This window comes from Carassius gibelio, chromosome A12, assembly GCF_023724105.1.
Source record: "Carassius gibelio isolate Cgi1373 ecotype wild population from Czech Republic chromosome A12, carGib1.2-hapl.c, whole genome shotgun sequence".
Classification (NCBI taxonomy): Eukaryota; Metazoa; Chordata; class Actinopteri; order Cypriniformes; family Cyprinidae; genus Carassius; species Carassius gibelio.
The window spans coordinates 16,711,097-16,855,275 of record NC_068382.1 but is presented as its reverse complement, the minus strand read 5'-3'; the positions used below and the strand labels follow the sequence as shown (position 1 = coordinate 16,855,275).

General features: G+C 37.0%; 3 protein-coding genes across 3 annotated transcripts; 1 reads left to right on the top strand and 2 right to left on the bottom strand.

Moving 5' to 3' along the window:
- Positions 1 to 78,645: 78,645 nt before the first annotated feature.
- Positions 78,646 to 110,916, bottom strand: spata20 (spermatogenesis associated 20). The gene is made up of 16 exons (XM_052611543.1): positions 110,623 to 110,916; positions 109,959 to 110,096; positions 109,534 to 109,598; positions 109,273 to 109,427; positions 109,039 to 109,182; positions 107,773 to 107,974; positions 107,557 to 107,687; positions 107,340 to 107,444; positions 106,513 to 106,587; positions 105,708 to 105,920; positions 104,950 to 105,142; positions 103,912 to 104,080; positions 98,295 to 98,503; positions 95,567 to 95,766; positions 93,771 to 93,851; positions 78,646 to 79,297 (listed from the first exon to the last, which is right to left on the bottom strand). The coding sequence occupies exons 1-16, from the start codon at positions 110,829 to 110,831 to the stop codon at positions 79,127 to 79,129; spliced, it is 2,460 nt and encodes an 819-aa protein (XP_052467503.1). The 5' UTR covers positions 110,832 to 110,916; the 3' UTR covers positions 78,646 to 79,126.
- Positions 110,917 to 111,468: 552 nt separating this feature from the next.
- Positions 111,469 to 115,503, top strand: LOC128025326 (ATP-dependent RNA helicase DHX8). The gene is made up of 9 exons (XM_052611566.1): positions 111,469 to 111,634; positions 112,064 to 112,387; positions 112,525 to 112,646; positions 113,123 to 113,295; positions 113,786 to 114,000; positions 114,087 to 114,214; positions 114,347 to 114,543; positions 114,973 to 115,152; positions 115,253 to 115,503. Exons 6-9 carry the CDS (start codon positions 114,110 to 114,112, stop codon positions 115,359 to 115,361), a joined length of 591 nt encoding a protein of 196 aa, XP_052467526.1. The 5' UTR covers positions 111,469 to 111,634; positions 112,064 to 112,387; positions 112,525 to 112,646; positions 113,123 to 113,295; positions 113,786 to 114,000; positions 114,087 to 114,109; the 3' UTR covers positions 115,362 to 115,503.
- A 3,270-nt stretch (positions 115,504 to 118,773) lies between these two features.
- Positions 118,774 to 143,496, bottom strand: LOC128025311 (ETS translocation variant 4). Its single transcript, XM_052611546.1, has 12 exons — positions 143,141 to 143,496; positions 142,509 to 142,599; positions 142,231 to 142,278; positions 137,412 to 137,465; positions 126,244 to 126,373; positions 125,538 to 125,789; positions 124,896 to 125,182; positions 122,047 to 122,115; positions 121,430 to 121,477; positions 120,858 to 121,030; positions 119,875 to 119,976; positions 118,774 to 119,284 (listed from the first exon to the last, which is right to left on the bottom strand). Exons 1-12 carry the CDS (start codon positions 143,195 to 143,197, stop codon positions 119,057 to 119,059), a joined length of 1,539 nt encoding a protein of 512 aa, XP_052467506.1. The 5' UTR covers positions 143,198 to 143,496; the 3' UTR covers positions 118,774 to 119,056.
- Positions 143,497 to 144,179: the final 683 nt, after the last annotated feature.

Here is a 144,179-nt window from a genome sequence, read left to right as displayed (position 1 = left end):
CCTGCTATAGCGTTCTAATGCCTGTCATCAAAACAGTAATTGAGACAGTATTCTGCTGAACTATGAGTCTTCATGATGAAAGCCAATGTTGCCTAGCAACAGACATTTCAGAGCACAAAAGAGCAGAGGTGTTTCCTGGCTCGAGTCTGCTTTAAGCATGTGAGTTTTCCACTGGCACAATGGGAAATGTAATATACATACAGCTAATCGCATGTAAGTATGGACCCCAAGACGGTTCTAAAACTGGGAATTAAGTAATGGAATTTAATTGATCTTAACTGCACTTGGCAACACACATTCCCAGTTACACACTCCAATCTAGCTCTATAATTCACAGACTAAACTCTCACCCATAATGATGAAGCATGTAGTTCACTTATTTGAAACAAAATGTGTTTGGTCTGGCCTCATACTGCTGCGTCTGTGTCTCTAATGGTGCTGGAAGAGTGAAAAGGCCAATGGTTGTGTCAGAGCGTGGTGGCATCTGCCTCTCGCCAACAGGGCCCCTGAGGCACGGAGACAATCAGGTCTGCTCACCCCTCGTCTTCCCTCTCTCCTTCCCTCCAAAATATCCTCAAAGCCTCTGGCTGCCTGTCCAGAGGGCACAGGTGCTAACTGATAAGCCATTTGTGCAAACCAGGCCACGAAAACGCAGTTTTAGTGGATTTTTATTTTAAATGGGAGTTGGTAACTTTCTGTCATACGAGATTAGCACACGGAAACCAGCATTGATTACTTAAGCTGTGCAACTTATATATCTACTGTATTAAATGGAAGGAGTACTAATGTCTACTATTTTATTAGCCTGAGAAAATATCACGTGTCTTCTCTCAGATGTGTGAAGACCGATTAGATTAACGCAGGTATGGAGTGGATTGACTTTTGATTGATTTTCAGAAGGCCATGTCTCCTAAATATATGAGCTAGATTCACAATAGCAACGAAAATCTTTTATGGAGAGAGATTATCATCCCTCAAGAAAATTGAGCTGAATGGGTGAAATGAACATTTCCCAAACATGCTATCGGAGAAGATCATTCTCCATCAGTTTGCAAAGATTATGGTGATTGTCAGCGGTCATATTTTCATAAACAGAAAATATTTTATCCCCTTCATTACAGTACATGTAAAAAGTCTTGTAATAGGAAAGTTGTGTATAAATGCATGAACTCCCACTAACACGTGATTCATCTTTCAAACAAACCATTACAAAAATAAAACCGTAAAACAGCCAGAGTACATCTTCCTATTTCAAAGCTTTATTTAACAACTACATCTGTATTAAGCAATCGTGACCCCAAGCAATATCTGCAAGTAAATGACAGATGCTGAAAAATATGATCTGTGGATGTTTATCCGCTTGTGCGTGATCAGGAATAGAAAGAAAATATCCCCTCTATGCTAAGGGATAATGAATAAAACATTTTAAAGCCAAAATACGGATGGCATCTCATTAGGATCAGAGTGTCGACACAAAGGGGCACAGAGCTATTTTTACATCACAGAGCAAACAACAAAATGCAAGATCCTGAGAGCAAACTGGTCCCAGTTCAGTGGGCTGCTTCCTCTTAAGATGCCCTCCAGTATGCACAATGCGCACCCTTGAAATACAACACAAAGACAGGTCACAGAAAAACCCATGCTAGATCACTCAACACTGTCATACACGTGACATATTACAGCCAGTCTTGGTTGGGGTTAATGCTCGCAAATCCCCTGGAGAGTTACAATGCACTTTTACATGTCACAATAAATGTGAAGGCATGCTTTGTGTTGAAGTAAACATGGAATCAAAACTGATGCCATCTAGCTCTAATATAAGGCAATTTCAGGATTATTACTGTTAAATAAAAAGCTACATTTGTTACTTAAAATAAACTTTATCTAAAAAAAAAAAAAAAAAGATTTTAACTTGGACTAAAATAACTAAAACTGAAATAAAAATAAATACAAATCTATACAGGCATTAAAAATGACAAAAACAGAAATTCAATAATACTCTAAAATTAAAGTGATAATATAAAAATTGAACAGAAAATATAAAAACAAAATCGAATTATTAATTAAAATCACATATTTTATTGTATTTCACTTAATTATACTTTTTTTTTTTACTAATTAGTTGGCCAATAAGCAGGTTAAGAGATAAGCACAACTCTAATTTAAATGAATACAAAAGATATCTTTATCAGCCATAACTTTCAGAGAAATAGCATCATTGGACAAAGATGAAACTCTAGTTGTGCATGTACCAAATAAATCAAATAAAGTATATTTTGAAAGACTTTGTATTTGGTTATAAACTAAGCGGTTGTGTGTATATTTTGGGCTGAAGAGTCTCTTTCTGCCCTCCTTGTGGCATCAAACTGAACTGCAATCTGTTTGTTTGAGTGACTCAACTCTTGTATTTGTCCAAACAGTGACAGCTGTTTTAGTTCATTCATTCATTCATTCATTCATTCTTGTTGCTATTCTTTTTGGAGCCACAATGACACAAATAGCTCTGATATGTGTTTTCATGTTTGTTTTCATTTCCTTAAAGAGTTTAAGGGTTTGACACCTTTATGTAATTCTGTTTGTTTAAATGCTCATGTTTTGCTGGTTATGAGAGGCGTGTATATTTTAGCAGAAATCGTAATTCTTCATCTGTTCTCACCCTCTACTATGTTAAAGGACAGTGATACAGTACTAATCTTAAAACTATGCAGATCATACCTCTTTTCAGATCTCGAAAAGGACATTTCTCTGAAGTCACCCTAGTTTCTACTCGCTTTTTTTTTTCGGGATACATCTGCTTGTCAAGAAAAATCTCTTGGCCCACTACTATTTAATAAGAGACAATACTGATCTCAGTAGGAGTTTTGAGAGGGACGATGATAACAATAGACGCATGATTTGTTGATGGGAACGTGTCATTTAAAGGAAAAGTTTGAATGACTGAAATCCACCCACCCAAAATCTGAATGACAGTCACAAAACTCCCTCCACCTACTGCAAAGAGATTCCACTAAAACCTTAAAAAGGTCTTTGGAATCTCCGAATTTCCCATTGTTTACCTCATTAACTTATCATCAAGAGAGAAAAAAAAGGACTTTCTGCTCTTGCTTTTCTGGCTGACTGTTTCTTCTGGCTTATATAGGGCTTGCAAGAGTGAGACTAGATCATGTCTTCCCTCTGGCTGAAACAGTGAGGAGAATTGTAGTCCAGTGAAGATTAAAGCAGACTTATTCAGAGTCATCAATGACAGCCTGCTCTCTTTCTCTCTCTCTCTTTCTCTCCCACACAATACACATAAAGACAGCCATAAGCAGTTAAACACAGTCTCCTAGTATGTATTGGCATAGCGACAGGACCCTGACTAAGTTTCTCTGTAAGGAAACCAGAGGTGAGGTGAATTGTTTTCTCTTGAAATCCAGATATTGTCTGTATCTTCATATCACTCTTTCGTTCTTGCTATCTGTTGAAATGATGGCTGAAATAAACCCTGCAGTGCTTCTTAAGAGCGATTTACCACTATAGCTTACGACCACCACAACAGGCCTCTCATTGATAGTTTTCACATGATGTCACACCCTTACAGGAACACCCACACGGAGGACAAGACCAGGCTTTCCTCAACTGAATGCCAGTTATTCTTAGGAGGATTACATCAAGTAATGTATTAAGAAAAATTCTGTATACACTTCATTGATGATGCATACTTTGTACAGGCAAGCGGATGAACCCAGAATATAAACGCAATGTGCAAAGTTTAATATTAAATGTTTTACCATTGAACACCATTATAAAGAAGATGCTTAACCATTTAGCGCTTTGCGCTTATACTCTGGGCTCATTTGCTTGCCTGCATAAAGCAAGAATCATCAGTAAGATGTGTGCTAATTTCATCTTTTAATATCACTGTTCTAAAGACACTTCAAGTGTTTACACATGAAACTTTTTTAGAATGTACTGCTGTTTTTAGTTATTGAAATATTGTGGCAGGTGCTTTACATGGATTGCTAATGGGCAAAACTTATTTTATATTATAAAATGTATTATATTATTGCAAAATTAAAGACAAAGTGAAAGACATACTTTGTCTTAATGTGACCTTGTTATTAAGAACATTATGGTATTAAGTGAAGTGACATTCAGCCAAGTATGGTGACCCATACTCAGAATTCGTGCTCTGCATTTAACCCATCCAAAGTGCACACACACAGCATTGAACACAAACACACACACACACACACACACACACACTGTGAACACACACCCGGAGCAGTGGGCAGCCATTTATGCTGCGGCGCCCGGGGAGCAGTTGGGGGTTCGATGCCTTGCTCAAGGGCACCTAAGTCGAGGTATTGCCAGCCCAAGGTTCAAACCCACAACCCTAGGGTTAGGAGTCAAACTCTCTAACCACTAGGCCACGACTTCCCCTAGTCCCCCTTATGGTAAGTCCTTTAAAGCTACCACTAACATGCTCAAGAGGAAAATCATCATAAATGGTGTTTAAAATAAAGCAGAACAAGAAAGCTACCGTATAAGATTAACTTACTAAGAGTTTAAACTGTATAAAGGATGAAACTATACATTGTCAGGTGAATTTAAAGGCACAGTAACCACACTGAAACTTCCACAAGACTGAATAGGCAAAAATGCTAATTAAAATTAAACTTGAATTCCAATAAGGCAGGCATAAAGCACCTTAAAGTCTTTTGTTTGTTTAAACAAAGAATCTGCCCGTCATTTTTTGTTCATTTTGTTAGTAAATTGAAAAAAGACCTATGAATGCAACGGTTTAAAGATTTGAAAAACAATAGAAAAGTGTGTAAACTGTACCTATTATTAATGGTCACAGATTTAAAGATTTGTAAAATCTTTCAAATAATAAACAGATTGAAAGTCAATTACTGTTGTGCACTTTAACAGTAAAAAAAAATATGCATTGAAGACAGATGCAGACTATTAAAAAAATCAATATGGAGAGATATAATAAAAGACGGAGGAAAAGGACAGGCCGCATAAAATAAACTGCTCTTGCAGTGGTACACAGGCACACATATGCTACAATGCAAGTAAAGACAGCCATTTTGAGATTTTTATAAACTCCTGTCAAACCTGATCCCCTCACAGCTCACCCTGAACCAAAAAAATGCAGTTAAACATCAGAGGGGAAAGAGAAAAGTACAGCATGTTCCAGTACTGCAAGAAACAAAAATCTCCTCTTTAACGCCCGAGAGAACACAATTCCACTTCAGACAGACAGAAGGCAGAGCTTTGACATTAGTGGATGGATCAAATAATCAAATATTATGTATTCAGTGTACAGAGCTGTCAGACTTCATGAATTAGAATCAAATTCTCTTTTAATGAGGGAAAAACATCAGTTCTTTAGTTAGAGTTAAAAATGCTGTCTGTGTGTGCATGTTTTTTTTTCTTTAAATAAAAATGCACAAACTAGGTTAAATAAAGTGTTTCTGTTTGTTTTGTTTTTTTTTTTACTTAAAAAGTTAACTTAACTAGATATCAATTTTTAAAAATGAGAAATATTCCACCTGCTACGAAGATGGCACCAAATTTTAAAACCAAATGGATAAAAGTAGTGAAAGACGTCACACTGGAGTTCACACTTGAGTCAGTGTAATAAAACAGAACAAATTAGAGCATCTCCACTCCTGAAGTCGTCTTGTGTTAAGCATGTATCCTTTTCCTTTCACCTCTACACTAGCAGTATTTTTCAACAGGAAAGAAACAGACTAAATAAACCTGAAATATATCCTTTAATCCAAGCAAAGGAATGGTGTATATGTGAAGTGTGGGCTATTCATTGCCTTTGTTAAACATTAAACAGCAAAGTTCACATGTTAACAACACTATTAACTCTGGCTCTCAGTCTGCAATGACGAAAGAGTAATTCCAGCAAACAGATGGAATCGGAACCATCTGGTTGACATGGAGCTTAATTTCAGAGTCTTTCCTCTCACCACAAACAGTGATGAGGAGGTGGATGGTTGGAGTGGGTGGTCCGTCGGAGTGGAGAGGGCCCTGTCTGCTCGGGAGTCCCTTAAAAACATCATTATATTAGCATCTGGCTGGGATCCGCACAGAAAACTTGCTCATCTCCTTTGCGGATCCAAAACCCTCCCCAAACTTCTTTTTGAGGAACAATCAAAATAGCCCAGCCAATCTCCTGGCATGTCAGAATCCATCATACTAAATAAATAAAGCAGAATGCTTACTTGCTCACAGGGCATCTTAAATAACCTACTCAAGAACGAGTTTCCTGAATACATGTTAGCCACATTTCCGTAAATATAACTTGACAAGCAGTTGGCCCTTTCATTTTTTATTTTTTATTTTTTGCACCATCTTCTGGCCCCAATTTACCGCTGTGTGCATGTGTAGGAGTACAAATAAACCACTGTGTTTCGTAACAAATTACAGAACTTCACTTGTGTTGTGAGGCAATCACCCAGTGTCAAACAATATTCCTCAGCTTAATCTGATTAATAAATACATTTCCACTATTTAACCTTTTCAGAAAATGCAATTCAAGGGACAGCAGACCTGTGTTCCAAAGCGTTTTAAGTACCATCTGGGAGTTTTTGCAAGGTGTTGTTTGATTAACTTTATATGACCGAGACACCAGCAGGTTTATTAGGCTGTTGTCACTTTAAGACTGAATGCACAGATCTAATATACTAACAAGCATGAGTACTTTTCCAACTATTCATGTTTAACTTATACAAATCTGACTGTGTTTATGTGAAAACTCACATAGATGGAGATTTTGACATTTTTGTGTGTATTTGTCAGTTACACATACCTGAAGCCCAAAGTAGACTATAATTGTTAGTATTTCATCTTAGACTGCATGCACAAAAGCCAACTAGCCTCTTGCACAGCTCAATACATTAATATATACATACATATACAGTATTAGTATTATATATATATATATACACTGTAAATTATGGTCACATCACATGATTTTACACGTATTATGTTTCCAGAATCACTGGAGGGCAAAATCAAAAATGAAAAATCAAGAACTTAAATTCTATTAATCTCACAGCCCTAGTCATTAAATCTTCTTTAAAAGACAAGGGAGCCCAGCAGGAGGACCAGCACAGGGACACCATTTATTTTTCCCCCAATGTAAATAATGTTCACATGAACTGACCGATCTGGAAAAACTGAATCAAAAGATGACCAAAACCATATTTGACTAGACGTTAATGCTATAAATGTGTATGAAATAATGTTTAAATACATGTACATTTTCATTAGGAGAGGCGTAGCATAAGATAAAAAGCTTTTGAGAGTAAAAAGCTTATACGTGTGTTCCATTGTGAATCTATTATCCTAAATGCTGCCACACGAATGTTATCAAACCTTAAGATGTAATTATTAAGAGTATCATAAACATCAGGGGAACAGAAAGAATATGCATCCAAACCACCAAATCAAGAAGTACTTTATTGCTCTCCTAAAGTTTACTGAAGACTTACAAGACCTTCCCGAAAATCAACAGGGAGCTGAATTCTGTGCAAGATGTACTGAACTTTCCAGCAATTTAATATTCCCTGACTATTTTGCCTTGGCAATATCTATTTGAAAACATGACTGCATCTAAAAATCACTTTTCTTCCTTTTCAGCTCACACACATGCACAGTCACATACAAAAACCAGATTTTAATGAATAGGAAATGCATGTAAACACACAGAGACTCGCCATGGCAACACAGTTCAGTTTGACAGTATGTTTACACTCTGCAGAACTTGTTCTCGTTTCATTTTCTGGGTTGTTAGGAGATCCAGTTTCTATGGTAATTATAGCTTTCATATCTAGGCTCCTCCTTTTATTGAGGTGGGCGCGTCGTAGTTATGCAGAAAAATGAAAATCAATAACTCATACCTCTATACAAAAGACCAGTAAAATATAGAAAACATCAGCTATTCAAATATGACTCTTTCTTTTTGGTTTAAAATGACATAACCTTCTTCTTGTATTTTTTGTATTTAGCACAAATGTATATGTTCGAGTTTAAAGCTTTCAGGCTTGAGGCTTCAAAAAAAAATTAAAAAAAAATAATTAAAAATTAACTACAGCTACAGTATACAGTATTGTTCAAAATAATAGCAGTACAATGTGACTAACCAGAATAATCAAGGTTTTTAGTATATTTTTTATTGCTACGTGGCAAACAAGTTACCAGTAGGTTCAGTAGATTGTCAGAAAACAAACAAGACCCAGCATTCATGATATGCACGCTCTTAAGGCTGTGCAATTGGGCAATTAGTTGAAAGGGGTGTGTTCAAAAAAATAGCAGTGTCTACCTTTGACTGTACAAACTCAAAACTATTTTGTACAAAAATTTTTTTTTTCTGGGATTTAGCAATCCTGTGAATCACTAAACTTATATTTAGTGGTATGACCACAGTTTTTTTTAAAACTGCTTGACATCTGTGTGGCATGGAGTCAACCAACTTGTGGCACCTCTCAGCTGTTATTCCACTCCATGATTCTTTAACAACATTCCACAATTCATTCACATTTCTTGGTTTTGCTTCAGAAACAGCATTTTTGATATCACCCCACAAGTTCTCAATTGGATTAAGGTCTGGAGATTGGGCTGGCCACTCCATAACATTAATTTTGTTGGTTTGGAACCAAGACTTTGCCCGTTTACTAGTGTGTTTTGGGTCATTGTCTTGTTGAAACAACCATTTCAAGGGCATGTCCTCTTCAGCATAGGGCAACATGACCTCTTCAAGTATTTTAACATATGCAAACTGATCCATGATCCCTGTTATGCGATAAATAGGCCCAACACCATAGTAGGAGAAACATGCCCATATCATGATGCTTGCACCTCCATGCTTCACTGTCTTCACTGTGTACTGTGGCTTGAATTCAGAGTTTGGGGGTCGTCTCACAAACTGCCTATGGCCCTTGGACCCAAAAAGAACAATTTTACTCTCATCAGTCCACAAAATGTTCCTCCATTTCTCTTTAGGCCAGTTGATGTGTTCTTTGGCAAATTGTAACCTCTTCTGCACATGCCTTTTTTTTAACAGAGGGACTTTGCGGGGGATTCTTGAAAATAGATTAGCTTCACACAGACGTCTTCTAACTGTCACAGTACTTACAGGTAACTCCAGACTGTCTTTGATCATCCTGGAGGTGATCATTGGCTGAGCCTTTGCCATTCTGGTTATTCTTCTATCCATTTTGATGGTTGTCTTCCGTTTTCTTCCACGTCTCTCTGGTTTTGCTCTCCATTTTAAGGCATTGGAGATCATTTTAGCTGAACAGCCTATCATTTTTTGCACCTCTTTATAGGTTTTCCCCTCTCTAATCAACTTTTTAAACAAAGTACGCTGTTCTTCTGAACAATGTCTTGAACGACCCATTTTCCTCAGCTTTCAAATGCATGTTCAACAAGTGTTGGCTTCATCCTTAAATAGGGGCCACCTGATTCACACCTGTTTCTTCACAAAATTGATGACCTCAGTGATTGAATGCCACACTGCTATTTTTTTGAACACACCCCTTTCAACTAATTCAACTAATTGCCCAATTGCACAGCCTTAAGAGCGTGCATATCATGAATGATGGGTCTCATTTGTTTTCTGAGAATCTACTGAACCTACTGGTAACTTGTTTGCCACGTAGCAATAAAAAAATATACGAAAAACCTTGATTATTCTGGTTAGTCACATTGTACTGCTATTATTTTGAACAATACTGTATCTAACTTGTTCAAAAGAGTATTCAAATTACAAGTAGCTTGTAACCATTTTTTAATATGGTAGTATTTAGCGTAGATTTATCTGCTGAAGTTTAATGATGTCAAGTTTAAGGCTTTTAAAATAACGATTGTAAAAAAGTCAAATGTGTTGCTTTAGTTAGCTAGCTACAGTACAGCAATATCTTCAATACAGCTATTTGTAAGTAGCTAGAAGCATAAATAACTACTTTTTCAAAAGAGTATTTAAATTATAAGTAGTTTGTAGCCTGGCAAGCTAAAATTAGCATAAAAAAGTATTGTAGATCCCCCAATAATGTGATGTAGGGCACAGAAGTAGGAAGATTAATGCAGAAGTGTTACATCCTGTAGAAAGAGGAATTTATCAAGTGGTGGTCTATCCAGACAGCACGTGTACTGTTAAATTAAGTTAATTAGCTAGCAAATCTAAAGTAAAGGCTTAATCACCATGATGAGCTGCTTAACTGTGTCTACAGATGCCTGCTCAGGTCTGTAGTTCTTTTCCATCACTCCTAACTGTGTTTCTGATCAATTTAAAGCAGGAAGTTTAACTACACTTCAACCAAACCAACACTATGGACATTTGTGTATAACAACCAATTAATTATGAGGTAGGGAATGTAAATATGCATTTGAATAAACCACTTCTTGTGGATTGGTTTTCATATCAATAATTCCGGTTTATGAAAGAATAATGAGAAGAATCAATTAAAATGAACTTAAGAGACTTATTTTTTATGTTGCATTTTGAAATAAGTGTTTTATGCTCACCATGGATGAATTTATTTAAACAATACAAATGAATACAGCGAAAAACTGTAAAATTGTTAAATATTATAACAATTTAAAAAAAGTGCTTTCTATTTTAATATATTTTAAAATGTAATGTCTTCTCATGATGGAATAAAAAATGGTATTTTCAGCAGCCACTATTCCATACTTCAGTGTCACATGGTCCTCCAGAAATCATTCTATTACGTTAATTTGGTGCTCAAGAAACATTTCTTATTATTATCAATCTTAAAAACATTGGTGGTGCTTAATATTTTGGTTGAGCCTGTGATTCATAGGATAGACATACATTTGAAATATATGTCCCAGCCATAGTTCATGATACTTCAGTGACACTTCCCAGTGATTCAATTGCAATAAAAAGCACTCATAAAGAAAGTTGGTGTCTGCTATATTCAAGAAAATGTTGGCAATAAACAAAATGGATGTGGACGTTTGCCACACGATGCATATATTCTGTGAGGATGCTGAAAGCCCATGGGCTTTGCAACACATTTTTATTTATATGTTAGTCAGTGTGTGATCAATGCCAACCTTATTCAAGCATCTTGTATAAATGTCACACAAAACCCCCATGGAAGGGCTGCACTGTTTCTATCAACATAATCATGAAACCGCTGAAGATAAACACGCATGTAGACATGCACATAAACACATATGTTGCGCACAATCATGGATACATGTGCAGTTGTGCATACATAAACCAATGCCTTCAAATACACATCAGATGTACATCTATAAACATAGATCCCAGCATGCAATTAACATAAATCAGATGTTCTCATATTGGGAGTTATAGAGAGGCTGCAAAGGGGCGTGTCCACATACATGTTAATATTTCTGAGAACATGAAACTATGTATGATAATTATGTACCATATTTCGCCATCTTGGATAACTGAGCCTAAATACAGCGTATCAGCAAATGCGTTGGGAATCAATAATCGAATCAATATTTTTCTAAGGCTCTTGACGTCTATGTTTCCTATCATAGTAACATTGTTTGGTCAGTCATGGATTTCATCAGAGAAACAGACATGAGTGTGGAAAGCTCTCTTAACTGTATGGTATGCATCTTAATATAAACCAGGGATTTTTTTACATTTCTGATGCCAGGGCCACCAAAATATGTTGAGAACCTTGAGGGGACCCCTTTCCAAAACATGTTATGCATTTCCATTTAGAATAAACAATTTATATAGTTATTCATATTTTATACTTTTTGAGATTGCAAACAAAAAAAAATGGCAGAAATTATATTTTTTATGTACAAAAACGAAGTTTTCTTACTGTTAAAAACTAGTGCTTTCAATAGAATAAAATAAATTATTTCTGACTAGTTTTAGAAAGCAGAATTAAATTCCAACTGTATGTATAGAACACATACTGTACCCTTCAATTTACTACTTAAACATCTTAACTAAAGCTGTCACTTTTGTGAAAAATAATTTTCGATTTTTAACACCTAAGTGTTTATTGAATTGATTGTAAAATCGATTTTCCATGTCTAAAAAAAGACGTTTCCTTTTTCAACGTCAAATAACGGACGAACGTAAAGAGAGCGCTGGAAACGCACAAGTCAGCACAAGTCGCTTGCGATGTTCCTTTTCATAACTCAGAATCTAATGTAACTAGATGCGCGAATGAGGCGAATTCGCGCCTACTGCGCCGCGAGACCTCAAGACCTCGCGTTTGGTGTGAACGCAGCATAAGAGGACGTCGACGTCACTGGGTCTTATAGGCGCGTAAAATTGCTGGTATTTTCTGTCCAGCTTTCGCAACCCATACTGCACTTTCTGAATTCTTTATTTTCTTTTTCTGCTTGGTTGTGAGTTTTGTTACATCTATATTTTTTAATTGTTTAATTATTTTAAAATTAATAGTGTACATATTTGGTTAAAATCGATTCCCTATTTTCATTTTCGAAACTTTTTTTGGTTGGTCCGATCGATTTTGCAATCGATTTTCTAAAAGTGACAGCCCTAATCTTAACATGAATTAACAATTTACAACGGACATCAACTGTAGACATTTTTGTGGACTCCCTAACATCCCCTTGTGGCTCTATAAGATCCCCGGACCCCAGTCTGAAAACCCCTGACATAAACAACAAATAGTCAGACACACAGTTGCGCAAATAAAGCAGAGCATGTGCTGACAGTCCAACATCAGCAATCAATTCCTATTTACATTTGGCCCAGTCTTCTTATTAGGCCCTAGTATTCGACCTGTCTCAAGAGGGATGTTCTTTACCTCTTGTTAGGAGTCCAACAGCTTAATCCCTCTTCCACTGGCTCTCGGACCATTTCAGACAGAGGCCAGCAAACACAAGACACAGACCAGTGGAAAACCGTATCCTTAAAAGACAGAAATATTGATCGCAGCTATCCAGTACCATTCAGTTTCGCAGCATCATACATTCAAATGCAAGAAAAGAGTGTGTTATTCACATCCACAACAGACACAAACAATAAAACACAGGTTTATGTACTTAAATATGTCAGTGTACAGTATGTTTGGCCAGCTTAAAAAAAAAAGGCAAAGACTAAGTGTGTGCTTCAAACCAGACACAGTCAGAAACACTTATTTTTGCAGTTTTCCGTGTCTGCCTCAACATCACTCTTTTAAAGACATAAAAGCATCCACCCCCGGGAGTACAGAACACAATATTACTGCAAACTGCCCCCATAGCTCACACGTAATATGGCAAACCTTTCTGTTGTCAATATTTACAAAAGCCTTGAATTCCATTCAACATCTTGCAGAACATCTGCTAACAACTGACAAGTAATATAAGAAAGCATGTGATGGCAATAGATTTTTTTGGTAAACCCAATGTTATTTTCCTGTGAGAACACTATTATTAATACATATATATTCTGTGATCTTATTATATGCCATACTGTAAGGATTGTGGTCATGCTTGATACACCCCAAATCCATATTATTACATTTCATAATGTAACACAATTCTTAGTACAGACATGAATTACATAAAACAGTAAAAAAAAAAAAAAAAAAAAAAAAAAATCCTATTTAGCCACTAGTACATTCAGGAATACATAAACACCGTGCTAAAAACAATGAGAACTCAACAGCCACCTGCTAAATCACATCAAAAAGACAAAAATTTTCCCTCCAATTGAATTGAACTTGGACAATTTTAAAGTAGTCAAATCATTTGAAATGGTTTAAAAAGAAAGCATTTTCTGTTAAAGGTTTAAGGTAACAATATCTACTAGGTCTTAGACTAACTGGCACATTGTTCATTTAACAATGTTTTTCCTTTTTTCCAAAAACCATTGTTATTTGACAGTCACAGTATCTTTATTAGTATCAACATCTCTAGCCAATATCAAAAGGTGTCATAACACATTTTTAAAAGCATGAAGCATTCAGAGCTGACCACTCATTAAGTTGGCTCGAAATTAACTCAAATTAGCATGCTTTCTTAAAGATGAAAATAATGTAACAATATATACTGGAACATATCAAGGCATTAAAGAGAGAATAATCTCTTATCAAAGTGAACGAGAAAACAACTACAATACCTCCCTCACTACTGAGACTATGTGCCCTCAACCTTCTCTGCACATGGCTAAAGCACTAATATCCATCTCCGACATGCTCCACCATTGGTGACGACACCGAAACCCATTCCACAGTAGCTATTTCAGGCTCCAGACCATAAAAACAAGGTGCTACACCTCAAAAACCAAGCTTGGGTTCATATTAAGCGTTTGAGAACCTTGCATCTCTCACTTGTTTTTTCCTGTGGATTTATACTCTTAAACATAAAGGTTGTATATTGGCATCAATGGTTAATTGAAGAACCTCTAACATCCATGGAAATAATGCTAGCGTTTATGGCAACCAAACTGCCAGAAACCCCAGTTCAATGGATTTCTAGTAGATTTATCAATGCGAACACGTGCAGTTCCTCAAAACACCTGTGTTTGCTCTATTTCTGAATAATACATCATTATCATCATAAGAGGTTGCAATGACATGATTAAATAGAGCCTCTAACAGTATCGTAGAACAAATCATAAGATAATTAATCCTCACCATCCAGCGAAACAGAGCCCAGAGCAACAGTACATAAGTTTTGAAGCACTGACTGTAGACTGAGAGCCCTGGGCAATGAATAACACACAGACTGCATAAACAACTTCAGATAATATGTTAGATGTAAAGTATTTCAAAAAAGGTAGGGCCAATATTTCTCAACAGTGACAAAATAGCAGTAGTAAATCCAACATCTCAGAGCTTCAGGGTAAACTTTGGCAAGGTAAACTAATTAATGTATAAACAGTTAAGTGAGGTACATGGAATGAGTCGTGGGGGGAGAATACAGTAGATTAATGCATGTAAAGATGCTACTATTACATAATGACTCGAAATACACAAAGGCAAACAACCAACTTTGGGACATATACACACACACACACACACACACACAAATAATATAATAAACATGTTTTTTCTTAAATATATACATGCATGTGTGAATTTTAATATTAAAATATAAATATTAAATATAAATATTAAATAATATACATAGTAAACAAACAAGTTTATTATGAAAACACAAACTTTTATTTTGTATGTAATTAATCACAATTAACTTATTTGACAGCACTATTTAAAATATAATTATATAATAAATAATTTAAATATAATTCAATATGTAATTGTAAAAAATAAATCATTATAACAAATACAAAAATAATTTTCTTATAAAATAAGAAATCGTTCTAAACAAAAATTAATATAAGAATAAAATTATAATAAATAATTATAGATAAAATGGTTTTCTAATATTAAAATATTGTTACAGTAGAGTTTGGCACAGCATTGTTAACAAATAGATACTTCATAATAAAAAAGTAGTGTTTTTACACATATCACATCAAGTTCTCTAGCTGAAGGTTTTCTCATCCTCATACTCTAGTGATGCCTCTATTTATTGTAATTCTCTTCTTCCCAATTGTAGCTATATTATAATATAATATTCAATGAGTTTGCACAAAAATAAAATTATACAGTGCCAAAAGCACATTCAGCAGCCCAATGTTGCTATTGTGCATTTCCTCTTCACAGTGTTCCTGTAAAACCAGGTAACAAGGCATCGGTTGAAGAGTTCTGATTACAGAGCAGAACACTTCTTACACAATTCCTTGCACAAAGACATGAAAAGCAGTATGGTAACAAAGAATATGTCTTAACATACAGTAAATGTCAAATATGATCCTCTCGACTAAATAGAGAACTATAATTAGCCAGCACGAGATGCTCATCTGAGAGCTGCTCATTAAGGGGCTTATCGCCACATCTTTGGCTTGCTTTGAGAGAGGCTGAATGTCTGATTAAAGCTCGGGATGCTTAAGACATCGCCTTGATTAATTTTTCAAGCACAGTGCAGTTTTAAAGGAATGCAGACTCTAGAAAGATCCAGTTTTGCTCAACTCGAATCTCATCCGTTCCGACGCCCGTGTGTCATTACCGCAGCACACGCTAGCTTCATCTGGTTTGCATTACTTTAAAATCAACAGGGAAGTACAGGGGTGCTCTCTGCTTATTGGATGACAGAAAACAGCACCACCCTCTGAATGGGCTCCCAATAATAGACCCCCCTCAGGCACAGAGAGTACATTCTGGAACACTGGAGCAACAGCCAAACTTTCGAAAGTTCAGCTAATTGGGGGGACGTTTTCGCCTTGTTCCTTTCACAAACAAACTTAATTTCCCCCAATGTGAGATTCTCTGCAATTAACAGAGCTATTAATACCCCGGGTCCAGGAATAAAGGCGTCCCGGTTGAGAAGTCTTGGTTTTCCGCAGCCCGAGGAAGGTAGAGCACACTTAAATATTCGAGGGGTTACCATGAGTCACAGTCCCACACACAGTCCGCTCAAGCTGCCCCACTACTGCAGCTGGAGCCCATGTGCAGACGGACTCCTGCTGTTCTGAGGTCAGGTGGAACCCGCCATAGTCGCTCAACTGAAAGGCCCACTGGAATGGGGAAGTCCCATGTGTTTGCTCCCATTATACGCACTCAAGAAGTGGTTTCTCAAGCAAAACTTGAGGCCGATCTGATCATCACCAGCATTTTCATTTGGCAAGTGAACAGCATCGACTTTATGAATACTCAATTCATGAATTACCTCATCTCAGGCCGCTGTATTACGCAACACTATATATATAGTAGTTGAAAAAAAAATCATTTCATTTACTCATTCTTAGACAGTGACCAAAGCCAAATAAATATTTCAAGCATGCCATCTAGAATCTAGACCAATACTCAACTATTTCACCACTTTCAGATGAATTGATAGTGTAATGCTAGTGAGAAGTTTGGCCAAGGGTTCAGGAGCTAAATGGGCCTGAGGCAGAAACAGAGACAGCCTGGCTGGGAAGAAACCACTTGTTCAGTGACATACACATCTGCATTCAACAACAATACGAGTCTATCAAATTACATTGTCTGTGATCTCCGGCATATGAAAACGTCGTCATTATCTTGAGAATTTAAAATGATACTGTTCAAGATTAATGGATAATTGAGATCTACTTGTATCATTTAGCACATCCACTTTAGACAATTTTGCAAAGTTAACGTGTGGTTGGGTCAAAATTAATTGTAAGTAATGTTTTATATATTTATATTTAGGTTTATATTCATTTCAGTTTCCTTTTAGTCATTTCAACTTGAACTTCTTTTACTTCAGTTCTTTGCCAGGGCTACATTCCCGATTTTCCCTCAAACTGTTAAGTTTACATCTAATCTTTAGATTTTATTTTATTACAGCTTTATTTAATTTAATGCAAATTATTTTAATAGTTTGTGTGCTCTTGTTTTTGTGACACAACTCTGTATAATGACATGGGTATGACACAGGTATTACAAGGAGAAGGTGACTTATGGGGATATAACCCATGTCCCCATTTTTTAAAACGCTTATAAATCATACAGAATGAGTTTTTTTAGAAAGTAAAAAATGCACAAAGTTTCCTGTTAGGGTTAGGGTTAGGTGTAGGGTTGGTGAAGGGCGATAGAATATACAGTTTGTACAATATAAAAACCATTACACCTATGGGATGTAGGGCCGTCACTTTTATGTAAAAATCATTTTCGATTTTTAAGACATAAGTGTTCATTGAATCGATTGTAAAATCGATTTTTCCATGTCTAAAAAATGTCTGATGTTTCCTTTTTCAACGTCAAATAACTGACGAACGTAAAGGGAGTGCTGGAAACACACAAGTCAGCAATATTTCTTATTTATCGGCATGAAGTTTCGTGCAGAATAGCAAACAGCAACAGGAGTGCAACATTCTCGAAAAAATATATATGCAGAGGGGACGGCTGCCATAACAAAAGAAAAACAGCACTGCAGGCTTCAACCCGGCTGCATTTATGATTTAGGCAATTCAAAAACCTCCAAGATTATTTTAAATACTGATTCAATACATTTCAAACAACTGTTCAAAAAATGAAACTTTAAATGGACTTGAGAACAGGTCATGTGTGTTTTTTATTGAACATAACCGACACTTAGGCTAGGCGGTACTAGGCAGGTATAATCAAATGCGCAAAAAGGCTAGGGACATTACAAATTTATTGGACAGGAAAACAAGTCGATCAACATTTTTGGGGTTCAGAGCAGAGCGTTTTTTATTCACTATATGTCCAGCTGTTAAGAAGATGCGCTCCAACCGCACTGATGCCCCGACACTCAGGTACAGCAGCACAAGGTGGGGGTATTACTAGCCAGGTCGCTGTCAGCTTGCAATGGTCCTTTTCATAACTCAGAATCTCCTGTAATTAGATGTGCGAATAAGGTGAACGCATCTTTACATTGATTTAACATTGAAATCTTTCTCGCCAGATGCTCTATTCGCGTTTGGTGTGAATGCAGCATAAGAAAGAGGTCGCTTTCAGCATCACTGGGTCTTATAGGCGCGTAAAATTGCTGGTATTTTCTGTCTAGCTTTGCAATGCATACTGCACTTTCGGAATTCTTTATTTTCTTTTTCTGCTCGTTTGTGAGTTTTCAATTTTTTTATTGTTTAATTCTTTTAAAATTAATAGTGTAAATATTTGGTTAAAATCGATTCCCTATTTTCATTTTCGAAACTTTTTTTGGTTGGTCCGATCAATTGTGCAATCGATTTTCGAACTAAAAGTGACAGCCCTAATGGGATGTCCCCACTTTTCACAAAAACAAACGTTTGTGTGTGTGTGTAAATATTGTGAGTTATTTCTTTGAAATGCACGGGATTGCCTAACATGTTCTAATGAGGCTGAAGAAAACACAAGCTGATGCAAACTAGGCTGAAAGCAGTGCTTTGGTGTCATTTGACTCATCATAAAGTTCAATACACCTTGGGCCCTTATAATGAGGCTACAAAAGACTTTGAAAACCCACAGTAAATATAAACACCTAATGCTGGAAACATTATCCAAACATCCCCAGCACAAAAACTCACAAAATGATCTAAATATTAATTAAATAAAACAAAGATGCCAAAACAAGCCAAGCTTACAATTCTAATATCAAGTAGATATTATATTGAAGAAAAGTCTCAAACTACCAGTACATCCCATCAATTTATCATTAAAATCAGCTCAAAAATCAATTTTCACTTCTGTATTTTGGTTTGGACTATAATATGTTCTTAATTTCAAACCTAGAATTAAAGAAACACTAGATGGATGGATGGATGGACTCTGAGCAGTGTTTCTTGCTATGATGGCTGACCATTACTGGAAAACATGATTGGGTCTAATGTTGTGCTGAACAGCACGGATACAAGAATAGCCCTTTCATATCAACACACATGCACTGGAAACTAATGCACACACACACAAAGAATGTTAAGGATAGTTAAGTGACAGAAATAAGCAGCATAATGATGCGTGATGAGCAGAGTGGAGTGGGTATTTTCATTAACTCCTGAGACTGACAGAGGTCACTGCATTAATCATCTGACAGAAGATTGTATACCCCTCCTCACTCAAGTCTGTACTCTATCAGGACTACAATGAGCACAGTCATTTACCAATCAGCATCTATTTTTACTGTTAAACCCATGGCCACACAATTATTTAATCATTAATTAATAAATTAATTATTTATATCAGTGTTACATACATTTTTTACTTCAGCATGGTTATTTGCAACATCTTGCCAAATGGACCCCATGGTGGTCAATTATTATGGGTTTTTCATATGTATTGCAATAATAAAATATTGGCTCCTATAATAAGAAATAATTTTCAGTGTCTACTGAAATAAAACTAAATAAAATAAATATTTTATGGAAAACGTAAACTTAAACATTTGAAAAGTTGTAAAATACTACGTTTAAGTGCAAAATTAAAATAAAGTGAAAAAGTATATAAATAAACACACACACACACGCTAATAAAAATGACAAAACATATCAAATTGCCAAAACTAAAATTTAAATATAAATATTATGCACAAATATAAATAATAATAATACACATTCTAAAAATATTTAAATATACAATTTTGTATATTTGTTCTATACTTTTTTTGTACTCTTCTGTGTAGATAAAAAAACTAATGAATGGTTTTAAATGCTACAAGTGAATTTAAGTAATATTATATGGATATTCATTCTGAGACTGGATAAAAATGACACTTGTGAGTATTATTAAATTGTTAGCATTTTTAAACATGAACTTAAAGTACTAGAGACTGACATAGATGAAGGCAAATTTTAAGTTTAAATATAAAAATAGGGGAAAAGAGAATACATGATTATTTAATTATGAATCTTATATTAACTGATTTGCATCTAATATTAAATATTAATATTAAAACATCTCTAATATACCCAATATGCTATGAATCCCTAAATTTGCATTGTGCCCCCAATGTTTGTATTTAGGAGTTGCTGAAACAATCAATTTCTTTTCAGAGCGACCACACTTTTACATCCAGATCTACACAAGAAGAGGGAGAGAAGAAGAATTGCAGCCAGTGAAATCAAAATTGTAAATGAGCATTTCCTTATTCTGTTGGGTGAAAGTGTGTGGAGACTGTAGAAATAACAGCATAAGCAGCTTGAGTAGCTCTTCTGGGAACACAAACACATTCATAAACACACACAGATTCATTTCAGCTTCAAATCCTTTTTTCCTCATAAACCAAAAAGCGCTCTGATTTGTCCCCTGGTAGGTTTCCCTTGGTTAACAGAGTAATTGAGGGTTTGCAGCTCTGCTTGTGAAATTACCAGATTTTTGACACTGAAGAATTTATTAAAAGACATCATGCTGCATATACAGTACAAGCAAAAGCAGCGAGGCAGTATTGTTTTTTAACCCAGACTTCTTTATGCAAATGCTGCCAGACGTACAGACATTTACACAGCACATAACATAACCATATACACTCTATTCTGTCATCCGAGATGTGAGAGACATCAGTCGCCAGGAAAAAGGAAAAGTATAAATACTATTCAGGGGAAGTATACACAAGACAAGCAGCCCAGACTACTTCAGAGAAGAATCAGCCAAATTTACATTGCATTAATGCCTTCGCATAAGAAAAACACAGAGCTCTGGACATTCTCTGGCATTATAACTACTGAAAAAAAATGGTGCTGTCTTTGTTTCCACAATGACAAAGTCTGTGATGCATTTAATTAGGGCTCAACAACAGATACATCTGAAATCAAAGGCATAGTCATCCCAGAAATAAACATTCTGGAATCTTTTTCCATCACTTTCATGTCGTTCCGAAACTGTTAACCCCATTTTCTTCTGCAGAACACAAATTGCTTTTGTCCATACAATGAAAGTCAATGTGGTCCAAGTCAACAGTGGACCCCACTGACTTTCATTGCATGGACAAAAAAAAAAAAAAAACATTTTGGGGTGGATTTTCTTCAAGCAACTCCAAATACTCCAACCAATTGATGTCTAAATTCACAAAATCTCATCAAAAAACATCACATCACATCATGTTCCTCACAATACTTAAACTGCAACTATATATAACATGAGGGTGAATAAACATTGACAGGATTTTCATTTTTGGGTAGATTCTCTCTTAGCTTCTACAAATGCAACTCCAAACTCCATCTGACAGATGTCTATAAAGCCAGTTTCCTTTTTGCAAAAAGCCATTAAAAATATAAAAAGTTTCCACAGTGCATTTTTCAGTCATGCAAGATGTATTTACTATTATTGTATCAAACACTGACTTTCACACTATAAAAAAAAAAAAAAATTTCATTCTTCAAAACATCTTTTAGTTTCCTAAAAGGGATACAACGTCAGGGTGAGTAAATGATGAAAGGATTTTCATCTTTGCATGGATTGTCCCATTCAGCTTCAACTATTGCAACTCTAAAGACTCAGATTTCCAAAGCCAGTTTCATTTGCCAAACGCCATCCATAAAAGAAAAGAGTCATGTGAGAGGTGCTGCTTTGACTGAGGAGGCCGCAGTGCTCATTTATGCCTCACTGGGGCTGTCTACAGTAATAGCAGCAGCAGATGTGTGGAGTGTTAAAATCCTTGCACTCCTCTAATAAGCACCTCTTCTCCCTCAATCATCATTTTGGGCTGCTCTTCTCTGCCCTACTTTCCGCCTCCGTTCTATTCTTCTTCCCCACCGCCTCGTCTCGTTTTTATTCTTCCAAGTTTTCGACTTACGTACAATATTTATGAGGCGAGGTCCAGGGACAAGAGGAAGCAGTTTCAAACCACAACATGCTTTTCTCTGAATGAAATACGCTATTTGCAGTGGCTGTGAATACATCGTAAGGCTGTTTTCTGACCTTTAAGAGCTGACCACTTAAGAAGAGTATGAGCCGAAAAGATCAAGCGAAGAGTGAGAGATTTGCTTTAATAGTTCATAACATTGAAAGATCTGAAGATGATACAAATGGCCCCATAACAGCAGAGTTCTCCTCTATAAAACTAGTTTTAAATCCACAAAGGCAGTGCAATAAAGCTTAACACCAACAGTTAAACATCAATCTGCTTTAAGTTATTACCCATCCGGTGGGCACAGGCAGCAAGAGGGCACACGTGCTTAAAAGCAGGCGATGATTCCTCAAAGGTACCAAAATAACAGGTTATTGGAATACACTAATGAGACCAGACAGGAGCCTACAGTACAAAAAGCAAATGCTAACAACCTTCCTGAGATTGCAAATATAATTAATTGACCATGTGCATTGCAAATGAAATCAAAAGGCAAGTTCTAGTATTTTCAGTCAGCATATTAAAAATCAGAATACTCTGATTCTACATTCTACACTCATAATGTGATTCATCCACTGTGAGTTTGGGGACAGATTGTTCTTTTGGAATGATATTGAAGAATTTATCATCAGTCATCCAGTAAACCACCTACCACTTCAATTATTTAACTATTTCTCCTCCCTCTTGCTCAGTGGAGTTACTAGAACGACATCTGGGGTGGGTAGCCTAAGTAAATATAAGCGGAAAATCTTGAATATTAGAAGACTGCTTTTTGCTATTTTAAATGTAGAAACAATATAGTGCAAAAATAAAACTGATAAGAGTGTCCAAAATAAAGAAAATTCTTAAAAAAAATTGTATTCTGGTTGGTTTCATATGGTTTTGAAAAACCATTATATAATTTTTTACCAATTCACTGATGTAAAATATTATATGGTCGTATTAAAATGTCATATTAAATTAAATATACAATACAGTACTTAAAAATATATGTTTATCTAATATTAAAGACTTTTAGCCTTTTAGATACTTTTAGAAAAAGTATCAGTTTCCACAATCTGTGGATAGTAATAAGTGTGACAAAATAAGAAATGCTTATTGAGCACCATAGCAGGTTATTAAAATGATTTCTGAAGGATCATGTGACTCTGAAGACTTGAGTAATAGCTACTGAATATTCAAATGTCAAGATTCAAGTGATAGTAAAACAATGTTATTTTTTAAACTGCAGTAATAATTCACAATTTTAATAAAATATTAAAAGAATATTAAAAATATTAAAATAAAAGAATTTAATAAAAAAATAAGTGCAGCCATGGGAGAGCATATGAGACCTCCTTCAAAAACATTCATAAATCTTAGAAACCCCAACTTTTGAACGGTAGTGTATACTCACAAATCTGCCAAGCAAAAGATGGAGATAAAGGGCGGTATCCCTGATGCGTGGGCACTGGCAGCTCCCATCCACCCATCGCCACACCCCAGCTATCTCTCAGTACTCAGGGACACATTCAGCCAGCATTTCTGCCAAAGATGTTTGATCTAAGAATGCAGAACAGCCTCATAAAAACGAGAGAAAGTGATGGAATAGTCGCCCAGAGCATCCACTTAGATTCTGATGCAAGAAAGGAATGGCAAGCGATATGTGATAAACAACTCACAGCTCTGTTTCTTGTCTGCCCAAACCACTTAGCCTCTAAATCACACCAAAACAAATAGTGACACGTTGCTGGTCTAAACACTACGAGAAACACTCCAATGTTGGCAAAGGTTTAGCTAAATCTGTGCAACTTAGTTGGTTAGAGGCAAGCGATCTATGCCAGACTCATTACATCCCTCATATTAAGAACACCACCGGGGGCTTCTTTTATGCCAGACATCTTAATATTAGTTCAATCGTGTTCTGCTGAATGTCTCAATAAAAGAAACACTCATCTCGCCATCACAGGACAAGGCACCTGGTGGTTTGACTGGCGAAGGTGTGTTTGTTTCTGCAGCGACGTCTGTCAGTGGTTTCCACATGTTTTGTTTAAGCATGACTCGTCAGAGGACGTTTAGGGTGAATCCTGAGAGAGCATGAGGTAACATCTCGAAGAATTCCTTTCTAGACTTTGTGGCTCCATAAGTGAAATGATCCTGACAAACAACGAGTGCTTTGGTGCAAGATATAACATTCAGTGGCTTTGCTGTTCTGGCGAACAACCTCTGTGACTTTTCAGTTATGTTACTTCACTCTGCACGCCTGGATTAACCTTTTTATTCAGCAGGCAGCAAAAAAAGCAAAGAAAATTCCTAGTTTCCGATTCCATTCTGAGATATGTAAAGTCGCTTCCTCCAACATCCTCTGATGCAGTGAAAGGTACTAATCAAGTCTTCCAAGTGTGATTTTAAACACTTCCTCACCCACACATCCTCTTCACTTCAGCTTCCTACATCTACCTACCTAGGAGAAAGAGACTCTTCTGTCAAAGTCGTGAGATACCTCCTTAAAATACCCCTAACCATCTAGCACTGTGGCACCCTATTCATAAAATATACCATAGGCATAAACGATTTTTCATTTGACCCTGAAACCAAAGAACCGGGCATGTAATAATTTCTAGAGATAACTAGAGATAAGTGTATGACTTCATTTTTCTGCACGCATGTCATATTAAACAGACGAGAAAGATTGTTGTAATCGACAGCTGAAAATAATTGTGCTAGTCCTGAACTAGTTGGCTGAATCTGTTATTTTGGTGTGTGTTTTTTTTTCCTGCAAGGATGGAGGTGGTATAATCGTACTGAGAAAATCCAATATCAGTTTTTTTAGTGGAACCTCGTTTCCTTCCAGCAAATTAGTACACATCTCACTTCGGGGAGCTTGTAATACACAGCACACAGAAAGGGCTCTGGTTTAACCTTGGTTATATTCCATAAAAAAAAGAAAATGCATGAGAGCATGAGTGTATAAACCCTGGATCTGTTCTCTGATGCAGCATGAGCAATTAAAAAGAAGAACCACATCATAAAGTGTTTAAATGAAGGTTTAAATTAAAAAAATATTATAATAAAAAAAAAAAAATTAAGAAATAAATATCTGCAAGACTGAGAGGTCCATATGGCATGGTGTGGGGAAACAAATGACTTAAAACAGCACAGCTGCTCTTTGAACAACTCAACGAATAGCCACTGATTGTTTTTTAAAGATGTAAGAACAAATGCAAAAAAAATGATGGAAAGAGATGTCTTAAAACAGCGAAAGATTGTGGAAAGGAAAAATATTACAGGAATGGATAATGTCACAAAGATATTAGAGAGGGAAAGCAACCCGTTTTTTTAAGATTCTCACGAAAAGAAAAATGCTATTGTACTCCTCCTCGTCATTCTCATGTCATTCCACAAAAGGAGATATTTGTTTTATGAGTATATGTTGAGTATATGTTTTATGAAGTCATACAATAGGTTTGTGCATAAGTTGCTATCCGCTAATGTTCACATTCACATATTTTAAAATTTAGCATATCAAGATGTACAAATTGCACAACTATGAGTTTTGAGGTGCTAGTCACTATTCATTTCCATTGTATGGAAAACAACAGCGTGAAGATTCTACAAAGCATCTCCTATTGTATTCTACAGTAGACAAAGTCATACAGGTTTAGAATTACATGAGGGTGTAAATAATTGTTTGCAGATTTTGAAGGCAAAAGCTATTATTTCATGAAAAAATCAGAAAAATTGTTAATCATTATACAGTTAGCATGGGTTTATTAGGATCGGACAATATTTGGCCAAGATACAACTATTTGAAAATCTGGAATCTGAGGGTGCCAAAAAAATCTAAATACTGAGAAAATTGCCTTTAAAGTTCTCAGCAATGCATTATTACTAATCAAAAATTACCTTTTGATATATTTACGTTAGGAAATTTACAAAATATCTTCATGGAACATGATCGTTACTTAATAGCCTAATGATTTTTGGCATAAAAGAAAAATCTATATTTTTTGGCTATTGCTAAAAATATACCCCAGCAACTGGTTTTGTGGTCCAGGGTCGCAAATTAAAAAGAAAAAAGATTATTATTTTTAAATTGACTAACCCTGGATGGTGATATTATTGCCTTAACTTTCAATGAGATAAAGTTTATTGACAGAAATTCATTACCGTGTTGAAAGGGGAACAAAAAAAATAATAATTCATTGTACCTCAGGTAACCTCAGCTGAAGCACAAGATAATTGTAATATGTCTATATAATAGGATCACCAGTGCTTTTTTGAAAACAACTGCGAGCATGCACATGCTACAGGGCTTATAATGAGCTACCTGCACCTGGGTTCCTCTGAAGAAGAGAGGAAACCACGGCAACTATTCTACTAAATAAAAAATAGAACATGTAAAGGAGGGTTGGGAGTGCTACAGCTCCAGCAGCTCTCAAACCAGAGACCACTGAAAGACAAAGCACATATGATCACTCTTTAATGAGACACCAGCAAAGCTACAGCGAGCTGCTCATTAGCTATTCAAAACGCAGCCAAATTAGCCAACACTGATTTACATATTTTTATTTTTTTGTAAGCCTTTCACAAAAGAATAACGGCCAGTACAAACTGATGGCCTACTGATAGTTAAATTCAATATCAGATCTGTCTTTAAGAAATTCATTCTGCAAAAAGCCAAGTTGCTGGGTATAGAAGCTTTGGTTTGCGTGGAGAAACCGTGGCAATTACGCGGGTCCATGACTCATACAAACAAACACACGTTAGCAAACAGACAGCCTTCCTGCCCCCTTTAGAATAATCATGAACGTTCCAAAGAGAAGAACAAGCTGAATTTTAAATGTCACTGTTGTTTTACAGGCATTCTCATTAATCGGTCTAAACCAAATACATTAATTGGTCAACACAAAATTTTCACAATAATGAACGGAGCCTGGAACCAGCATACAAGTGGCAGACAGTTAATAAGTCACAATAACCTGGCCAGCATCCCTTACAAAAATCTGTGTGAGGTGCAATGGAACAATGATGGTATCACATTGTAATAATACCATTGTACTTTGAAATGCACCATGATAGCGAATGGTACAGTAGTATGGAAGCATATGGGTAGCAATATTCAATTTGGAATGTATTATGCAAAATGACATTGCAATATGTAAAATGGCAATGCATTTCTATATTAACATTTACATCTACCAATACATTTGTGCAACGTTTGGTACAAAATGAAAATGAAATTTAAATTACATAATTTTCATTTGCCATTTCACACATTAGTTTTAATAATGTATTACTCAAATTACTAGATATGTATAACATGTTCAAGCAAAAAATGTGGCAAAATTATCATTCAAATGCTATTTTTCTTAATTGCATTAACACTCACAGTCAAGACACTTACGATTGCATTTTCATTCAATGTCCCGCAATGAATGTAGCAAAATTCAATGTGCACATTGAAAATGCATTCCGAGCCGATCGTCGTCTCCGTCCCCTCGCGCCACGTCAATCACTGAACAAGGCGGGGTTTGCAGAAGGTCAAGTGACTCAATACTCAAGAAGAGGATTCAAGTGAGAGAACATGGTCGAGACAGTTGGTCCGTGTACGTTTTGATCATTTCGGTTTATGTTAAATATTTAATTCGCACTTGTGGGCGGAGCTGAAACGCTGCTTTCATCTGATTGGTCAAATCGCTCCACCTTCAGCTCGGTCTTTTCATTCTTTCAGACAGAATAAGAGTCAGTACGAGTGAAGCACTGTAATGTCTGAAACTACACTCACTGTTAATTAGCATAATATTTGAATCAGATGTAGCTGGGCACATAATTCGTGCTGCTGCGACTTATTTACTTGAAAAATATATGCTATGAATCGTACTCAAAGTAAAATCATTATTAATAATAGTGAATCATTTTCACCTTTATATGGCACTAATCCATTTAGCTATCAAGAAAAGTGTGTTCAAAATTGAATTTTGTAACCATCTAAACGTTTTCACATAATTACTACCAAAACTGCTATTTAAATTATTAAAAACTAGAACATTTGATGAGCTAAATTCTCTTCATGCATTTTAAATGTTTTAATTCAAATCATATTTTTTTTTAAAATGTAGCACACAGAATGTTGTCCGGGATTGTCAAATTTTAACCAAAAACCCATGAACAAGAGAAAATGTTGATAAAAGTGCAGATGATATAAAATTAGACATTCATTTTTTTCTTTTATTTTGTATTCTAAAGTTATTTTAATGAATTCCATAGTACATGTTCAAAAACTATGGTAATATCAAAGCACAAGCTCTCCTCTTGTAGGCTTTCTTCACAGAGCAATTCAGTCAGCCAATACACTGATGGATTTTCTTTGATTTAAAAGCAAATCTGTCCGACAGACAGACAACAGGGAAAAGATCAAACTCGTCTAACTAGGAATACAACCCTGCAGCTTCATACAAGAATCAAAACATGTATAACCAGTTAGGCATTCATCACTCCAGCGATAAAACATCCACTGAACATAATCAGCTGAGACTGGACTCCGAAGCACTGAGACAATAAGAGACCATGGCTGGTGCCAAAACAGGGATGCCTCAGGAAGCAGCAATGTGCTCTTACTAAGCTTTATTGCTGCACTTCAAACAGGTCAAACTACACAAACTATAAACGAAACTGCCGTATAGAGCTCCTATCAATTTCATCTCCTGGACAACCTTGAATATCTGGACATTAAAATAAATAAATAAAAGGGTCTGAATAAAAAGCAAAGCACTTGTAACAAACATAGATCCTGGGGTTTATAGAACAAGTAAAAGCTGAGATGACAAACTCTACATACCAACAGATTCACAACTGTTTTACATGCTTAAATGTCCCTCCTTCAAGTGTACACTCTGATGCATACTAATGAGTCCACATCGGTATGGACTTGGCAGAAGGGCACATTCATGAATCCACCATAATCATAAAACGAGAAATGGGACAGCCTATGGTCTCAGAGATGTGCAAACAAACACCATGGGACTCTGTTCACATCAAGTACACTATTTTGGAAAATGCCTTTATGTACCACTTAAAAGAGAGCTCTGCAGTGAATTAATCCTTATCGCAGGATGTCAGTGACTGGTCCAGTATCTGAGGAGGAGAAGCTTGTGTTCCCAGCAGCCCTTTTCACATCCTCCAACATTTGAGGAGAAAAGAAGCACTGTGACTCAGGGGAAGCAAACAGAGAAATGAGGAGAGGAGAAGAACAAGGCAAAATGAAAGCTAGGGTGCAGAGGGGAAGAGTGCCAGAGCATGCTAGCTTCTTTGATCTGCAACTGGGAGATCTCATAGCTCCAGCTCTAAACACAGGGAGGGAGTCAGGCTTTAATTTCTCTATGATTATTTCAGTGGTTGGACATTCATCTTGGCTCTGACAAGATTGTGGAAGACAATATGATGTAAGTGCAAGAAAGATATTAAAAAAAAAACACCCACTGATGATATAAATGTTACATTAGCATTTGCTATGACGTAAACTATGTCGAGTTGAAATGTTCTAAAAATGCTTTCTAAACAAGGATGGTTTGAGCAAATGAAGTAGAGTAGACTTGTGATTTCATTCTTATTTTGTCATACTTGTAGTTTTGAACAAAATCAAATACAAATAGCATTAAAACAGCTTGTGGGGATTTTGTTTGTGGACACTGTCTATTGTCCGCACCGCTCACACAGAAGTCGCTTTCAAACCAAGCAGTTTTCTGCTGGTCAAATTGGTGATTTCGTATAACCAAATTTCTGCAAAGTCTACGTGGGGAAATCTCTTACCCTCATGTGAAATTTGTGACCGCATGGATTCCTATTGAAGTTACTGCTGGTACATTTTCTGAATAAAGGTAAAAGTGACCACACTTTTGGAGTTTTAAATCTAAAACATACACATATTATCAATTTCAGTGAACTGTCGCGACACCAATTGTCACAAAGTCTTTCATACAAACACAACACTAAAACTATGCCTTCTGGCAAAAACTAATGGCAATAACAGTTATAAAAAAATAAGAAGGCTTTAGACTACAGAGTGTCCATAAATTTTTAAGAATTACATCATATTGGGCACAAAATTGCTAATTCTGATTGTCCTGTGCTGAAGAGTATTAGCATATCTGTTATTCAAAGTCAGGAGAAGCAGACCACAGGATTAGAAAAGCAATGTTCTTAGGCAGACAGTTTGCTCAAGACATCTCTGTGGAGAAATCATGTTATTACAAACGACTCATTCTGATTAGATCAAAAAGAGTATTAATTACACAGCTTGGAAAGTCTTTACACACTCGTTGAGTGTTAGTGGCAATGAGGCAATACCTGGTGGTGATTGGGAAATAGTCAGGAATCATTTACAGCAGTTTCCAAACTGATCAGTTCAGTATTTGGTACAGATCTGAGCACAGCTACACACAGCAGTTAACAAGAGTCTAATTTAGACAGTGAAGGCGAACACTATCATAATCACTGTAATATGACATCAAGCTATAAGGTATACATGTCACCTTAAACTGTAGATGCTGCATATTTGATGAATGCATATTATGTTTAACCTTGGTAGAAACTTAAGTGCTCTGTGTGTGTGCTTCTAACCACAGCTAGTGAAGGGTAAATCAGCACAGCTCTCTCACATATATACAAACAGATGTCTAGCTTGGAGATTGCACTTCATCATACTGTCCACCTCACGCAGGAGTCCTCTTCAATATCCAGTACAGAGCCGCAGTGTGTTTACATTATTGCAGAGTCATTTAAAATTACTCTGCCTCTGTCATATGCTGAAGCAGTGTCCACACTGGATAAAACAGGAAGAACAGAGCTCAGTAGCTGTTATTTCCAGACTGCTTGAATGCTCAAAAAGAATGTTTGACTCATGAAAAGGTCCTTTTTCCCCTCATGCTATTAAAATTATACTGCAACGCTGATTCCATTTATATACCAAGTCGAAGCATTTTTATATATTGAATATGTGCAGTTACATATATGATGTATCTCCCCTCATACACACACACACACACACTATATTTTTTCATAATTTTGCAAAAGGAAGCTATACAAAGTAATGAAATAAGTCAATGGACTAAAAAATAAAAATAAAAATAAAATAAAAAAGCCAATAAGTTTTTTTTTTTTCATATTTACCAATAAACAGGAGCTCTGTTAAGTTACAATTTTGTGTGTTGAACAGCTGCAGCTCTTACAAAAAAAAAATGAAATGAAATGAAAACAATGTGCAGACGTGTTAGAAATAACTTTTTACCTTAGACAGCCCAATAAAATACTTTGGAAAAAGGGGGACTTTCAATGGCATCCCTTATTGGAAGGTGCTCTGTGTACAGGAGATTTAGTGCTGTCTGCCGGCACAAACATCAGGAGACCACCTGGAATTGAGACTACTAGCATTCCACCTCATTAATTCATAATGATGAGGTCACCTTAAACAGTCAATGCAGACACAGTAAATTCCCTTTTTCTTGTCAACATAGTGCACTGGGTTCAGCAAATTTAAGGTAAAATCTTATGAGGTACAGTAACTGGATATGGACCATGCTAGGATTTACAGTGTAATAACTTAAGATACATCACAGATAAGTTACAATAAATCGTATGGGTTTTAAATAATATATTATCTTTAGTTCTTGGGGTGGGTGTGGCGGGACTAAAAAACAGCATCTTGTGCCAAGGCTTAGGATGCTAAGGCTGGTGTTTAACTGGTTCGGTTGGTCAGCCAGTTGATTTCCAAGCCCGACCAAGTATCCAAATCCACTCCAAAACCATTGAAATAGACATCACCAGACTGAGAAACTAGCTATCTACCTTAGGCTAGCTTCAGTGGGGCCATTAGCTGAAAATACAGTATATATATTTTCCTTCTTCAAGTCGTTCTCTTCCTTCTCTCTCCACTGTAGGTCTGTTAGAGACATTAAACTCCTCAGCTTCTATACTTCCAAACTTCAGAAGGACTCCTAAACAAGAGCATATGTAGTGTGTTTGTGGTATGCCGTCAGACTGCTTCAAGCAATTAAAGTCATCCCCTGTGGCATCCAATACCCAATCATCTCTCTTTTCTTTGATGCTGTCATATGATCTGAAAAATCCCAAGGCAGTATTCTATGCTGTAATCACATTCCAGTGACCACAATATCACAGAGAAAGAATTCCTTGAAATTACCATATCATAACCATCTATACCGACCTCAGCCCTCCCTTCCCCTTCCTGTTGAGTTCAGTGTAATTCAAATTTTCTGGGCTGTTTATTTCTTCTTCACCAATATAATTTTTAGACTGTAGTGGTGAGCTTCAACTAAGTTATTCAAAGCCTACAGCTACTGTGGGCTGCCGTTTTCCCCTCCTCAGTAAACTCCTTTCTTTGTATCTTGTTTACAACTCATGCCTGGCGGTTCAAAACCATGCATCAATTCGTCATTGCAGGCCAGATCCATCCTAATTCAAGCAAAACAGGATAATCACTTGATGAAAACAGCAACAGCTGCAACAACAAGATGGAAACAGACATAATATGTTTTGTAAGATAAAAAAAAATAGTTCTTGCATCCTCACCCATACCCCACATTGTTCGCCAGGTCACTGGTGGGCTGAAGGATGTCTCTGAAGTGCAGTGACATTCAGAATTTACAGTAACAGATTTTGACCCACTGCTTAATCGAGCATCATATTTCTCACAACAAGGGACCTCAACCCAAGACCCCTCGAGTACCAAGGTTACTGTGCGAGACCCCAAGCCTATAAACATATGAAGAACTAGACACCACTGAACCACTTAGCGCAGGCGGCCTGTTGTCTGCCAAACTGGCTGAAGAAAGCAGAAAGGGTTTTGACATTGAACCTGCTTAGCTCAACCTCCTTACTCTTATACCACTCTCATTACATATCATCAGTGACCACAGAGCTTGGAAGATGCTGAACATGATTAAAACATCATGCTGATATCTTTCCAAATGCAGAGTAAATATGAAAATCTTCTACAAATTCTCCATAGTAAAGCTTTCCAAGTTGCAGATGAGTTTGTTTCTACATCAGGACAGATAAGGAGATATTAAGCATTACATCACTTGCTGACCAACGAATTCTCTGCAGTGATAGGGTTCCATCCGAATGGGAGTTCAACTTGTGGAACATGTCCACAGTTAATGAGTTTAACAACCTGTGGCAAATGTGAAAGGACACCTGTGAAAACTTCAAGAATGCATACACACTAAACATAAACTTGTTAATTAAAAGTAAATGCAAAAATGACCAAGAAAAGTGACAGTCATTCTGATCAATTTGGATTGATACTGTATTATCTAATGAAATATCCCTATTTACAGGTCTGTAAATTATTGTCTAAATCAGAAACAAGTGTTTTGGGGGGAAAAAAATGACTGTAGGGTTGCTATCAGGCAATTTCACATCTATATTTAGGTATTTGGTTTAAGGGATGCTTGTTTCAAAGAACTGAGAACTAAAATTAACTATCAACACACATACACTACAAATACAAGCATGAATTCTCTAAATGATCATTCCTGAGTCACTCCTCAAACTGTTGTGGTTCACATAGCCACAACCCTGCCAATGTTTTGCCATCTTGCAGCTGTAAACACAAACCGAGGATTGGAAAACTTTAACCTGTCTGGCGTTAGCCGTCTTTGACCAAAGCAATATTAGTGAATTAATTATGCACATGGCATATTTTTGTAAACCACCATCAGTTTCAAGTGAAGTTGTAAAAGGCAGTTGTCTTACCCAGAAATAACCAAACAGTTCCTGAGTTTTATCACAGAGGAGCAATGGAGATGTTCTATTGCAGGTGTCACCCTGAGAAACAATTGCTGTAAAGAATCAAATGGTCCTAAAGATAACCCCATATGACAAAAGCAAACGATGAGTACAGGAAGACAAAAAAGCAAGAGGGCAGACGAGGCGGAGCGGGGCAGACCATCTCTGCTGTCTGGGTGGTTGCTGGGGGGCTGACTTGTATGGAAAAGTCTTGGATATGCGGGGAATCCTCTAGAGAGCAGTTAAATGGTGACCTCTGAACTAACAAAGATGTTACAGTACCAGACGAAAGCATTTTAAGCAACGCTGACGTCAGCTTGAGCGAGCTGAGCGCTGTGGGCATAAGTACTGCGACTCCAATGCTTGTAAAAGGAGAGTTCAGGAGATGTTCTTTCAAAGATATGGAGATCTAAATGGATAATTCACTCAGAAAGTTCATTCATTCATTCACCCACCCTCACGTTGTTCTAAACCTTTATGCCATTCTTGGAACATGGAATATTGAAAGATGATATTAGGTAGAATGACAGTCTTTCACTGGAAAAAATATGCAATGAAAGTGAATGGTGACCGAGACTGTCCACCCCAAACATTCTCAACATCTCCTTTTCTGTTCTGCTGAAGAAAGTAAGTCATGAAGTTTTGGAGCAACATGAGTGTAAACAAATGATGACGAAATAATCATTTAAGGGTGAACAAAATCTTAAGTGGAGATCTTAGTTACGTTTGATGTACTGCACATATAAACTTTGTCTAAGAAGTTACCCATTAGGACGAACACAAATAGACACAAATTAGTTAATTATTGCCATACAGCAAAGGCAGTCAAACACTGGGCAAGAAGTGCAGCACTGAGTCCCGCCACATCTTTAAAATTCAAACACATTATTTTCTATGAGTGTACACACACCGGCGCTGCTGGTCGGCGTCTGGATGTTTATTTTAAGATATGCTGAAGATTATATTTCACAATTACATTTCACAAAAGGTATTAAAATAATCTAAATGTAAAAAAGAGCATGATATCCAATATCAAAGGTTGAGAATAAATAAATAAGATAAACCTCTTATATCGACCAACAACCAATATGGTGCTGATATATCATACATCTCTAGAGCCTCCAGTGACCGCTAATGCCAACTCATGAGCTATCATTATCCACACCATAATCCCAACCCTCCTACACTGTTTAGATTTGCTTTTCAAAAGGAAGACAGAAACGCATAAAATGGATAAAAGAAAAATGGTCACAGTCCCACATTGGTGGAGAGATAGCAGTCAAGGCCGCATACCGGACAAGCACCCTAGGGTCAAACAGACAGAATCGTTATATGGTCGATCTCCAGAGAGCGCTGCCTGGGACCGTTGTCATGGCTACCACCATACAACATCATGGACGTCAATAACAAACACGGAAATAAGACTCTCCACTCTTCCAGTGTGTACAAACAGCGGCTTTTAAACACTCATTACTCTCTATTGGCTTCCTGTAAACAGTACTAGAGCAAAAAGGCCTATTCGGTTTTCTGCTATCAGTGATGAAGCTAAAAGAGGACTGTATCAGGCAAAAAAGCATCCATCATTTTCAATGCTAAGGCTGCACGACCGAGGGAGGTATTACTAGCTATACTGACATACAAAAACAAACAATAATTTGCAGGCTTCCCCGCCTGGTTCCCATGCCTCTGCTGTAGAACCGGGAACGGAAAATCCTGGGAGAGAGAGTGAGACAGCAAGTCATACCATAAATTGTAATAAAACAAAAACTAGGGGGGGGGGAAGAAAAGAAAAGAAAAATCTAGGAAAGACAGGGCTTACAGTAAAGCAATAGGCAGCACATTGGTCTTTTCCAAAGTGTGAAAGTGGGACACACATCAATAGGACAGAGCAAAGCGGCAGTATGAGTGCCACAGTGCTGCTCGCTTGCGGTCCCTCATGACTGACTGCTAAAGCAATCGATTGGTGGGAGGAAAGTTGGGTGAAATTCCAGCTTCACACAAGGCACACTGGTGGTTTACCACACCGTCTCCCTGAGGAAGCTGCCTATTGAGCCTTACTTTGACTAAAAACACTGAATCTATACAGAACGACTGGCATTTAGAAACTGTGAGCAGACCGTATTAACTGAAATACAGTAGACAACAACCCCCTAAATCTTCTAGAGTTTTTGTAAGAGAAGTAGTGAAGAATAATGAATGTATTTTTCTTTTTAGCAAGTTCTTTTCACTGAATCAGATGAACTAGTCCACAAAGTCAGTCAGTGGTATGTTTCTAGTACAACATCATAACTCACTGCTTAACTATAATTATACAATGAATTTTGGAAGATATCAACTAGCCAGTCACTGTTCCCTGAAACTGTAGTTAACTTTTTTGCACATCCGTCATTCAAACCACGTTGGTTCAACACTATGTAACTGCTCCTAATGATGTTACCCAAGTGATGGGGCAATAACTTTAATTCATTTATTGGTTTGAGATCAAATTAAGTGTTAGATATTTTTTAGATAAATAACAAAAATGGCATCTGTGGATGACTTGAGGAATCTTTGAGGAAACACTGGGTCGTTGAACTCTGTTGATAGAGACAAAGCATATGGCCTTGGTTGACTAATGATGCCTTTGGAAAATGTACCCCTTAATAAATGAATGAATGAAGATTTTCAGTGAATAACCTCATAAATTTGAGACTGTTTTCACGCATAGCTCTCAGTAGACTTCATAAGACTTAGAATAAAGGGCTTGAGACATATATAGAACATTTATGGTATTTTCGCATCCTTTTTGATGCCTGAAAGCCTATGCCTCTGTCAGTTTAGTCGCTCTTTTCCATGTAGTTACAACCTTCATAATTTCTCTTTAAATGTTCCACTGAGGAAATAAAGGGTAATTAACATTTAGAATGACATAGAGATGAGTAATTAATGACCACATTTATTTTCATAAACTGTTAATTTAATTATGCATATTTAAATACTACTTCCTTTGAGAAAAAGATCAACTTTTTCAGCCAAGGCGTAAGACAAACAAGTCAGCCCTCTACAAGGCAATAAGGGTTTTGAGCTAACTATTCATGAGTGACGAGAGGATGTCCAGTCAACAGTCAAAAGAGGATGTTGATGTTTACAGGAAAAGTTCAACCTCTAGCCTTGAAGTGAAAAGGGATCTCCTCTTTGCACACCATCTTGGTCAACAGCTAGATAGAACAGTTAAGAGGTAGATTTTATTGACCATTAGTGGGACGAATTGATTCATATATTACACAAGTTTGATGCTCAACACAAATTTCTGCAGTGCACATAAATGCTAACTGATGGGTTTATTAGCAACTTCATCATATCAGCGCATAGATGAATATAATTTCCTAACGGCATGGAAGCCGCGCAATTTCAAGCCCTGTGTGAATTTTATCACACAGATTATGTACCTGGCAATAAAAACACAACAGTAGAGACATAATCTATAATTTTTCACATATTCAAAGCAACTCATGCTTCACATGAGCTTTGATTAAATGCTAAACAGTTATATAGCCAGTGTTCTCAAGAAGGTTTTTTGTGCTTTTTGCACATGTTGTAGTTTTGCAAGAGCAGTCATCACAGACAACAATGCCATTTTTCTTCAAGCATAGAGAGGTAGGTCATCGAAACGGGACTAAAACGGAGTGATTAGATCCTATTACTATGCTTTTGACCTCAGGCCAAGGAAACACCAAAATGAGCTGTTGTTCTTGCACCAAGGCCAAAAGCCAGTTCAGTGATACTTATTTAAATTTCAGCTCAGCATCCAATCAGATCGCCTCTCTTTTTTCTTTTTCAGATCAGTGCTTTTATCAGGGGAATGTTCTGGTCCCCATACTAGCAGAAGGTATTTCCTCATATCAAAACTTGATCTCAGAACATTTTGGCAGCTATGGTAGGGAGCTGAGAGGAAAAACAAGGGTCCTAAAATACCCCTAAACAAGATCTGTGGCTAATCGCATTAATCACATGGGTCTTTCATCCAAAACAAATGAAAAAAGCCTGTATTGTCCAAATATCATCCTCTTTGTGGCCACAGTGGTGAACAATGTGTATTTGTAACAACTAACAGATCTGCAAAAGTGTTCATTTTGACCCACTTGTGATACTGCCCCATAATCTATAAAGCAAAACACTGATCTGAGCGCTTCCCGGGAGATTCCAAATTCTAGACAAGAGGATCAGTAAAAAAGAAAAAAATCTCTAGGCATTAGAGAACCATAATAGAAGCATTTCTAGTCTGTGTGTTCAACATGTGGATTCGAAAGATAATCGTAACACTGCATAAATTCAGCTCTTTTGTTTGTTATTTAAAATGTAGGAGCTTCAGTCGTGTAGATTTGTGTGCAAAAGATAGAGGAAACAACTGAATCCTGCTGGGAAGGAATAAATGGAAGAGAAAGTGTAGTGAGAGAGGAGAAAGAAAACGTCTCCGGAGAGGTGCAGGCGAAAGATCAGACTCGCCAGACTTCCCCTGGAGTCTAAAATTTCACTTATTCTTTTGTTTATTGTTTGGAGGCAGTAGTGAAGCTACCAGTCACCGCTCTTTCATGCCAGTGATATGCAGGAAAGTACTTATTAGACATACAGCCAAGTAAAGGCTGATTTTAACATTAACCCTTTGAAGTTGATTCACGTGTATACGCGTAAAGAGCCATTTTCTCAATTTCGTAATTAAAATGAGCTGTAACTCAGGGAACACTCAACGAAAAGACATGAGAGATATATCTATAGAAACCTTGATATGGTCTACTTTTAAACGTTTAAATGCTACCGAAAACAAATATTGTGAAAAAGTAATCCATATGAAAACAATGCGATGTCTGTTTTTCACGTCTCTCTTCATTATCTCTAATGTGACCACACCCCCACGCTGAATATGCTTTTGAGATTGTAATGTTCCACTGAAGCGAGCAGCTTGAATACGCCCATGTAGAAAACAAAGCAGCAAGACTGTTCTTCAAGTTTTTTTTTTATTTTACTGTTTGCATCGCGATGAGAGGAATAAGACATATTTCACCCCAAGAAGATGTGATGGGGATTACCTCCGGATTTGTGTTTTGGATTTCCACAGAAGAAAAAGAATGAAGCGGTTTTTTCAGCAGAGATCATAAACATGAGTAAGTCTTTTTTTTATGTATATACTTGTACTAGTTTTCACATAACGTGTAAACATTTTACTAGTTAAGACTTTTTCCAAACTATAATAAGTGTACAATCAAGTGAAACATTATGAAGTTTCAATAACAATATAGCCTACACTATACCATTCAAAAGCTTGATGTAAATAATAACAATGTAACAAATAAATGTAAATGTAACAAATGTAACAAACAATGCTGTTCTTTTAATTTGTCCCAAAAAACAAACCACGGCAGGCTACAAGCTCCAGTTCTCAAAAGTCCTGGGAACAAATGTTCTGTATGTGTTTATTGGCCTTATTCAAGTGATTAACAATTTTTAGTTTTTTACTAACCACGCATAAAAATTGTTTTCTCAAAAACAAAATAATGTACATACATGCTGCTCACATATTATTATAGCCAAGTTTGTGCTGATTACAGTGAGATTAGACTTTAGCTTAAAGTGATGATTTGAAGTTAAAATGCAGTAATGATGGATGTGTTCACTTCATAAGACATTAATAGATAGATTGTACTCGAGTGAATTACTTGTTGATTACGGTGTTGTTGTTTTTTCAGCTGTTTGGACTCTCATTCTGACGGCACCCATTTACTGTAAAAGATCCATTAGTAAACAAGTGATGTACTGTAAATGACTAAATTTATCCAAATCTGTTCAGACAACGAAACAAACTCTACACCTTTGATGGCCTAAAGATGAGTGAATTTACAGTAATAACTTGCTCTTCAGAAAAGGGAAAAAAAGGAAGTTTTAGATGATGACATCACCTATGCCGAGCAGGCTACTACACAATAAAATAATAATAATAATAATAATAATAATAATAATAATAATAATAATTCCATAGCTATCCATCCAAAGCAATGTAATGCCCACCTTTCACAATCCAATCAAATACCAATTGATAAAAAAAAAAAAATCCCCCACTGAACTGCCTATTTCACTAGGATATGTCAAATAACAGTCAAGTACAGTGTGTTGCAATCAGCAACTCTCTCTGACGACACTCTGATCTTGGGAGAATGTCCACCTCTAGACGTCCACCCTCCTAAAAGCAACATTAGCGGCAGTGAATAGAGTAAACAAACCTGACACTTAAAAGATACACACTTTCTCTGCCTTCAGCAAACTTACACAGGGGTTTGACTCGTCCTACACGAGCAATCAAGCAGTGAAAGTAGAAAGATGAACCAAGTAAGTAGTATAAAGAGAGGAGGAGACGCTGTCCCACTTTCATAAGCCTGTGATGAATAGCTTTGTCGCTTCGCTTTTGCTGAATCCAGAAATTCCCAACATCTGCGGGTGGCTGAGAATCGTAGGTTAGCTGGGCTCATCTGCTTGTGCATACATCTTTCCTGATGGTGGTGTTTGTCGGGGCGCGTGAAAGCAAAGTGTGAAGATCCCCCAATCCCAGCGGCCTACTTAGTGAACCAAAGTGCTTTTACATACATACTCCGTTATATCAGACAGAAATGGCTCACCTATGACAGCCAACATATTTCTTCATTATTTAAAAAATTATTACAGGTGACCAAAGGACCCTAAACAATAATGCACCAGGGAAAAGTACAATAATAAATGACTTTAACATAGATGCACAGCTTCCTTGAGTATACAGTAATTCTTTATTTATACAGATGAATTATACAAGAAGGCGCATTGCTGGTGTAAAAAAGCTCTCATGTGGCAAGATTGATACTGTGCATTCAGCATGATGGGAGGGTTTAAAAAACTTTAAATTAAACTGGCAGATGGTGTACACTTATTCCAAGCTTTCAAGGGACACAATATGGAGAAGTGGTATAAACTCTAAACATAAAAGTCAAACACACTGTCAGTGCTCCCTTTTGTGTAGCCGTTACTTGCACACACTAACATACACAGACGTCCTTCTGCTAGATAACAGAGCTGGAGTTTTAAAAAGAATAAATAAAAAGGTAACTGTGACTTGCAACTTTATATCTCACAACTGTGGCTTAAAGTCTCGACTGTGGGATATAAAGCCAAACTAAATGAGATTTTGACAAAAAAAAAAAAAAAAAAACAATGCGATTGTGTATCTCAGCATTGTGACTTCATATAGATTCAGATTTCAGATAGTATCTGTGTAAAGAGAATAACATGCCTTCATCATGTTATAAAGAGGTAATGACTTTTGAGCAGTTGAAATAACCACAAAATCTAAACACATGCATTTCATAAAATTCACAAATAATTTTCCTCAACTCAAGTATGTGTTTATTAAATATTTTGGTGAATCTGATTATCTTTTCAGCTACCAATAAGATTTTAGTGCCCTTAGTTTAATTGAACACATTTTTACCATGTTCATTTAACAGATTTTTCCATTTTATCATTAGCATAATTCAACAAATTAGCATTTAAAAAAAAATCCATCTGCACTTATTTTCACAGGATCGCATTCTGCTTTTGAAGAGATAAATTCTGTGCTGAAAAAGAAGCAGGAAAAGAGCACATCTGCGTGATCCTACATACATTACCAATCGTCAATGAGAAGTGTTTGTGGTTTTTAAACTGTTCAAACTATTTAGAGTCTATTATCCATGCAAATTACTATAGAAAACTGCTGTGCACTTATTCATCCTTCTCTCTTAAACATTTATCTCCTCCTGAGAGCTTTAATCTGTTCTTCCTCAGAGTGAAATTTATGCTGAGGCATCTGCTGCCACAACCTTTATTGTCACTGCTACCATTCAATAAATGGGAGTGGGAAAAGTACAAACACACACAGCTTTTCAGCTTCCATTGCACTGGGATTCTGGCACATTTAAACTGTGTGTACACACATCGATGAGAACTGAAACCTCTCCACCATGGAATCGCAAAAACATATAATGATTTAGGCTCTCTCCATCAAAAACGCTCACATAAGCTCTTTAAAGGAGGAGGAAATCTTAACTTTACATGGACACATGCAACTGACTTCCTGTCAGACTGGATAATAGTGCTCTGAGGCGTGTCTGTGTGCTTTTGTCTCCACCTGTCATCATCTCACAGTCTCATAGGTCACATTAGCACCTATCCGTGCTCTCAGCCTTAACTCATCACACAAACAAAGGAGGTTGAAGACAAGTGAACCATTCATTGGGAAAAACCATTCTGCATAGATCTCAAAGAAAAGATATAACGCATCAATTTCAGAACCTTGTCAAGGTTTAAAAATCAATAAGAGGGAAGTAAAGGGTAGAGCTCCTGAAAAGATGTCAGCAGTATCTGTTTTTTTTATTTATTATTTATTAGAGATACTGGGATTGTGAATATGGCTAAAGTTTCTTTCGCATGAGTCACGTCAAAGCTGCACTGAATTCTGATCGAAGTGTCACATATTGGTGCTCAAAGTTCGAGAAGTTTCATCTTTAACCCCGCTGATCATTCAGACAACCAAAAATTTGCCATAAACAATATTTGGCTTAGCAGTGCCAGGTCCAACTTTGCACCCAAGTTTGTCATTTTCACATAATTGAAAATAATGGTGTCTGTAGTGTACAAATCAACAAGGTTTTAACAAACTGTTAACCTTTTGGCATACATATAACTATTTAAATGTTTGTGGTCAGTAAGATTTTTTTTAATGATTTTTCTCTTGTGTTCGACAAGGCTGTTTTTTTTTTTTTTTTGATCAAAAACACAGTGAAAACAATAAATTAGTGATTTTTTTTTTTTTTTTTTTTTTTACAATTTAAAATAACTGCTTTATATTTATATATACATATTAATAATATATACAATTCAGCTTTGCCATCATATGTTTTTTATTCCTGTGGTGGCAAAGCTGATTTTTTTAGCAGCCATTACGTCTTCAGTGTCACATGATCCTTCAGAAATCATTTTATCTTTCTTATTATTATTCATGTTAAATACATTTGTGGTGCTTAATATTTTTGTCAAAACCATAACCAAAACAATTTTTTTCTTGGTTTCATTTTTTTTTTTCAGAATTATCTGATGATTAAAAATAATAATAATAATAATAATAATAATAATAAATAAATATTTAGTTTCACTTTTGATCAATTTAATGCACCCATCCTAAATAAAAGTATTAACATCATCATTTTACCATTATCTTACCCTAAAATGTTGAACAGTAGCATAAACAAATAAATAAATTATCATTCAATTAACAGAATTAATGATTTTACTATTATTTTACTTTTTTTTTTTTTACAGACACACATAGATATAACTTTGTAGAGAAATGGGAGATGAAAAGAACATTTTGGCTTACCAAAAGTAAAGGAACTAAACATCTGAAATGAAGAACAAGCAGAATACGGTCTAATGTAGGCTTTAAATGTTATAAAAGTCTTGAGAGTGAAACAGTCCAGAGCTGGACATGGCGGTTATTTGTATGAATTGCTCAAGCCAAGATTCTTTCCTGGTGTTTTCTCAAACTGAGATTGTCAATAGAGATGTCAGGCTGATTGACAACACAATAAAAACTAAAGGCATGGGCGGGCTTGCACACCTCAAATACACTCTGTGAGGGAAACCATGGCAACCAACACACAGAGAAAAAAAATCATTAAAGGTAGAAAAAAACAAAGAAAGAGAAGCGTGTGCAAGAGAGAGAGAGAGAGAGAGAGAGAGAAAATAAGGCAAGAATCAGTTTTAAAAAATGGAAATTGTCATCTCTTTGACTACTCTGGCTGGGAAAAATAAGAGCACACCACAAAACAAAAAGAGGGAGGTGATACTGAGCAAGAAGTGAATGTGAATGATGTTTAGTGTTTAGTTAATGCACACATAATAACTATATTGGTCACAGGCTTCATGCTGCCACTGACCGACCAGCTGTGCTGTTTTCATCCAAAATCTATCTATTGTAGTTGTGTAGGCACAGTCTCTGATGGCACGCCCATAGAGCGCCTACAGTCTGTTCACTGACAGTCTCATGCACACTGCACAAAACTGAAAAACACTTGTGAAACTGCAAGCTCCAATCAGTCTTCCTTTACTGCAACACTACTTCAATGGAGTCAGGGTGCATGGGTTTAATCAGGCTGTCGGGAAACAAAATCTTTCTGCACTGATAATCGGAGCATTCCTACTAATCATTTTGAGGCACTAACTGACTTTTAAAGCTGAGGTTTGTAAGGTTTTTTTACACTATACCATATTTCTTCTAGGTGCTCCATTCTGTCCATGCACAACCTGATCAGTCAGAGTGGCTTAAAACATAAATATGGTTAGGGAATAGAAAGAAAAAAGATAAAGAGGGAAGACCGGGAAGTCTAGGCAGCTGATGCATAGTAATTGGCCGCTGTTCAGGAGGACATTCTCCGCTGAAAGGGAATATTTTTTGAGCACTTATTACATAAATGACTTCCCATCAGGTCAGATGAGCGAAAAGTGTGGGGAGTTTTAATATAATAATAAAATAAAATATTTCAACTAAAAAATAAATATAAAACATGTAAACTTGAAGAATACTTTTAAAACTACCCCTAAACCCTCTAAAAAATAAACCGGAAACACTTGAATATTTAATATTTAAAATAATTGTAAATAAAATGCTTTTACAAATTAAACAAAGATTAATTATAAAAAACCCTCCCCCATAATCCTCCCCACCCCCACCCAACAAAAAAAGAACACCATATGCCTAATGCAATGTCTAAAGATGCTGCCAAGTGCATAATCTACTGCCCTGCTCATTGTGTGTCCAGATCTCCTAAAGGGAACTGGCTGTTAGCTAAATAATTCACATGCTTTGTAAAAGCTCTTCAGTGCACTTTCAGCAAGTTATTAACTGTGCACTTTGTCAATGATCATGTACAAAAAAAAAAAAAAAGTATAGTGGAGAGAAGTTATATGGTTATTGTTTACCACAATGTTGCCCGCAACTATTAAGAGCAGTTCTCCTATGAGCCATCATTATTCTAGAAAGCCCACAGCACCTCCTAACCACAAAACACAATGATATTAGCAATTAAATGGTAGTAATGAACACTTAAGAGAAAATGATTTATTTAGCGAGTCATCTTAAGCTCTAGACACTTGAAAATCTGCTCAGCCAACCGTTTGTCTTTGTGGGATTCAGATGGCTGGAGAGGGAGTGTGTCACATGGTCTGAATCTGATTTGCAGATTGTCTCTCTTTTGTGTGCATGGCAAGCTGGAATTTTTTTGTTCCGTGAGGCATGTGAGTTAGGGCTGCTACAACTAATCAATAAATCTGATAACCGATCACGAAAGTAACTGACATCCAATTCCACTAACAATTAGTCAGGTCTTAGTCAGAGCAATATAGAATACATAGGTGGTTCCCTATATTACCTATTCCCTACATTACTACATTAATATAGTCCAGTGAATGAGTGAGTGGATGAAAATGAGCGAGTAAATTCACTGAGTGTTGCAGAAGTGCTGCGGGCATCATGTTCTGCTGCAAGATGCAGGAATTCATTCAGCACAATGTTCACGGTGCATGGGTATTCTCTAGCAGCTAGCCATGTACACTGATTGGACACACGTTATTGAGGACATCAGTACAAATGGCTATTCAGTAAATAGCTATTAAATTACTTTCAAATAGTGCACTATATAAGGGAATAGGGGGCGATGTCAGTCATAGCCCTAGAGACAGTTATTCTTTAGCATTCCAACCACTAGCATGAACCTCAAAATTATTCCATTGACTAAAACAACTTTTTTATGGGAAAAAAAAACAAACAAACAAACAAAAAAACAGATGAAACCAGCCTAAGCTGGTTTTATGCATTAAAAAAAAATCATTAATATGTATCAGTTATAATCAATATGTATAAACATATCTTTTTTATAAATAAATAACACATATAATATTTGGAAAAAGAAACATTCCTTTCTTTTCAAACAAGGTGCGTCCTTAATCGCGTACTTATGCACTAGATGACGTTTTGTAGTATAAATAGTGTGAGTAGTGCATCCACACTAAAAATTCCAAAAAGAAAAAGTGCACTTTAAACACCCGGACGACACACAAAAACGAAGTGTGGAATGTTGGACACTTCATGCACTCAACTGTCGCAGCTTTAACTACATAACGAAGGGGGAGGGGACACCAATTATCAGATACCAATTATGAATGACAAAATAACCTTATATAATTCATGCACTACATGGCTGAGCACATAGTGCATAAGTATATAGTGTATGAGTGCATAGTGTACAGTGCATCATTTGGGATGCAGCTTCAGTCTTGGTTAGCAAGCCAACAGCTTAGTCTATTAGCTTAGTCTAATGCTGCGAACTGGTTAAAAAGGCACATTTGGTGAAAAAGTCGTCATGACATTTTGCCAAGTATGGTAACCCATACTCGGAATTGGTGCTATGCATTTAACCCATCCAAGTGCACACACACACACAAAGCAGTGAGAAGCAAACACACTGTGAACACACACTCTGAGCAGTGGGCAGCTATAGATCCAGCACCCGGGGAGCAACTGGGGGTTCAGTGCCTTGCTCAAGGGCACTTCAGCCATGGGTATTAAATGTGGAAGAGAGCATTGTTCATTCTTTCCCTCCCACCTACAACTCCTGCCAGCACCAAGACTCGAACCAGTAACCTTCGGGTAACTAGTCCAACTCTCTAACCATTAGGCCACAGCTGCCAATTTGGTTAGATAGAACAAAATATGATAACACACTAAAATGTTTCAGCAGGCATAGCAAATGGCTACCAAGAAGAATGGATCCTTGCCTCATCAGCCTAATTCAGAATAGTATACCACCATACTACCAGTGTTATTTAAGTATTTATATACTATTGTAATATTTATTAAAAGTTTAATATTTACTTATTTTTATATTTTAAGTTTTCATTTAGCAACATTTTTAGTTACAATTTTTTAGTAGTTTTAAATGTATTTCTAAATTTAAAACTTTCTATTTCTTTTTAAGCTTGTATAGACCCCTTTTGCGCGGACGTCACAGGTACGTCACGGCGCTAGCTGGAGGCAAAACAAACGGAAAACTGGAGGCGGCTAATACACACCAACACATGGTCAGCTACTCAAGGAGCTTAAAATGTCGTCTTGTTGTGTTGTTGGTTGCCAGAATAGACGGAGAACATTTTATATACATTGTTGTGATTAATTGTGATCGGAATTTAAGAACATGGTAAGGAAGAATAAATACAGAAAGTTTATAATTAATTTGCAGTCTTCGGGATTTTTATTTCTAGAAAATATTTATATCTTAATAATAATTTTACTGTAATGTCACTCTTTATTTAATCTAAGGATTTATACGCCCTCAGTTTATCTTTACTATACACGCTCGGTTTCTCTATCAGGTAAGTGTAGATGTCAGGCCACTCAATCGGAGGTAATCCTGTCAGATCGTCCATCCAATGAGTGATTGTGTACGGGTCGACCAATCTGGTTCCGTCCGTTAAAGTTAACTTTTTCAAATAATTATCGCGGTCCCGGACAGTGAGTGACCTTAAATATTCAGATAAAGCAGATATATTCAGATTTTCTCCAGCCACTGTTAAAAAAACAAGCTAAGAAAACTCGCTAGCTACCGTTTATTCAAGTGTTGAGGGGAATCTTTCTGCCTCCAGCTAAGCCCCGCCCACACAAATACGTCACCTTGTTTACCAACTGTAAAAGGTTCTATAGTATGATGTAATGTTATGTAACATATCATATCATATATCATATCATATATATTATTTTGCCACAATGCCTCTGCTCTCTTCCAGGTCAGCATATCCATCAGTCAGGACAGCTCCAAGGCGGGAGCACCCCTGGGGTGTTCCCCGGACACAGACCGCCCGAGCGACTGCACAGCACTCCAATGATTACACTCTACAGGACAAGATAAATGATGTGGTGCGACCGAGTCTGAGGCCAAGGCGCTCACTTGCTTCCCATGAGACAGTGTGTGTACAACACTACAAGACTGTGGCCTTTTTCATCTTCTCTGACGTATCAAAGAACGCTCCCCATACATGTGTGATTTAGTGCTCAAAATATTGAAGATGTCACTGTATATCTCTGTAGCTGTAACCTCTGAAGGCCTTGATGTTTTGAATGATCCACAAGGACAAGGATGTAAGAGGACACATATAAAGTCAATATCAATAGGAGAGGTCGAGTTTGATGGCGGGTGTAAAATACGATACCCTCTAAAGGCTCTGTTGTATCACATCCACCCCCAACAACACAACTGACAGAAATCAAGAGGAACTCAACTAACAGACAACCTTTGCCTGCGTTTGAACTCACAGCCCACTTGTCACTTTAGCATCACCCCGTTCCATACTGTCCCCTTCTTTATTCACGCTCATATCCTCTGGACATTCACAAACTCCTCTGTCACTCCTCAAGGGCCTCTTATACTGCTTCAGATTCAATCCAGTCAGCTTTCTGTTGGTCATTGACACAAATTTATGTGAACAACTTAAACCTGTTGCTAAATATGTGTAGGGAAATAGTTCACCTTCATATGAAATTCTCGATTGCATACTGTAGGTTTCCTATTTAAATGACTGGATATTGCCTGCAAAAATTCACCAAAAACAGTAAAATGTTACCACACATTTAGACTTTATTCATGGATCCTCTAGTGGCGAGTGGATCAGGAATTCAAAATATAAAAATATACTACAATATTACATAAATAATACAAACATAACCAAGGTTTATGCAATAACTATAGTATATGAACACAGAATGCCTCTAAGATGCCAGTGCATATATTATTTTATTATATTATATTATATTATATTATATTATATTATATTATATTATATTATATTATATTATATTATATTATATTATATTATATTGATATCTGGTCACCCTACTGTGTCTTAAATATGGAGAGGATTTTTTTGTGTGTGTTTTTTTTCTGTATTCAGGTTCCATATTTGCTATCTGCTTTTAAAATAAAGGACTTTAGGACCTGGAAGACTCTAGTGTATTGCTACTTATATTTAAATTAAAAGCAGATTTCTCTTTTTCTTTTTTCTGTTTTGAGAGAGGGAGGGAGCAAGTGGGAGATGTCGAGGGGGTCTGGAACTGTTTTTGTAGCCACATCTTGTAGGAAATCCTGAACAAAAAATGTTAACAAGAGACACGAAAACCACGAGGGCTGTGTCTCCCCTACTCCCCCTGACTCAGTGTGACAGCAACACGTACACACGAGACAGCTCTATCAGGAAAAACACACACAGGCAATATCTATTTGCTGTATCTCCTGCCTAATGTAAAGAACTGAACATTTAAACAAACTCCCCAAGGTCCAAAACAACTCCATATAACAAGATTACAACCCCACAATGAATTTCCAATAAAACACAGGGTGGGGGGCTCGTAGGGAGGAAAGGGGCATAGAAAAATGAAACCAAAAAGCCAAACACATGGGGGAAGCCTGACTGCGATGACTAATCTAGGCCAGATTACAGACGCCATTGTTCAATTTCTGCGTGCCAGGCCTCATGGGGAGATGATTGCTTAAGATATCCTCGAACTAAACGCAACAGATCAAAACCAAAAAATCTAAACCGAATAAACCATAAAACATAAGATGAATTTTCCACACAAGTGCAAATGAGAGATTTTGAAATCCCATGCTAACAGCAAGCGGCCTGGTTCTGTGTGACAGCTGCACAGAGTCAACAGCCCAGCTCTGTCTGTGGCCGTTTTGTCTTGTCATAATCGCCAAATCTACAGGACTAACATCCTCCCATTCACAGCAGTAAAAGGTTAAGGTTTCCCTTTTTATAGCTCTCCCACTGCCGCTCGCATTACAACACGGGCCTGTTCAGGTAATAGCATGACATTCAAATGTAACGTAGTAGCTCCCAAATTCGCTTGCTTATTTGTTGCTGGTGAGGACGGCATCACCCAACGCTATTAGGCTATAATGGTTTGGAAGCTGTAAATGTCACTGTGGCTTTTCATCAACTACAGGAAGCAGCAGCAGGACTGCGAGACACCAAAACTTCCCCCTGATAAGTTGTCTTATTATTAGAGATGATAAGGGCAAGATGGATCCCAATAAAACCAATGAAGCTTTACACTATAATTACTGTACAATGCTGGAATTCTGGGAAGGTTTCCCCAGGCTTCCACCCCCTACACTCACTTTTTAGGTGTTGGCAGCATTACGGCAGGAGAATATTGAGGTATGCTGCTTGGGAAAAATTTTTAATTGCAAGTTCTGCAGGGGATTGCTTGGACAAGATCAGGACAATAATTATTAGAGCACAACGGGATTCCTTTTAACCAAGTCACATCAGTTTTACTGGACTGGATGGTGTAGTTTTTTTTTTTTTTTTTTTTTTTCTTTTGGGTCAAATGTGCTTTAAACATATAAGCAGATGTTTTTGATCTCTCACAAGGAAGAACTTCATACCGTGCCAGCCGTATACAGCTATACTTTCAGCTTTAAAGAGATATTTATAACCTAAGAGGTTTTATCTCCAGTAAGAAATTTCTTTTTTCTTTGCCCAGACTCTGGGTTGAGCATCGTGACTGGAGCTGTGATGACACCGGGCAGGTTGAAGGGCCTCTAAGTGTGGTGATGAGGGGAGGACGCCACTGATAAATGTGCGGGTCAGTCCTGGGGTCTATCAACGTCACCTGCTCCAGCCAAAAAAGGGGATCCTCATGGCCAATTGGACATCCCAGCTTGGGACAACAAAAGGAATCACGCCTCACCTCCTGACAAGTCACATAGCACAAATACCTTCGAGCACGTAAACACAGGAGTGGATGGTATCTGCTATCTTATCAACATTTAATGTAAGAATCCGTTCAGAAATTAAAGTCTAGAACTATTTGCATTATAATATTATTTTTACTGACTTAGTCATGGCTGTCATGGAATTAGCTTTCATTTATAAAGTCCTATTTTCATGTTATAGCCAGTATTAAAATTCTATACTATTTAATTACATTTTATAAATATACATATGTGTGTGTGTGTGTGTGTGTGTGTGTGTGTGTGTGACAGAGAGAGAGAGAGAGAGAGAGAGAGAGAGAGAGAGAGAGAGAGTGCGTGTTTGTGAACGCCATTCTGTATGTTTCTTTCCCATGACTATTGAATCAACAGAAATAAATATAATGTGCTAAGTTTTAGCGTGCAGAGGAAGGGGGATGTGTGAGAGGGAAAGGAAAGGTAAAATCGTAATGGTAATAAGACTTAAAGAAAGTAAACACAAGTGGAAGAGGTAATGAGCTTCAGAGGCCGTTTGGGAATTCGGTAAGGTGGGCCAACATACATCTCACCCCTACTTTCCCCAGTTTCCCTCTCTCTCTTTACCCCACCTCTCCTGCCTCATGCCATTCCCCTCAACTTCTCCAGTCCCCTCCAATTCTCTAATGAGAAAAAGCTGGTAGGAAAATCCTGGATTGATTCCTATATAAACTTACAGACATCTCACGGAACAGCCCAGAGAGAAAGAGAGAGGTAGAGATAGTGTTGAGAGGTTGAAGACTGGCAGGGGGCGGCCATGCAAGAATAGTGACAAAAGGTAATATAGAAAAGAAATATAGAAATGTGTTCAAAGAACAACACAAAAGGCAGAGCTTTCCAAAAGTCTGACATTTTGATAATAATGGGTGTTTTTCAAACAACCAATTCAGCTTGATTCATTCCACCACCTTTCTTTTTTCTAGTGTGAAATCAGGTCAAATATACAGACAGATTATGATGAGTAAATATTCCAAATGAAGCAGTTGGATATACTGATTGTCGAGGAAACTGCCCATTTAGAAACCCACCAGGGTAAACAAGTCTAAACGCATGCCTTTTATTTTTGGAAACACTTTATATGCAGAAATACACTATTTTACCATCTACATAAGTTATAGACAATTTTATGTTGACAAAGTGTTGGGTTAACCAAATTCCAACTAATTCATTATCAAGACCAGCAGAGTAACAGAGACAATTTTCTATATGAAAATGTCTAATACACAAGGATTTAATGAATTAAAAATTACAATTTCGCTTGGTTATAGATCAATATCAACCGAAGGTAAATATATTGTGCAAATTTATTTGTAATTATTGGCACAAGTCGATAATTTGTTCTGATTGGGTCATGTATCTGACTTCTATTTTTGCAGCATAAGGGACTTTAATTTCCGTCAACCACTAATTTAGCTTATATAAATGCATAAAAACAGAAATTTTAACACAGCAATGTATTTTGCACATGCTGTACACTATTAGAGTGGAGATCAGTTTGGTTTTATTTTAAAAGGGTCTGACTTCTCATACAAGGAGGTTTATGTGATCAAATATCCGACTTCATCTTCATTTGGAAAGCTAATGTTCAAATATATTTTCCAGACAACAAACGGCCTCTACTGTACGGGCAAACAAGAGTTCGGTATTGAGGCCTTTAGATACAGTACAGCATACAGCACCAGTGGCTCTCAGCTGATAGCAAGACATTTAATAGAGGACTAATTTAAAGGACAGACTAGTCTGGTGGTAATTATAACTTCCCTTCTTGTTCAAATAGGGGGCTTATAGATGTCTGGCTTTGACAGGACACTGTAATGAGCCACTGTACATTAATTCACAGACTTGGCATATATATGGGATTCAGCCTGAAATGTGTAATGGGGAGGGAGGCCTTAAAAAAGGGGGGAAAAAATAAGGAAAAGATGGAATTATGAAATATTGAACACAGAGTAATGACCATTTTCTGCATGGCAAAATTGGCTTCATTCCTCCGGCTTAAGCAGCTTTTTATGTTTATGCTCAGTTTCTGGTTGTCAAATGAAGGAAATCAGGGTCTAAATTGTGATTAATTGACAATAGTTAGTGCAATGATTGCCTCCAGAGTCAAAATCTGTCTTCATAAATCAACAGCATGAGCATTTGGCAACAAAACCACCAATTATAGCAGAAGTAACAATGCATAAGAAACAGAATGCTGCCAAGCCAAGCACATTGGCAATATTCTAAAAGTACATAACAGACAGTAGCAGGACGTGCCAGTAACACAAACAGTTTGGGAAAAAAGTGAGAGAGTAACTCAAGAAGGGATCATTTCCTAATGAACAGTATTTTTGTATGCTCTCTTGCACATCCTGAAACACATATATCTGATGTAAATCACATATTTGGCTCACAAGCAATGTCGATTTGTGACAATACGCAGGAGTTCTTTGGTAACTAATGAGCATCAACAGCAGGTGAAAAGGATTCAGATGGCATGTTTTCACCTCATGTTTCCAGGTCTGGGAGTTCTGGCTGTGCTCAGCGGTAGAGAGTCAAGTGTGACACCATGGAGAGGAATATTACCATAGAGCTGATGACATCAGTCAGGGAAGGAAAGAAGGATTAGTCTGAAAAAAAGTTTTAAATTAGTTAAAAATTTCTGTTTCAATAAATGTTTCAATTTTTATTTTTGCTGTCAATCAATAATTTGTAATCCTATTAATTGCAATGAATTTAATTATTTTGCGTATAACTAAAACTTTTTATATAAAAATTTCATAAAGAACATTATAATTCCAAGGTGATAATACATTGACTGTTGGTCCTTGAATCGTAAGAAATCGAGGTATATTTTAAGGTATCAGCAAATATTGTATTGTAAATACTCTATTGTATTGTATGTCAGAACATATCTTGATATACTTGATATACATGTATAAGTGCTATAACAAGAATCAGTTAGCTTAACACAGTACACATAGCAAGGGCTTTAAATAATAAAATAAATAAAAAGAAATCTGATAGAATAGAAAAAGAATAGTTATTAATGGTAACACTGTTTTATTATTTATTTTGTTTTAGAATTCAGCACACAAAATTGATGTGTTACATTGTAGTCCTAATAAATGTTTATGATATTCCATTAATAGTCATATATAAGAACAGATTAGAACCAGTCTAAACCCAGTGATCTGACAACAGCTACCAAACTGAAATATCCTCTGTGTCCTGAGAAGATGTCTGCTGTCTGCTGTCTGCCCAGGATTACAGTTAGGTTTGATTTTTCAGTTATTACACTAAATCCACAGGAAAAAAACACAACTGAGACTAGTGAGGTGCTTAAAAGTTAAATGCAAAGCCACATAGTGTGTGGTTTTACTATGGTCTTCACTGAAAAAAAAAAAAAAAACGTTTTAAGAAGTCCAAAATCTACCACATGCATTATTGCATGCTTAACTACTGACCTTGTTTTTTAAGGTCTGGAGATGGTCTTGAGACTGAAAGAGCTACTGTTGGGTGTGTCTGCAGTGTCATCACAGATAGTAGAGCATGTTGGAGATGACTGATAGTGTTTTGGCCATGTGCAGAGAAAGTTCTGTGATGTTTAAGTCTATAATGAGGATGTGGAGTGGCATTTTGGGAGATCTAGTAGCTTAGATGGAGTGAGGACACAGTCGACCTAACAATGGAGGTCCTGTTGGTTTTTCATGTGATTTTAATAATGTCATTATTCTCTCGTTTTCTTATGGAATTATTTGCATTAAAGTTTCATACATTATTTAGTGCACTGATGTGTTACAGGATCCAGTAAAATTAATGGTAGATGCTATTAAATAAGTATCTTTGATGTTAACCAAGAGAGCGTAGCTCAGCTGGAATTTTTATGACAAATTCAAATAGAAGTTGTTACTTAAAAAGCAGAATTGCATGCAGAAGCTTATCAGTGTTTATAAACTAAAGTCTAACTGAAGACTTTGTTTTGCTTCCTAAAATTGCATCAGCAATCTGAGCATCTTGCTACACAGATAGTATCACCATGGCACATAATTCTCTCATGTAAGCATTTCAGAGGAATCTGCAATTTCCAAAATTGTTTTCTACAGTATTTTTAACAGTTTAATTGATGGGGAAATAAATGCTTCTGACATTGATACATAGAGAAAGACCAAAAACACACATCTACAAAAACATAATTACTAACTGACTGCAAACTCTCTGCATAATATATAAATATAATATATAAGGTAGACAAAAAAAATCTGCAAATCTACATATTAATCCACAAGTTTAGACACAATGTGAATGAATTTGCAACTTTTTCTTTTTTTTTTTTTTCATTGAGATCACATTTAGGTCTACTGAAAGATGCCTGAGTTTAAGTTTTTTTAAAGTACAAGTGTGAACATCCCTGAAGAACTATTATTATTTTTATTTATTTTATTTTTAATGTGACCCAAAGCAACTGTTCTAGTTTTGTTTGTGTTGTTTTTTCCCACAACCGCTGAACTTAAATGAGCTGCTGTTTAGTAGAGCTGCACAATATGGTTAAAAAATAATTTGAATTATAATGATGTGGTACAATAAACAATTTCTATGGCTTTAATGAAAAATTGGAGGACAAACAAACAATAAAAAAGAAAGTTCACATTGCAATTGGACAAGTGGACTGATATCTCTATGCTCACTGTACTTGTGAAAGTGTTCCAGTCTACATTTAGTTATTCCTTAAGGTGCAATTTCTATTGGTTTTCACTGAATTTGTAAATTAACTTACAGTGTCAAAGATATCTAGAAAATGCAAAAGTGCAAAAAAAAATGCAATAATGTGGAACCTGGAGAGCTTTGTGTTTCAATGTACATTATAGACATACTGTTACGCATGCAACACGTGCAGAGTAGGGCTGCATAATTAATCGAATTTCTAAATCGCGAGAACAATTACTGATGCAACAATTACGTAATCATTCAAAATGGCAATTAATCATTCAAAGTCCATTTATGTTATTCTGCGTGCATAATATGTTTTTCCATTGTTTTAATTTTAGTTTTAGTATAACATTATAATACAATTCATATTTTTCATTTTATATATATATATATATATATATATATATAATTTAAAGAAGAAACCAATCCGATTTATAGTTGACATTTGAGACTTAATATTACAGAAAAGTACTAAAAGTTTGCCAGTAAGTTTTTTTAAGCTTGCTTATTTTCATATTAAAATATGGCATGCAGTTGCATCAAACAATGGTATAAACATCATTCAATGTAAATTGTGCCAATCGTAATTAATAATCGCCGTTACAATCTCAAGGGAATAATCGACAGTTTTGACTATTGCCATTATCATGCAGCCGTAATGCAGACTCTATAATATTTGCATAACTAAAATCACTTATAAATTCAATAATTCATTATTTATATAATTAAATCCGTTTAATAATTTAAATAGATTACTGTTTCAATTTCAAACCAATGAACTATCTAGTCCCAACATTCAAAAGAAGACTTTCAAATGGAAGTATATTTCTGAGTCGCCCAAACACTCTCTCGCTCTCACACAAGCATTCTTAAGAACACACAAATCACACAAACACTCCCAGAATGCCGTAGCTACATGCTGGAGGTTCCAGAGAAAACCCCATGACAGAGGACAAGTCAAAGGTTCAATAAGCTAGAGTAACACTCAAGGGAGAAAAGATCTAATGACTGACAGGATACAAACACAAAATGATGAATCACAAAGACTGCAGAATCATATACTAATACAGACGCACAAGGACTTAAACTCCTTCATTACTTGCGAAACAATAAAACAAAGAGACTTTTTTCATTTACTGATTGAGTGATCAACTGACGCACATGCCAAATTCCAAATGAGATTGTCAGACGATGCAAGACGGACAAATTCGAAATTCCACTTTTACATCCCAAGAGTGGAAAAAGTACAAAAATGAGCTTGTCCAAAGAATCTCAAATAGGGCAAACACTTTTACTTGCTTCCAATGGGATGAACGGAAGATCGATCTGAGATACTTTACAAACTATTAAAAAACAGTGACCTTTATCTAATGGCTACAGAGATGCATTAAAGGTCATCTATGAAGACTATACATATAAATAAAAGTTCTCTGATAATAATGAGCCCCAGAGATTTAGAACCCACTCCACAACACAACAATGATCTAAAAACAGAAATTGCTGCCCAAGGAATCATTACATGAGACGGCACCGTAAGAGATGAGCTGTCTTGACACATAAATCTGTGATGCACGGGGGACACTCCCATTTAAGCAAATGCCACTGTACGATATGTTTTGTTCCTGTATTTTGGAATCAGTATCACATTTGACTGTATTACAGTTACTTTACCTAACCACCTTTTCATATTTTTTTTTAAATCAAAATAAACAGCCAGCCTGTTCATTGATCTCGACTGGACGGTGAACAGATTGTGTGTGCAGCTGTGCAGCATGATGATTCAAGGAGAGGGAATTCCACATCTTTTTCTTGACCACAGTTAATAGGATCCCTTTTGGCTCAGTCCTCCTCGCCTAAGCGTATGAGCACACTGAACTAACAGAAATGCGGCAGAAACAGTGGCATTTAAGAACATGAAAATGCAATGGCAAAAACAGACTTTACTGTATCATCTTTGAGGATACCAAACCATTTGGCCCAGAGAACCACGAGGCTCACTCACACCCAGTGGCAGTGTGTTTCATAAGCAAGGCTTATGTTTTAGGCATGTGGGCTTGTCTAATGGGGGAAGAGCGTGAGGAGGTTGAGAAACAAGAATGGGGGAAAGATGAGTGTGTTTGATTGGGCAGCCATTCAGAGGCCACAAAGCTCATCATATTTCCTACTGAAGAAAAACAAAGCATTTGAGCCCAGACATCACAATCACATCCAGCCAGCTCCTTCGATCCAAAAGAGCATTCTTTCCTTCGGTCGAGGCTGCTGCGAGACCGTCGAAAACCAAACAGATCACCTACACCCAGAATCAGTCATACTTGCAAGTGCACACCTCTGACTCACACATGCAAACCACATCCCTTCCTCACATGCTTGCAATCAGGTCCGTTTTCTCCTCTTTCTGCGAAATGACTGGCAGCTAAACAAGGAGTCCTCTTAAGATACAAAATGAAATCATCTCGCTGCTGCGGGGATGAGAGCTTTAACAACACCCTAAAAATTACAGTCATTAGGACTAGATAGATGTGACTAATCTAAACCACTTGTTAGGTGCTCCTACTGAAAGCCAAGCGAGGATTGATTGGTTTACACTTAAATATTGGCTATTGATTTCTTTTCAAATAGATCTCAGAGGGAGTCATTTGGATCCTTCATCTGATATTGTAAAAAGTTAAAAGTAATGGACTTATTGCCATGAAGATATAGACCCAATGCAATTTATGCAGAATTTTAGGCACTGCCTACACAATTGTAATTATAGCAATTCTTAACTATTTTATGTTTTGCCAAATTGGTGGCTAATTCCTACGATCTGCTTATAGTCATGATGGTCGGGTTTAGAGGTGGACCTCAATGCTTACTTATATTTAAAAATTGCACATTTTCGTATGAATCACATCATACATATCCACCTTGTAAAATACTTGTTTTCTGTTGAGAACAGACATCCCATTCGCCATTTCTTTATACCATGATGTTTAGTAATTAGCAAATTCTGATGATATAAGGTCTTTGTGTGCACAGTCCTTTGCTCAAGTAATTCAAGACAATACAAGGCAAATAACTTAACTCATCAGTGCTAATAAATGGGCTAATGTCATAACGTGCCTCAGAGTGATGCCTTGTTGGCCAGTTAATGGAATATAATGACTTTCCTCAGCTTGTTTGTCATACAAACGCACAAAACTGTGTTAAGACAGTTATGAGCCTCTTGAGGCAACATTTCATGCTTGCCAAGACGCATAAATTCTGCAGGATCATGTTGTCCTTCACATCACTATCGGAATTAAAGCACTTTCATTTGTAGCTTTTGAACTATCAACACAATGGGGACTTAAAAATATGTGTGTGTGTTTGAGAGTTTTTTTTTTTTTCGCGTTTTCCCTTATTTCCAAAGAAAACAACTTAAGAAAGCCATAATTATTAGCTATTTAATGTGTCGAATACGTTGTTTTCAAACCTCAGACAGCGCCCGGCGGCGTTCGCCGGAGCGCGTCCTACCTGAACAGGTGAATGGCATCCAGGTGAGGATTTGAGTTTGAAAGGATATGGATTGCAAACCATTTTCAGACACCAGCTCCTTGGGCGCGTGGTCTGCTTCAGATAGAAAAACACAACCGGTGCCAGAGTCGGATAGGGCAAGGGTTCCCCGCCGCACGCGGACGCCTCCTCCGCGGCTGCTCCGGCTGCGCTCTCGCGCCTCTCGCCTCCATCAGACTCAAGCTCACTGCGCTCCCCGCCACCGGACAGGTCGTTAAGTCGTATAAAAGTCCTTGGAAGAGAGGAGCTACCCTCTGCTTCCCTCAACTGATGATCCTCGGATATATTTCCTCCATCTTCAGCCATCATTCACCCCCTTGAGGAGAGAAAATGCAAGCATTACCAGCTACACAATTTAAATATAAATCTTTTACGCAATTATGAAATGTATAAAGAATATGAACGATTAAAAGCCATGGTAGAAGAGCATACATGTCTATTTTATGCAACCTACTCGTTTGTAATATATATATATATATATATATATATATATATATATATATATATATATATATATATATATATATATAATTTATGCGTATTATTTATTAACGTCGGTACATTTGAACAAAAGAAGAGTAGGTTATATTATATGAAAGGCAGGAATTTTGAGACTATTATAATTTTACAGGCTGGTATTCAGTAATAAATTGATGGAACTGTAGCCTACTACGAAAAAAAAACAAGACACACAAACAATACGATATGGTACTTTGGTGTCCTGTCATTAAATATATCCTTGATTAAAAATAATAATAATAATAATAATAGTTCTACATTTTGAATAAATACAAATTATGACTTACTTTAAAACTTGCTACCATATTTTAAAATGATTGCACACCATATAATGATCAGGTAAATGAGCGAGATTCTGTTTTAACAATAATTCAGGCAAATATTCTAAATTTTGATTTCTTACCTGTAATTGCTTCTGACAATGTGCCCAAATCGAGCTTACTCATCGCATGATCATTTCTGTTGCAAAAGCAATCCAAATGATGGTATTGAACAGGATCAGTTGGAGCTCGCAGGCTGAGTTTCCAGGTGGCAGTTACAGCGCAAGCAGGTTCATCTCAGTGACTTGTCTTGGACAACATGCCTTAAGATTTCAACATTGTATAAAAACAAGGCAAGGTCCTGCAAAACTACTTCCCGATCCTCAATTGTGCGCTTCGCTCGTGTTCTCCGTGTGCGCGCACTTAAAAGTAATGATCAAAGATTACAATTCAATGTTTTGTTCTTTTCTGTTAGATCACCGCAGGATCTAATGCTCAAAAGTATTCACAACAGTGACAGTTATAGATCCTTAGACAATCAGTAAAATCCTTCAGAATCTTTTCTAAAGCTGCAAGCAGTGATTTTCTGGCTGCATATGAAAAAGAAAAGCTTAACCTCGTGCTGAAAGGATGCGCAAGAGAGCTCTCTATGCTGAAGTCTAGTCTATTATTGCGAAAATTCACAAGTCTTCAGTGATTCTCCCAGTCGGCAAAACGGTCTATAGCACGAATCCGCTCATGCGAACCAATTCACAGCTGGATTCGGATTCAACTTCCAATCCCCGCCCCTTGAAGGCGCGGCCACCAATCAGAGACGACAATAACTCTTCCTCTCTTTTGATTGCATTAAAGAAATGTCAATCAACATTGTACTAACATGTCTGGTGAAACAGCTGGAACCGTATTGTTTACACTGAGCCAATAAAACTAGGAAGAGTTTTGGACCAGACTAAAGACGCTATATAAATCAAACATGTTTATTTTTGCAAGGACATTTTATGTCAAGGCTTTAGGCTACATATGTTAAGAACGATCAGTGCAGAAGTTTTCAAATTTGCTGACGTCAATGAACCCTTCCTAAACTGTATGTAGGTGTAAATTTCAATGAATAAAGACTTCCCAGTGTGAGGGAAATATTGTCTGGAATATATTTACTTTGTTTAAAGGTGCCATATGCAAAAATTGAGGTAAAAATATCCATAACATGACCTACACGCATCAAAAGAATGAGAAGAAATAAGGGCGATGATGTCATTAAAAAAATGTCAAGTTATAGTGCTGCAGAGATATCAACCTTAATTAGCATTAGCATTACTAGCCCCGGCCCGACAGGTGTCGTAATACCAGTTTCGGCCATGGGAGGCGGTATCCAGGCAACATAACCACCAGCCAACCTGCAATACACGAATAACTAGCGCGGCTTGTAGGCATGCCTGAACCTGAACTACAGCCCAGTACTTAATTTCAGTTCAGGGAAGAGAGAGAAAGGATGGCTCAAGCCCTTGGCAAGAGACCACCACCACCCGCTACAGGGAAACAACCGCGCTCGGAATCACAAATCAAATCCGATAAGAAAAGGAGCCGAACCAGAGTAAACATCGGCACTGCTTTTAATCGCTGGAGACAACTGATGCACCTGAAAGAAATGTTAGCGATGGCTAACCGTAGCTGCATTTGATAATTAGCTAGCTATAACTTAACGTTACCCATTTTATTATATCATAACTAACCTGCTCTGTCTAGTCTGTTGGTCTCCGTGTCCTCTTTGCTTCGTGGTTTTTCTGTGCGTGAAAAAATTTATGTGTGGCGTGAAAGCGTGTGAAAAGAGTCAATTGCGTGTGTCTCACGGTGAATGCTTGAGGGTTGGCACATTAGTTCCCAAGCAGAATAAAGGACAGGTTGATTATTGCTGTTTAGCGTTTGTATTAATCTATGATGTGTCCCTGTTTGCGTACAGGGACATAAATAACTAAATTAAAAGTGATACGTGGACCAAGGTGTCTGAGGTTGTTAATTTTAAGTAAAGGATCCTAATATTTCGTCCACAACAATATTTAATGAGGTTAACTTATAACTCCTTGTGGTTAGTCTGCACGAGATCAACAAGTTTGTTTGCTTTGCGGCCGCTTTAAATACAAAATAAGCATTCGATCTACATTAGAGCGTCTGAGTGCTCACAAATTTTTCTGCAGCGTCGTGAGCAGGGCGACAAGAGCGATTTTTGATGCTCTAGACGCCGGTGGTGTGAACGCACAGTTAGGCTTCAGCTATGGCTGTAGTGTTGTTGTGAAAGTAGGGGCGGAGCATAGAGACTATGCCGTTTCTCGTTTGTTACTCTAGAGTAGACCAATTCACTTTATTGAGGCATACTGCCCCCATCTGGTATGGAATGTGGAGTGTGACTTGATTTTTTTTGCCAAACATTACAGATGGCACCTTTAAAGCTGAATTATTCTTCACATTATTGAAGTAGGCCAACTGTGAAAATGTATAAAACACAAAAGAAACATTTTCAGTTGAGTAAACTAATGATTTCTGAAATCAAATTTAGATAAAATAGAAATGCAAGAAATATTGGGTTACAGACACTGTAATTAGGCCTAATTAATAATGTGAGTTAGTATATGTTAAAGAAAAATTTTCAGCACACAACCTGCAATTTATAATTGTTTCTTAGATTGGTACTTGAAAATTGAAACTATTCATAAAACTTTTAACACACTTTGGACAACTCTGAACTATATAATAAATAAATAAATAAAATATTTTAAATATTATTCAGTAAAATATTGAATTTTAAAAGGTAATTATTATGCAGGCTAACTAAAAACTCAAGTATCATGTAGTAAAAAAAATAATACAATAAAATAAATAAAAGGATCAGTAAGTCAATGCCAATAAATTTAATTTTAACTTTTTTTTCTCTCTCAAGATTCAACTTTTTTTTTAAGGGATAGTTCACACAAAATTACATTTATGTCATCATTTACTCACTCTCAAATTGTTAAAAACCTGTTTGATTTTCTTTCTTCTGCTGAACACACAAAAGGGTATTTTTCACATTATTCAAAAAAAGTATTTTATTTTCAACAGAAGCTCAAACATGTTTGTGAAAACTGGAGGGTGAGTAAGTGATGACAGAATTTTCATTTTTGGGATACCTTTAAATCAGTTTAGAATATTTAGGGTTAAAAATAACTTTTACGGCCAATTTTGTTATATATAATATAACATAATACAACTAAGGCAGTTACTGAGTTTTAAAGTGATTTATTATTAAGTCATTGCAGATTAGAATAACTAAAAACTAAGCTCCAGAGATTTCACAACGTGTGGCTGCACATTATAAAACACCTTGAAACACACAGGTAGAATGTCTTTAATCATGTCTATAAAATATGATCAAATGTAAAAGACCCAGTTTCTGCACAGCGCTGCTCTACTTTACATTGAAACTTTAAAGTGCTATAGCATGTAAAAGTGGGTAAAGCCTTAATTTCCCTTCACTGCCACCTATGGTAAAACAATAAAAATACACCAAGGAGCACACGGAGAAAAAAAGTGTTTGAGTAAATACAATATTGATGCAATAGAGTTTCACCAGTTTCAGTAGAAATATTCAATGGGTTGTAAAACATGGTTTAAATGGAATATATATATATATATATATATATATATATATATATATATATATATATATATATATATATATATATATATATATATATGTTTACAGCAGCACTTATAGAAAATAATGAATGCAAAAAATGTCTGCAATATTACCACAGAAATATTAATCCCAAATTTTACTTCAGAAACGTGCATCTACAAATGAAATTATATTGAAACCTTCTTATTGTGTGTGTGTGTGTGTGTGTGTGTGTGTGTGTAATCTGAAATTAACCTCAGAATGGCTTTATGTCTTTTTCTTTTCTTTCTTTCTTTTTTTCTTTTTTCTTTTTAAATAGGCTATCCTACAAAATATAAGGCAAAATGACCCAGGAACTATATTATTTAAAATGTTGAATATAGCATATAACTGCTGAACATGATAAGAAAATTGAGACTGAAAACCTGAAATGATTCTTGTGTGAATAAATCTTCTGTCTGTGTCTGTAAAAACAAGTCAATAACCTGCTTCCACAACTGATTTTTAAATCAAATTAAGTGATTAAACACTTCGATTCCACTATGATGACCAGTTACTAGACTATGCTTAAGTCATTTTATTACACTCTGCCCACCAAAGGTAATGAATTATATTGATTAATTAATTACAGGCATTCAATGATGAAAGCCTAGCAGACATATATTTGGAATAGAATATGCCATTAAGATGATATAATGTTCATGATTTTGTGTAGCACTTGAATTTATAGCTGATGGAAGCTTATGAACTTCAGAAAATCGAATTCATGAAATGCATAGAGAGAGACTTTACAATTATTAACACTGAATGCAAATATTTACTAAGGAAAATACGTTTTGTAATTTCTTTGATTTAATTCCCTTTTTTACAAATATAATCAATGAATGAATCAATTATTAAAGTGTTAAAATTTAGAAGAACAGAATTAGAGACTGCAATAGGAGTTGATGCAATATGTAATTATTAATGCATCACCTTGGAGACTTTCTTTTATTGTTTCATTTTGTGTTAATTAAGACATGCTTAATATAAAGTATTTTTAGTTTCGTTTTTTTTTTTTTTTTTGTGGCACAGAAATCGGGGGGAAAGAAGAACTAAAAGCCCTCAAAGCACTTTCTTTCATCTTTTGCTTTGAGTTTCCTCCAGACGTCATTAGTAGAAGATCTTGGCTGTAATGGGTTGTGCAGTCAGTGTTCCCCTCTGAAAGAACACGTCCTGCCAGCAACTTTGCTAAAGCTCCGCCCTGATCCACTGGGGGCGAGGAGAGAGTTATCATGGGCTCTGGGATTAGAGAACATCTCAGAACATTAGGAACACTACTTAAAAATATATTTTTGTTATCTGTTTTGTTTTCTGGCAGAGCAAAAATATTGAAATACACCTCACTCTAATCAGTCATTCTATAGTAAACCTTGACTGCCATTGTAAATTCACTCTGAACACGATAGATTTTATTGATTGGTTGATTTAATCACTGACAGCCATCATACCCTATATTAAAGATTTAATATTAAGAATATCGAACTATAGCCACCTTTCAGTTTGGCCATTATTGTAGCTATATGGCTTGTCAGTTGATTGATTTCTCCTTGTCAAAAATGTCAAATCTGCCACATCAGTTTTTTTCCCGCTGAATCCAATTTGAGATTTAGATGGAGCCTGGTAACCCTTGCGAGAAACACAGAGCAATCGATGACAGCGAGAGTGCAGGAATGAGCAGGGGAAGACTGAGTATGTGGCTGGGTCATCCTAACCTTTGACCTCCATCTTTCCTTTCTCCTCACTGCTGTACTGAAGTGGAGCTTCTCACCAAGGGGCCTCAGCTGGGCTTTATAAATAAGAGCAGAAAGGTCACAACCTGCCTCCATCTGACAGCCCTTACACCTACTTTGATAGGACTGGGTGAAATAAAGCTGGCCTGCTGGTTTTCATCAAGTAAGGAGGCCATCCATTCTGATGCTTGCTTGCATCATCTCCAGATCTGTTGTATAGATTGTATTTCTAACCATCATTAAATCACTTTTGTCATTACAGTAAAATAAACCTTAAAATGAGTTTAAATTGTTTTATTTATTATTCATTTTAAAACGTCCATTGAGGTAACTTTCACTTCAGCTGATAACTGAAACTCAGGTTGCCTTTGTATGAAACTGAGAGAGTGAGCCCACGTTTGGAACCGAGCAACAGTTAAGGCAACAATCAATCTCAAGGCTGGCTGTGTTTGTTCCTGAATTTAATATTTCCCATAGACTGTTATAGAACAACGTGACACCATAGCTGTTCCATCAGCAGCTGTTAGTCCTCCCTATTATACAGCATTAATCAGCATACATCTCTTAAGAATGCTGCTTGACCGTTTGTATCTGACCGCTGAAGTCCACAGATTCCACTGATTAGCCAATCAGAATCAAGTATTCCAGAGAGCCCTGTAGCCTAAAAAGAACATTCATCATATTAAAATATCTATAAGGCGCACATGAGTATAAGTCGCATTAGTCCCAAAATACATCATGGTGAGGAAAAATACATATAAGTCGCACTCGACTATAAGTCGCATTTATTTAGAACCAAGAGAAAACATTACCGTCTAAAGCCGCGAGAGGGCGCTCTATGCTGCTCAGTGGTAGACTACAGGAGCACTGAGCAGTATAGAGCGCCCTCTTGCGGCTGGAGACGGTAATGTTTTTTCTTGGTTCATGTCTCTTAGTTTATTTCTCTTGGTTAATGTCAAATTAATTTTGATAAATAACTTATAGTCCGGAAAATACGGTATCTATTTATAATATAGAAAACCATTTTAGAATTGAGAGTACTTGTTGACCACCATTTTTATGTTGTTGCTTTTTTTCATTTATTTTTTTCTGTGCTTTTTGCCTTTATTTATAAGGCGGGGACAAGATAGTTTGAGTGGTAGACTGGTAGAATTCCCAGGAATCACACGATAATAAATATATCTTGAATGCATTTGAAGTTATGATGCATTAAAATGCTGCTTCTGTAGGTTTTAGAAAATATCTGAGTATATATATCTGTCTGTGGTCACTTTCCTGCTGTCTTGAGCTAAACCTCAGTCACCATCGCGTGACTCCTTGAGCCCGAGCGTGGAACTGCCTTTATGTAAATCACTGTATGATTTATCAAAGTGGAGTGATAGAAATCACCAGGCAGGAATGTAAATTGAAAGCAGATCAGAGAGTCAGAGCAGACTGAGCAGATGTTATAGGTACAACATAATCTACATCACTCACACACACTCCACAGCTCTCAGATACATACGTATGATTTGGTGTTACTGCACATAACAGAGTAAATCTTGTACAGGACATATTTGAGGCCTCCCACCCAGTGCTTTTGAAACATTTTATTGGCCTGTAGAATGTGTGGGAATGTATGAAAATATTTATAGTGGCATAAAATGACTGAGCTTTTGAATAAACCTAAAATTAAATAAAGAAGAGGTAATACCAATTCAATTTTGTGGTAAAAATATTTTCATTCCCTGTGCATTTTAATATGTTCAAAGCACTCTAATGACATGTTATATGACTACTATATATCAGATACATTTACAAACATAAAGCTTTTCCATCTGTTTATAGATTTGATTGATTGACTGATTGACTGATTGACTGATTGATTGACTGATTGATTGACTGATTGATTGATTGATTGATTGATTGATTGATTGATTGATTGATTGATTGATTGATTGATTGATGCATTTGCTACCACCTTTTTTTACTTTTTGCAAAACTTAAAATTCAGCATGAGAATTATGGAAGCTTGTTTTTGCAAGAAGATAAAAAAATTATTTTGATTTGCAATTTTAATTCTGACTTCTTTTTCATAATTGTGAGATATAAACACAGAGTTGTGAGATAAAAAGTAATAATACGTTTTTTTTTTATTATTATTATTCCATGGTGGGAAAACGAATTAGAATTGTGATACGTAAACTCAGCATTGAAAAAAAGTCAAACTTGTGAGGTCAGAATTTTGAGAAAAAATATATGAATTTAGAGAATACAAACAATTATGAGAAACAATTGCCCAAATTATCAGAGAAAAAGTCACAATTATCCTTATATTTTTTTGATTGCATGGTGGACGCAATATTCAAAAGTAAAACTGAAGCAGCTGAAGATATGATGAAGAATCTGGAGCCCTGCATTTTATCGCACACGTTTCTTTTGTGTTTAACATCTATTTGCCTTAAACATATGTAGGCTACCGTATCTCCACTGAAAAGCCCACAACCCTGCTATCAATCCCTCAGAAAGAGACTACAAGCAAAAGATGGTAAATGAGTGTAAGGAAAGATTTATTATGGCAACAGCTTGATCTATGACTCTATCCCGGCCTTATCACAGAAGTTATATTCTCTCATTGCGTGTAAGCTGCTATGAAAGCAGGGAAGCAGTGATTCGGTCAGAGGAGATATGGAGAGAGGAAGTGGAGCCAAAATAAGTGATTTTCTCCTGGAGATCCCTGCGTTCGATTAGCCGAGTCATTTTAACCATATCTTCAGAGCTTCTCTCAAGGACAAGTCAACACTCTGAAATGTGCATGCATTTCTGTCGCACGTTGAATGCCCGAATGAGTCATATTAATTGCCACTGACGATAATAGAGCTTAGATAAAATTCTTAAAAATAATTTCCTCCATATTTGTACAAAGGGCATTGGCTGGTTTTAATTGCAGCAATATAATGTCCAAGCGAGCACATCAGGAAAGAATGCTGGCCGCTTGCGTAGTGATTTCATTGAGCTAGCATGAGTTCATAAAAATGCTTCTGAAGAATGCTCTGTTTTCTCTTGAAATGTAGATGTAGAGGTAGCAGTGTTTGGAATAAAAAAAGAAATCGTTCATTCAGAACTACAAAACTACGGAATGCCATTTTACATCTTCTAGTTCTAGTGGAAAAAATTCCATTATCACAATTTATGCCTTAGAATTTAGAAATGTTTACTTTTTACATGTACTATGTGTTCAATATAATTTTGTACAACATCCAAAGTCTGAGATATTTTAAAAAAAATATTTTTATACCATTATTATTATTATTATTATTATTATTATTATTATTATTATTATTATTATTATTATGGGGTAAAGGTATTATTAATGCTGTTCTTTTGAACATTTAATTATCATAGAATACACACACACACGCAAGTCAAGTCACCTTTATTTGTATAGCGCTTTATACAATACTGGTTGGGTCGAAGTAGCTTTGGCATACATACACGCACACACACACACAAACACACAGAGTGAGAGAGAGAGAGAGAGAGAGAGAGAGAGAGAGAGAGAGAGAGAGAGAGAGGAAATGTCTGTAAACTTGAATTATTATTTCCTGGCACAAAAAATGACCAATAAATTTTAAATTACTCTACAGATTCTTGCTTACAGTGCACAATGTGACTTTATATCATGAAATGATGACTTATGAATTATGACAGTATTTCTTATTTTAACAGGGGAGGTTTTCCTTTGAATCTGAAATCCTGCTTGAAAATTCAATTTGGTGACACCAGGAGTGGCAAAACATAGTTTTGTCTTGATGTGTGCAGTCACCCATCATCAACAACAGTACAGCAGCTGTAGCTCATGCAGTTAACCTCCGTGACCGTGAGGGTACAGATGGCACTGCCTGTTGACAGTTGCGCATCAATATTCTCGCCCAGTTTTGATTAACTCCTCTTCTCCTGTCAACACGTGTTCAGAAATGTCAACAAATGTCAAGGAAATGTCAAGGGCTGGTTTTGCCAGGCCACACTTCTGGTCGAGCACTGGCCTGCTCTCTTCATTCCCAGTTTTTCAAAGTATCTTGGGACCTTCAACAGCCCCAAGGATGACAGTATCAGACTCAGCTCATCTGAGATATAAGAATCTCTCTATATGATGAATAAATGCATCCTGAATGCAAAAGCCTTTGGTTAACCTCATCCTATCAATAAAAAGTGAAACAACATGCTTCCTGGCACATATACAGTATAATTAGTCAGAGTTTTTAAAACAAGATAAAACTCACATCACCTATATTGAAATAAGCTGATGTAAGCGAGGACCAATCAACCCAGTGAACAGTTCTGGAGAAAATGATCAGGAGCGTTTGCTAAATATGACATATATATGAATAAGTAAGAAACGGGGTCACGCTCCACATGTGCCTCATGGTCATTTGTATCATTAGGGCAGAATATGTAAGAGGAGGGCAGTGATGCTGCATATGAAAGGCACAATTGATTTTCCTGCCGTCTCCGTCTGCTTCAGGTAACTAGGTTAACATGATGAACTAGTCTCTCCATTTTCCCACTAGCCACCATTGCTCTAGTTAGCATGAATCCCACATGCAAGAACTTTCTGGTCAAACCCAATAAATCTCACAAGTGCGGGAGAGCAACGTGGGTTTCTGGCTGTATGTGGATAATTGAATGTGGAGGCTTTCTTATTGAACTTCCTCCTCTGTATATATGTAATGTTATTAATAAATATTAGCTTTGAATGATCAGCACATAAATAAGGCCAAGAGTGAAATACAAAGAGTAAACCTGAAATAATTAGAGACATATTGATCATAAATGTATAACCATTACTCCTAGATGGCAATTGTTTAAATGCATTCACTGATTGTCTGCCTTTATTCTTATAAGAAGAGGAAAAACAACAACAGATCTGCCTTCATAAACATACATGGTTAATTTAAAACTAGATTAAACAGATATAACAACAATGAGGCCATGGGGACATCACTGATACAACTCTATGGACACATTTGCAATTGCAAAGGACAACAGATGTTACAAAACCCAGAAATACTATTATCATAAAATTTTATTGTAAGTGGTAGGCTCATCAAAATTTGCAGAATATAAATCTTCCATAACTTTTGTATCATTACTAATATTTCAAAGTGAACACTTACTGGACTGAAGTAACTTAGGTTCATTTACAATTTTCCATACAGTATTTTTTTTCTTTTAAGAAAAATCATGTTGAAGTATCAAATATGATACATCAGTCTTTGGAGAAATGTTTACGTTATGTTAACGTCTTCATCTCTTAATCATCATTGTTCTGCACCCCAGCCCACCCAAAAATAAAAATTTATGAGCTTTAATGATAAACCTAAGCCTTTAAATATCATCTAAGTCATATTTTTTGAGGATATAGAGTGTTAACTGATAGTTGCATGCATCTTGCATTTTATGTAGTCTGCTATACTTTTATAAACATGCCATCGATTTACATTACAATCTATTTCATCTTACATTGTGTTATTATAACCAGCAAACTACACAAAATTGCACATCTTTGTTCATGAATTGTTGTTGTTGTTGTTGTTTTAGCTCCATATTCTCCTTTATCATACTATACTGTATGAGCCATAAAAGCCTGATGAATACTGAATATAGGGCATGGTTTTATGTTTGCGCTTCTCCACTCTGTCACTCATAGCAATCTAATGGTTGTGTGTTTAAGAATATTCTGCCCAAGCCGTCAAACTGACGTCTTTTAAAAAGGAATGCCATTCCAGAGCGAAAGTAAATGTTTAGATTTTGATTAGAGATTACAAAAGTCAAACCATTTTTTTTCAGTGGATTAATTGTTTACATCAAGATTAACAATTTCCTAGTGTAAATTTTGATTTCATGTAGACTTCAAATGAGAAAACATTATTATTAATTGACTGTTGTGAATCGGGCTAAAGGCAATAGTTTGAACAGTGGCTGGACATGTACTTGCAAAAATGTTGATTTTGGATCATTTTTAACCAAATAAAAGTTAGGACTGCAGCTTTAATCTGTTTCATTTCAGAACACTGTATTTATTATTATTATTATTATTATTAGGCTTTTTCATAAAAGATGAGCACGCAACTGTTCTTAACATTAATAATAAGATAATAGTAATAATGTTTGAGCACCAAATCAGCATATTAGATTGATTTCTGAATGAACAAGTGACACTGAAGTCGGGAGTAATAAATAAAAAAACTAAAATAAATTCCATTTTAAAATATATAAAAATAGAATTGTAATAATATTTCCCACTATTACTGTTTAAAAAAAATAATTAGATTAGTTCACTTTCAAATTTATTTTTTTTCCTGATAATTTACTCAACTCTGGCATCCAAGATGTTTACATCTTTTTTCTTCTTCAGTCGAAAGGAAATTATGGTTTTTGATGAAAACATTCCAGGATTATGCTCCTTATAATGGACTTTAAACGGCTGAAGGTCAAAATGACAGTTTCAGTAAAGCTTTTAAGGGCTCTACACGATACCAGATGAGGAATAAGGGTCTTATCTAGAGAAACGATCAGTCATTAAAACTAAATTTTATATGCTTTATAAACAGAAATGCTCACCTTGCGCTGCTCTGCGATGCGAGTCCATGAATTCACGTAATACGTAATTATGTTGAAAAGTGTACGCGTGATGAAGACAGAAGTACTGACTCAGTTTTTACAAGTTGAAAGTGCAAAGTCAAATGCCGTTTACAAAAAAAATCTGAATATGTGTTATTGAACGTACAATAACTTTTGAACTGTCCTCCTTCTCCACATTTGTAAACAAGTAGTTCGACCTACATCATGCCTTACCTTTTCAATGTCATTACATATAACGTCAAGTCATGGAGAGCTTTCTTTACGACTGAAGAAAGAAAGACGTAAACATCTTGGGTGACATGGGGGTGAGTAAATTATCAGGAAATTTCTATTTGAAAATGAACCAATCCTTTAACAACTTTAAAATCTTCAATAGAATGGATGGCACCCACACAATAGAAGCCGAGCAGAAAATAAAGCGATTCAACACATTAGGTCTGTTATGTTCTTATACCCTGCAGGACTGAGTTCTGGGACAGCATCCCCTTATAGGACTGCATCTTCCCGATCAAGAATACAGGCATGTAATAGCCGGAACTGATCAGAAACAGAGCCAGGAACCAGGCACAGAGAGATCCATGGCTGCATTTGATTTATGTAATGGTTTGAAAGAACGGACAGGAAACAGAGGCAGCCTCTAAATGCTGAAGTGATGCCGCGTGACAGTAGGCATCTTCTGCCAAGAGCTCACTGACCTCGCTTGACCACATCAGCTCCTTTGTGTCTTCCTGTATATGATTACCCAATTGCAACGCAAAAAAAATGACTGACCTCTCCTTCCCTGTCTGCCACTCTCTGTATGTACACAATGAAATGTCACGTCTATCGCTGACCGCCGCGACGCACTGGAGTGAATTTACTGCCTCAACATGGTCCCTTGTGTTTGTGTTCTTCCTCTCTTCCCTGACCTTCTTTACTGATGAATATGTATGGCCAGGTCCGTTCCTGAACAACAGTTCGTGTGCAGGGCACTGGGGCAACAGAGAATACTAAAACCAAATCAATCACCGGCAGTGTCAGTGCAAACCCACCACACACTACATCTAGTCGGTCTAGCTAGAAACATTGTAAGAAAGAAAAAAGTACAATACATGCTGAAGAATTAGGCTACCAGCCAGCTGATGACACATGGAGTCACATTGTTGCAGCTGTATGGTAACAATTTTCCAGTTGGATGACACATGCTGCTGGTCAGGGAGTGTGTATTGTATGTGAGCATGTGGCAGAGTGATGGCTAATTGTCTCCTCTGGGAAGAGCAGACCAGGGCAGAAATGCTCCACTGTGAAGACTGGCCAGCTAGCTTTGATGCGCTTGCAAAAAAAAGAAATTGAAAGAGAAAACAACCAATCAGTCAGCTAGGGGGAAAAAATACTAAATGGTTTAGGAAAAGACAATTGTATTAAATTTAGTAAAGTTTAAATGTGTTTTCTCTGCACTTAAATCAATTGTAAAAACAAAAACTTTCAAACAGGTTTCCCAAACAATCAAACTGTCTTCTAATATTCAGAAAACAACCTGCACAGTGTTATTTATCAGTAGTGAAAACTAAAACAATAACTAAATGAAACAGTGGCACTAAACAAAATAAAAACATCGTTTTTGAAAAAATTTAAACAAAAATGACTCCAGAAATGAAATGCATTTTTTTTTTTTTTTTTGCCTTTGGCAACCCTAAAATAGCAAATCTTAACTAAAAACTAAATAAACTGCACTGTAAAAAAATAAAAAAAAAAAATAAATAAAAATAAAGATCTAGATGAATCATAAAAAGATATTTACAACAAAACAAAGCCACACACAGAAAAAAATGGAAATAAAAAATTGTAGAGCGAAATAAAAAATATTATTAGAATGATAATAGTTTTTTTTTTTTTTTGCCACCCTAAAATGCCATAACTAAAATAAAAACTTTTTTTTTTTCTTTTTTTTTTTGGCAAGTTGAAAGTTGTTAATAAAATATGTTTGGTGTATGTTTAGCAAGAAAATACTAGCTCAATCTTTCAACTCCAAAAGTGTGTCAATTGTTGTTTCATTGTAATTTGTGAAATTTACAAGCAGTTTCTAAGTGAATATTTAGTGTGAAGAAAAAAATACTCCAGGAAAAAATACTAAACTAAAAATTATATAATGAAATGAAAACTAAAATAAAATAAATTAAAATAAAAAATACAATAGAAATAAAAAAATAAGCAAAAAAAAATACTGCCCAAAACTTATGAATAACTGGTGGTGTCTGCAAACTATGTGTTTTCTGACAATGTCAGTGGCGTCTTACCTGGGCTAAGGACAAGAATAACTGGACTGTTGCCCAGTAGTCCAAGGTCCTCTTTTCAGATGAGAGCAAGTTTTGAATTTCATTTGGAAACCAAGGTCCTAGAGTCTGAAGAAATGGGTGATGAAGCTCATAGTTGCTTGAAGTCGAGTGTTAAGTTTCCACAGTCTGTGATGATTTGGGGTGCAATGTCATCTGCTGGTGCTGGTCCATTTTATTTTTTGAAAACCAAAGTCACTGCACCCATTTACTGTACCAATAAATTTGGGAGCACTTCATGCGTCCTTCTGCTGACCAGCTTTTTGAAGATGCAGATTTCATTGTCCAGCAGGATTTGGCACTTTCCCACACTGCCCAAAGCACCAAACGTTGGTTAAATGACCATGGTGTTGGTGTGCTTGACTGGCCAGCAAACTTCTATGAGGTATTGTCAAGACGAAAATGAGAGACCAAAAAATGCAAATGAGCTTAAGGCCACTGTCAAAGAAACCTGGGCTTTCATACCTCCTCAGCAGTTCCACAAACTGATCACCTCCATGCCACGCTGAATTGAGGCAGTAATTAAAGCATAGGAGCCCCAACCAAGTATTGAGTGCATGTACTGTAAATGAACATACTTTCCAGAAGGCCAACAATTCACTAAAATGCTTTTTTTATTGGTCTTGTTAAGTTTTCTGTTTTTAAGTTTCGGTGGGTTTTTGTTAATTGTGAGCCAAAATCATCATAATTAAAAGAACCAAAGACTTAAACTACTTCAGTCTGTGCGCATTGAATTTATTTAATACACAAGTTTCACAATTTGAGTTGAATTACTGAAATTAACTTTTCCACGACATTCTAATTTATTGAGATGCATCTGTAAAAGTTGTTTTCTCTTGATCAGGACAAAACTTGTTTCTTGTTATCACAACTTATTTTTCTCGTGATCTCGACACAACAAAAGTTGTTCCCTTTCGATACCACACTGTGAGTGTGACTTGTGCAGGGAATCCTGCACGATGCTTAAGGGCAGTGATAGTGTTGCTTGTCTAACAGAGTCTGCACTCTCACTTAGATGGAATACTTTCATATTGGGTTGCACTTTATTTTACAGTATGTGTACTAACATACTTATAGTGTACTTACAGTGTATTTTTACTTAAGAAATTTCTGGTAATACAAGGTAACTATATGGGGTAGGGTTAGGTTTAGGGGTAGGTTCAGGGTTAGTACCTAGTTATTACATAGTTATTGTAATTACTATAATAAATACATAGTATGTACATGAGGAACAGGACTATAAAATAAAGTGCTACCACATATTGTATTTAAGTTTTTATGTGAAATCTAAATCAACCACAACTTTTCTTTAAAATGCATTGCAAGATCTCCTAACTGAAGATCACATGATCACAAACGAAAATCACTTCCGTGAAGTGACCATGGCATGTTCCCTTTGCTAACAGACTTCTGGAAGGGCCCTACGCGAAGTAATTCAGTTGTTCACTTTCATTTGAAACGTCCCTATAGATGGCTTCCACTTCCCAAAGTGCCCTTCAAGGGCGCAAAAAAACAGTTGGGAATTCACTTGTGTTTTAAAAATTGTGTGTTTCAAAAAGTGCTAAATTAGTATTGTGAGTAGTTTTTTTGTGTGAAAGTTGCAATCTTCGACGATGTGATCTATAATCAATCAAAAAATCTGTGAGTGGCTGGTTCCTCTCTCTGGGACAGGTATCCTACCAGCCATAAGGCCAATAAGCCAAGGTCTCACACAGAGCAGAATCAATACACACACTCACACACTTAGCAGCTGAAGAGCCATTTTCCCCAGTCTGCACTGATGAGGACTCACTGGAAGTTGCTTAAAGAAGCCTGCTTTTAAAAGATGGGACTGCTGGAAAAAGATTGACGGGCTGACAAACAAAGATCATTAAAGTCAATTAATGGTTGTCAATAAAAACAATTCAGATGATGAAATTGTTCTTAATGATGTTAGCCGCGTACAACACGTCTCAATTGAAGAAAAACCGAATATATGGTTTGAATTTTACACCTGAATCTATGATTTTGAATCTTGCAATTCTTTATTAGGTTTGATTATTTTATTCATCATATTCATGACATATTCTTATAAATAAAAAACAGCCTACACGAAGAAAATACTGCATGCATAAAACTCTTTATAAAAATACTACCAATATTTAAATCTAGGCCTATATTTGAACATATTCTAATAACAACTCTCATTTTTGTACGCTACTATCATTAAATAATAAAACGAATAATATTTGATATTCTATTTCATACTATAATTTAATCATTTTTAATACTGGTAGGTTTAGTCTACCAGGCTGGCTCATGGACCGCGGGGCACAGTGAGCCTCCTGTGGCCTTATTACTCAGCTATCTTGCAAAGGTAAGGAGGGTTCAGAGATGCTCACAAATCTTATGCAGTAATGATCTCCAAAGGGATTTTGCTCTTAGAGTCCCGGGCCCTTGAGCAACACGGCAGCTATTCTTTCAAAACGGACTTAAACTAGAGTGAACTGTACACGAAAGCCACCTTCTAATGTGACAGGAACAGAGGTCCTTCCAGCAGGTAGCCTGTCACCGAATAGTTGTAAACAAAATACTGACTGTTGCAGGGACCGCAGACACAACAAAAGATGTCCTACCATGATGTTACCAAACTGAGGTTCCATAGGTCCCCGATACTGAGTTTCCAAAGAGCTTTTCATCACCCTCAACTGGTTGAAGGAATGAGCAAAAATAAGACAGACGAAAGCATGGTTGCACAAACTCCTGACAAGACACAAAGACAGGACTCGACATAACTGGAGCAGAGCCCCCTTTTCACCTTCCTCCTCCGCAAAAAAAATCTGCACTTGTCTGCACACAAACACTGGGAAACGTGGCTCCCGGCAATTCTACAAGAGGAGAACAGGCAGCTGAAATCAGCATGTATTGACGGTAGATATGTCTGCATTAGCCTGCCGCATTGCTTAGCATGGCCAGAGCAGTTTTTTTCCTCACACAGGAAAATGGATTGTGTTTTTTCCTTTATCTATTTCCTAGCATTGGGCTTTAATGGTGTCACTGCTATACGCCATCTGTACAATGCAGTGCTCATACAGAGAACACAGGAAATAGTCGGCACACTCAAACCTGAGCATATTTCACAATGGACTGGTACTGTAGCTCTGCAGATGGGTTAATTTTATCTTTCTGTGTCACCCACGGCTGGGAAAGTCGCGGGGGTGGAAGAGGAAGGAGCTGTCGCGCTGAAACAGACGCATCGCTCAGCAGCTCTCAAGAAACCCTACCAACTCAAGTAGTGTTGTTTCTTCTTCCGCATATCTGAACGGTATTATAATTAGACACATTTGCTCAGCATGACTGCAATGCCATATTTCTTGATCTTTTTTTGGGGGCACTTGCTGTGTATACTTTGCATTAGACGTTTATACTGGACTGATCCCTTTTAATTCTACCGGAGCTGGATAAGATCCTATCGTTACAGCTATCATTATATTATAAGTATTTATTTTTACTATTTGGTGCCTGATTAGAAATTATACATCCACTTTACAGTGTATTTATGGCTTTTCAATGACATATTGCATAAAATTAACATAGATTTTTAAAAAATCCTCAGTTTTAATGTTACATTCATTTAGTAAGCTAACAGCTATGACCAGTACTAAGTGGTAAAGAATAGTTCTTGTGGTTAGGTTAAATATTACAATAAAACATTTCTGATCAGGCACTGAAGAAGGGGGGCAGGATTTACACTCTTCCATTAAAATTGTAAGAACTGCATTACACAAGGGTCGTGTATAGAAGTTATTGAGTCTTAACCAATGGTTTTGCACTTAAAGAATGGCTTCACGCCTTTGCAAGTTAATGTACATCAAAACTGGTGCAATGGCAAAAATTGAACTATTAGAAATGCAACGTTTATATACATTCTATATTTAGGCTTTATTCAAGTGCTCAACCTGCAAAACCTTAAACTTATGAAAAAACTGTACATAATATATCTTTAAGTTTACACATTTTAAGTTTACTGTTCAGAAGTCTAAAAAAGGGTCAATAAATTTGAAAAGACCCTTTTCACAATATTAACATAGTTACTTTAGTAAAATCTTTACTCTTTAATCAGTAAAGATGTTACTAAAGTGCAATATATAATAAAAATAAATAAAAAAACATTAAGAAATATATGACCCTAAACTTTTGAACAGTTGTGTACATACTAAAAAAAATGATTCATGAATGTTTTGTTGAATATCGTTTCTAGTTGATCGTCATGTCTGTTGTGAGACCCCTGTAAATCTGAGCAGCACGTTAATGGGATGGACAGATTAACCACATCACACAAGGTTACTCAGTGAGTATTTATTATATTACATTTAGTCTGAGCTCTAGTATACATACATTGTGTGTGACATTCCACTCTAAATCTTAGCATGTTGCTTATCCAGGGCTGATCAGCTGCACTGCATAGAAAGGTTTGCTTCGTCACATGCTTGATCGTTTAGAAAGCAGGTTGACAGAGATCAACTGATCCCATGAGGCAAACCTCTGAACGGTTTAATCTCAGCGTTCCTTCTCACAATTCAATTGTATTTCCATTTCCCAAGACTACCATCTTGTATAACAGGTCTAAAATGAGGCAGAACATCACAACTAGGGCAGCCCCAGAGGTTTGCCTTGCCACTGTATAATGTCTTATAGTGCATTTAATTTACAGTGTGACGGTTTTTTGATGACTGTAGTTTGCTACTTGCATAATAATATGAGATATAGAGGTCTGACTATGGAGAGATCGCACAGTGATGTTTGTTTGGTGTGGGAGCAGCTCTCACTCCAGCAGCAGTCTCCTCAGTTCCTGCGGGCAGGTGACCGGGAGGGCGCAGGCGAAGTTCTCGCACACATACGCAGTGGCTTTATCGTCCTGAGCAACCAGGGAGGAGAGAAGAGGCAGCTTCTGATAAAGGAAACCCTCTGTGTTACCATCCGCCAATATCAGGACCTGAAAGAAAACAGAAGAAAAATCAGTCATGATGACAATTAGGTGAGATGGTGGGAGCAGGAGAGCACAAGTAATATACCTTTACTCTAATGCCAAATTTATGACCCAAAGGGCTCTTTTTGCTTTCTTGGCAAGTAATAACCCACGATAAAGTACAGGGCAGGGCGAATATAGTGATAGACCCATCAGTGGTCCATTTCTACAGTCTTTGTTTATATCTGGGACCCCTATTAAGCAGCTTTTATGGGAAGAGATGACTCTGACCTGTCCTTGGTCACATGCACACTTTTAACTCATTAGCATAAAAATATAATATGAATAAAACAGTACTAACACACTGTTCAAGTTGAATTAAACAGCTGTTGAGAGTATTATAAAATAACAATTTTTGATTGTGTTGAATTAAAAACCCAAAAATGCGGCAGGTCAACCAGACCCACGAACACTGGCTGAACGACAAAAATATGAACACCACATCGGGGTTAAAGGTGTGTGATTGAAGTATAAATATGTATTGTTTTTTTTTTTGTTTGTTTTTTTTTGGGGGGGGGGGGGGGGTTACTGTTAAGAATAAAGTTTGTTGCAATGTTTAAAATATTAAACGAAAAGCATTAAAAAAGCAATTGTAGCTCTGTGCAAAGAAGCTTGTGCCTTAATAATTCAATTCAATTGATTGATGCATACTGCAGCATCACACCCCTCCCGCTCCTTCACCTCTTTCACAGGAGGGGGGGGGGGGTCTGAAACAGCTCAATCAGGGCCATTTCTAGTCGAGGGGGCTGACTGGCACAGCAGCAGGGGAGGACACTTTGGTAGCTACACTAGATCCTGCCCCCGTAGCAGAGAAGAAAAAACCTTTAACTGAACAAAATCACAGCAGGTTGGGAGACAGTGAAGAGAGAAGAGCAAGAGGCTGAGCTGCCCAGTGGCCAAGAGTAAATCTACTTTTCCTCGGTGAGACGATTTTACAGCCAAGCCCAAAGCTCAGTGAAATCCAGGAGGAGAGCATGGGAAAGTGCTCGTGAATATGACAGAGGTTAAATCTTAGGCCAGCTCTCAAGGCTCAGTTTAGGACCAGCTTTTTGGAAGATATTCCAGACATTCTGCTTTCTGGGTTTGACACACTCTTTTGTGATTTTTTGACAGACGTGGTTAACAACTCAACTCTGCGAAACCTGTCCCTGGACTTCTAAGCACGATATATTGTTACTGTCTGTTTGCGAGGATCTTGCCGTCATTGCCATCTCAGGGGCCGAGACAATTCCGCATCATTACTTTCCCCGCTAGCAGCCTGGCAAGGCTTTCTGTCATATTTGTTGTGACCTCACGCAGGCTGTCTCCAGACTGACTCAAAGAGCTGTGACAGTCCACTGAGGCAACATATAAAAAAATGACAAGCAGACAAAACAAAAACTGGAAAGATGCGTGAGGCCTGGGGTTAAGCAACGACTGGACTTTCTCAAAGTTCATTTGTGGAGTTTGTTATAATGTAATAATGCAGTGTTTCAAACCACCCTTAATAATTCGTAGTTAAAAATTCCCATAATTTTAGTGACATGTTAAAATAACAAATATGATTAAGAGGACAAAATTATTATTTTTTTGATAATCTCATAACAGGGCTTATACCAGAATAAAACTGAGAATAAAGTAACAACATTACAAGGTTAAAGTGGTAATATATCCAGAATAAAGTTTCAAAATTTCTAAAATTATTGTAATAATATCTTAGAACAGTGGTTTTCAACCTGTGGGCCGCGTTGTGATGGTATTGCAGGTGGGCCGCCAAGTACTATTAAAAGAAACAATAATATTGTTCATATGTGTAAAAATGTCTAAGTCATAACATAATAACATAATTTCATATATAGATAACATAATTTAACATAATAAAATAATTTCATATAACATAATTGTACCTATAATTTCATATATAGGTGCCGCGCAAACATGTGTTTGGTTGTGTGGGCCGCGAGTTGAGTTAGTCTTAGAACTAAATATAAATACCAAAAAGTATAACTGGTTATCAGTTTATCAAAGAGGAATAGAATAAATCTAGGAGAGGTCTAATATACACCGATCAGGCGTAACATTATGACCTTCCTAATATTGTGTTGGCCCCTCTCTTGCTGCCAAAACAGCCCTCCACTCCACTAGAACCCTGAATGTGGGGCCTTCATGGATCGAACAGACAGGATTTTTATCATTAATTGATATTTTTTCTTAATTGATCCAGATTTTATAGATGCATATAAGGGTGAAAATATCAAAGGGGACATAGGCAAACTATATAGTGCTGTCTTTTCAATGACTAAAAATTTTACGGAATACGTCAGACAGCGATGGGAGAAAGACATGAGGGAGGAAATATCAGAAGACGTATGGCTTCTTTTATGAAAAACTCATGACTCATTAATTAATCTGGAGAGATTTTGGATGGAAAAAGTTTTTCATCAGATTTTTTATAACCCCTATGCAAAAATTTAAGTTCTCTGGGAAACAGCACCCTTACTTGAGGGAGTGCGGTTCTTTACACGCAGATTTTTTGGTTATGCATTTTCATATTCATATTCAGCATTTTTGGGGAAGGGCAGGCCAATTTATATCAAGGGTAATAGGCTTTAACATAGATGTGCCATTTCCCACTATGTTTCTAGGGGTCACACCAGAGGGTTTGAATAAATGTAATAGTTATCTTGTAAATAAAGTTTTTTTTTTTTTTTTCTTAAAGATGGTTTTCTATTTATTTATTTTTATTTCTCTTTCTCTTTTTTTTTTCTCTCTGAAACCGAGTGTCTTGTGGTAAATATTTTGGTTTACATTTTCTGTTTCTGTGTTCTAAAACAAAATCTGTCAAAAAATAAAGTATATATAAAAACTACCTTCAATCTACAGGCTGTTGGTGGTGAAGTTCATATCTGTCATATCCTATATTCAAATGCTATTTCATCTATTATAAATGGTAGATTTGAGTAGAGGAGTAAATCTGAGACCTCCTTCTGTACTTTACAAGGAATACATGAATAGTTGAACAACAGTTTGTTCTGATTAATACAAATAATAATGCATCAAATGCATTTTTCACTCACTGAAATGCAAATACATTTCTAACCTTTATATAATGTTTTTTTCAGGATTCTTTGGTTGGTATTCTTTCTCTATGCATTAAAATAAACCTACTACAAAAATTACAGACCCTTCATTTCTTTGTAAGTGGGCAAACTTACAAAATCAGCATGGGATCAAATAAATATTTCCACCACTCTAGCGGACGAAAGACTAGTGTTTTGGTCTGTCTATAGCAGCTGGCTTTGCCAGTGTTGTTTGGATTACATCTCATCTTCTGTGTTTTGTGCTTATGCTACAAACGCTTCCGCACATGAATCCATCTCTTATTCCTCTGTTTTCTGATTCACAAATTCCCATGAGCTAAGCCGTGATTCCATCCCAGCTAGCATGCACTGATATCCTTCTTCCAGACTGTCAGCTCCTACCTACTCTCACCTAAACACACACACAAAATCAGACACAAACATACACACACACACACACACACACGCACACAAACAGTTGATTAGTCTGGGGAATTTCATCAGCTTCTTCTCCTGGCAGGATGGAGCCTCTCTGGAGAGCTTGAGGCTGTCAGCGCGCACAAGTGGAGCACACAGCCATTAGTCATTTAATTATCTGCCGTAAGTTTATTTCTTGGTTGGAGAGGAATGGAGCATCATGACCTCATTGATTCTGGTGTCTTCGTCTACTTCCCTCAAAGGTAAAGACCACTGTACAGAATAAGTAGGTGGAGTAGAAGGTATTTCAAGTGTTTCAGCAACAGATACAATGATGAAACATCAATGGGAGTTTTTCATGTTTTGATTAAAAATATAAATTGTCATATAATGTTGTATCTGTTGTAATATAAAATGTGTATATTATATATTTAAAATAAATAAATAAATGATAACACAGGATAAAAAACTGAGTAAAAACACTGACTGAAGTCAGTGAAAATGTTGAAATATTGACGAAATTTAAATTTTTAAAAGGAAGTTTTTCACAAAAATAAATAAATAAATAAAACACTGGTGTGGAAAAGATTTAAATACAAAACTGAGGATTAAAACTGTAAAACTGTTTGTGAAAAATGAAAATGAAATATTAACAAAATTTTGAATTTTTTATTCTTTTCTTAAAAACAAAGAAAAGAATGTACATTTTACCTGTAAAAAAAATATGAAAATTTGAATAATGTAAAATAAACATTAACCATAAAAAAACTGAAATTATGACCACATTTAAAAGATATTTTGGTAAAAAATAAAAAAAGAATATAACAAAAAAGATAAAAAATTAAAAATAAATCAAGGTGAAAACTGTTTTCAGAAATATCTGTAAATATGTGGACAAGGCCTAAGACCTGCTTCACCTCACCACCACAATCAGCAAAGTTACACTCAACAGATAAGGAAGCAATGCGACAGAAAGAAGCTTATACTTTCCTGCAATGTCCACAACTCAAAGTGAGAAAAAAGTGTGAAAAGGGCAACCACCACCTAAGCAGAGAACATTTTCTTCTGATCTATTTCATCTGATCTACCGCCTGACCTCTGCAGACTCTGTTCTTCTGGTCTGAGTGGCTGTGATCTTGTGTAGTTTATAATGATGTTAAGGGTTGACTGTTCCTGTAAGGTTTATGCATAGGTCAGTCTACGCATACATCAAGATCAACTCGTAAGATGGTCAAAGCATCTCCGACCCTGACTCACAAGGTGTCCAGATCCCAAATGGGCAATACATAGGCCGAGCATAAATCAGACTGCACCATTTTTAAAAACAGCTAAGCTAGCTGAAAATGAAGAACACTGGCTTGTCCGTCTAAAGCCCAATTCCTACTAATCACTCAGTTCTCTCTTGGTGTGCTCATTAAAGCTTGTCAGGGATTCATCCGGTGGCAAAGAAACACTAAAGTGACAATTTCCCATGAGGTGGAGTACCTGCGGAAATACTCTCGTAAGGAGGATAAAAGACTTGCAAGGTATTTTAATTGTCTGCATAGGCTTAGGCTAAAAGTCTCTCTCTGTGAGGTTTTTCCAGGGTTTTTTCAGGTAATCGTATCATTAAGTTTTCAACTTAGTTTAGGAAAGTGAATGGAAATGGAAGTATCTTGCACGGTGGACAATAATATTATACAGTATATTATACAGGTGCACATTTTCAAGCCTTTAACGAAGCACTTTCAGTTAAAAGGATTATTTCCTATACTTTCAGAGGAAGGAATAGTACCAAATGAATTTGATTGGTTATTTCAAGAAGCTTTTTGGTGACTTTCACACTTCAGAGCATCTAAAAAAAAGGCTTCTGAGGAAATGAGAAGGACTGCAGTAAAAACATTTCTCGTCATGATGCTGATTAACACAGACAAAGACCTTGTTTAATCTGAGTGCAGCTGATTTAAGGATGATGGACAAAGACAACCCATCATCCCATCCCTTAAGGGACCATCTCCCTCATGGTCCACATCTAAGGTGATTTCATAGGCCGATGTTATCTGGTGTGTGAGTGTGTATTAAATGCAGAGTGCTAGATACAGAGAGCTGGTGACATATCACAGCTGCTGACAGGCCGAGCCACTACACTGATCTGAAATCAGGACATAAATAAAAAATAAATAAATAAATAATAAACAGGACTGGACACAGACTGTAAATCATAATGTCCAATAAGATTTGCTCCCTTTGCTTAAATTTGCCACAAAAGAGCTAAATTACAAGTTTAGCTAATACATGAACAATATCTAATCATGCTTTAGGCCCCGTCCACACGGAGAAGGAGCTTACCCCAATCCGATCTTTTTTTTCCTCGTCTCAAGAAATATCCGCGTCCACACGAAACCGCAAAACGATGTAGTATACATGCCAGAGCAGTATGTGGCGCTGTAATTCTGCCACAGAGATACACTAAAAACAGAGAAGAAGACTTGGACTATGCTCATAAACCTTGCGCGTGGTACACAATCGAACATGGAACAATACATTTATTAATCTGTGTTAATGTTAGTTAATAAAAAGACAATCGTTCAGTGTTTGTTCATGTTTTTGTTGCTGTTACGTGACGTAGAGCTGTCTGACTAGGGGGGAGACGTGGGCTGATGATGTCATCGTTTGTGAAAATATACGGATTAGCCGTCCAGACGAAAACGCAAAGACGGCGTTTTCAAATTTATCCACTTTGGGACCCGGTTTCACCTTACGAAAACGCCGGATGCGTTTGGACGAAACGCCTATCCGATAAAAAATGTGTGCGTATTCACAGAAACGCGTCTCCCTGTGGACGAGCCTTAGTTTAAGGGTTTTTAATTGTTTAGATGCCTAGAACCCCAAAACATAGTGACCTCCTTGCAAAATATTTCACCAAATAAATTAATAAATATAAATGTAAATAAACAAAATAAACGAATGCTAACATAATATATTACAATCGAGTTGAAATTAAATATATTTGATACAATATACAAATTTTTCTTCATAAATATATAAAAATGAATAATTATCTTCACTATTTCTAAACTGTCAAAATAACAAAATTATCACAATTAATCTCATGCCTTCTGACTAGTCTTAAGAAAGCAGAATGGTACAATAATGTAATATAAATTTCAGTTTAAAAATATAGCATTTTACGTTTAATTGTATTAATAATAAATAAATATAATTAATAAAAAATGGCTTTTATCATAGATATTACAAGCTAGACTACCGGATATTACTTTCAGGAACTGTTTCTAAACACAAAATCTGTGTGACAGACGTAACGGAAAGTATTGCTGATTGTGTGTGGGTGTATTTTAGCATCTCCCCTGAAGAAGAAGACGCAGAGTTAGACTGTTTATTAGACATGAGTGATGATGATGACGCGTGACCTGACTTTGAGAATATGAGACAAGAGATTAGCTGACATTAATTATTATTATAAAGACAAGGCAAAAGAAATCAGAGACTCTGCCAATCTCTTCAGGAAATATCAAAAATGTGAAGTTTGAAAACAATATGCTGGTTACTGTGTGTTACTGCTCCACAATTTAGTTTTCTAAGATCTACTATAATCCACCATTGTGTTGTTTCTGAGGTTCTAAGGCTTTTTTAAACCTCTGCTTTGTACTCTTTCGCTCTCGTTGGGTAGTCTGGGGACCTCTCTGGCTCTTGGGATGCCTCGAGGCCTTGTTAGCGATTCAGGCCCATTTGTCTTAGTAATCAGACGAAGTCTAGAACTCTTGCGGTACAAAGGTCCATGCTCTACTGTACTGCTGAAATCCCATCTCAGATGAACACTAGAAATATTAGAACTTAACAGGTTCCAGTCTCCTCTGTACTCAAAGGAATAATGTGTATGAAAACCACATCCCTGGATTGCAATTATAATTAAATGCACTTTTAAATGAACAAGCTTTTTCTCTGGGCAATAGAAGACTTGGTCAGTGTTAATATATGCTTATGCATTTGGATGAACTAAATTGATCTCAGAACAGGCTTTCTATGAGCACAAGAAAATCACATGACTGAAGTGAGCAGCTGGTTGCCATCATCAGGGATATGAAGTCAGTGGCTGTTCTAATGCCTCGTATTCTACTGTAACAAGCCCCATGAGGATCTGCACCCCTACCATACCACCTTAATAATCAACATGGGTTTTTGCCTAATTAAAGTATGGATAAATTAATTCCAGCGATTTTAATCATGCCTGCAGAACGCAACGGGTGGGATTAAATGATTTCGAAAAGTGTGTTGAATTCGAGTGTCCCTCTAGCAAATTTGAATTAAATAAGTAAGAACAGATGAGAACGGAGACTGCAAAAACTGGAGATTCTTATACAGCACATTCCCCACAATTAAACTCTGCGGCCTAAAACAAAGGAACAGATGATACAATAATTGGATTTAAATTAAAAGAGATTTTCTAGTGTGGTTGGCTAATGTATCGTGAAAAATGCTCTTTCGGTATGGTCCTCGTAACACACACTAGAGCTAGGTCTGTCTTCATAAACCTTTAATATACTTTGCACCAAATGCTCAATGAGGCTGAACACGCCATTATCGCATCAAAGGCATGGCGATCAGGGCATACCCAATAAGTTCAGTGGAACGGGAATAATTCATTTTGTATAACTCAGTGAAGCGTACAGTAAGGTCTCAGGTAACGAACAGAGAATTAGTTGCGTTTCTCAGATCACTTCAGGGCCACACGTTCATAAGCCGATTCAGTTTACATAGACTAGCATCACCATTTTAAATATTAGAGTTGTGCACCATTAAAGGGGGGGTGAAATGCTCGTTTTCACTCAATATCCTGTTAATCTTGAGTACCTATAGAGTAGTACTGCATCCTTCATAACTCCAAAAAGTCTTTAGTTTTATTATATTTATAAGAGAAAGATAGTCTGTACCAATTTTTCCCGGAAAAACACGAGCGCCTGGAGGAGTGACGTGTGGGCGGAGCTAAAGAATCACAAGCGCCAGTAGGCTTTTGAGTTGAGAGCAGGAAGCTGTGACATTACCGTGAGGAAAAAACCATCATCCAAAACAAACCATGGCTAACAGTCAGATTCAGCATATATTTATGATCCAGAATCAGATCCAGAGGCTGAAATTTAACAAGAGCAGCATCAGCAACGACGTCTCTATGTGGTGTGTATTGAAACTGTTTATATTTGCTAAGCGGTTTTGGAAAGTGACTAAGTTCCACTTTATGTCGTCTTTTTTTTTTTTTTTTTTTTTTAAGCTGTAAATGTGGAAAGTGCAGTTTGATGACAACATCGCATGTTGTTTACTTGATGTGCTTACACGCCGACAGCTAAGTTAACAACACAGAGATATTTGAAGCAGTTTTACTCACCGCCTGCGGTTCCAACACACGATTGTGACCCTTTTTTTTTGGGACTGCATTATCCTTAAGAAATAAACGATGTGCAAATCCGGCGTCAAACTGGGCCTTGTTTGTAAAACAAGCATCTTCGAAATGCAGGGAACAAACAAAAACACTTGCACAACTCCGTTGATGCTCTGTAAAAATAAACTCCATCCACTGGTCCATTAATGCTGGTTTTTTTTTTTTGGTAATCTGTGCAGGGTTGTCTTGCCTTGGCAACCAAAAACACACTCCTTTTGTGACAATTCGCGACGCTCTCGCTCTGATCAGTGAATGTCTCTGCTCTCAGTACTCTGCTATACGGGAGCGCGCGCTCTTCCGGCAGACGTGCCCTCAGGACCCATAAAAGGAAATTCCGCTCCATCTAACGTCACACAGAGCCATACTCGAAAAAAAACTTTCCGAAACTTGTGACAAACCGGAAGAGATATTTTTGGAACAAAAATACTCCTTCAAACGTACAACTTAATTTTTGAAACTTTGTCCATGTTTAGCATGGGAATCCAACTCTTTAACAGTGTAAAAAACTCAGTATGCATGAAATAGCATTACACCCCCCCCTTTAAGAACAAAAAATAATAATGCCATTTCTATTTACGCAGCAAACTGGGTGAATAATAGCAATTTGTATTTAACTTTAAACTACTTGACAAAGGTTTGTTTATATAAATAGATATGGATGGAATGATGGATGGATAGATTTCCAGTGAAGCTAAACAAACAGGTTTGATAATAGAAGGGGTACATACTATGAAGTGCACACTAAAGGCAGCCTCTTACTGCAGACAGGCGACCCAGGCAGTGCAACTTTAAATGATAATGCTGTTTTGATAACCCTTGGTGAGTTCAGGTTAAATCCATCACAGCTAGATCTACACAAACACGCAAGGTGAGCCAGTGTCACACTGACGCTCCTGGTTCAGAGACGGGAAGCAGAGCACAATGCATCAGCTCATCAGCTCCACAGTCTCAAGGCCTCAGATTCAATTTCACATTTTTCACACAGGAAACCCGATTGTGCCTTTAATATTTGCAAGTAATATGTATGTGTGTGTTTGAGGAACACTGATGCATGATCTTTCCATTGCCAGGATTTATATGACTACAATGAGTAAGAGCAAGCTCTGTTTTTCTTTGTTTATAAAGAATACCCAATGCCATGGAGACAAAGCGCTGGCTCTGGTGGATTCAGTGACTTAAGATGATGGCTCTCATTACGTTTAATTCATGTCCTGACTCTGCAGGTGAGAAGCATTTATCACTCTCTAATTATGTGTCTTCTCTTGTTTCAAATGAAAAACACAGATTAGGAAAGGAGAGAGAAATGTAGCTTAATCTTTCCATGCAACTGAAAACAGACATGTCAGCCCATGGTACATGAAAGCATCCTCTATTCACAATTCAAAAATGTTAAAAGTTCAATTTCAGCCATACTAAAAGCGCTAAATGATCTTTTTGTACACTCTTTAGTCTGACCACAATCACACCCTCAAATTTTTGCAAGTTGAACTAACACATCTACGTACACTACCAATCCAAAAGTGTGAAGTCGATATGAGATTTTAATGTTTTTGAAAGGAGTCTCTTATCCTCACCAAGACTTATTTGATCAAAAAAGTAAAAACAGTAATATTGTGAAATATTATTAAAATTTAAAATGCTTTCTGTTTCAATATACTTTATAATGTCTCCATTACAGCAGTGTAGAGTGTAACATGATCATTCAGAAAACATTCTAATATGAACATTTCTTATTATTATCAATGTTGAAAAAGCTTAATATTTTGGTGTAAAGTCTAGTACGTTTTTTCAGGATTCTTGAATAGAAAGTTCAAAAGAAAAGCATATATTAGATATATAAATATTTTGTAACATTACAAATGCCTTTACTGTCACTTTTGATAAATGAAATGCATCCTTGCTGAATAAGAGCATTAATTTCTATCAATAAATAAATAAATAATGTTACAGACTCCAAACTTTTGCACGTGTAGATTAAGCAATTGTATCTCTGCTTCATCTATTATGTACTGTATATGCATTCATTGGATTAATGGCCTTAGTTTTGTGTGTGAAAAACCACAAGTTGAATGAAAAATAAGGTTTTCATATTATCTCAATGTTGAGAAGTTAGGTGGCTAAATAGCCGACTCCTGTTGTTTGGTTTTGCATGCTAATATGCCGCAAAAGACTAATATTACACAATGATTCAACTATGCAAAATCCTGTTGTAGGTTGATTATAAACTGACCGCATGAGCCAGTACTAACTAGCATTAACCATCTTGAACCATGCTAAGCTGGTTTCTAGCAATTCCTTTATCATGAAATTCTGCATTTTTTTAACTGGCTTCACTAAGACGAACTCATTACTTGCAGCCTCTTCTGGTTTTCATCTTGCTGTGCCTAGGCAACGGTTTCAAGTTCTTCCCTCCTTGAATCAAATCCAAGGGATATGTGAACCCTGTTTAACATGTGAAATGAACAGATGAGCACATACAATTGAATTTAGATTAAAAATGAAAAGGGGACTGAGCTGCTGTGTTCTACTCTTAGCAGACGCTCTTTCTCCAGAATGACATGTAAGACTGCATTCAGGAACTGCATTTGTGAACTGTATATTTGAAAGACAGGGAGCTCTCAGAGGCCTTCAGTACTATGTTTCTTTCATAGTGTATGTCATTATGATGAATTTGTTTGTGCTCAAATGCTCTGGGATCAAATGAGTGATACTCCATTTACTCAGTTGGCCAAGGCAAATGACCTGTCTAGATGCTTACTTCGATTCTATGAGATTTTATATAGAAGAAATTATGGGGCCAAGCATTACAGAAGCAAGATTCAGACCAACTGCAGGAATGAGTAATTAAAACAATTTTACGATTATTTTAGTCAAAATTGCTGAAAAATCATAAATACAACCACTAGTAATATGATTTATTGGCATATCACTTTTGACCAATGGGTGGCGCTGTTACCAAATTAATGTGGCATGGTCGGTGTGAGGTGGACAATGGCACATTCAAAGTTTGGTGTCAATATGTCAAATATTTGCACAGATACAGCCTCAGGTGCAGTTTGGCACTATCCAAATCCATAACGTTTAGTCACCAGTCGGAAAATCATCTGACTAGATTTTGGTGAAAATTGGACCAACGGTACTGGAACTCGAACTTTTTGAGTACCATCAGGCATGGTGTCAAAGATGCTTACTGAGTTTCGTAACGATACATCAATGCGTTCGTAAATTATAGCATTTTATGACAAAATGTAAAAATGCTGATGCCCCAAAATGGGTGACATGGGAAAATGTCTCAGTCTCAGGTTGTTATAACACACATCAAGTTTGGTCTTAATATGTCTAACCGTTGTGGAGATACAGCCTCACATGCATTTTTACGTGCTTTTCTTAGAACTCTTTTGCGTGTTATTTAAGAACGGTTAGACGAATCAACTTTAATTACATAAACTTTTGGCTAGCATGGTCTGAAGATAATCTGGTTAAATTTTTGTGACAATCGGTGCCTAGGACGAGTACGAAAAAGTAGGTTTTATAAAAAAAATTACAATTGCGAAAAAACAAAACCTTTTTACGATTATTTTAGTCCCCTCTGTGTGCCCCATAGAAAAAACAAACACAAATCGGTCTCTCAGTCAATCATAAGTGGTTGATATGACATGGATTTGAGCAAATAAATGTTCACTATTTGGTGAATTATGTTTTTAAATTCCCATAATTAACCAACAGTAAATGTGCTTAATTGTGATCAGACTGGCAGGGATGGATTTGTACAAATCACTGACAGGAGCAGGACTTCTCTGCATTAAGGGACACACACTCCTGTATCTCCGAAACACAGAAAAAGAATCATGCTATATATTGTGCACATGGCAAGAAGCAATCATAACTAAACAAGTCAAATATTACATTTGGCCAGGAGCAAGAGACATTACATTTCTCATACCTACTAGACTACTATGAAAAACCGAAAACACCAAGACTGCAGAAACAACCTAGAGCAACATTTAAAGTGCAATTGTAAAATGCGACACATTTCTAAAAGAATATACATTGGGAAACAATGTAGAAAAGGACTTCATTTTTCCAATCTGGATTTGACTGTATAATATATTTATACTGCTCATTTTCCTACCTACACAGATTTGGTTATGTCAGCAGAAAATTTGTTTTAGAAGCAAAGAAAGTTATTAAATCCCAATGAAAGGTTCTGCAAACCAAAGAGCATGCACAATAAGAGTATATTAAAGTGAATAAATCTTTAAATTAAGTCTTCAAATAAAATACAAAAAAATAATAAAAATAAACCTCTAGTTCATGGAGCCGACTGAATGAATGAATGTGACTTGACCTTACATTTGTCATTCACAGAGTCGGTATCATTAAGATTACATAAATGTGGGTATAATGAGGAAAAAAAGATGAATGTACCAAAGCCTTTGCCCCACCAGGGAGGAACAAATGATGCACCATGAGGAGATCAAACTCAGAAATTGTTCTTCGACACGATATATGACATTCAGGGTTCCCTGATGGAGTGTAAGGTCACATGCTTACAAACTCCCAACACCATGCTACAGAACCACCTACAGTAACAACAGAAATAGAGAGAAATGGGACGAATTTTCCATTCCTGATCGCTCTCATACATTTAGTTTAAAAACAAACTTTAACATTATTCCTACCTTAAGGACAGGGAGGGTTACCTCTCTAGGGATTTCACAATAAAAGATGTTAGACCACTGTAATCAATGGCAAAAGGTTACCTCGGGGTGTATTCTGTTGTGCTTGCTATTGGTATTTCACACTTAAAACTTGTAAGGCCAGGTGTGCCGAGCATGTGTGTTTCCTCTTTCTGTCACCGTGTGAGAGAAGAGGGCAGTCGGGGGGACAAGGGCAGGAAGAGTGCAAATGCTATCTTGAGCTATGACCTTTAGCGAAAGAAAAAAAATCCACATAAAGCCAAGCCTAAGGCTAACGTCTACAGAAAACTCGTAACTATTTACTAATTATTCCAAAATGTAAAATGTGGTGTGGTGGGTAGCCATTGTACCCAGCCCCTTGCATTACAGTGTGTGCATCAGCATGCACAGGTTTAAAATCGGACAACATGACCTTTCGCTGGAGATTACTTTAGTGAACTCATTAGCATGACTGTGCTCCAATGCACAAGGCATTCTGTGAAAACCAATGAACGTGTCATGTATGAGAAAAAACGTCTACATACAGTGAAAAGCCACTAAAATCTGAAAAAAAAGGTCAAATCAGCCAGTGTTGCAAAAAAAAAAAAAAATCTATTATATACACGTCAATTATGGCAGATTAAAAAAGACGTCGATTTCAGTTCAGTTCAATTTTAATAAAAAAGTAAAAGTCACTTGTGGGCGGAGAATTGGTATTTAACTTTTTGGTAAACTATAATAACCCTGTCTCGTATAGTATTTCAAAGTTAAATGGACTGATTGAAACACCCAATTAGAGTGACCTTAATAGCCCTAACAGTGCTCTGCCTTAGAGAGTAAAGCACACTTACTTTATGGGGCAGAAATAGAGAGTTGACACAGGAAATCAAACCCGCAGTATCCTCAGAATCAGGCTGGCCACAGATAACAATCTACAAGAAAAATAAGAGATTGTTACACAGAAAAGAACAACAAACTTGTGAGCAAAAAAAAAAAAAAACCACAAGAACCACAAGAATGAAAAAGAATAAGAAAAAAGGGTCAGGACTGCTTGTATGGGGCTGTAATATGGTGGGCAGGTGTGATGTGCAGTGGGCTGCCCTTAGCTGGACCTCTGTCTTGTTATTCCTCCTACTCTGATGACTTCTCTGCCGCTGGTGAGCTCTGACATGTTCACATGACATGTTCACAGCTCATACAATTGTCCAGGAACAAGAGGAAACTTTGGGAAAATGGCCTGACAGGGAAAACTTTTATCCAGCAGTATCATTCTAGTTGATCTGTGACAGATCCAAGCACTAATGGTCCTCATAGTGAAGACAGATGAACTGGGTATCGGTCCTACTACAATACCTACAAGGGTCATACTGATATCCCAAAAAAAGCTTAGGAATCAGGGATCAGATATATCAACTAGGTTAGAGAGTAGGGTTCAGAAATTTAGGGTCAGTAAGTGTCTTTCTTTCTTTTTTTTATTTATATTTTTAATCGATACTTTAACAATAACACTATGTGATGCCAGCATATGTGTCTCACATGCTGATTTGTTGTTTCCCCCCCAAGAGTTCCTAACCAGCAAGACGTTTGTGGTCAACCAGCTTCACTGGCTGGTTTTGACACATCTAAGTTGTATCTTCCAGACTGCTTGGCATGGCAAAAACATGCCTAGGGAAGTTAAGGATGGCTCTCCAGATGCTGAGATCGTTAAACTTGCGTGCACGATTGAGAGCTTCCTGTCAGGCTGCATTACTATCTGGTACAGTAGCAGCAAAACACTGGACCGGAAGGACGTACAGAGGGTGGTGCGGTCGACTGCATATAACACTACAGGTGTATTGATCAACCTGCAGGATATCTAAACCAGTAGGAACAGGAAAATCATTAAGAACTGTGTCCCTTGATCAATGGTCTATCCTTAGTTCAGTTCTGCCTGGAGTCTTAATAAATAATCATTTAAGGCAAAAAGAATTGTTCAATAATTATTTTAAACACTTCTGGGTTAAAAAAGTAAAAGAATAAATAATTTGTAAACAATATTTATTGTTTAATAATAATTATTATTATTATACGTTAATAAATATTTACATTTGATAATAATAATAATAATAGAAATAATAATAATAATAATAATAATAGTAATTGTTATTATTATTATTATTATTATTATTAATTATTAATAAATATTTACATACAACAATATATAAATAAATATAATTAATATTAAATGTAAATATATTCATTAATAAATATGTAATGCTAATACATAAAAATATTAACTGTAATAACGGTAAATTAGCAAATAAATAAATAACAAATAAGATAACAAACATACATACTTCATTTATAGTTTAAATAAGTTTTACTTCAATCATAAATATTGACAATATTTCAAATATAAACCTTAGAATGTGTTTATAGAACTAGCCACAAGCTTATAGTGAAAACACTGTCAAGACTTGGACTTGAGATTGGAGTCTGACTCTACCATAGGGATTTGAGAACATGTCTGTCTTATTGAATTATTCACAGTCAAGCAGGGTTAAAAAAATAACATTTCATTGCCATTGCATCAGTTGGACATGATGTGACAAGTGAAACTGGACTTTTAAACTCCATATTCAGTAGTTCAGGACGAGACTGCAGTTACCTGTTTAAGGGTGTAATGCTGGGCCATGACACTGCGGACCATGTCTGGCAGGGCGATTGGAACCTTAATCAGTCTATCAGAGAAGGCAGTCAGTAATTGCTGGGAGCGTTGTATCCAGTCCTGCCGGCCTGTGAGGTGGGACAGTCGTAGCAAGTTCATGGCTGAGACAGAGTTCGCACTGGGTTCGGCACCATCCTGATCTGTAAAAATACATAAATAAATAAACAAAGGAAATGATACAATAGCATTTTAGTCAGATAAGTCCAGTCCAGCATAGCAACCATGTTTTCAAACACACTGACGCAAACAGTCTGGCTTCTGGAAGAAATTGCATCGTAATATTGATGGTTGCAATATCAATTTAACTGGAGCACATTTATCAGTTTAAGCCGAGCTATAAGTGTCTGATATCACAAGTGAAGTGGTTCTGGAGCTGTGAGTTGATTTTCTTTATCTGCTCTTTGTTCGTGTGCAAAGGGGGTGTTGGGAGTGGGTTCCCGTGCCTCGTGTCACAGTGTAATGAGCTGATTGCATCTGGGAGCTGAGAGGGATGGAAGCGATGACCGATGAATAGCAGCAATGCTGTTCCAACTAAACTCATGCAGATGATATCAGGTAGCTTGCTCCTTAGAAGACGCATGCAGCACACATGGCCATTTAATGCGTGCAAGTCAAGTCAGAATGATTGCATTTACAAGCTGAGCAAACATGAAAAATTGTAACTACGAATGTTGGAGGTAAAACTGGTTTGTATAGCTTGTGTGAAGAGTTTAGTAATAAAACTTGCCAAAAAATACAAATGATTTACCTGGTTTATGAGAAGACAGTATAGTGTAGCCAAACTATTTCTCAGTGTTCTCTTTCTCACAGGAAACATGTATAAAAAGCATCAGCTGCACCTCGAATGTGCATTCTTTGTGCTTTATTTTGTTGCATTTACTTTGTAGCTTTCCGAGATGCACAACAGATCGAAAGTTTAGGGTCAATACGATTTTTTCTTTTTAAAAGAAAATAACAGTTTTATTCTGCAGGGATGCATTAAATTAATTAAAATGAGCATAAAGACATTTATAATGTTACAAAGATTTCTATTTCAAATAAATGCTATTCCTCAAAAAAGCGTCACAGTTTCAATAAAAAATATTTAGCAACCACTAGCAACAATTAAATTTATTTCTGCTGGATTAAGTGACAGTGAAGTGTGGAGTAATGGATTCTAATAACTGCGCGAATAATATAGGTTAAAATGCAAAATATTTACTGTAATCAAATTTCACAATATTATTGTTTTCACTGTGTTTATGTCTAAAAAATGCAGCCTTGATGAGCATTAAAAAAAACATTTGAAACATAAAAAAATCTTACCGAACCCAAACTTTTGAAAGCTTCTTAAAATGCCCTCTGTCTTTGCGTGAATAAATTATGACTATGCTCATCATGATTTTCAAATTCATAATGTAGAACTTCGCAGGAGGACTTGAACACAGCATTGCATTTGGTCAATATGGAAATCAGGCTTTCTATAAAATACTTAAAATATTTGAACAGCAAAGGAATTCTTTTGAAGAACTCAAGGCCAAAATAAAGAAACCTAATAGCTTTTTTTTTTTTTTTTTGGAAAATCTAGTGGCTTCACAGTCTGTGGTTTTTACAAAATGGCAAAGCTGACTCGTTTTGGTCTTTTCTAGTTTGGGCAAGGCGTAAAATGTAGAGTGGCAGATGCTTTGAGAGGCAATCCATCTTCCACCGACAGAGAGAGGTGAAGGGACTCGTTTCTGACACGTGACAGCACCGCATGGCTTCTAAAGGAGCCAACTCTGGCTCACTATATTATGGCCCAGTCACTCAAAAAAGATGAAAAATCTGTCTTATGTCCATTTTAATTTATCAGAAGCAACAACAAAAACATAACAGTTAGCTTTCTCAGCTATCATCCATATCTCATTGGTGTCAGTGCCATTTTCCCAGTGCCATCAGTCACGGCCCAGGCACTATTTGCTCGCATCGGCTCGTACTAGCAATTCCTGCAGAGAAAATATGGAGCCAAGTCATTCGGGACATTAAGCCCCGGCACTTATATAGTTTGAAAGTATGTGTGCAGATCTTTTTTCTTTTTTGTATTGTCGTGGGAGACAAAAAAAGAATGAAAAATCACTCTCTCATTCCACTTCCATAGCAATGACACGCAGAAGGTGATGAATGGTGCACAGCGTGAAATAAAAGGGAGGTGGTGTTACTTCAAGGAAATAGCAATTGCTTTAACAAAACAGTCTTTGATGTACTGGATCAGTCTTCTATATTGGTCAAATTGTACCCAGAAACAGGAGGAGGGTTGAGGAGGAGATACTGGAATTCGTCAGAAGAGGGACTGAAAAAGAAATGGCGTGAAAAAAGGCAGTGTGTTTGGGTGAGATAGAAAAGAGAGACGGACATTACAGCATAATAAAAGACAGGGATGCGGTTACGTAAGGAGAGAATGGGTCGGTTTCAGCAGAGTGTGTCTGTTTGCAACAGAGTTACCCAGGTGAGGGTCCATGGGAGTGCAGTGTGCTGGTGCTATCAGTGGTGGAGTGATGCAGAATGTAGACTAACAGCTACAGATCTTCATTATCCTTTCCGTGACTCATAGCCACCCACAGATTACCAAAGAAAAAAGCCGAGATCCATAGGCTTTCCACACCATTAATACGGATACCATCACACATGATGTCACATTTCTGCTCCTCACCCTGTTTGAGAGCTAACAGCAGTGTCGGATCTGAGGGGTCGCTGCAGAAGTAGCCACTGCCCTGGGAATCCCAGAAGAGCTGATCCTGTCTCAGCTGGAGTTCTTCAGCCCACTGCAGCCAGTGGAGCCTTTGCGTGGCCTCAAACAGGTCCAGCAGCCCACACACCACAAAGGCGTAGTCGTCCAGGAAGCCTGCAATGGGAGATGCACTGGAGAGAACATTATAGAGAACATTAGTAGAGAAGGTCAAGATCCTCTGTTCTTCTACAAATACAAATTCAGTTTCTTGTTAATGTTGGGTCGACCTGTGGAATTATGTCAAGTTAACCTATGAGGGTTTGCTCGACATAACATAAGCTCTATTGACTGCAGCTGTGGCAGTCTGCCAGTTTCCCGCTGAAATAGTTTAAACACCAGAAGAATGGGAAATGCATTTATAGGGAGGCATGTTTAGGTGGAAGCCTTGCAAACAAGAAATGAAGAGGGTTCATGGCAGGAATTAAAAACTGATAGACTCTATGGATAACTTGTATTCACTGTAAGCCACTTCCTGTGAATGTGCGAGACTTCCAATTCATTGGCCGCTGCTGGTAAAGAACTTCAAGAATAATGTGCAGAAAACAGTTTAACCAGAGTTATTTTAGTACCATTATGAAACTTTTAAGGTTTTATATTTTGAATTAGTTTACATGTTTATGTTTTCCATTTCATTTTTAGTTAAAGTAATTTAGTTTGTTTTGTTGTCATTTTGTGATTTTTCTTTATCAATTTTATTTCAATTCAGTTTTAGTTATTTATTTTATCACGTTACAATCAATTAAATTGAGAAATGTTTGTCTTGGCAACTAGCAAAAAAAAAAAAGAAAAAAAGTTTACTTTTTTTGTATTTTATTTTACTATTTTTTCAGTATTTTATTTCTAAGTAGTAATGTTTTTATTTCTAAGTAGTAATGTTTCTATAATAACCCCTTAGCATGTATAACTCTACAATAGGTGAAAGTAATTACTTTTACTTAATAAAATAATAATAATAATAATAATAATAATAAACAAAAAAAAATATTTTGTATTCTGCAAACAATTTTATCACAACATGTGAATTGCTTGAATCACAATAATGCTTTAAATATAATGGTTATGTTTTTGAAATGTGACTGTGTGTATCCAGGGCCGTAGCTGGGGTTAGCAGGGCCCCGGTGCAGGTTGTACCAGTGAGCCCTGTTTGAAATTGTTTCATTTGTATGTTCGTTCTATTTATTTATTTGTGCTATTACACAATGTTTAAGTTTTTTTCAAGTTTGTAGGTGTCCAGGTACAGAAACCAAATAAATAAATTTAAAATAGCACTGCATACTCTTCAATTTAAAAATGAAATATACAATCAAACCAAAATGTATTCAGACACCTTCAACATTTCTCACATTATCACAGTTTATTTGCTATTGTTTGGAAAATGGTCATAAAATATGACAAGAACTCAGATTTAAACTGTGTCATCAAATTCATCTTGATAATGTCAGATAACTTTGATAGAAAGTTGTATTACATTCAACCAAAACTTCATGTCACTTTAAGAGACAATGAACGCATCCAATATATTGATAAACATTTTTTCTCAAAGGTTTACTTTCACTTAAGACATAAACGACAGTTTTTTCGAGCATACTTTCCAAAACGGCTGTTTTGACATATTTTGTATGTATTCGTCGGTACAAGAGCAAAAAGAAGCATATTCGGTGTTCAAGCGTTTTGAGAGACGCCTCTCTGTGCGTGAACCCTGAACACCAGAACTCTGCGGGTGCTGAATTGGGCTTTTTCACACCCTTTTCTGTTTGTTCAAACTGTGATTTGTTTTTGTTTGTTCAGGTACAGGAGGAACGTCGAGGAGAACTTCGCAAAGGAGAGCTTGGTTAAGTGTTGCTGTCTGTTTAAGTATTTAAGTATTAAGTATTTTTTATAGTGGAGGCAGAACAGTCTTTACTGAAAGTGAAACTCTTTCCTCACTGAAGTGCTGTGGAAGCGCATAACAGCCCCAATGGGAAAAAATACACACACACACACACAGGGTAAAGTTACTGCATGAATTTCATCCTATTTCAGTCTATTACAATTGCTCATGTCCACATCGTACTTTTCTTATTTCAGAGAGCTTCATGTTGATTTGCTCTCAGAATTGTCTGTTGCAATCCATGACTTGAAATTTGAGGGAAATGCCAGAGAGAATAAAAAGGATGGAAGCGAAAGTTCTACTTATATTGTTTGGGGGGGGAAATGAAACTGAATTTTTTTTTTTTTTAAATAAACAGGTTTGAAATTACATGAATGCAAGAAAAATATTAAATCAATTTTATTTAAGCATGACAAAAAAAGGGTGAGATTCAGATGGTTAAGCATTCAGTATGAAAAGCCCTACCAAATCACTCTGTGCATTGATTGAAATGCATAAAAAAACATTTAACAGGACCTTTGTGGTATAAAAGCCATTTGAAATTCCTTTTGAGGTGGTGCCACCCAAAAAGATTGCAAAGGTCTTTGATGTTTAAAATAAATTTGATTCAGATCACATCAAGGCCCTTCAACCCTTGTTCTCAGACCCTTGAACAGAGGTGGCACTGTGGCCAGCTGAGTGTGAGGAAACAGATAGTGACAGGTCTGAAGATAGTACAGTGTCTGCAGCAGGACGGGCGAGACGGGTTTAACACTGGGAACTTAGCCTCCATAGTTCTTAGTTCAAACAAAAGACATTCCAAGGGATGAAAAATGTCATAAGGTGCCTGTGAGAGGAGCACCATCATCATCTGACCCCTACCATGTCATTGCCTCAAGCTGTCAGCTCTAATGCACTATTCAAATGTCATATACAATAAGTGCCAGGTGAATTTGGATAAAAACCTGGTGACTAGGTACTAAACATTTGTGCTTCAAAGTTGAACCCAAGGAGGTCTACAATACTCGGAGAAATCCATCATATCAGCGACAGTAATTCTGAAATATTCAAAAACGTTGAGCACTGGTAAAATATATTTTATAATATAAATGGCAAATGCTCAGACTATGGTTATGGCATCTAGTATCTGTGCCTAAACTGTCTATGCTAACTAGACCTTTATTAGACTATGAGGTAAGTTTCTTCTCAGCTGGGTTTATAGTTCAGAGAAAAATACGACTCCTGTTTCAGTTTCTTCTTTGTAAGATAACAAACAAATCAGCCTGCCAGTCAATTTAATAAAGAACAGCTCTCCCTGGATTTTTCCAGTCCCTCCTTGTTCGTTCTCTGTATTCTCACCAGGTGATACAGTCTCTTCAAAGTGCAGCAAAGCCACATCATAACTTCCACACAAACCTGTCAAGAGACCGAAGCTATAAAAAAAAGAGCCTAACCTCTGTCTGTTGCAGGAGCCAGAAGGCTTGTTCCAAACTGATAGATCTACTCACAGTATGTAGTATGATTTTTATATAGCTGAACAAGATTTGGACCATTTGCCACATTCCTTGGAATAACAGCACAGCCACTGGATGGTTCATGAATAATTCACCTGGCACTACATTTTTTACCTGGCCCAGATACTAGCATATTTCTTCTATTACAATAAAAGGCCCTTAATTCCATTTGAGAAGTACAACAGTCAGGTAACCTGTCTCATTCCTATCAAACATCCGTGCCAGATTTCTCTCTAAATGTTTTCACTGCATGGCACAAGGCTCTTTGAAGGATTAGTTCACCCCAAAATGAACATTCTGTCATCATTTGCTCACCTTCATGTCGTTCCAAACCAACATGACTTTCTATCTTCAGCAGAAGACAAAAGCAAAGGCTGTTTTCCATGCTCTTTTCCGAGCAATTACAATGAGTCTAAAGCTTTCAAGCTCCAAAAGGCACCATGAAAGTCAAATAAAAGTGCTCCATATGACTCACACACCATATTCCACATCATATAATAGCTGTATGTGAGAAACAGAGTAAATGTTAAACCATTATTCATTGAAAATCTTGAATTCGACAAGAAGTGTTTTCATGACAGTCTGTATTGTGAATGAAATCTTCTTTTGAATTGAAACCATTCATCTGGTTCAGATAACCAGTCTGAACAATTCATTTACATATCAAACCGATTCAGTTCAAGAGTTTAAATCACTGAATCAACAGCCCACAGAAAAGGAATATTATCAGTGAATAATATAAATTTCACTATTTCTCACACAAACCTACCGAATGGCTTCAGAAGACTTGGAATATAGCAGATGAGTTGCACTAAACCACTTTATAATAGCAATAAGGTTATTTTGTGTCTTTTATTGAAGCTTGAAACCCTTATACACTTTAACTGCAGGGAAAAAAATTACTAGTATAATTTTAAGAATTTCTGATGGGATCTCATATGACTTGAGAGTAAATAATGACCATTTCATTTTTGGAGAACTATCTCTGTGAATGAGGAATATTCAAAGTGAGGAACAATGCGATACGCAATGCAGGTTCCTCTTGAGTGAATGAAATCAGGTAGCCAGAAACACATTTAATTCCTCGGTAATTCATCTTCTTGCTGGGATGCTTAAATTATTCCCTGTGAGGGAAATTCTCCAAAGGAAATGAAAAACAAACGGACTCAGAATTTTCCATCTCCCTTATGCAAACAGAACGGCGCAGAACTGCAAGAGAAGAAACATCTCATCCTACGCTAAATTCTAAGTATTAAGGCCAATCAGATGATTACAGAGGGAGTATTCCTGATTAAGCATTATGCGATGTGACAGCATGACAAAGCTACTTCTTCATTATCATTGTGGAACACTCAGTGAAAAAGGTCTGAAAGCAGCCAGTTGAAATCAGTTAGAAATGGTGTGTGGGTTAACTCATAAAAATGATCAACGTGACCTGAGAAGCACACTCAGCATTGTGGGATCTCCGATGTGCTGACACAGTGGGTTACCCCAAGAATGAGTGCAGTGAATATATGTCTGTGGGCGATTTAATTGAAAAGCTTTGTACTCTGCTGATTTTGGGTCATTTCTACATTGGCAGGATATGTGCTTAAGGCACAGATATGTGCAATTAAGACCAGGAAGCAAGACAGAAGGTGTCTTAGTTTTCGTGGCCTACTGAAAAGTACATACACCTTCCTTATAATTCATGTTATTTTAGCATTATTTATAAACTATTATAGAATTTATTAAGATCCGAATTCGTTTTTTGTTTTCATTTGAATGTAAGTTTTAATTATTTTGTTATGTGCATGTCACACAACCAAAGGGGAAGTTGTGGCCTAGTGGTTAGAGAGTTTGACTCCTAAACCTAAGGTTGTGTGTTCGAGTCTCAGGCCGGCAATACCACGACTGAGGTGCCCTTGAGCAAGGCACCGAACCCCCAACTGCTCCCCGGGTACCGCAGCCCACTGGGTAGTAAACACCCTTCCTATATTCTTCATTGACAAACTTGCCAAATTAACATCCCAATTAAATTTTCTATTTCATACAGGCTTTTGTTTTCATAATGGTGGGAAATTAGATTGAAGCTAGCAAACTAGCAGTTTACAATCCGCAACTATTCTTATATCAGCCTCAGTGCTTTTGCAGGCCGAGTACATTTTATTTTGGGATAGCCAGAAATGTTCCTTACGCTTGCTCCACCTCCATATCATCTCCACGGTAACAGGAATGGAGAATCCTCTCCCCCTCTTCGTCCCACAGGTGTTCTCGGAGAAAACAAGCTGCTCGCTCAGCTCTTTCCAGCAGAGCTTTGTCGCCCAGCACGGCTCCGACACGTGCAAACCCGGACAGCATCAGTCCTGCCCAACCAAAGAAATGGGAGTGGCCAGAGATTACAAGCTTTGGAAAACCTAATCGTGTTCAATTTAGAAAACTTTTTGTAAAAAAGTGCCAGGCAAGACAGAGGAGTTTTGAAAGGAGACATTAAGAGTCTATAAGATCTAAAGTACAATGTGTTCTGAGGGCTGGGGATCACTAACAATAGTCTTGTCAGAGCTCCATGTGCCTATAGCCCTGACATGTCTCACAGCTATGCGAGCGGGCCTATCAGGTTTGATTAAAGTGGAGAGTTTCTCTGCAGGTACCAATATCCAGTGGGTATGAATTAAGAATGAATTGGAGCGTAGCTCTGGAAGGAACAGTTTCATTAAACAATGTCTCAAGCTTTCTTTAATTAAGATATCAGCTCATTAGTCACCATTCTTTGAGCGCTTTTGTCAGACAGAGCTCTAAAAGGGCCTTGGCACCCTGCGAAGGCTTTGATATCCTTTCATTAAAGACAACGAGGGCAAAGACCACAACCCAGAGGTCCCCTCTGTAGGCTTTTAAAGGCTTGGCAACACATCTAAGCGCCCCATGAAAGAACTCTAACATTATAATGCTGCTATTAAGGCAAATCCAGTCAAAAAAAAGATTGAACACCGGACCTTGTTTGCAAAATGAAAGAAATTAAATTGTAAAGATAGAAAGATGGTACATATATCTTTGGGAGATGCAAGCATTCTTCATGCCTAAGCCTCTCATTGATAAATTGATGGCTGTTTCCATTTCACAACACTCAAAGAAATGCAATTAACTCTAATTAGTCAGTAGAGTGCCCTGAGATTTCCAGCAGTATATTACTGGCTGACACATTTACTTTCTTCCAATCGGGATGCGGGGAACTTACCATTCCAGGAAGCTAGCATTTTGGTGTCCAGGTGAGGAGGTGGGCGTGCTCTCCGTACCTCGGCCAGCTTGGCTCTGGCATCGGACAGCAGCTCAGACAGTCTGTCCACGCTGATGCCAAAGTGAGCAGCGGTGAGCTCCACTGAGTAACGCACAATCAGCACATTCTGACCCTGCAGCTCTCCATGGGGGTCCTACAAAAACACCAAGAGCACAAGATTCAGTAACAAATCAGTAAAAGCACATAAACAAAAATCCCTGCCATTAACCACAAATCTGCAGTACCGACCTACAAGACGAAACTGCAGATTTGAAATTTGAAACAGCATTGGTTTGCAAAACATTATTATCACTGATTATTCATCTGTGTGTAGCTAAAGATATTAGCAAAACTTTTATTTTATTAATAGTATTTCAATAATTATTTTAGTAGTTGAACTGTATTTGACACATGGTTTTTGTATATATATATATATATATATATATATATATATATATATATATATATATATATATATATATATATATATATATATATACACATTATTTTTTTGTAAGGAAATGGAAGAAACAGGTGGCTACACATAAACATAATTGTATACCTTTGGACATGCTTAGAAAATGAATCCAAAATAATTCTTCAAATACATAAACATTTATTATTATTATTATTTTATTTATTTATTAACTTGTAGCCAAGGCTCTTTCTAACATGATTAGAAAGGTCCTGGCTCTCATAAAAACCTCAAATTCCCAAACCTGAGCGGGGTCCACGTTGCCTTGCTCTTTCACACCGTAATGATGCATGAAGATCGTCGCCTGTGTTATGGCTCCTTTGGCACCTTTCACAATGTCAGGAAGCAGCTCTCTGATCTCTCCTGCTGTCCACACACAAAACGCTCCCTCTCTCTTCTCAGTGGATTCCACCGTAGGAAAAGAATCTGCATCCTCAGCGCTATAGAAGCCACCAGACTGCAGAGGGCAGCACAATGCTCATAATCAAATGTGTTTTATTTCTTTTTTCATCCCTTGTATGCTGTTTTCGAAGGTACGCTGTGTTTCTTGAGGGGATCATAACTTCTTGGCCACAAGTTATCTTGTTAATACATGTTACATTAAATATCTTCAGCACACAGTAAACCTCAGCTTGTCATTTACAGAATAATAACAAGGGGATGATTTATAGTACAGAGAGCATGCAACGTTTTCAGCTATTCTATGCATTCTTTTCCCAAACATGTATATTTTGCATCAGGGAAAACACCGACCTCTAATGTAACTCTCACAACCTAAAAAGTAATAGATAAATAAGGTTCAAGCTAAGCATTGTTGGTACCTAATTACTCAATAAATCATCATAGATATGATTTTCTAAATTTAATTGAGTGTGTCATCAAACCATTAATCATCACAAGATAGCTGGCACCCTGTGCTGGATAGTGGAGGAGGGTTGACCTCAGAAAGGGCTCTGACCGGGGTGATTTTTCCGTGCTTTTGTGGGTTGGTGCTGATTCAGCATAACTGATGCCAAGTGCGGGGTCTAATGAGGGGGAAAACAACTCACCTTGTCACTTAGGTCTCTGGAGACGTAAAGCAACACGTCACGAGCCACATCTGCAAATAGGCGTTCCCCAGACACCTGCAGAGATCAACAGCCATAACAACACCACCACACCACAGCCAAGCCAATGCCAGATACATAACTAGAAAATGTCAATTGATTGATTATAGAAATCATAAAATCATCTTCAAATAATGGAAAATTTGCTAAGAAATTTACTCTCAGGCCACCCAAGATGTAAATGAGCTTGTTTCTTGTTATCAGAACAGATTTGTGGGGGGGGGGGGGGGGGGTCACATTACATCACCAATGGATCCATGTGAATGAGAGTTTAAACAGCTGATAACACAAGAACAAAAAAGTCCATCCACTGTTCTCCGCTCACATCAAAATTCACCCACATTTTTATCTAGGACTGTTTTGGACTTGTTTTTGCTTGTAAGCTGTGCGTGATCAGTGCTTATTTCTCTCCTGATTCAGATGACTTTTCACTGGAGAAATCGATAAAAGAGTCATATTTTAGCCGGAAGCAAGGGTTTGAAGTTAACACTAGACGAACTCATCTACATCTTTGATGACCTCAGTGTGAGGATATTTTCATTTTCAGGTAACCATCTCTTTTGATAAAGAAACACGATATAAGGGATATAAAACACCAATAAAGTCCCTTTTCTGTCTAGAAACTCCAGAAGTACAGCACAGTGTTTCATTATTGCTTTCTAGACATAAGTAATTATCTGGACATATAAGAGAAACAGAAAATCTACATCAAATATTAAAAAAATATATCAAATTCATATAATGAGACCCCCCCACAAATATATTCCCACCTGGTAAGCAGTGATATAGGCCACAGCAAGCTGGCCTTGATCGTATAACATCTTTTCAAAGTGAGGAACATGCCAGGAGGAGTCTGTGGAGTATCTGTGAAAGCCCTGAAATAAAAGAAGATTTTTGTGTTTGGTTATGTAATTAAAAGGGAAGCATTGATAATTAGCATCTGTTATAGTTGAGACAGGTTCTGAATACACAGTATTTGCATGTCACCTGTGCCACATGGTCATGAATGCCCCCTAGTGCCATCATTCGGAGAGTGTGAAGGACCATTCGCAGTGCTTCTGCTCCCTCAGAGCTGGCACGATTTACTGCCCAAAATGACATCAGGAACATCAGATTCACTGGAAAAACAAGACAGGTGCTTAACAGAATTTTATACACGTTTTAGTGATAAATCCTTTCAATTCATCCCAGTGTTTTGTTTACCAGGTGAAGGAAACTTCGGTGCCTCTCGAAAACCTCCATATTCTTCTTCATAAGAGTGAGCCAGCTGCTGGTAACATCTGTTGGCAACATCTGGGCCGGGTGGAAGAGTTTCTCCAGGGCTGGCAGAGATTTCTGTCCCCTTCCTGAGGGCTTCCAGTACTCTCTCTCCACTCGACTCCAGGGTTTCTCTGTTGCTTTGCCACTAAAACACACAGTATGAAGGTACTCAGAGCACCACAGTACAAGGTTTTCAATCTTTGGATGCCACTGTCAATATACAGGCAGCTATATATATTCATGTTTAAAGGCCCATTTATACTGTAAAAAAAAAAAAACTAAATATACAATACTGTTCAAAAGTTTTTTAAAGTAAGATAATTTCGAGTTTTTGAAGTTAAGTCTCTTATGCTCAACAGTGCTGCATTTATTTGATTAAAGGTAAAAACTGGAAACAACGTAATGTTATGAAATGTTCTTCCAATTTGAAATAACCGTTTTCTATTTTAATATATTTTAAATAAAAGAAAATCAGAATTTTAAGCAGCCATTATTGTCACATGATCATTCTAATATGCTGATTTGCGCATGTTGTCAAGAAACCTTTCTTCTTCTTCTTATTATTATTATTAATGTTGAAAATAGTTAATATTTTTGTGGAAACCCAGAATTCTTCAAAATAACAGTATAATATAAAAAAAATTGTAACAATGTAAAAGTATTTACTGTCAATTTTGATCAAGTCAATGCATCCTTGCTGAATATTAAGTATTAAGGAATTATTAAATCATTAAATATTAATTTGCTAAAAAAAAACTTTAAATGTTAGGGTACTTAAAAACTTTAGGAAAATACTTGTGTTCTATTAATTTGATCTTTTAAAGACTACTGTTATATTTATAAACCAGAAAACTAGACAGCTAATACAATAAAACATAGTAATGCCCAGTTTGTTAAACTTTAACTTATTTTGTAATTATTATTATTATTATTATTATTATTATTATTAGGCTTTTCCATGGACCACTCTTGTGGCTACCCTGCCCTAACTGAGTGCCAGTGCTCACTATGCTCACAAATACCCTTATAAAAATATATCATCAACATAATCTTATCTTGCTAACCATCAAACTACAGTATAGACACAAAAGAACTAATGTTTTCCATAAAGTAAAAAAGGACAGACATGATGGAAGAAAACACATATGAAAAATTTTTACATATTCAAAATATAACAAGAATCTCTGAATAAGAAATCTCAGCTCTTACTTGTTCTATAATTCGTAAAAGCACCGTTTTCAGTCCAGGTCTTCTTCCACTGTCTCTGGGTGGAAAGTAAGTGCCACCTATGAAAGGCCTGAGATCGGGTGTGAGCCACACACTCATTGGCCAACCACCACCACCACTGGTCGCCTAGGCAGAAGCCATTCATCGTATTTCAATTCAATCCACGACACTTTGTAACTTATGGCATTGACAGCAATGAATTCTTTTGGTCCAAACCTGCACGAATGTCATGTAAACTTTGTCCACATCAGGCCTCTCCTCTCTGTCCACCTTTATACAGACAAAGTTCTTGCTGAGGATTTTTCCGATCTCCTCGTCTTCAAACGATTCCCTCTCCATCACGTGACACCAGTGACAGGTGGAATAACCCACTTCAAGCAATAAGAAGCGGTAGAAACTGTAATATTTAGACTTATGCATTAAACAACACTAATAAAACATGTATCCAGCATGTTTTCAAGTATACCAATATGTTACCTGAAAGAAAAATGGGCTTGTATTCACTCTTTGCTTTATCAAAGGCTTCTTGCCCCCATGGATACCTGTTAAGGAAAAAAAAAAATTATATATATATATATATATATATATATATATATATATATATATATATTATATATATATATATATATATATATATATATATATATATATATATATATATAATGGCAAAATTAAATTAACTAATGTTTAATTTGTTAATTAAAATCTAATACAAGTCTTATTTGATTTCCATACAGTAATACAGGGAAAATACAGGGATGTTTCATTATAAATTATAATAAGAATTATAGTAGTATATAAAGAATTCACATGGTGCTTTTAGTTGATGATTTCAAAATAATAATAATAACAATAATAATCTAAACTGATTTTGCATTTTACAGTAAGCCTAAAGATCTCACCAGTCCACAGGGTTATGCGCATGTTGTAATAAATAGGAAGACTTCTCTTTACTCAGGCGATTGGTGTGTTTTGGGGTCTTTGATCTGTCCGGTGCATCACCTCCTGATGCCATGCTGAAGAAATTCACTCCAGAAGACCTAAAGCAACCACATGATACATCTGTGGTATATTAAATTAATATTGAAAGTGCTCTGAGTGCCACTGCACACTAGGGGACATTAGTAAACAGGGGCGGGGAAATAATAATAAAGAATGGTTTAGAATGGAAACTTTACAGGTAGCTGTTGTCCAGATAAGACCAGCTTAAACTAGCCAGAAAACCAGTTTTAGAAAGGATATGCCACCTTTTATTTGTAAACATACTTTAGAACAGTTACAATATCAATAGCATACGTTTCGCGTGTAAACAATAGCTGTGTGTGTCTCAGAACTCAGTAAGCTGCCTATCTAGATAGCATTTTTGTATGCATTCAACATTAAGAAATGTCCTAGACAGAATTTTTGGGCTTCTGCTTACTTATTCGAACCATATAACGTTAACCAAGGTCACTGTAAGTTAGTTAGCTGTAGCGCTAACGAAAGCTTCAGCACTTTATGATCCGTTATGCAAGCAGATGAAGCACTCAGCCTGGAAGTATGAGGGTGTGAGAGGCCAGTGCCTACCTGGAGCTGTCCCAGAACAATCTGGTACTGGCAAGAACTGACTTTTGGCAAAACTGGAGGGCTTGTGGTAGTCCAGTGCACCGGCTGTAATATAATACTGGACGAGGACTGTTTTTGCGCAGAGGGGATCCGGTGAAGAGCCTGGCCTGTGCGATGTGTTTGCTGGTGGCTGATAATGTAGACCACGCGAATCCAAATCTCAGCATCATAGATCCGCACCGACCTGTCCGGGGTGCGGATTAACGCAGGGAACTGTCAGTGCCAGTGGAGTGACCTGACATTCATATTTGTGCCACTAGATGTCGCGCTAGATCTATTATATAATATAATAACAACTAGTAAAAAAAAAAAAAAAAGAGTTAGGGTTAGGGCATAGACTTTATAAAACAGGTTTAGGGTTTTTTACCTAACTGATCTCTGGAGTGAGATTTTGAGTCCAGAATTCTTTCCTTACATTTCGTCGATAATCTTTAGGTTGTATTTAAATTAACGCAAAATATAATACAAAATATATACGATATGAGACAAAGTGATGAGGAGTTTTTGGCCAAACATCACATTATATATGTATTTGTTTTTTAATGATATTTAAATTAATTAAATTTGAATTTAATGTATTATCTCCGTGCATTGTGTATTAAATCTGTGGAAGATAAAATAAGTGATATGTTATTAATATTACAGTTAACGTTAGTTTTAAAACCTTTAGTTTTATTCACACACACACAAATATTACTACTGATACTAATAATAATTTAGCATTTCAGTACAGGTTTTGGATTTGGTTTTGCTTATTTGTCCGTTAGAGGACGCTTGTAATGTAACCCGGAATTAGAAGTTACAGGACAACAGGAACCGTTGGCACTTTCTTCCGGCGAACGAAACAACAACATCGCTGAAGAGATTGCAGAGATCGGAGAAGACGAGCTCAAAAAGCTCGAATATTTGTCTTTGGTGTCTAAAGTTTGTACCGAGCTTGACAGCCACTTAGGAATCAACGATAAGGACCTTGGTAAGTTTATAAACTTAATTTGACCGCGTGTCACGTTGTTTGTAGCTGTATCGTAAAAAGATGGTCAACTTACCCTGTTTCTACATTTGGAATCAGTGTTTGTGTGCAAAATGTAACTGGAACAAACCGCTACTTTGTGTTATTAAATATAATTCAGTCACCTTATTATGTTGCACCTTTCGTTTATCTAGAATCCTTTTATATTAAAAAAGGCTGGTTGCTGCCAGTAACGTAATTTAGTCGTTTTATGTGGTAGAGCTGCATTGCTTGTTGTTCCTTTGGAAATGTCTTTAATACTTTGAAATCATTTGAAATCTGTTAAAAGATTGTAAAGTAGAAGAAGTTACTGTAGTAAAAGGTATTTTGGCACACAGTTTGTGTGTCTGTGGAAGTCTGAAGTAATAGTCTGTTGTTTTATGTGTTTTTCAGTTGAGTTGGTAATCAGTCTTGCAGAGAAACATCCAACCATCAATAGATTTAAGTAAGTGCTAGGTCTTTATTGTATAGCATCTAATTCTGTGGCTAAACCAAACAATGAAAAAGTCCAGCTGAAAGGAATTGCAGGAGCTGCTGGTACTCTCGCAGCAGGTCCAGGAGTCCTGCACGGGGAGACAGAGACAAAGGCTCCGACCGCTGGAAGGACAAACATGTCGACCGGCCCCTAACGGAGGAGCCATCTGTGGGGGATATCTACAATGGCAAAGTCACCAGTGTTATGCAGTTTGGCTGCTTTGTACAGGTGGAAGGTCTCAGGTATGTTTTTAATACAGTAAATCTACTTCTAAGGCTGTTGAAATGTAATGTGAGTGTTTACGATATTCTTTAGATTTGTTTTTAAACATCAATTTTTTTTACTCGCATCTTTCTTTCAAAAATGAATCACTGGGAAGGCTTGGTCCATATTTCTGAGCTCAGGAGAGAAGGTCGGGTAGCAGATGTGGTCAGCAAAGGTCAAAGTGTCAAAGTCAAGGTGTTGTCCTTCACTGGATCCAAAACAAGTCTCAGTATGAAGGTGAGTGAGCTCCCTCTTAATGAAAGCTATGAGAGAGAACAGACAGAACTATATACACTGAGGTCCAAAAGTCACCAATTTAGAGAAGTTAAAATTTGTATTTTTAAATCTGTACATTTTATTTACAGATTTGTTAAATTCTATAAAAAAAAGGGTAAAAAATAAATATACATATTTTTTTTGCTTATTTAAAGACATTAAAATACATTGCATTGCATTGCTACATTCATTATAATGATCATAGAAATTTTAACTATACAATTTATTATTGTATTAATATTTTATTGTCTTTTAAGTAATATAGACATGTTTAGATTTGTTTTATTTTAGTGAAAATTTAATTGGTAGTAGTAATAATAATGATTATTATTTTTTAATAATAATAATTTTTTTGTGCTCCGCTTGTATTTTATGTTGATTGATGACTGTGCGTTGTATGTTGGCTGATTTTTGTTGGGTTGTTTTGCTTTTAAAAGGACGTTGACCAGGACACTGGGGAAGAACCCTGATGGATCTCTCTTCCAAGCAGCGATGATGCATAGTGCCCTGGCCAAAGAGCGACGGGAGGTGAAACAGGACCAACGGGAAGCTGGAATGGACTCATTACCCATGGGCTTTAACAAGCACTGGGTGGACCCACTGCCTGACAGTAAGACATACAAATTTCAATTGAAAAAACACCCACAAAGCTAAAGGTAGCATTGGAATTTTGTTTAGTTAAATCTTCTAGGTGCACAAATTATTTTATGCACATAATTCTGAGACATTAAACAGGAATATCACACATTTGATTTTGATGAGAATGTGTAATTTGAAGACTACAACTTAAAGCAGTCTGATTAACTGTATAGTAAATTAGGATTGTGTGAGTAATACAAAATTTTGCTGTTTGTGTCCTCCAGTTAAAAAAAAGAACAAGAGGTTATGAAATGTAATAGCCTTTGATAATTCCAGATAAACTTCCTTCCTATTTGTCCATACTGTGGTTTAGGGAGTTCGTAGATGGTCATCTGATTTCCTGCGATCAAGGCAGATGGTGGCTGGTCTGCACATAAGCCTATCTCTGATGCCTGTATGCCCCCTGGGTTTGTATGAGCTCAAGTCTGTAATCATGTTTGTGCATCTCTGCTTTTTTTCAGTTTTCTCACCCTCGTCATCCATACAGCAGACAGGAGGCAGATAGCTGCCAACATGAGCGGCATAGGTATGATGCCCAACGACATCCCAGAATGGAAGAAACACGCCTTTGGTGGCAACAAGGCGTCCTATGGAAAAAAGGCTCAACTTTTTATACTAGAGCAAAGAGAGAATCTACCTACTTCCTATCTACAAGCTGAAAGAGCAGCTCATTCAGGTGTGACTTTAACTATTATGTATATTCATCCTTAGCTAGATTTTAGTTTAGTTATGTTCATAGATTTGACTATTGTGTCTTTACAGGCTGTCCATGACAACCAGAGCCCATGCTTTGTAAGATGTTGATCATGTCCGTCCATCTTGGCTGTAGTGAAGAGATGCTGACCATAGTGTCATTGCTCTCAGTACAGAATGTCTTCTACAGACCAAAGGTACTACTTTAGCCCACACACGTTAACAGATCCATGAATGGTCAAGAAACGGTTACATCATTAAATGGAGTTTTAGGTATCATAGCAAACCGATCCTAAAGACAGTAATCATTATTTTACTCTGAATCTCAGGACAAACCAGCTCTGGCTGACCAGAAGAAGGCTAAGTTTCACCAGCCTGAGGGGGACCACCTGACTTTGTTGGCTGTCTACAACTCCTGGAAGAACAACAAGTTTTCCAACCCCTGGTGCTATAAAAACTTCATCCAGGCGCAATCTCTCCGGCGTGCGCAGGATATCCGCAAACAGATGCTGGGCATCATGGATAGGTGGGCGGTTGAGAATAACAGTAACTTTATATGACTTCCTTACATCGTATTACACACCCTAAGCCTTAAGGCATATTCACACCAAGAACAATAACTATAAAGATAACTGTATTCATAATTATACTAGTGTTGACACCAACGAACAATAACATTCACTTTATTATAAGTATGAGCTGCAGTTATGTCATTCATTGCTTTGCTCGAGTTCTTTAAGCTTGAGTGGATTCTGATTGGCCATGTTTATTATAGGAAAAAAATTCTGAATGGATTCCAATGATTGTGTTATCATCGTTATAGTTGTGGTGTGAACTTCCCTGTTCTCTTCACATAGAAAAGGAATGATTTTTTAAACTTTATTAGTATAGTTGTCACCCTTGGTGAGAATGGGCCTTTACACTCCATAATTAGTTAACAGTTTTCTCTCGTCAGACACAAGCTGGATGTGGTATCATGTGGTAAAGCCACAGTACGGGTACAGAAGGCCATCTGCAGTGGTTTCTTCCAAAATGCAGCCAAAAAGGACCCTCAAGAAGGTTATAGGACCCTCATAGACCAGCAGGTAGTCTACATCCACCCCTCCAGCACGTTGTTCAATCGCGAACCAGAATGGTATGTTTGCCACCAACAATGTTGCCAGAAGAGATTAACAACACAACTAGTATCCATGCTGCTTGTACTAGACCTGGATTCAATCCCTTCCTTTCCCCAGGGTGGTGTATCATGAGCTTGTGCTGACCACTAAAGAGTACATGAGGGAGGTAACCACCATTGACCCAAGGTGGCTTGTAGAATTTTCTCCAGCTTTCTTCAGGCTCTGATCCCACAGACCTCAGCAAGCAGAAGAAACCGCTGCGGTTGGAGCCCCTCTACAACCGCTACGACGCTAGAACCTTCACACAAGGTCCTCACCGACTGCGAGTGTCCCATGCTGCTGTTGAACAAAACATCAAGTTTGTGGTGTTGGCAGGGTGGAGGATAACATGGACAGAAGCTAAAAATGAGTGTAAAAAAAACAAAAAAAAAACAAGAGGTGCCCCTTTTTTTTGTATTTATTTAAGAGTAAGATACTTTTTACTACTGTGAACAACATGTTTGAATTTAAAGGAAATTCTGCTTTCACTTTGCTCTTTTTCACCCAGATTTAAAGGAATTTTATTAATTCAATTAGTTCCTCTACGGAGGTCTGGTCATGTGCAAGTGAACCGGATGTTATATATCACACATAGATCTCATCTTTATTCGGGATATCTCTTCTGTTTTAATGTTTAAATTACCACACAGGATCAGTGTATTGGACCACAGTGGAGATTTTGTATTATAGCTCTTCCAATAGAGGAAACGAGGGAAATGGAAATGTCCTGTACTTTTTGATATTGTTACAGATTGTGTCATATCTTGGAGTCATTTTGATGTCAACTTAAATTAAAACGTTCTTCTTAAAATTCCCACTTTCTGTTTTTTGGTGAGCTCATGAGTAATATCGCATGTGTATATACACTACCCGTCCAAAAAAAAAAAAAGTCAAACACTCCCATATTTAATTGGACCGCCCTTAGCTTTGTTTAAGGCATGCACTCGCCGTGGCATCATTTAGATAAGCTTCTGCTGTGTCAAATAATTTATTTGCCATTCAGAGTTTTAAACATTTTTCGCAAGGATCTTGTCTTCTCCAGCACATCCCAACGATTCTTAACGGGGTTAAGGTCTGACTCTGGATTCGGTGTTGGCCAATCAATGCATGTGAAAATGATGTTGCGTGCTTCCTGAACCACTCCTTCACAATTTGAGATTTCATCTCGGAATATGCCCGTGCCATCAGGGAAGAAAAAATTCATTGATTGATTAACCTGGTCATTCAGTATATTCAGGTTGTCAGCTGACCTCATTCTTTGGGCACATAACATAATCATCCATGCGGTAATTATCCAATGGAAGAATCTTACCTATTTGCTATAGTTAAATCCATGTGGTGACTTTTTTTGTTTGTTTGTTTATTTGTTTTTTGGACTTGCAATTTAACCAAATTTGTAAGTAAATTACAATTACAGTTTTTACAAGCTTCTGTTATTTGACATGGTATGTAGAAAATGATGCTACTGTAAAGATCGCGGTGAGAATCTCTTTATCCAATCAGAATGCGTTTCATACTGTCTGCATGCCTGTTAATCCCTTTGCGCGCTCACAGCGCACTGACCGGTCCGGAGCCCGAAAGATGAGCTTGGAGTGGTTTAAGAGTTTCACGTGCTCACCATCTTTTACATGTCAAAAACAGATTACACAGACGGAGGACTTAAAAAAAAAGTTAAATAAAAAAATTAAAACGAGAAGAGGGTGAACATCGTTTTGATAATTTTAATTCGGGGTCGTCGCTTGGAGCGAGCTGAGAGCTTGCGTTGCTTCTTTTTAGCAGGTAAAAACGCTGTTGAAAGATGTGGCCTGTGTTATTCGGTGGCTTAACAATGCTGCAAAAGGCGTGAGCCTTTTTAGGAAAACAGTAGGCAGTGTTACACAAAAACGCGTTCTGTGTGAAGTGCCTCTGTATCACGAAGGCTCTACAGTCGTGGCCAAAAGGTTTGGCAGTGACACGAATTTTGTGTTTTGCGTTGTGGTGTTCATTCAAAATGTTTCTAGATTATTGTGTAGAGGGATCAGATGCCTTTTATATAACTGCTAAAAGCTTGGCCAAAATAAATAAAACAAAGTAACAAATAAAAATTCACTGTTTTTGTTTTGTTTTGATCCACACAAAAAATTACACAAAATGACCAGCTAACATTAATTGACTATCATATCAGCAGCACATGTGAAAGTGTGAATGAGGACTAGTCATGTGAAATCACTATCATATTAAATAGATTGTAAGACCTGACTGATGGAGGGAGGAAGTGCTTCCAGTCATTGTGTTCTTGCTAGCAATTGTTACCTCCAAAGAAACGTGTGCAGCCATCATCGCTTTGCATCAAAATGGCCTCACATGCAAGGAAATTGCTACAAAGATTATTGAACCTTGAAGAACCATTTACCGGATCATCAAGAACTTCAAGGAGACTGCAGTGAAGAAGTCTTCAGGACGTCACAGGGTATCCAGCAAGGATGTCTCCTCCTGGGGAATCAGCTAATATCGTGTCACCAGCAGTGCAGAGCTTGCTCAGGAATGGCAGTAGGGTGGTGTGAGAGCATCTGCACACACAGTGAGGCCAAGACTTTTGGACAATGGCCCGGTGTGAAGAAAGGCAGCAAAGAAGCCACATCTCTCCAAGAAAAACGTCAAGCACAGGGTTTGGACAGCAGAAGACTTGTGCCAATTTATTTTTTCTGATGAAGCTCCCTTCTGACTGTTTGGGACATCTGAAAAACTGATTGAAGAAAAGGTGAATGGTACCATGAGTCCTGTGTTGTGCCAACAGTGAAGCATCCTGAGATGCACCTTTTCAAACAAGGGAGTGGGCTCTCTCATAATTCTGCCCAAAAATACTGCCATGAATAAAGAATGGTATCAAAACGTCCTGCAAGAGCAACTTCTTCCAATTATCCATGAGCAATTTGGTGATGATCTGTGCATTTTCCAGCATGATGGAGCACCATGTCACAAAGCAAGAGTGATAAAGAAGTGTCACTCAAGAAGTGTCGAAGATTATTACATTGAAATTTTGGATCAGTGGCCAGGAGTTCCCCAGATTTCAATCCATCCTCAAAAGGTGAACAAGCAGAAGCCCATAAATTATGATCAACTCCGAAAACTAATAAGGCAAGAATAGATGCCATCAGTCAAGATTTGGCCCAGAAGCTAATATACAGCATGCCAGAGCGACTTGCAGAGGTTCTGAAGAACTGGAAATATTGACTCATTATATTTTTCAGTTTTTTCAGTATAACATAGAAACATGAAAAATAATCTACAAATACTGAAGCAGCAAACTTAGCCAAACACAAAATTTATGTCAATGACAAAATTTTGGCCATGACTGTAGAGCAGCTAACATTAGTTATAGCACCTAAATGTTAAATAAGTCTGATTGGTCATATGACATCATTTCAGCGATACTCAAATGTGTGTATTAATATACAAATACCTTAACACAGTCTGCATAAAGAAATGTGTTGTATGAATGTCAGATTTTACTGGAGGTTAGTTTACATTACAAAATTGTATTTGAGTTTATGCAAAAAGAGTGTTATATAGAAATAGAACAATGCTAGATTTCTAAAGTTAACCACATCAGCCACTGGTAAACACCACCTGCATTCTGTATTTGTTGAAAACATCAGAAACAAAGACTGTTTTCATGGTATAGTAATAATATTGGGTCTTTATTAAGCAATCTCTTGAACCACAGTTTTGTGTTTAGATTAGATAGGCCTCAAAAGTGATAGGAATGCAGAGTCCCTAATGAGATTAATTTAATAAAATAAAAAAAAGAAACAGCCTTATATACAAGTGGATGGGGTGGGCATGTGCAATAGGTGCAGCGGGTTGTAAACTGGGATGGAACATGGCAGAATGTTGGTGGCGTTAGTACATGTAGCCTTTGGAGTAGGACTGAGGGCCCATGTTGGTGGCAGCTGGTTCAGGGGGGTAAGACGCCCCCTCATCGAGGTGAGACAGCGGCACTGTGTCCTCCTCGTTGACGTAGCGTTCGAATTCTGCCTTCAGACTTGGCCGCTGATTGTCAGGAAAAGCCAAGGATATCAGAGCCTCCGGCTCACACACAAATTTGTAAACATAACGCTCACCCGCTACCTGGAAAGAAAAAAAAAAGGTTCATTATCAAAAATAATAACCCTCATGTTCTGTTTGGGACCCCCAAACTCATTTGTAACATCTAAAAAAAAAAACATGCATAAAATGGAAGTATCAGGTTGATACAAAATTAATTGTTAGATTATCCATGTATAATGTTTCTCCTTTTGCGCTTAATCTGACACCCGAGAAATAAAAATGGAAATGAAATGCTTATATCATATGTGATTAAAAATACATTTTGTATTGTTTTGTATAATAAAATGATTTAAATAAATTTGTAATTTAAGTTTATAAATAAATGTTTCAGATTATGCACATAAATACTTTACAAGTACACACCTGGATTTAATTACATTTTGTTTTATTATATTTAAAATGTATTTTGTATCATTTGTGTCAAACTAACACCACACAGAAACAACATTACTTGATTAGATAAAACAGAGATTTTGGAGTTAGGTTATTATTATTATTACTATTATTGTTATTATTAGTTTTACATAGAAAATCAAATCTCAACCCAACGTGACTGTTGAAGTGAAGGGGGAAAAATAGCATAGGAGACAATAAAATATGATATGCAATACCTTTTGCATAATTCCCTTCTCATAATAGTAGCGCAAAGATCGGCTCAGTTTGTCGTAATTCATGGCTGGACGGTTCTTCTGCATCCCCCAGAGTCTTGCCACCTAGAGTGTCAAAATAAGTTATAATACAAGCCATAAGAGCAGGAAATTACTGTACTGCAGTGACTTAATTTGAACACAAGAGGTCCTTTGAGACTGTACAACAACTCAACTATGAAAAGGAAGGGCGAGTCCCCACAAAATAATTCAGTTCCCTTTTATATAACCAAAGAAGCATATACCACTGAACGCTGACCAAAACACCACACGGTGCACAGCCCAAACTGCTAGTTGTCAAACTTAGAGGAAATACTCATTTATCCCAAACTTTAAGTATTTACATGAGGGCCCTAGGATAAAAAAAGTTCCATCTTGGCCAGTAGACATTTAAGGAACAAATTGTTTGGTCTTCAACAGACCTGTACGCTTTAATTCCGATAGTAAAACATTGGCTGTAATAAATGATTCACGTGTACAGTTGAGCAGAATTGATGGATGTATCTCTGCAGGATAGTTTGCAGAGTCATGCCATATAGCCGTCTACTGACCACAGACAATAAGAGGTTAACGCTCTCGTCTCGACCGCTGCAATGTGCTTAGACTCCGGCAAAATGCAAGGTTGTAAATGGAGCAATTCTCCATTTTATTTCACTATGCTGTTAAGTGGGGTAAATAATGCATGGCAGTTAATGGAAAACTGGCATTTTGTAGAGAAATGTTCTTAGTCCCTGGGGAACTATGAGCTGATCGCAAGCAAATCTCTGAAACCCATTCTTTGTTCTCTCTATAGTATGTGAAGGCTGAATAAACACTGCATCGAATTGATCTGGACCTCACAATATTCATATTGCCATCTTGGTTCTTTGAATGATCAATTGCTATTAAAGTTTTCTGGATATAAAACATATTTAGCCTTCTGAGAGCTCTTAAAAGCCCAATTTTACCTCCTCTGGCTCGATGAGTTTGAACTCCATGCCACGGCCGGTCCATGCAATGAAGTGAGCATTGCCAGGGTCATCGAGGAGGGCCACCAAAAACTGCCAGAGCTGCAGTGAGCCACGGCGCTGATAGGGGGCTCCCTCACGAAACACACCGCCTCCTTCCTGCTTCACCTCACCTGAGCAGGGGAAAAGAGATTGTCCATTAATTCACCTGTAGATAGCAATCGTATATCAAAACTTTTTATCCAAGCTAAGACACATGGTGATAAGGCCTTCATTTGAAATCACAGTGGGGAGACAACACTGAAAATCTTAGATTCAAAATATATTCATTTCTCAATTCCGTTTTCCATTCTGATTGTTATGTTGGTAACAATTTGTAAGGGATTTTATTCATTTATTTATTTTTATTAATTCATACATTATCAGTAATGGTGTCAGACTTTTGGGCACCACTGTATTAATTTTGTTTTCTCATTTTTGTGTGTTGTAGTTAAAACATTTCATTGTCTGAGCTTGGCACTCGTATTATTTGAATTTGAAATGAAAACAGCATCTGGACCAGTTAGACTTACCTTCAAATTTCTCAGGAACGACACGGGAATCATTTTCAAACATATAACCTAGTAAGATAGGACAAGGGAATTATTAGTAGTTCAATGTGGATACCAAGAAAACCCAACTGAGTTACAGGTATATTGTGCTAATGCATTAATGTCATTAATAATAATTCCTGTTTGACTTTTCAAATTGAAATGAATGAATACCGTAACGATTTTTCCATTGGTATTTATTAATTCTTATTATGGGAAACATAGATTATTATTATTATTATTTGGTCATGTACACTTATGCAAGGAACTAAATTTTCTGTAACTAATGGCTCATTACAGAGATCAGCTTACAACTGAAAATACCCAAAATGGTGCGGCAAATGCAGCAAGCGAAGAGAGCGATTATTTTTCTTCACTCCAGGAAAAATACTTGTCTTTTCCAGTAGTAATATTTACCCTGGAATTCTTTAGGCAAGGGAGAAACAAATGTCCATGCCAACAGAAACACAGCCCCTCTGGCCTGGTTAGTCAGTGACCGCACTGTACTGGCCAATCCTGACATGCTGTGAGTGTGTGAAATGCATTTTCTAGAATCATACTAGAGCTGCATGTTCTAGAAGACTAAACCATTTCCTTACCTTCACTGTTGTGCTGTGGGTTGGGGTAGCCCTCATTGTGATGATACATGGATGGGCAACCCGGCAAATCTGTAGGGAAAACACACAGATGTGTACATTTTATTTATGTTTCCTGTTGATGAATAGTCAACTGCTCTGTTCCAAAAACCATAGTGAGTTTCCTACATTAGCAGCATTTTAAGGTTCGATGCAAAAGCTAAAGTTATTATCTTGGTTTAGAGTATGCATTACAGAGAGAAATAAAAATAATAATAATAAATCCAAGTTGGAAGGCAAGATGAAACAAATGTTGAATTTTACATAGGTATTTTATTGTGGTACTATTACTTCTCTGAGATGCTGCATCGTGATTACAATGTCCGTTTTATTTTGATCAATCACGCAGGCCCAAAGTGATTATTATTATTTATTTTTTATTTTTTCATTCAATTTCATCAGTTAACTTTTCATTAACTCGTGAACCCTGTGCAGTTTACTCACAAACCCCTGTTTGTGAAACCCTGAATTAGTGTATCACACCGTTAGCACTATTGAAGCAAACTATTGAAGGTCTCCTGTATGAAGCGCTATTCTTTGCGAGTTGCTGCCTATACAGAGCATTTCTAATTAGTCCCTCATGAAGTTACTTTGTGGTTCGGATATGCTGCCTTAGAAGGCAGCTGCCTTTGTAGGTAGTCACTAGGTTTGAGAACAGAGCTAATCATTGCTAGTCCTCTTTAGGCACTATTTCTGTAGAGTGTGAGGCTGGTGCATCTGCAGATTTGATAACCTCTGCCACAGAGAGCTGCAAGGATAAAAGGTCCATTTGTCATTGAGTCATTTGTCATAATATGACCTGTCTGCAGCTTTATTTTTAGGCAGTAAAGAGCAGTGGATCCTAAGCAGTCACACAACACTGCATGAAGCCAGAATCAGTTTCATAACTGTTGTACCACTGCTCCTCCCTCTCCCTCTCTCTCTCTCTCTCTCTCTCCTTCTATACTGTATAAATGATAAACGGTTAGTTTGTGAGGTGGGGTCATGATTCACGGCTGGAGAATGCAGTGGCCATGATAAGAGGTCACAGGGGAGAAAGAGCTCTAAAAACTAGAGCACTTTTCTCATACATAGAGCTCATTAATGTAACTGTTGACAGAGCTGTTGAACTGGAACTTTATTTATACAGTCACAGGACCACTTATAAAACCATGAACTGCATGGAAGAGCTGCACGATTGGGAAAATATCTCATTCAGATTTTTCAGATATAATAATAATAATAAATAATAAAAATAGAAAGTCTACTATAATAATAATAATTATTATTATTATCAATAATAATAATTAAATTATAAAACACCAAAAAAACTGAGTATGACCAAACTCGCAGCACATGCATGCAGTTTGTTGTTGTTGTCATTTTTTTCCTATATATTGCAAGACAAACTAGGATGCTGAAAACATAGGATAATGAACTGCTCATGTGTAAATAAACACAGTGCCGCACTTCACTCTGAAACACATTGCACATTGCATAGCCTTTGTTATTTTATAATCACACTAAGCCATTTCTTGTCATCAGTTTTATTTTGCTTTATCATGCAGCCCTTCCATGTGGTACAATAGTGTTGGTATGGTTTCTTATTAATGCTAGCTTGTATTTCTTTCTTTTTTTGGTTCTGTAGCAGAGCTGCAGCCACCGGCCTGGGCAGGGATGAATCTACTGATAACGGGCACACTATCCTCACACAAACATCCTTTTGTTCAAGACTATCTCATCCCAAGCTGCTACATCTCTGCACATATGAATCTGAGCTAAGTATCATCAGTCTTTCTCAGTAGTAAAAGTGTTATTTTTGTATTATTTAATTACTGCTTTTATTTTGGTCTTTTCAGTTTTCATTTAATGTTCTGTTCATTTATGTGTTTTAGTCATTGCAGTACTTTAACTTGTTTTATTTCAGTTGGTTAATGTAACATTTTTAATTGTTTTGTAAATCTTTAATTTAAAGTTTTCATATAATATTTATGATATAATATTTCATAAGCTTTATTCAATTATGGAAATGTTAATTAATCATTTTAATAGTTTTAGTTTTAGTTAACAAGAACATCACTAGAAAGGTAATTCCTCGAAAAACTAAAAGGGTACAAAACAACCCAGAAAAGTCATGCTTCCTTTTTTCCACTTAAAATAATCGGTTGAACTGGTAACTTAGTTTTTAAGCTAATCTATGTGCAATGTTTGTTAGATCACTGTTGTTTGTAGTCTTTCCCAGAGCACTGATAAGTTGGCCCTGCGCAGGGTGTTGTGTTTCGACCCTCTGTCAGTCGCTAAAGCCGAGTGGGAGGAGGTGAGTTTGTGTGTTGTGAGTATAGCCCCCCTACCCCCCCACCCCTGGCTACAAAACAACCCCCCCACCTCCCGCCCGCTCAACTAAGCCAGTGCACATGCTCAGGTTACTGTGGCTACGCTCATTTTTCCATTATGAGTTCATCTGCCTGCAGAAAAAGGAAGCCGCTGCTGCAACACTACACCCGCGAGCTCTCCGCTGGGGATTCTAGTCTTTCCAGTGCCCTCCATTTTCTCAATGAAATTCCTATGCCTAGGCAGAAAGGGAGGGGCAGAGGACTATGAGCGGGGAGAAGTACAGAAACACTGTTGAGACCTTTGCAAACTGTCAGTGGATGTGGAAGTGGAGAACAGCAAACAGAATCTCTTTGAAAAAATATTTCTTGGGTTCCCCCGACCAATTTAATGTTTTCATTAGTGACATAATGTTGTTAGATTTTTTTAGGAAGAGAATGGCGATGAGACCATTTCAAAGCAAATCAGTTCACTTTGTGTCATCATTCTTTTGGCTCACGTACCAGGTTCGTAAGTGTAGTCAGTGGGTTCCTGTTTGACCATCATATGGGCAGGAGGAAACCTCTGATGTTGTGGCCCAGCCATGTGGGCAGCCCGGTCATACAGAGGGTCAATGTACTCCTGTTTGAAGTTCTGCTGAGGAGGATAAGGCAAACACGGGTCAGAGTGTTGCCGATGGTAACCACCGCCTCCACCCCCGTTGGCATGGGCAGGATGCATACGCTGCAGGGCCTGGCCTTGGGAAGCGAATGGTGGGCACACCTCAGCAGAGCTGGAAAGGAACCTGGAACTGGGAGGGAAAACGAGACCTTGATTAACACATCGGCTCTGAAAAAAGCTTTTGGAAGAAAGCTTTATTAACTGTTCTCTTTTGCAGCGAAAAAAAAGAAAGATTAATAAACATATATTTTATGTTTTAACAGATAAGCAATGAATAGCAAATATTAATGTTTTAAAATCTTTAAAGTGACAGTGAAATGACAGAAAATGTCATTTAAATGAAAAACAGGAAATAAACATGCAGAATTAAACATCCATATGGATTTACTTGTATTTAAAATGACAATAACCAAATTGGTACTGATATATCTTGCATACCATCTTTAAAGTAATCACACCTACACATTCTTTATCATTATTGTTACCTTGGGTTCATAGGGTAACTGTGGCTCTGGCTGTGGCTGTGGCTGTGGCTGTGGCTGTGGCAGGCGTGGGATTGGCTGGCTGAGGGTGTATTCATGTACCCTGACTCCGGCCGAGTTCCCACTGTTGTTTTTGGGGAGTAATGCTGCATAGGAGACATAGGTGTCCCTGGACAACAACTCTTAGATCCTCCTGCTGCTGATGATGCTGATGTTGCTGTTGCTGCCACGGCTGCTCTCTTCTGCTCGTAGGCACTGCAGGGCACACAGACACTTTCAAAGTCAAAAAGGCATTTCTTTCATGTTACATGCATGAGATCATGTACAGACGTATCTTTGACTATTAACTTTTTTTATGTCTTGGGTATTTTTATTTAAAAAATAAAAATTCTCAGTTTAAATAAGGGTCACATTAAAACTAGAAAAGTGTATGTATAGACTTTCGTTTTACGTTTTACCCAGACATTCATTCTTAAAATATGAGAATGTATAATACAAATATTTATTTAAAAAATGTTTACTTTTTAAAACTTTCTAAACTTTTTAAAAAATCTTGCATTATAGTGTGACATATTTTAAGAAACTATTTTCTGTTTTTAATATAGGGCTAAAAGTGCATGCAGTAAACCTGTCCATGCCAAAAAAGTATGTTTGAGAAATAAGCATCTACTGAGAGGCATCAAGGAACAGCATTCAGCTTTTGACTGACCTGGCGTAAAGGCACTGCTCTCCATTAGGGTAGCTGAAGCTCTGCTTGTGACTGCAAGACTGGCTGGGGTCTGAGCCGGGACTCTGAGGCTCTTTCTTGATCTTCACAGGCGGGCTGTGGAATGCCACTGCTGTGGTACACAGAGAAACAGGTTTATTAATGAACCACATTGCAGCGAATTCCTGTCTCGAGAAATGCCAGCCTTTTGTCTGCACTAAAAATAGATCAAGCAGATACAAACAAGAGTTAAGTGTTACGCATGTATTGCAAATACATTAATGGTCTTGGTTTGTCCTTAGCCATAGTGAAGGCAATAGATCATGCAAACGTCATAATTAAACTCAACCACAGTTGACACAGTAAAACGTTTTGTGCCCTGGACTCGGCTTCAAAGTAAATCATAAACGATCATAGACATAAACATCCACTAGCATAAAAAGTTGCATTAAAATCACTTCCATTAATCAATACTGAAAAGTGGACTTAGCCATTTTAGTTTAATTATTAATGTGCATTAGATTCATAATTATAATTTCCAGAATTTTTCCCCTTCAACCGGTTCAAAGCACAGAACTGCTAAAAGCATCCATTGGCTGTGGTTAAATGAGTAAGCCTTTTATAAACACATCAGCAGCTGGTCATTAACAAAAGATTTGGTTGTGTTTCTTCAGCCCAGCTTTTAGAGATTTTGGCATTTAGCTGAGGAGTAGCAGAGGAGCCGTCCAGCATGCGTGGGGTCTGGGTCTGAACTGCAGTGCTGTTTATTATTGGAGGGGAGCAGCCGGGCTCAAAGACGGCACGGTACAGGATGTTTTTCTGGGCCGCTCAGGGTAAACAGCAGCAGCTGTGCTCTTCCAGCTGAGCAGCAGCTCTGTGTTTATGGCTGTTTATGTGTTGATTGTCGTGGGCGCAGACCTGACAGAACAGGCACGGCTGAAACCCAAGCCCAGGTAATTGCATATTTCATTCACAAAAACAAGAAAAATACCTTCCAAAACTGTAACACTATAGCCCCTTTCACACTGCCATTCCGGCAAATACAGGGGTAAAGTGTTCCTGTAATTGTTCCCTGGTCGCTAGATTTGGCACTTTCACACTGCCAGTGATGACCCGGTATATGTGCGCGCTTTCACACACAACCCTTGAAGATACCGCAACGACACGTGACATCAGCGCGTGACGTCTAATGTAAGAGTCGACAAAGCTTGGCACGTTATACTTTAACTGAAGCAAGCAAACGATCTCTGCGTCAGCGCGGAAAGTGAGGAACTAACTGATCTCTGCTTCATTACAGTTTGCACATATGTTTTCGTCGCGAACGTTGATCTTCCTTCAAAACAGCCGGTAAAAAAGTCGCGCGATAACGCGCGTCATCACTTCGATACCGAATTAGATCTGGCTTTTGTTCACACAGCGCTCGTTCCGGATCGATTACCGCAATGTTACTATGTCCCCGACCCGGGTTCGATTCGGTAATCAATTCCGGGACGTGGTTGCTTTCACACAGAAGGCGACCAGGCAATGTTACGGGAATATTGCGGGTCCGACGTGCAGTGTGAAAGGGGCTTATGACACAATGCCCTGCCCTCTCGAAGACAATACTCAAATCAAAAGAGAAAGAGTTGAATATAAAAAGAATGAGTAATTCTTAAACATTCACCCCTATGATTAGTCTGCATATATGCAAGATTTATAGGTTTGACATTTAAAAGCTTTAATAATGTACTCCTCATTTGATCAATAAGGCTGAATGTACTTCTTTACGAACATAGAATCACTGTAGACACTGAAACCACTCTATTAAAGCAATCAATCATTCTACTCTAAATACTCTAAAAATGGGATGGAGGACCAAACCGGGACTTCAGGGGGACACCTCTGGAACGTATAACATTATCAAGACACATTCGTCTGTCGTTAAATCTCCTTGAGTTTACGGACTGATGGCAGTCGAATAAACAGTGATGTGACAAAGATGGAAGCTCTTGTTCTTTATTTAGTGTCATTTTCCCAAAGCTCTCAGTTTCTGCTTTCTCTCTTTACGATTCATGTGAAATTGACATCACTGTTCCCTAAAGCCACTCATATTTCTTAGGTTTTGTTGCTTGGGAAAAAGGAGGGGATAGAGGTTGTGATCCTAAATGTGTTTTGTAACATCTGTGTTTAGATATTCTTGGTCCTGCTTTTGTAAAGTACTTAGTCAGCGATCAGGAGGGAGACTTAAAGCTTTCCAGAGGCCCTGTTATTATAACGGCTAATACTGAAGAGGAATTCTTGAATATCTTTATTTAGTAATCATTTAATTTGGATTTCACTGGAAGGACTCCACAACTACTTTACTGTTATCTTCAAAGAGTTTAGATCAGGGGCCAGTGTGAGAGAGTTTGGATCGTGTTTATGCTTTGTAAATGTAAACATTTGGTTTTATTTGATGCATGTATAAGAATTTCCAGCTGTAAAATTTCCAGCTATCATTTGCATTTATAACTTGCAATAATAGCAAAATATTGTTTTCAAACTTTAAGAAGCAGGTCTGCAATTAAATTGAGCTTTTTTTTAATCTCTAATTAAAATTTAGGCCCTATATTAATATTAAAGCCTCTGATTATTGAAATTCATTCTGTGTGCTCTCTTTTGTTTTATTCTAAAATGAGTTTGACACCTCTGGTGATCGTAATCTGCCACGTAAGGCTATAAACCTGCCAACATATAGAGCTAAATAATGGTGTCTTTACATACGTGTGCATTTACCATTCACACCTCCCTTCAAGCTACATCTAAGTGTGAAAAACCAGTAGCATTGTACCTAAATGACAAGAGTGTCTCCATTCAGAAAGAGCTTTTAGAGACAGGCTGGGCTAGAGGTGGGAGCTGGACTTTACATATGTAAATAGCACGATTCAGTGAAGAGGATAAGGGGTGAAAGGTGATGGTCATGGTTGAGTGCTTTAGGAAGTAGGGGATCATTATAGAAGGCCATTCAGTAAACTCCCACCACAAACAAATCTCAGGACCCTGATACCCCCCTGCCCTAAAAAAAAAAAAAAAAAGATCCACCAGCTGTGACAGGAGGAGGTATGGTGACCTTAGGTGAGGGCTCTAAGGGATCATCCTCAGAAAGTGTGTTAAAGTACAAGTAATTACTAATCAATTTATTTTTAATAAAAGTACCATTGAGCCTTTGAGCAGTGCTTTGGATCAAGAAAAACAGACTTCAGTCCCTGTTAAGGCAGGACAACTTTGCTTTTGAGTTAAAACTCAACTCAAACGATCATCTGGACAGTATTGTATATTCATGTCTGGCTCACATCCTGGACATTTTCAGCTTATGACAGCTACAATTGAGATACATCCGTATCAACTCAACAGTACAATGTACCAAAGTTTGAGTAATAATATCTCAAGACTATAAGCCTATCGTATCATACCAGAGGAACGTGACTGCTGTGGCCTGTCATCAGATAAAAAACAAATCATGAGCAGAACAAGTCTTTATGCAAAGAATGTTAGATAAAAACTAAAAACCTGATAAAATATTGCATTAGTTGGGTGCGATGTGAGTGAATCCTTGTGTTTGATATTTGAGCCGATGTTGTGATAAAGTCTGATTTTCAGATTAGAGTGAGTGAAGACGCCACCTGGCGTTCCCCTGGCCATTTGAGACCAACAGTGACAAATCAATAAGAACAACAAGGCTTCCAATTATGTCTAAATGGCTTAAAGGTTGAAATGGCAGTATTGATTTTGGGCAGCCCACTTAACATGGCTCTCAAAGCTGTCTTGGTTCTTTTTAAGTACAGCCTGTCATAGAAAGTGCACCAGGTGTTTAACTGAAGTAAACAGCAGGATTGCAAAACAGAAAGTCACTATTATAATTATCCAATTTCAAATAAAATTTAGACACTCTTACTGGAGACATTACAGCACCAATATTAAAAGTCCAGCTGATACTGATAAGCTGATATTACTTGAATGGTCAATATTAATATTTTATACTATTTTTAAATTAAAATCAAAACACTGATTGTTTTTCGTCTTCGTCTTCTTCTTTTTTTTTTTTTTTTTTTTGAAAGTCTGCATTGCACTGATTTGATCAGAAAATGCAGTAAAACAACAATGCTATGAAATATTTTTTTTCAGTTAAAATAACTCATTTCTATTTGAATGATTTTCTAAATGTAATTCATTCCTGTGATGGCAAAGCTGAATTTTCAGCAGCATTTACTCTAGACTTCTGTTTAACATGATCCTTCAGAAATCATTTTAATATGCTGACTTAAAATAAAGTAACATTTAATAATTAACAGTCCATATTTGTGTGGAAACAGTGACCTATTTTCAGGATTTTTTTCAGGACTTTTTATCAACAGAAATTTCAAAAGAACAGCATTAATTTGAAGCAGAAAACTTTTGTAACATCTTAAACCTTGCTGAATTAAAGTATTGCTGATCCCACATTTTTGGTAGTGTGTATAATGGCCTGGTGAGCATTACGAAGTTGTTTTGAGCTATTTCTTTCATGGAGCTTTTCGTGTTTCTTTCAGGAGCTCTTGTAAATCCACTATTATTGAAATGATCGGTGGAAAGTCCTGTGTGGGATGTGGATAATAGAAAGAAGTGTTCTTTCAGCCAGAGGTTTTGTAGAAACAATGCTGTCATCTCAGCACAGTACAGCAACATGTGGCAGACATGTGGTGTCCATGTCAACACGATCAGAATGAAAGAGAGACAGAGAGAGAATGCAAACAAAAAAGGAAGTTCGGGCCTCTCTCAGATAGTGAATGGCAAGGGTTTTTCCATAAAAACTGTACTCTGCTGACTGTCACTTCTGACTGTCAGCGACTTCCCCTTTTGAGTTTCAGATAGCTATTGATAGCTCAAAAATTGTTGGCAAACTTGAATGACAAGATAAGTAGAAACCATCAGACAGTCTCGTGTTTAGCTCAATTTTGCTCTCATCATGTCTTTGTTTGAAAACACTTTTTGGATGCTTAATACGTTTAGTGTTTTTGTAGTAAATGTCAAATTATGATTGGGTGTGGGCAAGTCTGGCTGACTAGGTCTGAATGGCAAATGACACATTTCTGTAAACCACATAGTATCAGTTCCCTTTATGACTGAATTTTTTATAAAAAAAATTTGACAAGACATACTTTGCCTATAAAAGAAATGCACCATCCGTCTTTTAACAGTGAATCGTTAAGCTATTTTGCCATTACCAAAAGATTAACTTTGGAGAAACTCGACAAAAGTGAAAATGTGAAAGGTGGGTGACCTTCATTTGTAAATGCAATAGAATGATGTCATCCATCGCAACATGATATTGTTAAGCATGCGTTCATGTGGAAAGAGTAATCAAACTCTCAACCTCACATTCGTCAGCCCTCAATATAACGCAGTTCACTCCTAATGTTTAATGCATATATTGATTGTCTGCTCATTGCAGAAATTATATAATGAATTCTGTTGTAAAGAATGAAGACCTGCATGGAGATGGGAGATAACACCATCTCATTGAATTTCTGTCAAGCTGGTGAGAAAATACTCTCATCTGGGATGATATCTTAATTATACACAGAGAGATAAAGAAACACTCAAGCTTTTTTTCTTATGCTGCCTGATCTACTCCTGAGATCAGCCTGGATCAATAGATTCTTCATTGCATTTTCAATACGAGACGCGGCCCGTCATATTTCCGCAGAATTGACGTGAGATTATGCTGAAACAATTGACTGAGCTAAGTGATTTAGACTAGTGATGACTTGCACATTTAGCTGGAAGAGACTCTGTGTCTCCAAACACTGTCTATCGCATTGCGCTGGAAGTCTCTGATGTGTGTGGACGTGTATGTTATGTTGCATATGCTCTGTTATCATTAGCCGCCACCTTAGTTTCTTTTCAATCAGCAGGAGAAGGGAGGGAAAAAACCCTCTTTGAGAGGAGGGCGAAAAGGCAATTTCCTGGATAGGTTTAGAGTGTTTGCCCCACTGCTTCTGTCCGCACCGATGCAGTAAAATACACACTGCTGTCTATTCAATGCCTCAGCGACCATACCTCAGCCTCTGAAGAGGATGTTCTAACTTCTTCCAACAGCAGACCAAAGCACAAGCTTTATATAAGTGTCTGAGCTGCTGTTTACTGGCACTTACAGTCTGGCATGTATCCACCTACAAAAACATCCACAAACTTTGAAACTGTTAGTTTCGACCAAACATTGCTCTTATAATTATCTTTTAGATTTCAGACTTTCAGAAGAAAGCTAAGACTTTCCAACAAGATTGTATATGTTACATTAGTTATATAATTAGAATATCATCGAAAAGTTTATTTATTTCACTAATTCCATACAAAAAGTTCAACTTGTATATTATATTCATTCATTACACACAGACTATTTCAAATGTTTATTTCTTTTCATTTTGATGTTAATGACTGACAACTAAGGAAAATCCCAAATTCAGTGTTTCAGAAAATTAGAATATTGTGAAAAGGTTCAATATTGAAGACACCTGGTGCCACACTAATCAGCTAATTAACTCAAAACACCTGCAAAGCCTTTAAATGGTCTCTCAGTCTAGTTCTGTAGGCTACACAATCATGGGGATTACTGCTGACATGACAGTTGTCCAAAAGACAACCATTGACACCTTGCACAAGGAGGGCAAAACACAAAAGGTCATTGCAAAAGAAGCTGGCTGTTCACAGAGCTCTGTGTCCAAGCACATTATTAGAGAGGCGAAGGGAAGGAAAAGATGTGGTAGAAAAAAAGTGTACAAGCAATTGGGATAACCGCACCCTGGAGAGGACTGTGAAACAAAACCCATTCAAAAATATGGGGGAAATGTACAAAGAGTGGACTGCAGCTGGAGTCAGTGCTTCAAGAAACCACTACGCTCAGACGTATGCAAGACATGGGTTTCAGCTGTCGCATTCCTTGTGTTAAGCCACTCTTGAACAACAGACACCGTCAGAAGCATCTCGCTTCAAAAAGGACTGGACTGCTGCTGAGTGGTCCACAGTTATGTTCTCTGATGAAAGTAAATTTAGCATATCAGGGTTCCAGAGTCTGGAGAAAGAGAGGAGAGGCACACAATCCATGTTGCTTGAGGTCCAGTGTAAAGTTTCCACTGTCAGTGATGGTTTGGGGTGCCATCTCATCTGCTGGTGTTGGTCCACTGTGCTTTCTGAGGTCCAAGGTCAGCCATATGCCAGGAAGCTTTAGAGCACTTCATGCTTCCTGCTGCTGACCAACTTTATGGAGATGCAGATTTCATTTTCCAACAGGACTTGGCACCTGCACACAGTGCCAAAGCTACCAGTACCTGGTTTAAGGATCATGGTATGCCTGTTCTTAATTAACCAGCAAACTCGCCTGTAATTCAAGCAAAAGGAGCCCCAACTAAGTATTGAGTGCTGTACATGCTCATACTTTTCAGTTGGCCAAGATTTCTAAAAATCCTTTCTTTGTATTGGTCTTAAGTAATATTCTAATTTCCTGAGATACTGAATTTGGGATTGTCCTTAGTTGTCAGGTATAATCATCAGAATTAAAAGAAATAAACATTTGAAATATATCAGTCTGTGTGTAATAAATTAATATTATATACAAGTTTCACTTTTTAAATGGAATAAGTTAAATAAATCAACTTTTTGATGATATTCTAATTATATGACCAGCACCTGTAGCTATGAGCTTAAAATTATATTAAATAAACAATTTATTAATCTTGGTTAATCAATAAAATAAATAAAAAAAAAAGTATTTTAAGTTCACCAAGGCTGCATTTACTTGATCAGAAATACAGTAAAACAGTAATAATTACATATTAATACAATTTAAAGTAACTTTTGAATAAAAGTAGGTAAAGGTTTTGTAGGATAAAAGTTTTAAGAAGTTTTTTATTATTATTTTAATTACTGTATTTATTTTAAAATGTAATTAATTCCTGTGATGGCAAAGCTGAACTTTCAACAGCCATAACTAGTCTTCAGTGACACATGATCATGACTTTTAGTAACAAATTTATTTACAGTCACTTTTTGATCAGTTTAATGCATCCTTGCTGCATAAAAATGATCATTTAAAAATATATATTTACTGACCCCAAACTTTTGTAAATGTCTAAATTTAAATTAAGAGATAAATGTTGTAAATAATATTATTAATAATAATAATAATAATAATAACAATAATAATTTAAATAGTTAAAATAGTTTATACATTTTACATTTTTACAAAGAAAGAGCAAGCAAAAGAGAGCTAAGAACTAAAAGAGGGGAACGAGAGAAAGAAAACAGCAAAAGTGAAAGAAAAAGAGACAAAGAAACAGCAAAACAAAAAAAGAAGAGAAAGAGGTTAAAGAAAAAAGATGAAGAGGAAAAGAAAAACATCTCTGTAAAGCTGTGTTGAGCGCAGCTCTCAGTCAGTCCAAATCATGAATGGAGATTCCGTTTTCTCTTAATGTGCTGCCTCAGCCAGTCCCTCACAACCAGCCCATTCATAAAAAATGTGGGGCTTAAACGTGCGCGTGTGTCGGTGTGTGTGTACGCGTGTGGCTCGTTTCACTGCAGAAAGTTAGTGAAAGAGGAAAGCCTGGCCCCCTGTATGGGGTAAAATGACTGGTCTCTGTACATTTTTGGCACACTTGAGGATGTTTTTGCAGACTTTGTTGCATAGCAGCTGTATTTTGAAAAGTTGAGAGCTGTAGAGCTGCATATTTTGTTTGACGAAGGGAGGGGTTGAGCACGACAGCACAATAGTTATGTATCAGACACATCGTGAGAGCTAACGGAAGTGCAAACAGACTTGAGACTGTAAATTCAAAAATCCCTTTGCACATCTCTTGTGTTTTCATCTCTCCTGCTCTTTTTCCTGTATACTTTTCTTTTCTGGGACTGAATTTATAGCCACAACTTCCTATATTACAACACGGCACAAAACCAAACAATGGCTCTCACAACACAGCAATTGCAGGATTAACTCACATCTTGGAACACTCAGCATTGAGACAGAGAGAACCAGAGAGAAAAAGCAGCCTAAATTATCACATTTTAGTACAGTTGGAGGGGAAACAGGATGGGGGAGGGGTTAAAAGCTCCATTCAGAAAAAGGAACCACGAGGGTGGAGTCAGTTCTGCTCTTGGGCATTTTCATGAATGGGAGAAAGAATCCTGTTCTTTGAGTGCCATTACAAACAGGACAAAATCTCCTTGTACTAATCAATACTTTAAAGAGATTTCGAAGAGAGAGAGAGAGAGAGAGAGAGAGAGAGAGAGAGAAAAAAGCTTTTAATCTTTGATATTTAGATTTGTTGGGATGAAACTAAATGTTTCACAACCACTATTTGACTGAAAAAAAAAATAACACACACACACACACGTTATATATAATATATATATATATATATATATATATATATATATATATATATATACACATACATACATATTTATATATACATATTAATGATTCCCTAACTAGTCAAACTATTCAGTTTCACATATACATATTAATGATTCCCTAACTAGTCAAACTAATCAGTTTCACATTTTTATCCCAAGTTCTGAATGACGGTTTATTTACCGAGGATGCACCAAATTAGTTCCATCCCTAATAATGACAAACAGGTCACAGTTACGCCAGATGGAGACTCTCAATGTGGAAAAACGAGAGGGATGGGGATAGATTTGCCAGATGTGCAGGTGTTGCACAACAGCATGTCCAGCACCTCCCCCACTCCTTTAATCTGGCATTCCGCTCGGTCCCAGAGTCTTAGACTCACGGTCATGCCTAGACGGGAAACAACTTGACTGGCAAAACAACCAAACACTTGACTCCATGTATCTTGTTTTCCCTCTTGTGTTTACAGACAAAAGGCCAAGAGACAGTTATGAAATGTAACATGCTGGCGTGATTTAGCAAAACATCTGACTCACCTGAATGCTATGATAATCTTAGTGCGTTTGAACCTAGCAAAGCAATAGGGAGGAGGCTGCGTTTGGATCTTAGCTGGTGGCATAAACTGACCCACACCATAAAGACCACAAACGTGGGAGAATATGTTTATGTTTATTGCCGCTTTGTTAAATCAAGGCTTTTTATTTCAATGAGTGACCTCAAATGGCGACAAATTTATGAGTTATTACTCCATTAGGTCTAAATGAAAGGGCAGGTGTTGCTGTCTGTCAAAGCTTTGCTCCACTTAACTAATGTGACAGGCCTGTCAGCCTGAACTCCCTTCTCCTCTGTGAGTATAAGGAAAGGCTGTCAATGGCAAAGAGCACTCGTGATTGGTTATGTCCTGATGGGGTTAAGTAGACATGACCCTTTCCTGCCCCCGAGTTCATCTCCACTTCCTCCCCCTCATGGTTGCACAACAGACAGGAACAATATGTTTTGGGGAGCATCTGTCATTAGAGGTCAGATCTAGAATGGGGTACTATAGCACTGTTTGCACACATGAGTTTTGGGATTGCGACTACCCTGGGTCTTTTAGTAAGCCACTGCCTGGTTCGTGTTACTGAAAAAAACAAGATCTATGACTCATGCTTTGAACTTGGCAACCCTTGAAAAAATTGTCACCATAACAGACTTGCTAGGCCCAACCCGAAAAGTTGTGAATGGCTGTAACAAAAGGTTCAAGGGGAACTGTTTACAGAGCATGCACCACAAAGCCCGGCACGCCATTGACAGGAGACACAACAAACTAAGGATTGCAGTTGAAAAGGTGACCTTTGCATTGTGCGGCAGGAATTTGCTTTCCCATTTACACCTCTGTCAGACACAAAAAGGAAATCTTTGTGCTTGACTGCTTAGTGATCTTTTACCAGCTTCCTTAGCTGCTCAACTGAGTCTTCTGGCACATGCAAATGGAGGGCGCTCTTTAGTACGAACATCCAAACACGTCAGTGTAAAAGTAGTAGGTCATGTATCGTGTGTTTTTGTTCCACAGAGGCTGAGAACAAGACTGTTCGTCTGAAAAACTTTCACGCCTCAGCCTCCAGCAGTTTGTCAATCAGTCACTTTTTACACAAATGATTGGAGGACAAAACTACTTCCTCTTCTTTATCTATGTCTTTTTGTTTTTGCCATTATTCTCAGCCTCTCGGGTTTCATGTTCATTAATGTTCATGAATAAGACGTAAATCAAAAGGAATGATGTACTTACAGTTCTCTGAGTGTAAGTCGGGAACAAACTGCTCATCGCTATCAGGAACTTGAGCTGCAGAGAACACCAAAATGTTTAATTAAGCATTCTAAAATTATGTACTAATGTATTCACATTTATGACATATGTATGAAAATTATGTGAGAAAACACATTTTTCTTTATATTCTTTCATGAAAATCTTCGTAATTTAGCATTGCAAAGGCCTTATGATTACACTCATCAAATCTGAAGATTATCTGATTAAAACTGAGGAGTTTGTTCATGAACGAAAATGGCAAAAACTGCACAAAGAGGAAATTCGAAATGGTTTACTTCCTGTTGCGCTTAGGACTTCAATCCAAGAGACTTTTTTGGACATGCATGTTGAATTCTTATAGATGGTGGTATCAAGCCATTTTGCCACACCCAATTTTGAAACCATATCAGAAGTTTTCGCCAGTTCTGATGCGTTTGCAAAGTTTTGTGACTGTTTAAGCATGTTAAAGCTCTCAAAAATGCGATTCACTTTGGAAAAGAAGAAGAAATAGAGCAATTCCAAGGCCCTGTCCCAAATGGCACCCAAAACCTTTAAGGTCGTCCTCTGAGTCTGCACTTTCATGACGTAATGCCGCTTTGACTGTGGAGTAGAAGTCTGCTGTGGAGCTTGCCCCAAGAGAATATGTTTTAAATATGTTTTCAAACCAAGTAATATTTCTTGAGCACACAAAGCCTAAATGGACACTGTGATTTGATGAAGGGATCGGCTGTCATTAGCCTAGCCTGTGTCTCTCTTCATCATCCCTGTGAAACCTGAGTTACTGCCTCTGGACGGCCCATGACCTTCACCTCCACTTTTCCGTGTGCCAGCACTTTTCCACAGGCAGCAGATCAATATCACCACTGAGTGCACGTGTATGCAGATATCTTGAGTACAGCTGAATTCCATTAGATGAACATTAGATCGGCTATTATTAATCTTGTATCAAAAGTTACTCTCTCCTTTTATTTTGTATTTTTGCTTTGTTGTTGTTGTTTATTTATTTTGCTAGTATCTTTGACTATGTCAGCTTTACTCATATTCATTTGACTGTTTTATTTGTCTTTTTATTTCATATTTTTTTAAGGAGAACCAGTGCTGGTTCTGGCATGGGGAAGGGCTGATTGGAGTTATCAAATTTAGATGCCACATCATTATGCAAAGCCTACAATCTAATTTTCAAAGATAAAAATGTTGCATAGAAATTTCACTTGGTTCATGTGCATTTCCGGCACCCCACTTCTGTATCATATACAGGCCTTATTTAAACATAATGAGGAGTGATCAATTTCAGACCACAAGCAGTGATGTCCTCCCCTACCCATCACCAACACTGTAGCTGGATCCTGCTGATGGATTTACAGTCTTTCGGCTGATCAATTACCTCGCTTATCCATGGTAAGCATGTTTCAACAGAATAAGACGATTCAGAAGAGAGCAAATGTAGCAGCGTAGCATTAACACTAAATATCTCTTCCTGCAAAGATAGCAAAAAAAAAACTAAAGGACATTCTCAGACAGTGTTGGTAAGCTCTGCTTGATGAAGTGTTCTAAAATTCATCACCTGCTTTGGCGTTTTGAATGCTGGTTTTTAAGGTTGTGTAATAAGTGTTTGAGAAGATAAAGAGAGTGAGAGAAAGAATAGAGATAATAACTAAGGGAAAGTAGAAGAAAAGTGCAGTTTCAAAATTCTAATGAGCCTCAGACAAAGAAAAGATATCTTTGATATTTGTTTTTATGTTATTGAACTACTGGAATGCTTATGATTGTAAGATAAATGTTTCTGGCATTGTGTACAGTCATTTCCTTGGTGTTTACGGCCAAATTAAATGTGGATAGATTCTGTTGAGCTTCAGATGGCTATGTTTCTTTAAAGGTCATGCTGGGGTCAAATCTATGGACACAAGCAATGGATACCGATTGCATAATAATGTACAGTAACAATCAATAATGTCCCATAAAGGTTATTTATAATAATATGTGGATTTGCTGACTTGAGGTTTTATGGATTTGTACATTTTCAGACTGGTTCAATAATGGAATATGATTCCAAGGACTGCCACTCAATACAGTTGGACAAAAAGCCTAGACAAGTCATTGTTATTATGGTGATAAATATATTAGTAAATTAAAATTAGCCAAATTGAGTTGTCCTTCAATAAAGCCGTTAAAATGTCCATATTGATGATAGTGACCTTGAATTTCCTTTTTCTTCGTCTAATGTTTTTTGGACTAAGTTGCAAGTTTGCAGTTTGTTCTCAGATTTATACCACACAGATACCTCAAAGCACCATAACATATTTGCCCCCAAAGCCTGAATTTAATGCAAAGATGATGTAAAGTGGTGACCTTTATCTTAAATAATGATAATAATAATGATAATAATAATAATAATAATAATAGTAGTTGATTAAAACTAAAAATGTATGCGTTTATGGCTAAATAAAAGGCCAGAGCAAAAGAAACTTAAAGATAAAGTTCTTCCTCTTTATCCATAGCTCTTAGTCATGGGGGCTCATGAATGACTGTGACACTTGTAACACACTTCTTTTTTTCTTGGTCATATTCTCTCTCCTCTTTTAGCCAGTAGTCCATGAACACAGAAACCAGAACATAAGCAAAATTAAATCCATCTCTTTAACATTAATCTGGCACTTCCTGTGTGACAGAAACAGTACTGGTTCCCCTTTGAGCATGCTCAAAGAAATTACATTAATTTCATAGATGCTGCTCTTATCCTGTTGCTATACTGTAATTATATTAGAGTCATTTAAGTTCTTTTTTTCTTTTTCTTTTCTGCCCCGAGGAGGATTAGTAAGAATGTTTTTATAAGCCAAAGCTGAAGCCAATATTTGGCCCACCAGATCAAGTAATAAATCATTCAGAGGTTCTTCAACTTTTTTGAAAAGGAGCACATGTAATTTGTAGACAGATTAAAAAAACTGTTAACTGTGAGTCCCTCGATCTTTTTAGAGTTTACAGGGCTGACTGAAACCAACCTGATCTCTCTCAGTCTAGTAAGTCTGTGTTTGTGTACACGAAAACATACATGGTCACATCAGACCGTGTGTGTGAATGTCTGTGGGAGTCTGTGTGTGTGTGTGTGTGTGTGTGTGTGTGTGTGTGTGTGTGTGTGCACGCGTTTGTTTCAAGTCAGTGAGCTTCCAGGAACATCCTGTCAAGGGCTTTGAAAAGCAAGTCAGCACAAGACCAAAGTTTGTCTGTGCAAGCATTGAGAAATGTTTCCTTCTTTTTTTTTTTGATAACCTGAATGACTTTTTTTTCTTTTTTTTTTTTTTTAGTTCAGCAGGTCCTAGGAGGAGCAAGGAGGTCCGTCTTTAAATGTAAAGAATATTCACATGACTGAACAAGTTGTTCTATTAACAACTTTTGGCCTCCTTCTACGTTTGATCTCAGCATTTAAAGTGCAAAATCCCTGCAGCAGTATCTGTTTTAACAATATGGTGAATTACTCATCATAACCCCCTGATTATAAGCCATTCTCTCTGAAAAAAGGAAAGAAAAGTTCACGGCCAGGAAAAACAAGGCTGCTTTTAAGGAGCAAGTGTGTGAGCAATTAAAGTGCTCTCAAAACACTATAATCACTGTTCAAACTTCATGGCTGAAGTGACTTTCTACACCTGTTAAACTTCAGTGTACTTGTCATGAAGTCAGGGATGGATCTCTGTTGTTCCTGGTTTCTAGTCATTGCCTTCCCTGTCTCCTGACTGATGTGTGAAGTTCACAGTTTGACGCTGCATGATAATAGCTGATAGTTCTGCTCTGAGGATGATGCAATTTATTGAGAACTCTTATTTTGTTTTGACAACACATTTTGAAATCCTTCAAATATTCCATTAACAACACTGAGGGATTCCTGTTAATGCCTAATATTTAAATAAATGAAATAAAAATATCAATTAATTATTACTCAATAAAAATCATTCAAGCAATATTTTTTCCTGCTTATAATATGATTGCTATCTCCCTAATTCATTCCTTGAATTTAAGACTCTTGTGTGTTATCTGAAGACAATGCATCTCACATGTGCCATATGTCATCTTAACTGTATGCAGTTACAAACAGGCTGCTTTAATTTCTGATAAAGCAAGATAAAATTATGCATTAGCATTCTTTCCAATATAAGCTCAATGTGGACAAAATCATTGTTTATCATTTCATTTTTTAAATTGCATTTATATCACCTTAATTATTATTTTAAAATACACATAAGGGTTTATGGGACAGATGTATAATTCATTCAGAACAGCGGGGTTCCAGCCACCCGGTCTCATTGAGAGCAGCCTTTGTGTTCTCCTGACATGTACACAGTAAATTGTTTCTAGCAGGGTTCATTTCAACTATTTGCCTCCTGACTGTCCAGCTTTGATACTGTTTGTTTGCTTGCCCAGAGAGTATAGGCTTTAAGAGCTTTTGGCAGGACTTTCCAAATAAAATGTAACCAGCAGCCTTGTGCAATCAAGGCATTTTTGTAAACTTTACAAAAGCAACAAATGTTCAGGAAAAACAAATAATAATAATCTTTAATTCAGGCATCAAATACTGTATTGGACAACACCTATTAAAAACCTTTTCCTCCTAAATTTCTAACGTTTAGATATGAATTATTTCTAACAGCTTGTCTTGCCTCATTAAGCCACCTGATACTGAACCTTTCTATTGTTTATGTTTTGTAAATCTCACCAAGCAGGGTGATCTTGACATTTCCTTGCTCACTGCCACTAGAGGGACATATTTATTGCAATATAGACACAATACTTTCTTAGAATAGACGCATACCTTCGGTGAGCCATGTCTCCTGAAGTTGGCTTAAATCCTGAAAGAGATCTGAAAAGAAACAGAAATAATTATCACCCTGATCTGTTCTTCGATACGAGCTGCAAATATTAATTTCCTTTTTTAAAATATACATAATCTGTTTACCAGAAAAAAATGTTCTGACAATTTGATAAATCAGCTTGTTCACTTGTAAAATCTGCCTTTTTAAAGACACCGTCCTGACAATATACAGTGTAGATAAAACATTATAACATTTTTAAATTTGCTTGATACTTTACCTTCGGATTCCTGAGGGGGTAATTCGGTGTCCATGTATTTCCTTTTTGTCGCCATCAACAGTCTATTTAGGGGCCCATTTCCTTGTGACCTCTACAAAACAGAAACTACATTATGTAAGCCAAAAATACACACACAGAAAATAAGAGTTTAACTTCAGAAGCATGAGGATGGATATTTACTTAGAAACTCACTAGAGAACCTAAACAATTTTTAAAATAAATAGTCAAAGTGATAATTCTGTTATGACAAGGTACAAAAATACTGGAAACTGTCAATAAAAACTTTTTTGCCATACAGTGTGATGGTTATTATGTTCATTCCACATCAAAAACTGAATTCTTACAATAGCAAATACTCACAATTCAAACATCCTGAAAAAGGAAGTTTTGATTTCCTTTTAAGAATTCACATCTGAGAGGATTTAACTTTACCTTTTGAGCACAACGTACAACATATAGATATATAGAGTTATAAGTAGTCTAGTTGCGACAGTTTCAGCCCAAAACTGAAAAGAGTTTTCAGCGCAACAGCGCTTGTCTAAAACAAATCAGATGCAACGACGACAGAGCAACAGCACAACATCCCCGCGTGAAGCCCAACGAAGCTTTGAAGTGAATAAAGCAATACTCACATTAGCTAAAGTATAAGGCACTTGCTGGTCCAGATATCCATCCATCTTATAATCCATCTTAACCGTTTGTGGTCATTTAGGCTGTGTTTTAAGGAGATCCACGCAGACTGAGAGGGGAAGGAAGACGGACAGAGGCAGCAGCAGCAGTTTGTGAATGGAGCGCGAGAAGGCTGCATACGTAATGAGCTCCATTCACAAAAAAAAAAAAAAAAAAGGCAGTGTGCGTACAAACACACTCTCTGGTATCCACTAAATCACAGGTTGGACAGCTCGAGACCTGTTCTTTGCTTCATCTGAGGCAAGACGCTATTGTCTAAAGAGTTTACAAAGGATTTTGTGGGGTGAAAAAATGTATAGGCCTACATATCTGAAAACTAAATGGTTTAAATATGCCACGTCCGCTATCAGATTATGCTAGGAGAAGGAGTCATATTGTTCATCATCAAAACGACGAAAATACTAAGATATTATATTGTTTTATATTGTTTATACATTTATATTACGTGTCAGTGAACTTATACAGTGTAAAAACATATAAAAAATTAATTTAGCTTGCAATAATAATTTGTTACTTCTAACTCTATTTTCCCTGCACTGTAGGTTAGGTAGGCAATTATAAACTTTCAGGCAGCAATAAAATTTAAGCTTTTAATTGTATATCCCAAATTTCAATGGGATATGCAGTGCATGTTTGTTGGATGTGTGGCCACAATACGTTGATTAAAGAAGAAAAAAAATCGCTTTTTTTTAAATCATACTGCTGACTTTAACATGCTTTCCTCGGTGTCGGGTTTTCGATTTGTCGGAAGGATTTTGATTGGTAGATTTTCTCTTTCAAGCGCTCAAATTACTTTTCTTTGTCCTTCCTTATGAATGAAGCCACTCTGCGCATTCCAACCAATCAGATTCAAGGTTTTATAACAAAAGGCGGAGCTTACGTTCTTTTAGCCAATCGCGGCTTGAGAGTCCCAAGGACTTTCCCTAATACGTTTCCATTTGTTTTTCATTCACAAAAAAGGGGAAAGCCGAGGAAGGAAAA

What these genes read in the sequence shown, in the direction of transcription:
- spata20 (XM_052611543.1), bottom strand. Translation starts at nt 110,831, where the DNA reads ATGATGCTGAGATTTGGATTCGCGTGGTCTACATTATCAGCCACCAGC. An exon ending in TTGTTCTGGGACAGCTCCAG is followed by an intron (nt 110,097 to 110,622) that starts GTAGGCACTGGC and finishes TGGTTGCTTTAG; the next exon opens with GTCTTCTGGAGTGAATTTCT. An exon ending in TTTACATGACATTCGTGCAG is followed by an intron (nt 109,183 to 109,272) that starts GTTTGGACCAAA and finishes GCTTCTGCCTAG; the next exon opens with GCGACCAGTGGTGGTGGTGG.
- LOC128025326 (XM_052611566.1), top strand. Translation starts at nt 114,110, where the DNA reads ATGCTTTGTAAGATGTTGATCATGTCCGTCCATCTTGGCTGTAGTGAA. An exon ending in ATGTCTTCTACAGACCAAAG is followed by an intron (nt 114,215 to 114,346) that starts GTACTACTTTAG and finishes TCTGAATCTCAG; the next exon opens with GACAAACCAGCTCTGGCTGA. An exon ending in TTCAATCGCGAACCAGAATG is followed by an intron (nt 115,153 to 115,252) that starts GTATGTTTGCCA and finishes TCCTTTCCCCAG; the next exon opens with GGTGGTGTATCATGAGCTTG.
- LOC128025311 (XM_052611546.1), bottom strand. Translation starts at nt 143,197, where the DNA reads ATGGATTATAAGATGGATGGATATCTGGACCAGCAAGTGCCTTATACT. An exon ending in GAGCAGTGCCTTTACGCCAG is followed by an intron (nt 125,790 to 126,243) that starts GTCAGTCAAAAG and finishes TGTGCCCTGCAG; the next exon opens with TGCCTACGAGCAGAAGAGAG. An exon ending in AACTCATCGAGCCAGAGGAG is followed by an intron (nt 119,977 to 120,857) that starts GTAAAATTGGGC and finishes TTGACACTCTAG; the next exon opens with GTGGCAAGACTCTGGGGGAT.